General features: G+C 43.4%; 1 protein-coding gene across 2 annotated transcripts; it reads right to left on the reverse strand.

Moving 5' to 3' along the window:
• Nucleotides 1–5,106: 5,106 nt before the first annotated feature.
• On the reverse strand, nt 5,107–111,070 carry MACROH2A1 (macroH2A.1 histone). 2 transcript variants are annotated; one of them, XM_077266096.1, is made up of 9 exons: nt 110,688–111,070; nt 98,206–98,397; nt 94,146–94,252; nt 85,177–85,374; nt 79,953–80,054; nt 58,359–58,449; nt 45,895–45,984; nt 36,248–36,422; nt 5,107–6,015 (listed from the first exon to the last, which is right to left on the reverse strand). In XM_077266096.1, exons 2-9 carry the CDS (start codon nt 98,375–98,377, stop codon nt 5,850–5,852), a joined length of 1,101 nt encoding a protein of 366 aa, XP_077122211.1. In that variant the 5' UTR covers nt 98,378–98,397; nt 110,688–111,070; the 3' UTR covers nt 5,107–5,849. The 2 variants fall into 2 exon arrangements, with proteins under 2 accessions (XP_077122211.1, XP_077122210.1); XM_077266095.1 differs by lacking the exon at nt 58,359–58,449 and adding an exon at nt 77,468–77,567.
• Between the last annotated feature and the right edge of the window lie 33,109 nt (nt 111,071–144,179).

Genomic DNA, 144,179 nt, shown 5'->3' on the forward strand with positions numbered 1-144,179 from the left:
ATGTTAAGGCTGATGCTCTTTCTAGGAGCTTTGTGCCTGACTCTCCTGGAGTCTCGGAGCCGGCTGGTATTCTTAAAGAGGGAGTAATCGTGTCGGCCATATCTCCTGATTTGCGACGTGTGTTGCAGAGATTTCAGGCTGGTAGACCTGAGTCTTGTCCACCTGACAGACTGTTTGTTCCTGATAAATGGACCAGCAAAGTCATTTCCGAGGTTCATTCCTCGGTGTTGGCAGGGCATCCGGGAATTTTTGTTACCCGAGATTTGGTGGCTAGGTCCTTTTGGTGGCCTTCCTTGTCACGGGATGTGCGGTCATTTGTGCAGTCCTGTGGGACTTGTGCTCGGGCTAAGCCTTGTTGTTCTCGTGCTAGCGGGTTGCTTCTGCCCTTGCCCGTCCCGAAGAGGCCTTGGACACACATTTCCATGGATTTCATTTCTGATCTTCCGGTGTCTCAAGGAATGTCTGTCATTTGGGTGGTGTGTGATCGTTTTTCCAAGATGGTCCATTTAGTACCCTTGCCTAAGTTGCCTTCCTCTTCCGATCTGGTTCCTTTGTTTTTTCAGAATGTGGTTCGGTTACACGGCATTCCGGAGAATATCGTGTCCGACAGAGGATCCCAGTTTGTGTCCAGATTCTGGAGATCTTTTTGTGCTAAAATGGGCATTGATTTGTCATTTTCATCTGCCTTCCATCCTCAGACTAATGGTCAAACGGAGCGAACTAATCAGACACTGGAGGCTTATTTGAGATGTTTTGTTTCTGCGGACCAGGATGATTGGGTGACCTTCTTGCCATTGGCGGAGTTTGCCCTTAATAATCGGGCTAGTTCCGGTACTTTGGTTTCGCCATTCTTCTGCAACTCTGGTTTTCATCCTCGTTTCTCCTCGGGTCATGTTGAGTCTTCTGACTGTCCTGGGGTGGATTCCGTGGTGGATAGGTTGCAACGGATTTGGAATCATGTGGTGGACAACTTGAAGTTGTCACAGGAGAAGGCTCAGCGTTTTGCCAACCGCCGCTGCGGTGTGGGCCCCCGACTTCATGTTGGGGATTTGGTTTGGTTGTCTTCTCGGTATGTCCCTCTGAAGGTTTCCTCTCCTAAGTTTAAGCCTCGCTTTATTGGTCCTTATAAAATTTTGGAAGTTCTTAACCCGGTTTCTTTTCGTTTGGATCTTCCGGTGTCGTTTGCCATTCACAACGTGTTCCATAGGTCTTTGTTGCGGCGGTACGTTGTGCCTGTGGTTCCTGCTGTTGAGCCTCCTGCTCCGGTGTTGGTTGAGGGCGAGTTGGAGTACGTGGTGGAGAAGATCTTGGATTCTCGTCTCTCTAGACGGAGGCTTCAGTATTTGGTCAAATGGAAGGGCTATGGTCAGGAGGATAATTCCTGGGTGGCCGCCTCTGATGTTCATGCGGCCGATTTGGTTCGTGCCTTCCACGCTGCTCATCCTGGTCGCCCTGGTGGTCTTGGTGAGGGTTCGGTGACCCCTCCTTAAAGGGGGGGTACTGTTGTGAACTATACCTTTTGGCTCCCTCTTGTGGTCACTAGTGATTTGGCACTTGGATTGTCTTTTACCAGGTTGGTACTCACCTGCTTCGTTAGACCATGGGTGTTGCTATTTAAGCTTCCTGGATTCTCAGTCCAGTGCCTGGCATCGTTGTAATCAGTTCACTTCTGTTTGCTCCTGTCTTCAGGTCCTGGTTCTTTGCAAGAGAAGCTAAGTCCTGCTTTCGTACTTTTGATCATTTGCATTATTCTTATTTTTTGTCCAGCTTGTACAAAATGTGATTCCTGATATCGCTGGAAGCTCTAGGGGGCTGATATTCTCCCCCCACACCGTCAGTCGGTTTGGGGGTTCTTGGATATTCAGCGTGGATATTTTGCAGGGTTTTTTGCTGACCATATAAGTCTTCTTACTATATTCTGCTATTAGTCAGTGGGCCTCTCTTTGCTAAATCTAGTTCATTCTTATGTTTGTCTTTTCTTCTTACCTCACCATTATTATTTGTTGGGGGCTTGTATTACTTTGGGGTCTTTTCTCTGGAGGCAAGAGAGGTCTTATTTTCCCTGATAGGGTTAGTTAGTTCTCCGGCTGGCGCGAGACGTCTAGGATCAACGTAGGCACGTTCCCCGGCTGCTGTTAGTGTTTGCGCTAGGATCAGGTATATGGTCAGCCTAGTTACCACTTCCCTATGAGCGAGTATTTATGTTTTGCAGACTTTGCGGTAATCTCTGAGGTCCCCTGCCATTGGGACCATAACACTTGCCACAATTCTGTCTTTGAGCTCCTTGCCAGTTCCTTTGACATCATGATTCTCATTTGGTCTGACATGCACTGTGAGGTCTTATATAGACAGGTGTGCGCCTTTCCAAATCAAGTCCTATCAGTTTAATTAAACACAGCTGGACTCTAATGAAGGAGTAGAACCATCTGAAGGAGGATCACAAGGAAATGGACAGCATGTGACTTAAATATGAGTGTCTGAGCAAAAGGTCTGAATACTTATGACCATGTGATATTTCATTTTTTCTTTTTTAATATTCAAAAATTTCTACATTTGTTTTTTTCAGTGAAGATGAGATGCAGAGTGTACATTAAAGAGAAAAAAATGAACTTTTTTGGAATTTACCAAATGGCTCCAATGAAAGGAGTGAAAAATGTAAAGGGGTCTGAATACTTTCTGTACCCACTGTACATATCCATTTAACATGTACTTGCATTTGTTAATGACCCTGTTACCATAATTATACAGACTATGAGTGGTTGACTCACTCAGCTGCTTGCAGAGGTAAACACAGGAAGGCTTCTTGGGTAAATCACCTGCTGGTTTATTAGAATACAGCATAAACCATAGCAGGGTTGATCAAAATAAACATAGCCTATCTGACCTAAGGGCAAAACAAAAGATCAATAAAGCAAAGTACTTATGTTTGCCAGATTTGCCAGCTCAGACCACCATATGTATTCAGCTCCTCCTGTAGTCACTCTCTTGAGACTGTCCTCTTCAAACATACAAGGCAGAAATAAAAAAACAGTGGCTGCCCATCTATCTTCCCATCCACACTTTTGAGGTGGAGATATGGTGAGTGGGTCTCCCACCCATCTCTCACTCACTAAAAACTCGACCCTTGTAATGGCTGGTTAACTCCTTCAGCACATAGCATGTTGTGGAGAAACGTACGGGTTTCACATTATGAAAGAAAGCAATCTTCGTGACACATATCTCCACTCACATACAGCACCAGTGACCCTGTCACAAGACCTATAAATTTAACTCTGGAAATATAATTCAGGCATTTATATTTTACCCACTACATAACTATATGTTTGATTGTGAATTTTCATTGTGTTGGGCCTCCCTTCCGCTTCCCCTATTTCCGAAGTGTTTTTAATCCTACGTATCAATAAAATTATATCCTTTTTAAAAAATAATTATTTGGATTATTTGTGGTTATTCACCTCATTGGTAGGATTTCTAGACAAAATATTCTTGCCTAATCAGTGCTTAGAATTTATCACAATTTGTGTGTTTTTTTTCTGCTCCCACTTTTTGAGGATTGACCACAGGTTCTCAGTGAGATAGAGATTTGGTGAGTTTTCCAGCCATGGATCCCAAATTTAAATAATTTGTTTATTGAGCCACTTAATAATCACTTTTGCCTTCTGATATGGTGCTCCTTCTGGCTGGGAAAAGTATGAGTGAGCCCACTCTCTTGTATGAAAAGCAACCCCACACAAAATTTGTCTCAGGGAAATTTACTGTTGGAATCACACAGTACTTAAGTTAATGCTCACCTTTTCTTCTCTAGACAATCATTCTTCAGATGTTTCAAACAGTCTGAAAGAGCCTTAATCAGAGAAAATACCTTTGCCCTAGTCTTCTGCAGTCCAATCCCAGTACTTCCTGCAGAATAGTAGTCTCCAAAATGGGAGTTTCTGCTGTTTTCACATTTCAGAGGCTCTTCAAATGTGACATGGCATCTGCAATCTATTTCAGCCAAAATTGTGCTCCAGAATTCAACTAGCGCTCCTTCGCTTCCGAGCCCTGTCGTGTGCCCATATAGTAGTTTTCTACCACATATGAAGCATCGGTATACTTAGGAGAAATTGTGCAACAAACGGTCTGTCCATTTTCTATATTTTTTTCATTTTTACTGCTCACCATTATTAAATTCTGTGAAGCACCTGTAGGTTCAAGGAATCATTGTACTCAGGAGAAATTGTACAATAAATTATACAATCCATTTTCTCCTGAAAAAGGCTAAAACAACATTTTTTTGTACGAAAAATGAAAATGTTCATTTTTTCCTTTTAAATTGCATCAATTCCTACGAAGCACCTAAAGAATTAATAAACTTACTTCTTAAATGTGTTTTTTAAAATAGTGTCACTTTGGGTTATTTTTAGTGATGAGCGAATATACTCATTGCCGATTCATTTTTAACTCTTCTAACAAAAAAAAAAATATATTTAAAAAATGATGGTAATGAAAAGTAGACATGTAGTATTTATTAACTATTTTGGGTGGTATAACTATCTGATTTAAGGGCAAAAGAATTCAAAGTTTGAAAATTATGAAATTTTCACATTTTTGGTAACACTTTCAATATTTTTATGAAGAAATCCAAATCATATCGATCTAAACTTACCACTAACATAAAGTACAATGTGTCATGAAATAAACAATCTTAGATTCTCTAGGATATGTTGAAGGGATAGAGTTATTACCTGATACAGTGCTGCTAGTTAGAATTGTAAAATTTGGCCTGGTCAGGATGGTGAAAAAAGCTTAATACACAGCTTCGATACAATCCCAGAAATTGTTACAACCTGAAAAAGCAAAACTAGGCAGGACTGCTGTATCCAAATGGGTTTCATATAAATCATGCTGTCTTATCCTAGCATGATCATTGACAGAGGAAACCATTCAACTCAGTGTTTACTTATGGCAAAAAACTGACAAGATCTCAGTGAAAAGACCCATAGGCCAGATAATATGGCCAATTTTTTTTTTAGTTTCCACAGTACATTCCTAGAGTGACCAGCAGACGTTTGGTTCAGTAGACCCATGTTCTGGATTTCTGAGCTGTAATACAGATTAAAACCAGGAAAGAGGAAATAAATTTGACATTTATTTAGCAAATTCGTGATATTTCCAATGCACAGAATATCTACTTTCCCATAGCAATGTCCTTCTAAGTTCAACCGTCGTTTTTATGACTTTTTTCAATAACAGATGGCATCATTAACCGCTGGGTCCTTAAACAGTTGCAATAGCTTCCATCACTCAGTTTACTTGTGCTTGTAAAATATCCCTAATGAGCCAACGGTGCACAACTGCGGACATTTCTTCATTCATTGGAGGTTATTAAGAAGGTTGATTCAATCAAGCTACCATAAAATAAGCAGAAAGACATCTTTGTGTTCAAATAATGGACTATGAGACTTTAGACACAATGCGAATATCTCTCTTTACAAAGGGGAAAAAATAGAACATCACATACTATACATTAAATGCACCACAACACATTTACAAAATAGTTCTTCCGTGTCATCCACATACAAAATACAATATACTCCCGTCTACAATCTGTATAATTTCATACCTCAGTAAAATAAAACTATAAAAATCTTCTAAATTAACGACAATGCCGCAAATATAGTGCATCAAAACAACGTAATGCCAGCTATCAGTGCCACAAGAACATTTTTTTTTTGGAAAGGTCACGTGGAATCCTTGGTTTCCCAAATGAGCAGTTTTGTCAAACTGTGGTGCGGTCTTGCAAAAAGGGCTAAATGTTGGATTTTAGTAAAGAGAAGTTGGGCGGTTGGGGGGCTGCTGGATTCAGAGGCTTAGTTGGCATCTAGTTTTGCCATTTCCTGCACATATATGCCTATGCTTTCACTGTCAAAAAGCACAAAATACACAGTTTTGATTGAAGATGACATTGTAGACACAAAGTAGTTGGAAATCGCTTTCAGGATAAGCTGGGCAGCGGTCTGCTTCGGGAATCCATTTCTGCAAAACCAAAGGGTAAAATTACACTGGGAAGAAGTCACATGGATCAATCGAATAAAATATAAGTACACTATAGTACATTATTGTAAAAATAATATGAATAACACTTAAACAACACGTAAAAATAAAACTGCATTAACCCATTATCTACCAATGTCCTTTTTTTGGGACGCCTAATCTTTAGCTTCTAGCAACTAAGATTTTATAATTTTTATAATTAGATCCAATTTTTTGTGTTGTGTTTGTAAAATGAATGTTTTCAAAATAGGAAATCATGTCATTGTCATTTTTAATTGAATATTGGGACGCCCTTTTCTGAAAAATCCGTACTTGTAAAAATTTTAATTTGGCAAGTAATGGGTTAATGATAAAAAAAAATATATAAGAAAAATAAGAAAATGAATCTGCGGAGGTGGGATTACTGGAAAGATGAACATCGGTAAATACAGGAACAGGAAAAATATTTGTGGTTGCTCAGTCTATGGCTGAAGTCAGAATAGAGTAGCATGCTGCCATTTTTTTCATATGGCGTCCTCTATGTTAATAGTTAATAGCATACGTACAGTGTCATCCATAACAATAAAGAGATTGTCTTTGCACTTCACAATGCTGATAAAACAAGCCATACTCATGCTGGGAATCCGCGTCCTCCTCCACTTTCTCTGCCGGAGTACAAATGATGACGTCACAACCACCAATCACCTGAACGCTATGGCCTTTGGTTGTGGGATGTCATGGCTTTCAGTCTGGTGGAAGACATTGGAGTGGCAGCACTTTTGCAAACTCCTGGGGTGAGGATAGCTTCTATTTTTTATATCAGTGTTCCTCCCTACTGTAATGTACTGTAACACGAAATCCCCCAGACTAATATTGTGAATGTCTCCTTCTGTAGCTAAAACATGGATGCCAGGACTCAAGGTTTTCCACTGCCTAAGGCCTCTTTCACACTTCCGTTTTTACAATCTGCACAGGAGCCGTCAAAATGTTGAAAAGACGGATGCTGTGCAGATTGTAAAAAACGGGTGCACTGCGTCCGTTTTTTTGACGGACCCGTCAAGGCTATGTGCACCTGCGGTGTATGTGTCTTCTCAGCGTTTTTCCGCTGCGAAAAAGCATACACAACACAACCCATGTTAATAATAATAAAAAAAAAAAAAAATCGTGTTATTCTTATCTTCCAGAGTCACCTGCAGCCTTCCCGATGTTCGTGACCCTCGCAATGCTCCCGTTCCCAGTAATGCCTTGCGAAATGACCCGATGACGTAGCAGTCTCGTGAGATCGCTACGTCATCTGGGGTCATTGCCGCGATGCATTACTGGGAACAGGAGCGTCACGAGCATTGGGAAGGCTGCGAGGGACACCGGGAAGGCGAGAATATCAAGATTTTTAAATTTTTTAAATTATTTTTAACATCATATCTTTTTACTATTGATGCTGCATAGGCAGCATCAATAGTAAAAAGAGAGAGAGAATTTCCCTGATTGGAAATTCTTCCACGCATGCTCAGTTTCAAAAGACGGAACCCGTCGCTGGATTCCTGCTTTGGACAGTCAGCGACGGATCCTGCGCCCATAGGCTTCCATAATAGCCAATGACGGACAGCGCAGGATCTGTCGCTGAGTGATTTTCCGACATGCACAAAAAACGTTCCTCTGTGCGTTGTCTCCGCCCGACGGACAGCGATTTTACAACGGATACAGTGCAAGATGGATGAAACGGAAGGCCATCCATCACAATCCGTCGCTAATACAAGTCTGAGAAAAAAACGGATCCAGCAGAAACATTTGCTGGATCCGCTTTTTTCACAAAACGATGCATTGTGATGGAAAAGATGGAAGTGTGAAAGAGGCCTAAGCCTTCTTGACTTACTCTCATAGTGCATCCTTGTGTCGTCCCTTCTCCAGCTAAGCGACGTACACTCACAAAACATGATATTTTATACCAGTCCACCAATCGGTCTGCTGCTACAAAGCCCCTTGTGGAGCGAGCTCTGATACGGTGTTTGAGTTAACACCAATCTACCATAGCTTTGATGAACTTTTTCAGAAGTTTGTGGTACGACAGGTCTTCTGTGAACTCAGACCAAATGAGCTAGCAATGAACATCTGGCACTAATGACCGTCACTGGATCATGAGCTCCTTTTCATTGGAACACTTTGGTTGGTACGAACGACAATAAAATAATAATATAAAAATAACATGTGGTTGCATAAGTGTGAATGCCCTCTTATAATTGTGGATTGTGTTCAGAAATAGTCAATTGCATTTAATCTTATGCTAAATAGTATAAAGCACACTGCTGCCATTATTTAAAGGGAATATATCCTCAGGTTTTTGCGGATACTAGAATAATGGAGGGGCAGAGAGTCCTTGACTCCAGCGATGTGTCACTTGAAAGCTGAGCTCTGTATAAACCTAACTTACACCAATGATTGGCAGCTTTTGGCCTATGTACAGTTTACACAGAAACTTGTCAATCAGCGATGTGGATGGGGTTAAAAAGAGGTCATAAATATGCTTGTCTACCTGACAGCGGGTTTACTAGTCCTCTTATGGTAATCTCCTGCTAATAAAACTGTGATTTTATAAAAAAATAGGATATGGTTATAATTAAGAACACTTTCATTCAAAACGCGTAATCCCTCACTCACTATTTTAACAGCATGTTTTTAGAGGCATTGTAATAAAATGAAGTTTTTAACGTCCACTCAATAACCTGATTTGGGATGTCTGTTGCTGGAACTTTTTTGTGCAATTTTATAAAAACTACACTAAGCAGCCTAGTGATGATGCATTGCTGGAATCAGGGTCTCTGTCATACAACATGCTGCTGTCAGATTAGGTGGCAAGCACCTGGTGACAAATTCCCTTGAAAGTGATTCTCATTAACTCCATATATACTTTAGCTATTCTAGTAGGATTTTCCTGAAATTTTCTTAATTTCATTTTACATCAAAAGTCATGGTCAATTAACAGCTTACAACACAGCAAAGGGATCTCATTGTTGAAAGTTGTCAGTCAGGAGAAAGGTACAACACATTTCTCAGGTATTAGATATAATATGGAACACGGGGAAGAAGGTAATTAAATAGTACTGAGTGTATGTTGTATGTGACAACAATCGTCCATATTCTTCATAAGTCTAGTCTGTGGGGTAGGGTGGAAAAACAAGTATTTTCTTTCAAATATAAACATATAAGCCCGGATATGTTTTATCAAAACCTACATCAAGTCTGCCAAAAGCATGCGGGGAAACGAGTTGTGGTCTGAAGAGACCAAAGCTTAACTCTCTGGCTGTATGTTTGACGCAAAGCCAACATTGTGAATTACCCAAAGAACACCAGAACTGGGGCTCTGGCCAAGTTTTCATCAGAACCTCATTCCTCTACTAAAAAGCTGAAGATGAAGAGGAATTTCTCCATTCAGCAGGGCAATAACGCTTAGCATACCTCCAAAATCAACCGAATAGCTTCTCCAGAAGATCAAAGTTTTGGAGTGGCGCAGCCAGAGACCGAACCTGAATCCAATAGAAAAATCTGTCAATTGACCTAAAGAGGGCACAGTACCGAGATGCCCTTTCTTACAGATTTGGATCACTACTGCAAGGAAGAGTCGGCAAAAATTACCCATTGTACTTGCGCAATGCTAACAGACTACTATTCAAAAAGACTGAAACAGTATTCAAAACAGTATTAGTTAAAGGGTGTACAGATTTATGTAGACGTTTTTACATGCCAAAAACCTTGCATTTTAATACGGGTGTATAGACTTTATATTAATTTTAATTTGTGCTATTTACTTTATTGAACAGTGGATTTACTATGAGTGTTATGGTAATGTTTGAAAGGCTTCTTTTCTTTCCTGCAGGAGCGCACTACTCATATCCCAGAAAAAAGAGGAGTTCTATGATATGATAAAAGCTTATAAATAAATGAGGAATTTTACCTTAACATAAAAGGATGACTGACACTGGATCTGATTAAATATAGCAGGTATCATGTGCCCCACTGCCCTGATGTGCGTTTCGCCTCTCATGCTTCTTCTCGGGGGCTTCTTCGCTTGCTTCCAGGAAGCAAGGACACATCATACGTGCTAAACTTAATCAGACCCACAGTGACAGTCATCCTTTTATATTCAGGTAAAATTCCTCATATATTTATACATTTTATAGGGTATCAAGTTATATATCATCATATCAAAGATCTTTTCTTTTTTTCTGGATTTTACAATAGCACAGATTTAACTGGTTTACTGTAAACCATTGCATTTTTCCCACAAAAAAGAATGCAGTGTGTGAACATAGTCAGTCAGTTAGAGTTAGTTAGAGTTAGAGATTAGGAGGAATATCTCAGGAATCATCTTTTCGTGTTCAGGATTGTTAGGATGAGGTATAGGCTTGGAGGAGAGCCTTGCTATGCTGGGCTTTGGCAGTGCAAAAATGGAACAAAATCTGTGAGGCTGGTTGAGAAGATGGAAACATCTTTGCTAGTGATGAGAGAGTGTACTCGTTGCTCGGGTTTTCCCGAGGATGCTCGGGTAGTCTCCGAGTATTTGTGACTGCTCGGAGATTTAGTTTTCATCCCGGCAGCTGCATGATTTACGGCTGTTAGACTGGCTGAATGCATGTGAGGAATGCCTGTTTGTTAGGGTATTCCCACATGTATTCAGGCTGTCCAGCAGCCGTAAATCATGCAGCTGCCGGGATGAAAACTAAATCTCCGAGCAGTCACAAATACTCGGAGATCACCTGAGCGTGCTCGGGAAAACCCGAGCAACGACTATACTCGCTCATCACTAATTTTTGCCACATGATGTTGTAATGGTTGATTCGCTACTAAAATAGAAGAAGTGCCTGGATGCCTTTCATGAAAAATATAGTCTTAGGCGAACTGAAGACCGCGCACACGAGGTAGATTTAAGGTGGTTTATTGAAGCCTACGCGTTTCAAGAGCTATCTTGCTCTCTTCTTCAGGGCAACGTCAATCCAATATTGCAGCCAGCATGCAGCCAGCGGGTAAGGAAAGGGTGAATCAAACACCCGAAAACCCCGCCCATATGACTGAAAATTGTTCCCTCCAAATTCAGGTGAGTCCCTTTAAACTGACCGCCACTGATCGAGACAGTTGAAACATCAAGACTGGGCCAAGAAATATCTGAAGATAGATTTTTTAAAGGTTTATGGACTGATGACAGTGACTCTTGATGAAGGAGATGGATGGGCCCATGGCTAGATCAGTAGCCGGCACATACCTCCACTTTGACTTAGATGCTACCAAAGTTGAGGTTGGGTGCAATGGGCTGGTATTATTAAATATGAGGTAGTTGGACCTATTTGGATTGAAGAGGGACTTAAAATTAACTCCAAATCTTACTAACAATTTAAAACGCACTTTCTTCAACCAGTGGTACAGGAAAAAGTCTGCATCTTTCAAGAAAACCATGTGTTTTATGTAGGACAATGCTCCATTGCATGCATCAAAGTCTCCACTGCTTGGCTGCCAGAAAAATGAAAAAATGACATGGCCCTTTCTCACCTGACCTAAACCCTATTGAAAAGTTGTGAGATTAATGATGAAGGTCTACAGTACACCTCTTTAACCCCTTTCTGCCAGCTGATGGAATAGTACGTCAGCTGGCAGAACCCCCGCTTTGAGGTGGGTCCGGCGGTGAGCCCACCTCAAAGCCGCGACATGTCAGCTGTTTTGTACAGCTGAGATGTGCGCGCAATGAGCGCGAGCGGAATCGCGATCCGTCCACACCCATTAACTAGTTAAATGCCGCTGTCAAGCGCTGACAGCGGCATTTAACTAGCGCTCCCGGCCACGCGGCCGGAAGCTCGCACCGCTGACCCCCATCACATGATCGGGGGTCATGGGTGCATTGCCATAACAACCAGAGGTGTCCTTGAGACCTCTATGGTTGTTGATGGCCGATTGCTTTGAGCGCTACCCTGTGGTCGGCGTTCAAAGCAACCCTGCATTTCTGCTACATACAGTTGTGGCCAAAAGTATTGACACCCCTGCAATTCTGTCAGATAATACTCAGTTTCTTCCTGAAAATGATTGCAAACACAAATTCTTTGGTATTATTATCTTCATTTAATTTGTCTTAAATGAAAAACACAAAAAGAATTGTCCTAAAGCCAAATTGGATATAATTCCACACCAAACATAAAAAAGGGGGTGGACAAAAGCATTGGCACTGTTCGAAAAATCATGTGATGCTTCTCTAATTTGTGTAAAGTAACAGCACCTGTAACTTACCTGTGGCACCTAACAGGTGTTGGCAATAACTAAATCACACTTGCAGCCAGTTGACATGGATTAAAGTTGACTCAACCTCTGCCCTGTGTCCTTGTGTGTACCACATTGAGCATAGAGAAAAGAAAGAAGACCAAAGAACTGTCTGAGGACTTGAGAAACCAAATTGTGAGGAAGCATGAGCAATCTCAAGGCTACAAGTCCATCTCCAAAGACCTGAATGTTCCTGTGTCTACCATGCGCAGTGTCATCAAGAAGTTTAAAGCCCATGGCACTGTGGCTAACCTCCCTAGATGTGGACGGAAAAGAAAAATTGACTAGAGATTTAAACGCAAGATTGTGCGGATGTTGGATAAAGAACCTCGACTAACATCCAAACAAGTTCAAGCTGCCCTGCAGTCTGAGGGTACAACAGTGTCAACCCGTACTATCCGTCGGTGTCTGAATGAAAAGGGACTGTATGGTAGGAAACCCAGGAAGACCCCACTTCTTACCCCGAGACTTAAAAAAGCCAGGCTGGAGTTTGCCAAAACTTACCTGAAAAAGCCTAAAACGTTTTGGAAGAATGTTCTCTGGTCAGATGAGACAAAAGTAGAGCTTTTTGGGCAAAGTCATCACCATAGATTTTACAAAATTTTACAAAAGATTTTACAAAAAGAGGCATTCACAGAAAAGAACACGGTCCCTACAGTCAAACATGGCGGAGGTTCCCTTATGTTTTGGGGTTGCCTTGCTGCCTCTGGCACTGGACTGCATAAAGGCTGAGTCACACATAACGATATCGTTAACGATATTGTTGCAACGTCACGCTTTTGGTGACGTAAGCAACGATCCCGCTAACGATCTCGTTATGTGTGACAGCGACCAACGATCAGGCCCCTGCTGGGAGATCGTTGTTCGATGGGAATGATCAGGACCTTTTTTTGGTCGCTGATCACCCGCTGTCATCGCTGGATCGGCGTGTGTGACGCCGATCCAGCGATGTGTTCACTTGTAACCAGGGTAAATATCGGGTTACTAAGTGCAGGGCCGCGCTTAGTAACCCAATATTTACCCTGGTTACCATTGTAAAAGTAAAAAAAAAAAAAAAACAGTACATACTCACATTCTGATGTCTGTCACGTCCCCCGGCGTCCACAGGGTTGACTGTGTCAGCGCCGGCCGTAAAGCAGAGCAAAGCGGTGACGTCACCGCTGTGCTCTGCTTTACGGCCGGCGCTGACACAGTCAGTGCAGGGAAGCTCTCGGCAGCAGCGCGTGCATTAGCAGCGCTCCTGCCGAAAGCAGTTTTAACCCTGTGTGAACGCCGGGGGACGTGACAGACATCAGAATGTGAGTATGTACTGTTTTTTTTTTTAACTTTTACAATGGTAACCAGGGTAAATATCGGGTTACAAAGTGCGGCCCTGCACTTAGTAACCCGATGTTTACCCTGGTTACCCGGGTGCTTCAGGGGGACTTCGGCATCGTTGAAGACAGTTTCAACGATGCCGAAGTCGTTCCCCTGATCGTTGGTCGCTGGAGAGAGCTGTCTGTGTGACAGCTCCCCAGCGACCACACAACGACTTACCAAAGATCACGGCCAGGTCGTATCGCTGGTCGTGATCGTTGGTAAGTCGTTTAGTGTAACGGTACCTTAACCGTGTGCATGGCATTATGAGGTCTGAAGACTACCAACAAATTTTGCAGCATAATGTAGGGCCCAGAGTGAGAAAGATGGGTCTCCCTAAGAGGTCATGGGTCTTCCAGCAGGACAATGACACAAAACACACTTCAAAAAGCACTACAAAATGGTTTGAGAGAAAGCACTGGAGAATTCCAAGGTGGCCAGCAATGAGTCCAGACCTGAATCCCATAGAACACCTGTGGAGAGATCTAAAAATGGCAGTTTGGAGAAGGCACCCTTCAAATATCAGGGACCTGGAGCAGTTTGCCAAAGAAGAATGGTCTAAAATTCCAGCAGAGCATTGTAAGAAACTCATTGATGGTTACCGGAAGCGGTTGGTCGCAGCTATTTTGGCTAAAGGTTGTGCAACCAAGTATTAGGCTGAGGGTGCCAATACTTTTGTCTGGCCCATTTTTGGAGTTTTGTGTGAAATGATCAGTGTTTTGCTTTTTGCTTCATTCTCTTTTGTGTTTTTTCATTTAAGACAAATTAAATGAAGATAATTATACCAAAGAATTTGTGTTTGCAATCATTTTCAGGAAGAAACTGAGTATTATCTGACAGAATTGCAGGGGTGTCAATACTTTTAGCCATAACTGTAGAGGTGATCTGTGCTTCACCTCTATGTAGCAGAGGCGATCCACTTGTGCCAGCTTCTAGCCTTCAATGGAAGCTATTGAGGTATGCCAACATTTAAAAAAAAAAGTGTTTAAAAATATAAAAAAATAAAAAATATATAAAAGTTCAAATCACCCCCCTTTTGCCCCAATCAAAATAAATCAGTAAAAAAAAAATCAAACCTACACATATTTGGTATCGCTGCGTTCAGAATCGCCCGATCTATCAATAAAACAAAGTATTAACCTGATCGCTAAATGGCGTGGCGAGAAAAGAAAACGACAAAATTACGTTTTTTTGGTAGCCGCAACATTGCATTAAAATGCAATAACGGGCAATCAAAAGAACGTATCTGCACCATTGCACTAAAAACGCCAGCTCAGCACGCAAAAAATAAGCCCTCACCCGACCCCAGATCACGAAAATTGGAGATACTACGGGTATCGGAAAATGGCGCATTTTTTTTTTTAGCAAACTTTGGAATTTTTTGTTACCACTTAGATAAAAGAGAACCTAGACATGTTTGGTGTCTATGAACTCGTAATGACCTGGAGAATCATAATGGCAGGTCAGTTTTAGCATTTGGTGAACTTAGCAAGAAAGCCAAACAAAAAACCAGTGTGAGATTGCACTTTTTTTGCAATTTCATCACACTTGGAATTTTTTTCCTGTTTTCTGTTACACGGCATGGTAAAACCAATGGTATCGTTCAAACGTACATCTCGTCCCGCAAACAATAAGCCCTCACATGGCCATATTGACGGAAAAATAAAAAAGTTGTGGCTCTGGGAAGGAGGGGAGCGAAAAACGAAAAAAGCTCCAGGGGTGAAGGGGTTAAACAGTGACTGGGCGGATCCATGGGCTTATGACTGCTAACAAAAAGTGGGTTGGCTATATGGGTCACTAAGATTTTTTTTTAAAACTGCCAGAAACGTATTTTTGTACATTTGAGTTGTTAGATTATTATTCTTACTTTATCAGATGAAAATAAACAACTGAGATGGGAAAATGTATGCTCCTTATGTAGTTGCATAATAATTTGGCACACTAATAGCTGCTCAATAATTCTGAACACAGATATTCTAAGAAAGACAAAACTTCATTTTTATTTTCAAAAATATACAGGTTTATTAACCTTTTGTATAGACTGACAGTCACTGTAGTTGTTAAAAAATAAAATTAATCCGGAAAAATACAAATTGCCTAATAATTCTGCACACTGTGCATTTTCTATATATTTTAAATTTATAAATGTTTTAAATATGTATTTATTTTACATAATTTGTCCCCCAAGAGATCACTAAGTCTGGGAAACACTTTATTAATCATTGTGCCACTTTATTTTGGCTGTCCGCAAGAGCCCCAATTACAGGGGGTAAAAAACACAATAGAGTTACAAGTCGAGCTGATCCGGGTCCGCTACCACCCAGAAGTTCTCCTATGCCAGCAGACAACCTGTGATTATGTGATTGCCTGGTTCTACAGAAAAACGTACACTTCCATAAACTGCATAGCGCTGAAATAAAACACAGAAGCGGTGATAAACCACTTCTGTCTTCTCCCCAGGTTAGACAGCTGAGGACCGGACCTGCTCCTGTTATGTTACATGCTGCAAATTTTATAGAACGGATATATAGCTCAAAACCAAGCACAGAAAATTTTTCATCATGAAGTTTAATATCAGGAAGAGTTTCTACAGCGATTTTACTGGCAATACTGTTGGGACTATAAGCCAGGATTTTGTAGGACATATATATCAATGAATTGGGCACTGTATGGATTCATTTTTAAGGGCAGTGACAATCACCTATGTCACACTAAGGAAATCCGGTAAATATGATATATTACTGTGTCTTATAGACTGAAGTTGAGGAACTTTAGGGGATTGTGTAGCATGATTAAGTCATCACTGTATAGCATTATATTACCAAAGCATTGCAAGTGTAGTTGGGCACAATATAACATTACTATTGAAGTACCAAATGCCATTCTTGTTTGGCCACCCGAGCTAAAATGTTCATGACTACATATACCCCAAGCTTTATGTACTAACCCTAATGATAGTGAATTTCCATTTTTGGTAAAATCCTGCAGAAACAGAAAATTCAGATTTTGTACAATTACGCACAATATCCCCCCTCCTTTATACTATAGCTCCATAGCTTTTCATGAATAAAAGTAGACATAAGTTTAATGAGTTCAAACTATAACCTAACATGTTGATCCAGAGGAAGGCAAAAACCTCATAATCCAGATGTTAATTTCCCCATATTAGGCGGAAAACTTCTTACCGAGTCTACATATGGCAGTAAGACTTGTTGCCTGGATCAATGTCCCATCACAGAATCCAGTGCCTAAAACCAGTAATATTATCATTTTCAAGAAAGGCATCAAGGCCCTCCTTGAGCTTTTTAGTGAAGAAACCATTATGACATCATGTTGCAGAGAATTCCATAATCTCACTGCTTGCACTGCAAAGCACCGCCCCTGTAAATGATGTAGAAACTTTCTTTCCTCTAGACATAGACTATGTCCTCTTATCATATTTAAAGTTCTTAGTATAAAAAGATCATTAGAAAGATATCTATACTGTTCCTTTATATACACGTACTTTGTAGTAAGATCACCCCTAAGCCTTCATTTTTCCAAACTGAACAACCTTAAGTTTGATAACCTGTCCTGGTAATGCAGCCCACCCTTTCCACAACCTTGGTCACTTTTCACTGTACCAGCTTAAGTTCAGCTTTCTCAGCCCAAGTGTTCAGATGACACAAATCCCTCTGTAATATTAAATTATACTGTAATTATCCTTCTCTGTGATTACCTTGCAGAGTTTAGTACCATTTTCAAATATTGAAATTTTAAACTGTATATCATCTACAAGGTCAGAAATAAATGTTAAAAAGAAGGCCCAATACTGACCCCTGCGATACGACACTTGATTGTGACCCAATCAGAGGGGTTCCATTAATAACTAACCTTTGTTTCCTATTACTGAGCCAGTTATTAACCCAATAATACGTTTTCCACTAGTGCCATTGTTCTCCTTTTTTGCACCAACTTTTTATGTGTAATTGTATTAAATGTCTTTGTAAAGTCCAGATAGACAACATCCAAGGGCTTTACCCTGGTCCATTCTGGAACATCCCTCCTCACAGAAGCTTACCAAATTTGTCCAACGGGACCTATCCCGCATAAACCCATGCTGATTTTGGGTTATGAGATAGTCCAGAAAGAATTTCTTACAAAACCCTCAAGGATTTTCCCACAGCAGAGGTTGAACTTACATGCTCAGTTTTTGAACCCCTTCTAAAAATTGATACCACATTTACCATACCCCAGTCCTTTGGTACTGACCTTTATGAAATTCTTGAATATTAGAAATATTAGCATAATTAGAATATTAGCATAATTGTTTTGCTCATGGAAATCTAAGTAAATATTTCTATTGTTTTATGTACAAACACTCAAATGGAGGTAACAAGATCTACATTAGTGGCTTCCTTACATATAGAAATATTTTACTTATTAACCAATCACAGTGGTGCCTCCAAGTCACAGTCGCAGAAGCTTGGACTGCACTGGTGCCTTTAGACGAGAAGATAAAAAGCAAACTGTCATGATCTCCATGGCCAGAGAACTAGCATAAGCCTATATAGGAACAAGCTCTTGGAAGATGGTAACTGTACTGACCATGAACTAAACCTACCGCACAACTAGAAGTAGCCAGGTAGCATGTCCTACTTTTTATCCCTATATGCCCAGCGCCGGCCGGAGAACTAAATAATGCTAGCAGAGGGAAATATAAGACCTGACTCACCTCTAGAGAAATGCCCAAAAAGGAGACAGAGGCCCCCCACATATATTGGCGGTGATTTTAGATGAAATAACAAACGCAGCAGGAAAATAGTTTTAGCAAATTTGAGGTCCGCTTTCTAGATAGCAGAAGACAGAAAGCACACTTTCATGGTCAGTAGAAAACCCTAACAGAACACCATCCAGAAATTACTTTAGGACTCTGGCATTAACTCATAATACCAGAGTGGCAATTCCTGATCAACAAGAGCTTTCCAGACACAGTAACGAAACTGCAGCTGTGAACTGGAACCAAAAAACAAAAACAAACAAGGACGAAAGTCCAACTTATCTAGTAGATGTCTGGGAGCAGGAACAAGCACAGAGAGGCTTCTGATAACATTGTTGACCGGCAAGCAACTAACAGAGAAGCCAGGTTATATAGCGACACCCAGATCTGATGAGAACAGGTGAACAGGGAAGATGATGACACAAGTTCAATTCCACCAGTAGCCACCGGGGGAGCCCAGAATCCAAATTCACAACAGTACCCCCCCCTCAAGGAGGGGGCACCGAACCCTCACCAGAACCACCAGGGCGATCAGGATGGGCCCTATGAAAGGCACGAACCAGATCGGAGGCATGAACATCAGATGCAGTGACCCAAGAATTATCCTCCTGGCCGTATCCCTTCCACTTGACCAGATACTGGAGTCTCCGTCTGGAAACACGGGAGTCTAGGATTTTCTCCACAACGTACTCCAACTCACCCTCAACCAACACCGGAGCAGGAGGCTCAACGGAAGGCACAACCGGTGCCTCATACCTGCGCAATAACGACCGATGAAAAACGTTATGAATAGAAAAGGATGCAGGGAGGTCTAAACGGAAGGAAACAGGGTTAAGAATCTCCAATATTTTATACGGACCGATGAACCGAGGCTTAAACTTAGGAGATGAGACCCTCATAGGGACAAAACGAGAAGACAACCACACCAAATCTCCAACACAAAGCCGAGGACCAACACGACGGTGACGGTTGGCAAAAAGCTGAGTCTTCTCCTGGGACAACTTCAAATTGTCCATCACCTGCCCCCAGATATGATGCAATCTCTCCACCACCGCATCCACTCCAGGACAATCCGAGGATTCCACCTGACCGGAGGAAAATCGAGGATGGAACCCCGAATTACAGAAAAACGGGGACACCAAGGTGGCAGAGCTGGCCCGATTATTGAGGGCGAACTCCGCCAATGGCAAAAAAGCAACCCAATCATCCTGGTCAGCAGACACAAAACACCTCAGATATGTCTCCAGGGTCTGATTAGTCCGCTCGGTCTGGCCATTAGTCTGAGGGTGAAAAGCAGACGAAAAAGACAAATCTATGCCCATCCTAGCACAGAATGCCCGCCAAAATCTAGACACAAATTGGGTTCCTCTGTCAGAAACGATATTCTCAGGAATACCATGCAAACGAACAACATTTTGAAAAAACAGGGGAACCAACTCGGAAGAAGAAGGCAATTTGGGCAGGGGAACCAAATGGACCATCTTAGAAAAACGGTCACACACCACCCAGATGACAGACATCTTCTGGGAAACAGGCAGATCTGAAATAAAATCCATCGAGATGTGCGTCCAAGGCCTCTTAGGAATAGGCAAGGGCAACAATAATCCACTAGCCCGAGAACAACAAGGCTTGGCCCGAGCACAAACGTCACAAGACTGCACAAAGCCTCGCACATCTCGTGACAGGGAAGGCCACCAGAAGGATCTTGCCACCAAATCCCTGGTACCAAAAATTCCAGGATGACCTGCCAATGCAGAAGAATGCACCTCAGAGATGACTCTACTGGTCCAATCATCAGGAACAAACAGCCTATCAGGCGGACAACGATCCGGTCTATCCGCCTGAAACTCCTGCAAGGCCCGCCGCAGGTCTGGAGAAACGGCTGACAAAATAACTCCATCCTTAAGGATACCTGTGGGCTCAGAGTTGCCGGGTGAATCAGGCTCAAAACTCCTAGAAAGGGCATCCGCCTTAACATTCTTAGAACCCGGTAGGTATGACACCACAAAATTAAACCGAGAAAAAAATAATGACCAGCGCGCCTGTCTAGGATTCAGGCGCCTGGCGGTCTCAAGATAAATCAAATTTTTGTGGTCAGTCAATACCACCACCTGATGTCTGGCCCCCTCAAGCCAATGGCGCCACTCCTCAAACGCCCACTTCATGGCCAAAAGCTCCCGATTCCCAACATCATAATTCCGCTCAGCGGGCGAAAATTTACGGGAAAAGAAGGCACAAGGCCTCATCACGGAGCAGTCAGAACTTTTCTGCGACAACACTGCCCCAGCTCCGATCTCAGAAGCGTCGACCTCAACCTGAAAAGGAAGAGCCACATCAGGCTGACGCAACACAGGGGCAGAAGAAAAACGGCGCTTAAGCTCCTGAAAGGCCTCCACAGCATCAGGGGACCAATTAGCAACATCAGCACCCTGTCTAGTCAAATCGGTCAATGGCTTAACGACATCCGAAAAACCAGAAATAAATCGACGATAAAAGTTGGCAAAGCCCAAAAATTTCTGAAGACTTTTAAGAGAAGAGGGCTGCGTCCAATCACAAATAGCTTGAACCTTGACAGGATCCATCTCAATGGAAGAGGGAGAAAAAATATATCCCAAAAAGGAAATTCTCTGAACCCCAAATACGCACTTAGAACCCTTGACACACAGAGAATTAGACCGCAAAACCTGAAAAACCCTCTTAACTTGCTGGACATGAGAGTCCCAGTCATCCGAAAAAATCAGAATATCATCCAGATACACTATCATAAATTTATCCAAAAAATCGCGGAAAATATCATGCATAAAGGACTGGAAGACTGAAGGGGCATTAGAAAGACCAAAAGGCATCACCAAATACTCAAAGTGGCCCTCGGGCGTATTAAATGCGGTTTTCCACTCATCCCCCTGCCTGATCCGCACCAAATTATACGCCCCACGGAGATCAATCTTAGAGAACCACTTGGCCCCCTTTATGCGAGCAAACAAATCAGTCAGCAACGGCAATGGGTATTGATATTTAACCGTGATTTTATTCAAAAGCCGATAATCAATACATGGTCTCAAAGAGCCGTCTTTTTTTGACACAAAGAAAAAACCGGCTCCTAAGGGAGATGACGATGGACGAATATGTCCCTTTTCCAAGGACTCCTTTATATATTCTCGCATAGCAGCATGTTCAGGCACAGACAGATTAAATAAACGACCCTTTGGGTATTTACTACCCGGAATTAAATCTATAGCACAATCGCACTCACGGTGCGGAGGTAGTGAACCCAGCTTGGGTTCTTCAAAGACGTCACGATAATCAGACAGGAACTCAGGGATTTCAGAGGGAATAGATGATGAAATGGAAACCAAAGGTACGTCCCCATGAGTCCCCCTACATCCCCAGCTCAACACAGACATAGCTCTCCAGTCAAGGACTGGGTTGTGAGACTGCAGCCATGGCAATCCTAGCACCAAATCATCATGTAGATTATACAGCACCAGAAAACGAATAGTCTCCTGGTGATCCGGATTAATACGCATAGTTACTTGTGTCCAGTATTGTGGTTTATTATTAGCCAATGGGGTGGAGTCAATCCCCTTCAGAGGAATAAGAGTCTCCAAAGGCTCTAAATCATACCCACAACGATTGGCAAAGGACCAATCCATAAGACTCAAAGCGGCGCCAGAGTCGATATAGGCGTCCGTGGTAATAGATGACAAAGAGCAAATCAGGGTCACAGACAAAATAAATTTAGACTGTAAAGTGCCAATGGAAACGGATTTATCAAGCTTTTTAGTACGCTTAGAGCATGCTGATATAACATGAGTAGAATCCCCACAATAGAAACACAACCCATTTTTCCGTCTAAAATTCTGCCGCTCGCTTCTGGACAGAATTCTATCACACTGCATGCTTTCTGGCGTCTTCTCAGTGGACACCGCCAGATGGTGCACTGGTTTGCGCTCCCGCAGACGCCTATCGATCTGAATGGCCATTGTCATGGACTCATTCAGACCCGCAGGCACAGGGAACCCCACCATAACATCCTTAATGGCATCAGAGAGACCCTCTCTGAAAGTAGCCGCCAAGGCACACTCATTCCACTGAGTAAGCACAGACCATTTACGGAATCTTTGGCAGTAAATTTCAGCTTCATCTTGCCCCTGCGATAGGGACATCAAAGTTTTTTCTGCCTGAAGTTCCAAATGAGGTTCCTCATAGAGCAACCCCAAGGCCAGAAAAAACGCATCCACATTGCGCAACGCAGGATCCCCTGGTGCCAATGAAAAAGCCCAGTCTTGAGGGTCGCCGCGGAGCAAGGAAATCACAATCCCAACCTGCTGTGCAGGGTCTCCAGCAGAACGAGATTTCAGGGACAAAAATAACTTGCAATTATTTCTAAAATTCTGAAAGCCAGATCTATTCCCTGAGAAGAATTCCGGCAAAGGAATTCTCGGCTCTGATACCGGAGCATGAACAACAAAATCTTGCAAACTTTGTACTTTCGTGGCGAGATTATTCAAACCTGCAGTTACACTCTGAAGATCCATTATAGACAGGTGAACACAGAGCCATTCAAAGATTAGAAGGAGAGAGAAAAAAAAGAAAGACTGCAGCATAGACAGACTGGCAAGTGATCCAATTAAGAGCACAAAAAAAAAAAAAAAAAAAAAAAAACTCTCAGCAGACTTCTTATTTCTCTCCTTTCTCAGCCAAGGATTTTAACCCTTTAGTGGCCGGTCAAACTGTCATGATCTCCATGGCCAGAGAACTAGCATAAGCCTATATAGGAACAAGCTCTTGGAAGATGGTAACTGTACTGACCATGAACTAAACCTACCGCACAACTAGAAGTAGCCAGGTAGCATGTCCTACTTTTTATCCCTATATGCCCAGCGCCGGCCGGAGAACTAAATAATGCTAGCAGAGGGAAATATAAGACCTGACTCACCTCTAGAGAAATGCCCAAAAAGGAGACAGAGGCCCCCCACATATATTGGCGGTGATTTTAGATGAAATAACAAACGCAGCAGGAAAATAGTTTTAGCAAATTTGAGGTCCGCTTTCTAGATAGCAGAAGACAGAAAGCATACTTTCATGGTCAGTAGAAAACCCTAACAGAACACCATCCAGAAATTACTTTAGGACTCTGGCATTAACTCATAATACCAGAGTGGCAATTCCTGATCAACAAGAGCTTTCCAGACACAGTAACGAAACTGCAGCTGTGAACTGGAACCAAAAAACAAAAACAAACAAGGACGAAAGTCCAACTTATCTAGTAGATGTCTGGGAGCAGGAACAAGCACAGAGAGGCTTCTGATAACATTGTTGACCGGCAAGCAACTAACAGAGAAGCCAGGTTATATAGCGACACCCAGATCTGATGAGAACAGGTGAACAGGGAAGATGATGACACAAGTTCAATTCCACCAGTAGCCACCGGGGGAGCCCAGAATCCAAATTCACAACAGCAAACTATAGTTCGTAGGAGCACTAAGTACTAACATGCTGGCAAACACCTGAAGAAGGAGCAAAACGCTCACTCATTAGGTTATTGGATCATTTACGCCACCAAAATAATCACTATTACCAGTAACACATTGTTCCATGCAAACAGGAGATGTGCTGCTGATAACCTGGTACTGCATAAGGACGGAAAAAGTTTGTATTACTAAATGTTCGTTACCCGTTAATGTTCATCAGCCTGTGTAAACAGAGGATGTGCTGCCGATAACATGATGCATGTATGGTGGAAAAGCGAGATGGAGTGTATGATAGGCACCAAACATACACACATATATACAGTCATGGCCAAAAGTATTGACACCCCTGCAATTCTGTCAGATAATACTCAGTTTCTTCCTGAAAATGATTGCAAACACAAATTCTTTGGTATTATTATCTTCATTTAATTTGTCCTAAATGAAAAAAACACAAAAAGAATTGCCTAAAGCCAAATTGGATATAATTCCACACCAAACATAAAAAAGGGGGTGGACAAAAGTATTAGCACTGTTTGAAAAATCATGTGATGCTTCTCTAATTTGTGTAATTAACAGCACCTGTAACTTACCTGTGGCACCTAACAGGTGTTGGCAATAACTAAATCACACTTGCAGCCAGTTGACATGGATTAAAGTTGACTCAACCTCTGTCCTGTGTCCTTGTGTGACCACATTGAGCATGGAGAAAAGAAAGAAGACCAAAGAACTGTCTGAGGACTTGAGAAACCAAATTGTGAGGAAGCATGAGCAATCTCAAGGCTACAAGTCCATCTCCAAAGACCTGAATGTTCCTGTGTCTACCGTGTGCAGTGTCTTCAAGAAGTTTAAAGCCCATGGCACTGTGGCTAACCTCCCTAGATGTGGACGGAAAAGAAAAATTGACAAGAGATTTCAACGCAAGATTGTGCGGATGTTGGATAAAGAACCTCGACTAACATCCAAACAAGTTCAAGCTGCCCTGCAGTCCGAGAGTACAACAGTGTCAACCCATACTATCCGTCGGCGTCTGAATGAAAAGGGACTGCATGGTAGGAGACCCAGGAAGACCCCACTTCTTACACCGAGACATAAAAAAGCCAGGCTGGAGTTTGCCAAAACTTACCTGAAAAAGCCTAAAACGTTTTGGAAGAATGTTCTCTGGTCAGATGAGACAAAAGTAGAGCTTTTTGGGCAAAGGCATCAACATAGAGTTTACAGGAGAAAAAATGAGGCATTCAAAGAAAAGAACACGGTCCCTACAGTCAAACATGGCGGAGGTTCCCTGATGTTTTGGGGCTGCTTTGCTGCCTCTGGCACTGGACTGCTTGACCATGTGCATGGCATTATGAAGTCTGAAGACTACCAACAAATTTTGCAGCATAATGTAGGGCCCAGTGTGAGAAAGCTGGGTCTCCCTCAGAGGTCATGGGTCTTCCAGCAGGACAATGACACAAAACACACTTCAAAAAGCACTACAAAATGGTTTGAGAGAAAGCACTGGAGACTTCTAAGGTGGCCAGTAATGAGTCCAGACCTGAATCCCATAGAACACCTGTGGAGAGATGTAAAAATGGCAGTTTGGAGAAGGCACCCTTCAAATATCAGGGACCTGGAGCAGTTTGCCAAAGAAGAATGGTCTAAAATTCCAGCAGAGCATTGTAGGAAACTCATTGATGGTTACCGGAAGCGGTAGGTCGCAGTTATTTTGGCTAAAGGTTGTGCAACCAAGTATTAGGCTGAGGGTGCAAATACTTTTGTCTGGCCCATTTTTGGAGTTTTGTGTGAAATGATCAATGTTTTGCTTTTTGCTTCATTCTCTTTTGTGTTTTTTCATTTAAGACAAATTAAATGAAGATAATAATACCAAAGAATTTGTGTTTGCAATCATTTTCAGGAAGAAACTGAGTATTATCTGACAGAATTGCAGGGGTGTGAATACTTTTGGCCATGACTGTAGATGTATGTATAAATATAAGAAGGACGTCAGAATGATAAAGAGGATAACAACACAGGATAAAGTGCAACAGACAAAATTATTTATTAATGGTTTATTAAAACCATTTAAAAACAGTGAAAACAAGATTTGCCCTTGATAGTCTAACATAACTATAATCAAATAACAAAAAATGTAGTATTGGGCAAAAGAGTGAGTCTCCTCAAAAAAGAGGAAAGAGGGAGATATTACAGGCTTCAAGGTCCACAACAGGATTATGTGAGTCCAAAGAGAAAGTCTACAATTTAATGATCCCTAGAGAAAAATATAAAGTGGACAAGGATGGAACAGCAAATCATTCAGAGGTAACAGCATGTAACATACAAATATATAAATTAGCAGGGTAGCGATAAGCAGGGCCGTATTTGCCACTAGGCACGTGCCTAGGGCGGCAGGATGCGGGTGGCGGCACCTGAGCAAGGTTTTTTCTTTTTTTATTAAGTCTGGGGCAACCGCATACAAGATGGGACAGGGGAGCCATACATACAAGATGGGGGGGGCGAGCCATGCATACAAGATGGGACAGGGGGAGCCATGTATACAAGATGGGACAGGAGGAGGCATGCATACAAGATGGGACAGGGGGAGTCATGCATACAACATGGGACAGGGAAGCCATGCATACAAGGATGGGAGGGGGGGAGCTGAGCCATGTATACAACAGGGAGAGCCATGCATACCAGGACAGGATAGGAAAACCACACATACCGGGATAGGAATGAGGGGACAATGCATACTCGGATTATACTCGAGTCAATAAGCTTACCCAGTTTTCCGTGGCAAAATTAGGTGCCTCAGCTTATACTCGAGTATATACGGTATGTAATATTTACACATGTATGTGTGTGGCTGTATATAAATATATATATGTAGCTTTGCCGCCATAAAAGGAGGGGTCCCAGACACATTTCTTGCACAGGGGCACCAAGCTGTCAGTGTCCGCCCCTGCCCAGGGATCAACTGTACTCGCATCTTACAGAAGTGAGTACAATTGAGGCTCTGACTGCCAGGTCAGAGCAACGTGAACAGCTTGATCAGATCATGTGATAACGTTGCTGATTTCGCTCACTCGCAGTGCAGAGGCGAACACTGGTCATAAGAGCTCTAGCGGAGCAGAAGACACCGAAGGATAAGTGCACGGGGGGGGGGGGACAATTTGAGTGGGGATGGGGGGATGTATTGTGTGTGAGGAGATTTGTAGTGGGGATGGGGAGATTTAATGTGTGGGGGAGATGTGAGGACACAAAATGACGAGCAAAGGGGGAGATGGGGAAACAGTACTGGGGAATGGGGGGCATGTATGAGGAATGGGGGCATATATGAGGAAACAGTACTGGGGAATGGGGAGCATATATGAGGAAACAGTATGGGGGAATGGAGGACATGTATGAGGAAACAGTATGGGGGATGGATGCAGACAGTAGGGGGAGCGAACATGGGAATGTATGTGGACACAGTATGAGTAACGATGTGAAAAATGTATGTGTACAGAGTACGGGGAGTGAGGGTGATGGGATGTGTGCAGACACAGTATGGGGAGTCAGGTGAGCAGGCAGTATAGAAAGTGAGGGGGTAAATATATGAGGAGATAGTATGGTGAAGAGGGGGATGTGAGAGGAGACAGTATCAGGAGGGAGGGGGATAGTGTGAGGAGACAGTATGGGGGGGAGAAAAGTGAGTGGGCACAGAATAGAAACTGAGTAGTGGGTTCGTAGCATGGGGGGACAGTATAAGGGCACAGCCAGAAGGGAACAGTATACCAAGGAGGGGGAGTGTGATGAGAGAGTACAGTATAAATACTGAGCCCTATAGGGGGGACACAGTATGAGAAGACAGTGTGAAGAGGGGGGCCAGTATGGAAAGGAGAGGTCAGTGTAAAGAGCATGTACCATAAGAGGGACAGTGTGGGGGTCATATTTTGTGCAGACAATATAGTGAGGGGCACTTTTTTTTATTCAGGAGCATTATAATGACACTTGTATCTTTAAAGGCATCATGTGGAGACTTTCTACAAAAGAATGAAGAAGATGGAAGTCTGCAGAGACGAGCTGTGGATGAGAAAACTCATCATGAGGTCTGGACAAGATGAAGAAATGAAGCAGAACGACTCCAGAGACAACGTCATCTATAAGGTACCTAGATGTAAATGTTTTTTGTGATACTAACTCTCATGTTTTTATTTATGTTAGGAGCATTAAAGGGAATGAAAAAAGGAATGTAGTCAGCTTACCGGTCTTAGACAAAATCCCCAGACCTGCCAACGCCCAGCACGGTTCGGGGTCAGCGCCCACAGCAAATGAAGACAAACAGAGAAATGATCCAGCTGGAAGTGGAGGCAGTTCAGACTTTGTGAGACTTTATTAGACAACTAAAGCGATAAATAGTTCTTCAAAAAGAAAAATGTTTACATAGCAAACACTTGGCACACCAGTGAGGAGGATCAACGCGTTTCAACTAAGAAGTCTTACTCATGATCATGAGTAAGACTTCTTAGTTGAAATGCGTTGATCCTCCTCACTGGTGTGCCAGGTGTTTGCTATGTAAACATTTTTCTTTTTGAAGAACTATTTATCGCTTTAGTTGTCTAATAAAGTCTCACAAAGTCTGAACTGCCTCCACTTCCAGCTGGATCATTTCTCTGTTTGTCTTCATTAAAGGGAATGTCCAGGTTTGTAATGAGTCTGCAGTCATTCTTTGTGACTGCAGACTTCTGACTTCTCACAGTGCGCACTGCACGCTGTCAGGATTCTCTCATGCTGGCGATTTACATACATGTAGTCACGTGCTGACTAGATATTCAGGGCTCACTCAATGAAAATGAACTGAGCAAGGCTGGGCACGTCTAGTTGGAATGTGGTCAGAAGTATACAAATCGCATGCTTGTACCGACATGACTGTCCACCGGCAAGGGAGAATCCTAAAAGGGTGCAGTGCATTAGTTGTGAGAATTCAGAAGCTTCCAATGTCAGGATTCAGCTCTACAAGTTCCAGTAGTCCTCACACGGACACTTCACGCAAATGCGATTTTCATACTTATGGTCCTGTGACAACGAGATTCTCTTCTGCTTGTCTGTTTTTCAGTGATCATTGAGAGCATTAGGGAGAGGAGCTCGTAGGTACATGACTAAGTGTGCAAATCGCATATGCCCTGGGGGGGGAGGGGGGACCAAAATGAATTCTTGCCCCGAGTGCCAGAAACCCTAGATACACCTCATGCAATAGAAGGAGGAGAATGGCAGACCCTATGCGTTATTCCATATTAGAAAGGAGAATCCAGCTCAACGAGGTAGTGAAAAAAACTCGTACTTTATTCACTTCATATCAGGTGGAGGATAAAAACATCAGCGACAATGAAGATAAAAACAATATCAACGCGTTTCTGGTGCCAACGCACCCTTAATCATGATATCTATTGTGCAGCTTGTCTCATGCTTTTTATATTAACATCCGGTAGGCATACCGGTGCTACAACTAATTAGGATGGTTGGCTAGATTCAAAACGATATTGAAGTCGGAAGCCTAGTGCGATAACTTTGCCGATCAATTATCACTTATGTGTTTATTAGAACTACAGGACGATGGTCTTAGTCCGGGTGATAATCTACACTCCCCAAAAAATCGTATTAAGGTGCCCAATCCTCGTTATTACCCTGTGCAAGCACGTAAACCTGTAATGGACAGGTTTCAAAACGTCATGGAAACACAGCTGAGAATTCTTTCTGAGGGTATCCGTGAAGATGACACTATGGAGCTGTGATCGTCATCGACTTCAGAGTAAAAAAAAAACTAACTTCGTCAACCTTGAATTTTCCATTCTTAGAAAGAACAAATTTTTCAGCAAATACATTTATATTCACGTTTTACCATCTGAAATAGAAAATGATATCTTCATTTAAGTTACCATGAAGAAAATTATAGGAAGTGACAGATGTGCTGTTTATGATGGCTAAAAATGTAAAAAGAAGGTTTTCTAAGCACAAATGTGGGATTTGTACCAACACTACACATATAAAAATACTGAGCAAAAGTTGTGTTTCATTTCAGCTATGTGAACATAAGTCTTTTTTCTCTCCTTGAAGTAGAACATGATTTATTTGATCCTTCTGCCCAAAGCATAATCCTATTCTGCAGTTATAAAGAGGAATTAAGCTGTTTCTGTTGCTTTCAGAAGTCGTGTCTGCCCGACAGATGTTTTCAGTTCGGCAGCTGCACAACTAGAAGTACTGTATATTGTTTTCCTAATGCAGTTTGACTTTCAGGCCTTTTATAAATAAGCTTATTTTCTGAAATGTATCACCAGAGTCTGTAATGGGGAAATACTACTACTTCACTGGTGAAAAGAAAAAAATGTCAGACTTCTTATGTTGTCAATTTGAGCTATTACAACCAAAAACCATTGTCTATGGCCTGTGTCTGGTTTTGCCCCATTAACTTCAATGTGAACTGAGATATGAGGCCCAGGCCATAGACAGGCATGATGCCATTTTTGAAGAAAAAAACAGACACATTTTTAATCCTGGACAAGCCCTAAATGTTACACCATGTCCCCGCGGTTCGACTCAGCTAGAAAAGGGTCTGGAGAAATGAAGGTTTACAGAAATGTAGCAAAGGTAACGAACAGATGCAGAATGTGCAGGTTACATGACACATTTCTGGCCCATGTAATACATGTCTACAGATGGATAGAGGGCTTGTCATATTTTCTTACACATCAGTTTCTGCCTTTAGTTCAGTTTCTGGCAGATATGTGCCGCAACGTACGCTACAATAATCCTTTTTTTGTGTTACTTATACAGTAGATATGTTCTGAATATATGGAAGATTATACTGCTGTAAGTCCTCTACTTATAATCTCCTGTTGGTAAATTGTAATTGGCGATAGTGATTTTATCCAAACTACAGCATCAGCCCAGTAAGTGACAAAACATTGGAATCAGGGTTTTTTACCTCTACATTATGCTACTCTTACATTAGGTGGCAAAAACCTGGTGACAGGTTCACTATAAGTAGAGTGATGGCAAACATCAGGGGTTCCTATATTTAACATATAACTAAAGGCACTATAAACATTAGACTAACGTAGGACCAACGTGAATCTCGTCATTCTTATATTTATGGTTATGACCGTCTAGAACCGGATATGTCCTTCTGCTTCTCCATCACTACAACGCTGGATTTTTAGTAATCCTTCCGTATTCACCTTATTATGTTGGGAATTCAACAGTGCACTGATCTATATTTGATGACAGACTCCAATTCAGATTAAATTCCCATAATAATGCAAAATAGAAGGACTAAAAAGCAAAATGTACCTTTTTTAAAACTTAATCTAATGCAAAGTTAAATAGGTTTTTGTGGTGATTTAGGAGCCCTATTATTAAATCACTACACTCATAACGTCACTTGCGGGCACAGTACTGTTCTCTGCTCACTCATTCTTACAATGCGCACTGACAGTGCACTCTCTTGCGGGCTTGTCACTTTTCATAAGAGTCGGCAAGGGAGCGTACTGTCACTCTGCACTGAGAAGAACAGTACAGTGTGACAAGATCCTATTGGGCATACATTGGATTTGACCAAAAGTAGGGACTAGCCCTGCCCCTGAAACTGACGTCACTGATGATATTTCATTTCAGGGAGGGGACGCCCCTGATGATGACTCGCTTGCTTATCCCAATAGGTACTGGGATTCTCTAACAAAGCATCATCACACAGGAAGTAGTAACATAATAAAAATAAAGCAGTCAGATACAGTAGTGAGGGAATGGTAGGGACTTTTTAAGTAAAGCATATAGGAAAAAAGATTTGATTATGACATCAGAAATTTAGGATTAAAATACATTTTAGTTTCGGACCACCCCTTTAAACCTAAACCAGTCACTGGAATAGTTTTTTCAACTATGGTGGCTACTAACCTGTGTGAGGCTGTGGCCTCTGATACAGCTAGGGGGCGCTGTTTGTTCTCCCCAGAATGTGCATGCAGACGGATGAAGTCCATAGGTGTGCATGAGAGTCATGGATTTCCGGTCCGGGTTTTCCAGGTGGCTGAAGGCCACAGGTTTGTGTGTGTTTAAAAGCCCTGCAGTAAGGGGTATGGGTGTGTCAGGCCGTGGCAGGTGTCTGGCCAGGTGAGGCCAGGTGCACGTCAGTGTCAGTCTGGTGTGTGCTGGTCTGCAGAGTGCATGGAGGCCAGCAGAGCCAGCACCCAGGGCAGCTGAATAGCCTGGCACCCGCAGCGTACACAGAGATGCAAGTCGTCCATGGTACTGGTCTCGGATGTGGACAGTCCTGTGCCCGGAGGTTGACAGTCCTGTGCCCGGAGGTGGTTGTCCTGTGCCCGTAGGAGTCGGATGTGGACAGACCTGTGCCCGGAGGTGGATGTTCTGTGCCCGGAGGTGGATGTCCTGTGCCCGAAAGAGGACTAGCATGTGCAACGATTGCAAACAGGTGGATATGGTGCCCGGCTGCTATCCAGAGGATATCCTGAACTGTGTACGACTGTGTGAGTAAAGAGTCTGTAAGAGACTGTGATACAGCGATGCAGGACACCCACGAGAACTAGTCAGAGGAGGGCTGGCGTGAGTAGTGTCTGCAACATATGAGGCTGTGTGTATGGAAACGTATAGAGTCTGAGATGGCGTGCGGTCGCCCAGGGAAACTGGACAAGGAAAGTCTGGCCTGTTTAGGGACCGCAAATCTAAAGCCATGTGAAATGTATTGCATTGAACCGGTGTAAACTGGTCACTGAAGTTATATGCATTTATGTGAACTGGACTTTAATGCTGTGAAGAAACACATTAAAAGAGACTTTTGTGTTTGAATTTGTGGGTCACTGCTTCTTCACTGCATACGATGCTACTACAGCTTTACACCTGTTATTTATGGCACTTTTCGGGTATGTGCACACGTTGCGGTTTTTGCTGCGGATCCGCAGCGTTTTTGACGCTGCGGATCCGCAGCAGTTTTCCATGCGGTGTACAGTACAATGTTAACCTATGGAAAACAAAAACCGCTGTGCACATGCTGCGGAAGAGACCGCACGGAAACGCTGCGGTTTATTTTCCGCAGCATGTCAATTCTTTGTGCGGAATCCCCAGCGGTTTGACACCTGCTCCATATTAAAAAAACGCAGAAAATCCGAGGCAAAAACGCAGTGTTTTTGCCCTGCGGATTTATCAAAATCAGTGCGGAAAAATCCGCACAACAGTCCGCAGCGTGTGCACATACCCTAAATCACTTTTGAAAGTGCGTTAAAAGAATGGGTATGTGTGGTATTGGTGAAAAAAACAGATACCACCCTTACTTTAAAGAAGGACGTGTGAAGGAGGCCTTGCATAGAGGTTTAGGACCACATATGTCAAGTCTGCTTTTGCATAAATACTAGGAGATCCTATCAACTTCTTTAAGCTACACTGTATAGTCATTGTACATAAAAGTAAGGATCAGCATCACTGTCGGATCTTATTTTCATAGCTTTTTTTTTTTTTAGAGTGGAAATAAGATTTATACTGGCTTGAATATTTTTACAGTTGCATGCAAGTCGGTGATAAGAAAGTACTAGAATACAACAGCTCGAAAATGACCTGACAGGTGGGGATTGATTTTACACAATGACTGTAGTGTCAGAGTAAACAAATTAAGATCATAAGTGTTTTTTGCCTAATGGCATAGTCATGACTATTTAACCTGGTGGATATACATAAAATGTGCAGGTAAAGTGCGGTTATCCTGATGAAAAGGTAAGAGCACTTCGAACCATGCTGATAATAAAACAGCATTATCTACCCTACTATCTCAAGGCGTTTTGGGACATCTCTATCTGTTAAATCGCCAGCAGTGCAGCATATCCGCTTCTCTACATCTCTAATCAACATTCAATCTGGATCTACCAACCTGCGGAGCACCAGCTGGCCTCCTTATTTCTGGATCTACCAACCTGCGGAGCACCAGCTGGCCTCCTTATTTCTGGATCTACCAACCTGCGGAGCACCAGCTGGCCCCCTTATTTCTGGATCTACCAACCTGCGGAGCACCAGCTGGCCTCCTTATTTCTGGATGTACCAACCTGCGGAGCACCAGCTGGCCTTCTTATTCCTGGATCTACCAACCTGCAGAGCACCAGCTGGCCTCCTTATTTCTGGATCTACCAACCTGCGGAGCACCAGCTGGCCTCCTTATTTCTGGATCTACCAACCTGTGGAGCACCAGCTGGCCTCCTTATTTCTGGATGTACCAACCTGCGGAGCACCAGCTGGCCTCCTTATTCCTGGATCTACCAACCTGTGGAGCACCAGCTGGCCTCCTTATTTCTGGATGTACCAACCTGCGGAGCACCAGCTGGCCTTCTTATTTCTGGATCTACCAACCTGTGGAGCACCAGCTGGTCCCCTTATTTCTGGAACTACCAACCTGTGGAGCACCAGCTAGCCTCCTTATACCTGTGCTTCCCCACAACACCACCAGGTGAGCAGCTTCAGCATAGGTAAAGGCCTGTTGTCTGAATAACACCTTATTTGCACTTCTTTGCCCCTCCAGATTTTATACAATGTCCTTCATGTTGACTGTGCACGTATTGTAGGCCCCAATAGCTACCAGGAACCTGCTGGGCACTCAAATATTGCTGCTGAAGCTCTTGGTAAGTACATGGGCATGTATTTTTATGATGACGTCTAATCGTGCAGGATACTTGATCATCTTGCATCCCTTATCCTGACTGCTGGCTAAAAATGCAATACAAAGTGGTCAAAACATCATATACAACTCAAAATGGTGTAAATAAAATAAAACAATTTTTAACAAGCTGAAAAATAACCAATGGTGGAATTGCATGATTTTTCCACAGAAACTTTAATTTTTGTTTTCTCGGTGCTGTCATGATAATGTAAAATAACATAGTCTGAGGGATTTTTGCACATGTGACCATGGTCCTAGACACACACTGCAGCTTTGACCCCCCCCTTCTTTCTCTCCCCTCTGCACATACCGCAAAGCCCTATTGCCCATACACTGTGCAACTTGATACTAATGTGTGAGCAGGGTGTGGCTTTTAAACTGCAGGCAACCAATCCTATAAAGCTCCTCATTCCCCTCCCCTTATCAACCCTAGGAATGTCTTTGTCCTGGGCTCAAGAAACATAAATTCTGAGAAAAGCAGTGCATATCACTACTCAGCCCACTTAGTGATGTCACGACCAGAGGGCATGTCTTTTACGCCTGCTGAGTAGTGGTTGAGTCTTGGCCCAGGAAGCGAGCCAAGATCAGCTCAGCAAAGCCGTTCTATGCACCTGGATGTATTTATCCTCCTAAGCCACAGGCCAGCCTAGATGAAACCATGACATAACGCTTTGTAAGTGTGTTTCCATTTTAATCCTTATTTTATTTGTAATTGCAATGTACGTACGAATGGTCTTCATTATAATATCTTTTTGTACCTTGTAAACACTGCCTAACTCTTTATGGAGTAAAATATATAATTTACTAGCCGTCTCTCTCTGCTCTATAACGAACTGTGTGTCCTCTGAGGTGAATTACGCTACTGATTTGGGTTGGCTACGGACCCGTTAACCTTTGGTGAAAATCAGAGTTGTTGGCAGCATACTTAGTTCTGTGCAATTGGGAAGCTTTCTAGCGACGGCGGCATTGTTGATTATTGTTCCCGCCTGAGTGGGAGTAGATAAATAGCCCTCGCTGCAGTGAGCCCAATAGCCAGTACATAGCAGGCAGCCTTTCTGGCGACTAATTACCCTACGTGCAGTACCTAATCTAATCGGAGGGTAAGGGGGGGGGGGGGCGCCAGAGAGCTGCAAGTTCCAAACCGGAAGTGGGATATAGATAAATCCCCTTCAGAAGGAACCAGGGGCAACCAAACACCCCCGGTTCGTGACAAATTGGTGTGAGCAGTGGGGACGATAAAGGTATCCTCCCCGGGATACCTGACATATACGCTGGGATCCGTGACATATCGTTGGCAGCACGGTGTGAATCCTGACAAGTGCATTGTATAGAAAAATGAATTGTGTAATTCAAAACTACAACTTGTCCCAGCTCTCAAAAATAAAAAGAGGAGGAGGAAAAAAGTACAAAAATCAAAAACTGAAAATTGCCTGCAGTGAGAAGAGGTTGGAAGACACTACAGTACCATACAACTATCATCAGAGCAGTACAGTGAACCAGAGAATTCGGAGATACTTCCGCTCTCACTTTGGGAGTGCATACTACAAAACCAGTGATGATACAGTTCCACGGATGACAGCAATGTATCTACAAGGTAACTGATTGTACTACCAGTACACAGTAAAACATGACTGTACAAATGAGCATCATTAGTACCAGCTGTAACATTAACATACCACTCACCTTCCACTGCCAATTGAAGGGAAAGCAATTGATTTGATTTTTTTCTCATCCGCCAAAGCTAAACAGTTCTTCACTGTCTTTTCCAGTAGTTCTTCACACTTATCGGAGCCCCAGCTCGGGCTGTTGCAGTGGATTACAAACTTTGCTGGCAATCCATGACCCGAACTTACTGCGGCTGATCAGACACAGGAGACAAGAAAGGATATAGTAATTGGAACCATTTTACTGTGTGCGCCATTTCTCCTGCTGTAGTTGGACGTCACAGCAGCTACATATTGTCAGCTTATTGGCAAAAGAGCCTTTAAAAAAATAGGCATTGTCTAAAGTGGACAACAAAGTGTATTCTGAGATATAACAAAAGCAAGTAAGCAGGAATAAGACTTTCATGTGTGTGCAAGATCTATTCACTAGGACAGGCGGATATTACAGGTTTCAGCTATTTAATAGTCCCTGTACTTTTAGACAATTTTATACTGTTACCTAAATTGGATAGATAATGGGATTAATAAGTGAATCCTTTCATTTGAAAATGGTTTTGTTTTACCCCAGAAATATCGCTCCAAAATTACAGCCAGTAGGGTTTCCCTTCTCTCTAAAATTCCGCTCACTGCCTGTTGTCAAGTGTAATCCATCTCTAGCAGCACAGATGCCCGGACAGGTTGTAGGAAATGGCACTGGCTTTTCAGATAATATATGCTTTGAAGATCTGGCAGATTTCTCCCTTGCATGCACATTGGGAGAGAAATGTCAATCAGCTGTAATAGCTAGGAAGAGTCAGCCGGGGGTGGCACCAAACTAGTTTGGCCTCTGGCTAGGGTCCCTGGCACGAGGGTTTCAGAATATAATATAGCTGGTTTCAATCATTCAGCTAGACTGCAATTCAGACTGCCTGTGGTTTGGGCAGCTCAAATCACCTGAAAAACCTCCATGTGCTAAAATAACCAAAAGAAATAGTATGCATTATAAAAAGCTACCAACTAGAAGAAAAGACCATGTGGTAGACAAGATCCCCACACTTATCACTGGGAAGGGATCTTTGCCACTCTGTTCCTGCTCTCCATTCAGTCAAACTGCATTTACACGTAACAGACAGGCGGGCTTTTAGTAAAAGGCAGACAAGCTTTTGTACAATGGCAGGCACATCGCAAACTGTGAAGGGAAAGGAAGTTCCAGTACACTTAGTGCTGTAACAATGCTGATGAAGATTAACATCCCCCAAAAGAGTGGATAACATGTTACCGAGCATGAAAATTTGAGCAGTTTTTGTACATATTAGACTGATATCTGCATCAAACACAGTTTTGTAGAGAGCGCTGACAAAAAGAAGACTATGCTTTTCTACATCAAAGGATGAAAAGACATACCGTATATAATTTATTCCAAAGACTAAGAAACTACAATAGGTAATTCTAATAAGTATATAGCAGTATGTCCAACACAACTGTTAATTCTAATGAGAAAAGCACAGACCCTAAGTGAATAAGTCTATGTTGTAGATCACTGCACAGTGGAACAGTGGAAATCAAGATAAGGTCTGGGAGACCAAGCAAAATTTCAGTGAGAGCTGCTCGTAGGATTGCTAGAGAGGCAAATCAGAAACCCTGCTTGAATGCAAAAGACCTTAAGAAAGGTTTAGCAGACTCTGGAGTTGTGGTACATTGTCCTACTGTTCAGAGACACCTGCACAAATATGGCCTTCATGGAAAGGTCCTGCGTCCTCACCATAACATTCATCACACGTATACAAAAGAAGAACTAAACAAGCCTGATGCTTTTTGGAAACAAGTCCTGTGGGACGATGAGGTTCAAATAGAACTCTTTCGCCACAATGATCAAAAGTATGTATGGAGAACAAGGGGCACAGAATTTCAGGAAAAGAACATCTCGCCAACCATTAAAGTGACCCTGTCAGCAGTTTTGGCTGATATAAGATGTGGCCACTGCCTTTCAGGGCATATCTACAGCAATCTATAATGTTGTAGATAAGCCACAGATCCGACCTGAAAGATAAGAAAATAAGTTTTATTATACTCACTCGAGGGGCAGTCCAGTCCGATGGGTTTCACAGGTCTGGGGCCTCGCATCTTCTTATGATCGCCGCCCTCCTGCCTGCATCACGGCTTCCCGGCATCGTGCTCCTGCGCAAGGGGTACTTATCTGCCCTGTTGAGGGCAGAGCAAAGTACTACAGTGCGCAGGCGCCGGGAAAGGTCAGAAAGGCCCAACATCTGCGCCCTGCAGTACTTTCCACTGCCCTAAACAGGGCAGAGAAGTAAGCCTTGCGCAGGAGCGCGATGCCGGGGAGCCTGTGAAGCAAGCAGGAGTGCGGCATCACAATAAGATGGGATGCGCCGGGCCAGGGCCTGTGACACCCATTGGACCAGACTGCCCCCCGGGTGAGTATAATAAAAGTTATAATTCAAGTCAGATCATGGCTTATCTACAGCATTATAGAATGCTGTAGATAAGCCCTGAAAGGCAGTGGCCGCGTCTTATTTTGGCCAAAACAGCTGACAGGTTCCCTTTAAGCATGGGGGTGGATCAACCTTTTTTTTTTGGTTGTGTTGCAGCCAATGGCACTGGGAACATTTCCCCTGAAGGTTTTACAATGGCCCTCAGAGTCTTCTGATCTGAACATCATTGAAAATCTGTGGCTAGACCTCAAAACAGCAGTGCATGCAAGACGACCCCGTTATCTCACAGAACTGGAAGAATTTTCCAAGGAAGAATGGATGAAAATCCCTCAAACAAGAAGTGAAAGACTCTGGTCTGGCTACAAAAACTGTTTACAAGATGTGGTACTTTCAAAAGGTACTAACCATGAAGGGTTCTCAGTATGTAGATGTAGGCATTCTAAAATTAACACACAAAGATTGCCGTTGAGTTAGAATTGTTAGGTATCCAGTCACCCTCTCCTGCGTCAGGATATCTTTCTGCATCGTGATATTTTTGTCATTTTAAACATGGTTTCATCTGTCCTTACTTCTCCGATCAAGTATGTGGACCCTTAATCTTATGACATACCGTATTTATTTCATATGAACGCTAAAGTCTAGGGGCGATGCTGGTGCAAGAGGCTTTAATTTTATTCAGTACACAAGATACACTGAAAAAGGGTTATCCAGTAGTGGACAAGCCCCTGAAAGTAGATTTAGCAAAGAATGATACAGGTAGCCCATTTACACTGTCTTCTTTTATTTTTCAGAAAAGTTCTGTAAAACCTATGTTTTATTGGAAGCATACTATTAGTGAAATATTTACCATTGATGAGAACTATTTTAGTCTTTCTACAGTCAGTTGTAATATATTATCCTAATAAAACATTATCCACAAACTCCCACTGGACTGTTACATCAGGAACACTGTCCGCTACTTCAGACCTACATTTACTAAAGCGCCTCAAGCTAGAAGGAAGCTCCAGATTTATGGATGTGTGGCAGATGTTCTCCCAGCTTTCCACGTAATAAGTTGCCATCAAATCATCTGCTCTTGCAACCCAACCAATATGTTTTACAATGTAAGACAAATTATCAGTAATGATCGCATGCCTTTGATGCTCCTCTGGCTGCACAAATCCATGGTTATCATGTATGCCCCATTATTCTGTGGCAGTTATAAGCACATGTGTGCTCACCACAGTCTTTCAACGATCTCAATTATGAAATTTCTTAGCAAACATGGCCATAAAATTCTAGGGATGCAGTGATTTTCACAGTTACACTTCACCGCTCAGTGTCATGATACATCTACAGCTTTAAAGTTAAACAATTCAAGACACTGCAGTGTAATAATATTGCAATATGTGCGCGTAATTGAAAGCCAGTGTTCATCAGATCAACATCTTTCAAGAGGTGACCAAAAAACCCTGCTTTTATTTGGTACGAACAAGCTCATTTCTTCGACGTTATTGCTTTTCTTTTTCTGCACAGACATAAAAGAGCCATCATCAAGGACGAAAATTAAAGTGATTGCAGGAAAACCTGGGTCACCTATAAATTTCACAGAGTGAGGGGAGTACCAGCAACTATTGAGCACTTGGGCGTTGTTCCCTAACATATTGAAGAAGTTGAGCTCTGGACATTTCCAATTTGTTCTAATTTATGTTTCACTGTTTCATTTGGCATATGGAGAATGCTTCATAAATTCAAGAGAAATCTAATAAAACAACCTGACATTCCTGTAATCAGAAGGGGAATTATATGCAAAATGTGGCCAATATGGCAACTTAAGCGTTTCACCTTAACACTACAACTTTCCCTCTAGAATTAGAACTTATCCGTTTTGTGTGTCTGTAAAGTATTCTTGTCCTTGAAAGATCACGCACTTGGGGAACTTTGCAGGTTAACAGAAAACAGCCAGTGGTTTATAAACGGTGTAAATGGAGTTGAATATAGGAGGAAAATACCACTGATCGGTTAGAAAAAATGGGTCATTGTATAACCACCTCCATTTATGTATTTTATTGCATCATACAATTACATATGCTCCTCAACATTTATATTACAACACCAAGAAGGAAAAGTTGTGGAATTATGGAAATTTCCAAATGGACAGCCATGTTAATGTATTGTAAATGGTGTAAAAAAAGAAACAAAATATTCAAAACATCTCATCTTATTCAGAATGAATATCCTGTGTTGAAATACACGCAGTTACACGACTTGCCAATTAAGTTATTAATGGATACTGGAGTAATGTTCTGCCATGCCGTATGCATTTGGGCAAGTCATCAAGATCTGCTACTGGCAGCTGGCTTTGCAATCACCGACCCATGAATTCCCACTTGTAGTCAATGGGAGTCAAGTTTGGAGACGCTCCATGTCATGATAGTCTGTTTAGGCCACACAGGCTGCTCACAGTAGCCCAAGTAATATGCGGCCTAGGGCTTTGTTGGAAAACAACTTCCCTCGTGCAAACCCCTTCATGGAGTTGCCCACGTAGTTTTCAAGCTAATTTCTGGCTCCAATTGCATCGAAGACAAAAGAGTTATTTATCACTGTCTTGCTCTGCACCATGATATCCTGGAGAGCGCTGGCATGAGGCTAATAGAAAACTGTAGCTAGACATCTGACTTATAGCCCAATGTTGTGTAACTACTAGTGATGAGCGAATATACTCGTTACTCAAGATTTCCCGAGCATGCTCGGGGGTCCTCCGAGTATTTTTTAGTGCTTGGAGATTTAGTTTTTCTTGCCGCAGCTGAATGATTTACATCTCATAGCCAGCATAAGTACATGTGGGGATTCCCTAGCAACCAGGCAACCCCCACATGTACTTATGCTGGCTAACAGATGTAAGTCATTCAGCTGCGGCAAGAAAAACTAAATCACCGAGCACTAAAAAATACTCGGGAGGACCCCCGAGCATGCTCGCGAAATCTCAAGTAATGAGTATATTCGCTCATCACTAGTAAATACCTTCTGATGTTCTTTACAGATACCGTTTAGTGTTTTATTCCACATGATTGGAGTGTGATGTCTCATTTCACCTGCCTAAAAGAATGGATCACTACGTCATTCTTTGAATCTAACAAAATAATGTGGACAACACCAGGACAAAGTTTTCATGAGAGAACGTCTTATCGCATCTACTCCTAAGATCATGGCGTGGTATCCTTTAAAGGGAACCTGAACTGTTCACAAATATGCAATGAAGATTAGAGGGGTCTGGCTACCTTAAAGGGAACCTGTCACCCCCAAAATGGAAGTTGAGCTTAGCCCACCGGAATCAGGGGCTTATCTACAGCATTCTGTAATGCTCTAGATAAGCCCCAGATGTATCCTGAAAGATGAGAAAAAGAGGTTAGATTATACTCACCCAGGGGCGTTCCCGCTGCGGTCCGGTCCGATGGGTGTCGCGGTCCAGGGCCTCCCATACGTCATCGTAAGAAGATACCATATGGGATGACGGGACCGCGACGCCCATCGGATCTGACCGCCCGCGTGAGTATATTCTAACCTCTTTTTATCATCTTTCAGGTTACATCAGGGGCTTATCTACAGCATTACATAATGCTGTAGATAAGCCCCTGATGGCGGTGGGCTTAGCTCAACTTCCATTTTGGGGGTGACAGGTTCCCTTTAAGGCAGCCAGACCCCTCTAATCTTTATTGCATCTTTGTGAACAGTTCAGCGTTACTTTGGTTTGGTTGTGGAACCAGTGGTACGGCCATGTTCATGAAGCCAGTGATCCAGGAGACATTTTTCAACAAGACAATGCCAGGCTGCATGATGATCATGCAATCATGAGCAGCCTCCTTGGCATTAATGTGTTACCATATCCATAACAAAAGGAAAAGGTGGCACTCGCCATCCCGATAAAATGTCCTTTATTTAGATTTACAATAAAAAACAGAGGCAGGAGAGTATCTGAGTGGAAACGCACTGGACCACTGCCGTTTTGCGCTGGTATCCACTTCTACGGGTCCAGGACCCTTCCTTTTCTTATGGATATGGACATTGTCTCAGTATATTCCACTTGGTTTGGCTCCCAAGATCCCTAGGACAATAAAATACTAAATCCCTGTGAAATTGCAGCTGTGCCAATCATCTGTTTTCACTTTACTTGTTCATTACTGTGTTAAAAAACACCGAGAAAAAGGCAGAGACACCTGCCCAGGCCTCAAAACAATTGCACTAACAATGCTGCATATGGACTGTATCTTTTTGTGCACTGGTGTACCATACGGCCAATCCCTGAATGTAGGCTGGCTGTCTCATTATTATTACTACACCTGTGAAGTCATCTTTAATTGGGTCCACTGCGCCCTGTTAGTGTAAATGTTTTGAGTCCTGGGCAGGTGTCTCCGTCTTTTTCTTGGTGTTTTTTATAGATTTTGGAGGATTTCAAATCCTCTTTTTGTGGTTTATCATTACCGTGTTACCATGGCCTGCAGCATCTCGAAACTACCGTACAACAAAACTTGGACATCACTTTAATGCAATTGCATATGCAAAGGGAGCTGCCAGCAGTGGATCTTGACAATTTACGTGCTCAAGTACATTCAGTGTGGCAGAATATTCCTCAGACATAATAACCTCATAGATTGCAGTCAAGGCGTGTGTGTATTTTGTTCATACTCGACACTGAATAAATCAATGTTTCAAAAATGTTGCTTCCATTTTTTAACAATTTGCATAAAATTAACATGACGGTCAATTAATCCTTTATGCAAACAAAGGAGTGCATCAGCACATTGTATGTGTGAAGATACAGGCAGATACTAACTTAAGATGTTGAAAAAAATAAATGTACCTCAATGATCATTTCTCCGGCTGTCCCACTGCTCATCGCCCTCATTCCGGTCCTCTTCTTTCCTCCGTCACATGCTGCATGTCCAGGATCTTCACTCTAGGTCAGAACATCTAGCCGCATCTAGGCGCCAGAGGTCACTGTGTGCCGTAAGGTCACGATGCCATGACATCAAGACATGTGTAGTGAGTAATGACCTTACGACATCCAGTGATCTCCGACGCCTGGACGCAGCCTTACGTCCTGGCCTATAGTGAAAAGGCCAAAGATGCAGAGTGAGACAGCCTAAAGAATTGGACTTGACAGCAGGCATTGAGGAGGAAAGGTAAGAGATGAGGTGTGTAATGGGAAAAAATAATAATACATTTTCTGGGCTATAGTGAAGAGGCCAGGCATGGAAAAAAAAAAGAGGACTGGATGGCTTGAAATGAGCAGCGGGCAGCCAGAAAGGTCAGCGACGAGGTATTATTTTTTACCCCTAACCCTGTTCCAACTTACACAAAAATTCAGGAAAGGTTCAAACCTATGATCAGTAACATGAATGAAACCCAGGGACTGCCTGTACATACAAACATTTAGGTGGACCTTTACACCGGACAGCGCCGCTGCCCTGGAGAGACAGGTCTTATCCTACAGTCTGACAAAGAAGACTGAACTGTCTGGAACTAAGTGCAGTATAAGAATCAGAAGTGCTGAATGTGAAACAACCATGTGGGGGTGCAGGGAAAGGAAAAATCGTGCCATATTGCTTCTTGAATTTTTTTGCCTATACAGTCCAGCTATGGCAATTATCAAATAATAACTGCTCGTCAGACAGCAGATCACATAGCACAGCTGACCATACTGAATGGGTTAAAAATGTATTCATTTTACTGAGATGGGATGAAACAAATTACCGTACAAAGCGTCAGCACTGCTAGTGAGGTAACAACAAAACAAATGCCGGAGGGACACTTTAAATAACAGTTTAAAGGACCTAAAATTACAAATGAAGCAAATCTGCAGGTTGAGATAATTTGAAGTTTAAAATTCTGAATATATCAGAACCTAGGAGCTAGAAACACAACATTTTTTTTTCAAAACCATTTTCAAAGATGTTTCATTTTATTCCATCTGCATTAGAGAGCGAAAATTGCAGTAGCCTTTAAAGGGACAGTCTAATCTGAGACAACAATCACCAAGGATGGCACAGCTAGCTTGAATGGTTTGGGGATGAACCATTACATTATTGACTGTGCATGAAATACAAAAACCACTAAATTTTGCAAGAATGGGAGCCACTTTCTTACTATGGGTCTAAAAATTAACAGGCAGGTTGTTGGTAAGTAGCACCATGTTCTACCTAGCACCGGCACACAGCAGTCATTGACCGTTCCTGCCAGCGATTCAGCTGCTCAACATCAACAGAACAGCTCTTTCTCTCCCAGGCTGCTTTGTTGACGGGGCATGCCTGCTGACATCATGCTGATTGACAGCCGGCTACCTGTAATTATGTCGCAGTCACACTCCGTGAACGGAGCAAAAAGGAAGAGAAGCCACTGCTCTGTCAAAGTGACGTCGGTGGAAGCCACTGAATTGCCGGCAGGAGCGATCTGTGACTGCTCTGTGCCGGCAGAGATCAGTTTCGGGCACAAAAAGGGGATAGGTAGCAACTACCAGTCTGTAAATTATTAGGCCCATAGTAAAAAAAATAAATAGTCCCAGATAACCCCTTCATTGCCTGTTCATTAAGCAGAGTGTGCCAATGATTTGCTGCAACAGTCACAAGAATAGTCAACTCTGTAATCGCTGAAGCCCAGTAAATGATGATCGACTCCCTCATGTAACTGCTGCCACCATTCACTGACCTTAGCAATGTACATTAAGGACAGTGATTGGCTACAGTGGTGATAAAGAGGAAGGAGTGGCTGGGCTGGAATGGCAGCAGATTTATTAGGAAAGCAAAGTCCTTTATCTTTTTATAGAATTTATCTACTTTATCCAATTTTTCATTCAGTCATAAAACATCCTAAAAAGATTGCTATTAGTGATGAGCGAATAGCATTGTTGCTTGGGTCTCCCAGAGCATGCTCGGGTGATCTCCGAGTATTTGTGAGTGCTCGGAGATTTAGTTTTCGGCACTGCAGCTGCATGATTTATGGCTGCTGGACAGCCTGAATACATGTTGGAATTCCCTAACAAACAGGCATTCCTCACATGTACTCACGCTGGCTAGCTGCCGTAAATCATGCAGCTCAGGGACGAAAACTAAATCTCCGAGCACTCACAAATACTCGGGAGATCACCCGAGCGTGCTCTTGGAGACCCAAGAAACAAGTGTACTCGCTCATCACTAATTGCTATATGTTGCTTCAATATAGTACATCTAAAAAGCATAACATTATGTCCAATCATTACCTCCAGCTATATCTAAGGGTCCATTCTTTTTCTTCAGTTCAATGACAGCTTCAATGAACTCTTTCCCTCCTTTCTTCTCTAAGGCACTGCCTAAGTGCAAACATGTATCAGTTACATAAAGTTACATTTATCACATCACAGAAATCAAGCATTTGTTCCACTCGCTAAACCTCGTTTGTCATACTGCATAAATGAGAAAGGAAAGCACCGAGCAATAAATGATAAAGACGACTAGAACCACCACTCAGTTTACAGGTCGGAATATTTGTAGCATGGATTGTAGTAAACCAAACACTGGATTGTAGAGACTTCTCTACAGGAATGTCTGGGTTTTGCCAAAAAAGACCACACATAATTACCGTAATATAGAAAAATCTTCCTTTCTACGTATAAAGCTTTGATCAACACTATTGGCACCCTTGTCTTATTTTATGAAAATTCAGAAATAAGTGGGTATGTACCCACTGTGTGTCAATACAACACTTTAATAGAATGTCTAAAAACATTCAACAAAAGTCTGTGAGTACCGAGACATGCAGTCAGTTCAAGAATGAAGTGGAGAGGTACCTGGTTGAACAACTTTACCAACAATTCCATTTTTTTATTGTAGCCATCTGTGGGCTTCTAGCACCTGTCTACTGGGAGTTTCTTCCATGCAAACCTCTCAAGCTCTGGTGGAATTTCTTAACTGTTACTATTCCCAAAAGCAGATGTCTGGTCTCCCCAAAGACTTTCAATTGCATTGAGGTGAGGACTTATTGCTGGCAGTCTATTATTCTTTCTGATCCAGTTGTGTGTATTTTTGAATGTGCTCGGGTCATTATTTTATTGCAGGACCCATTTTGTTCCACTTAGATTTAGGTCTCATGCACATGTCCAATTTTTGAGTATGAGTGGGATCTGTGTTTTTCACGGATAGTACTCGTACCAGGAATAGTATATGGTGCCGATTTTTTTTACTCGGACCAAGTGGCCGGAGTAAAATGTTGGTAAAAATTGGATGACAGTCATACCACAATCTGATCAAACTCTGATCATCATAATTGGTCCAATTTTCTCATACGCTAAAAGAATCCGACGTCTGAATGAGGCCTTCGTTTTCGTAGACTTGGGAGCACGTTTCACTCTATAATGCCCTGACAATCCTCCTCATTATTTCTGTAACACTTTCAAGGTCTTCCATCCCAGATGTAACAAAGTAGCCTCATAGGCTGTAGGCAGGGTGCACTTTTTTATTTACAGGCTTCATTTTGTTGTGCATAAACATTATTGCCAAAGAGCTCTAATTTGGTTTTATACAGGGTGGAGCGCGGTAATTTGCTTTTTTGCACTGCATGCTGTGGCGGCACTGTCGGTCGAAGAGAGGGGAGAGTGGGTGTGGCTTACAGTGGCTGATGGGAGATTTGTATTCCTCCGCCTTTCAGTTGCCATCATGCAGTGGACACGTGAGGAGAGGTCATTTTGTGTTGAAGCGTATTTTTCAAATGCCCACTCGATCATTGCAGTGCAGCGTGCTTTTCGTTTACAATTCGCTGTTCCTCCACGCGGACGTGTTCCTGGACGGCAATCAATTGTAAATTGGGTGAATGCATTCAGAACAGCAGGGAATGTGTCATGTGTACGAAGGGGACCTGAGAGAAGGATTACAACACCACAAAACATTGAGAGAGTTAGAGCAGCAGTACTGCAATCTCCGAAACGCTCTGCTCGGAAGCAATCATTTGCTCTTGGCATTTCAAGACGTTCTCTCCACCGGATTCTTCATGATGAACTGAATTTTCACCCGTATAAAATGTGCGTGGTCCAACAATTGTCAGCACGGGACTATTTGACACGGCGGACCTCTTGTGAAGACATGTTAGCAACAATACCCCGTGACGCAATTGTGTTTTTTTCTGATGAGGCACATTTTCACCTCAGTGGGTGTGTAAACAAACAAAATATGCGTTACTGGAGTGAAACAAACCCCAGAGAAGTTCACGAGAGACCTCTGCATTCGGACCGCGTCACTGTGTGGTGCGCCATATCACGAGTAGGCATCATTGGTCTTTACTTTTTTCAGGAAAACGGTCGTGCCATAACTGTGAACTCCGAACGGTACTTGTCTATGATACAGGATTATTTTCAGCCGGCTCTTGAGGCAATGGAACTAGAGGATACATGGTTCCAACAGGATGGTGCCACTGCACACACAGCGAGGGTTACCATGAATTGTTTGAGGCAAATGTTTCCTGGACGGCTTATCTCTTTGAGGGGAGATGTGAACTGGCCAGCACGCTCACCAGATTTAGCCCCATGCGATTTTTTCCTTTGGGGTTACCTGAAGTCTAAGGTGTATACCAACTGTCCCAACACCTTGGAAGACCTAAGGAACAATATTGAAGCTGAAATTGGCAGAATACCAGTGGACATGCTTGTTAGAGTTCATGAAAACTTCAGAAAACGTATGCAGCAGTGTGTGGATAGCGAAGGTCGACATTTGCCAGATACACTATTTAAAACCAGTAATTTAAAAATTCCATTACTGTTCAGTATAATTAAAATATAAAATAAATTTTTCTAATGATCATAATTTTTTTATTTCATTCCCAAATCAGCAAATTACCGCGCTCCACCCTGTATGTACATAGAACATGTTCCCAGAAGGATTTTGGATGGCATGGTTCTCTTTAACAAGTTTTCTCTTTCCACCATGACCTGGAAAATCTTTGATTGTTCCAAGAGTAGCACACTTTATGATAACTATCACTTTGCTGAAGTCAGGATTATAAGGTCTTCGGAGATAGTCTTGCACCATTTAGACTGCTTGTGCTTGGTGATAATAGTATTTTTGGCCTGCCTATACAGCTCTCATGTCTTTGCCATTGTGAACAAGGATCAGGGAATAAAACTATCATCTTTAAGCACCAAAGCCAACATTCACAGGCCCTCTAAGACGTTTCACTAAACACTTCAATACCGAAGATATTTTACATGGAGTTCTTATTTAGTGGTGTCAGTAATGTAAACCACGATATAGGATATACTTGGCACACTCTCGTGGGTCTGATGCAATAAAGTGTTTATTATGATACATTATTCACAATGTTCACAAACGTTTCGGTCATATGACCTTCATCAGTGTGCTCTATGAGAGGTGGAAAAAGGGTATATGGCACAGACCCTTAAAAGAGAGTATTTGCATCAAAAAACATGGAGCGAGCAGGAAATCCTGAGGTAGAGGGCTATAAACCGGCCGATCAAGCCATAAGTGGAGCTGGAGAGAAGGAGACAGACGCGGTATCTGCCGCAAGTCTGGTAGCAGTCAGTGGTAGTAATGTAAACCACAACTGTAGGATATACAGTGCCTAAAAGTAGTATTCAACCCCCTGCAGATTTAGCAGGTTTAATAAGATGCAAATAAGTTAGAGCCTTCAAACTCCAAACAAGAGCAGGATTTATTAACAGATGCATAAATCTTACAAACCAAAAAGTTTTGTTGCTCAGTTAAATTTTTATAAATTTTAAACATAAAAGTGTGGGTCAATTATTATTCAACCCCTAGGTTTAATATTTTGTGGAATAACCTTTGTTTGCAATTACAGCTAATAATCGTCTTTTATAAGACCTGATCAGGCCGGCACAGGTCTCTGGAGTTATCTTGGCCCACTCCTCCATGCAGATCTTCTCCAAGTTATCTAGGTTCTTTGGGTGTCTCATGTGGACTTTAATCTTGAGCTCCTTCCACAAGTTTTCAATTGGGTTAAGGTCAGGAGACTGACTAGGCCACTGCAACACCTTGATTTTTTGCCTCTTGAACCAGGCCTTGGTTTTCTTGGCTGTGTGCTTTGGGTCGTTGTCTTGTTGGAAGATGAAATGACGACCCATCTTAAGATCCTTGATGGAGGAGCGGAGGTTCTTGGCCAAAATCTCCAGGTAGGCCGTGCTATCCATCTTCCCATGGATGCGGAACAGATGGCCAGGCCCCTTGGCTGAGAAACAGCCCCACAGCATGATGCTGCCACCACCATGCTTGACTGTAGGGATGGTATTCTTGGGGTCGTATGCAGTGCCATCCAGTCTCCAAACGTCACGTGTGTGGTTGGCACCAAAGATCTCGATCTTGGTCTCATCAGACCAGAGAACCTTGAACCAGTCAGTCTCAGAGTCCTCCAAGTGATCATGAGCAAACTGTAGATGAGCCTTGACATGACGCTTTTAAAGTAAAGGTACCTTACGGGCTCTTCTGGAACGGAGACCATTGCGGTGGAGTACGTTACTTATGGTATTGACTGAAACCAATGTCCCCACTGCCATGAGATCTTCCCGGAGCTCCCTCCTTGTTGTCCTTGGGTTAGCCTTGACTCTTCGGACAAGCCTGGCCTCGGCACGGGAGGAAACTTTTAAAGGCTGTCCAGGCCGTGGAAGGCTAACAGTAGTTCCATAAGCCTTCCACTTCCGGATGATGCTCCCAACAGTGGAGACAGGTAGGCCCAACTCCTTGGAAAGGGTTTTGTACCCCTTGCCAGCCTTGTGACCCTCCACAATCTTGTCTCTGATGGCCTTGGAATGCTCCTTTGTCTTTCCCATGTTGACCATGTTTGAGTGCTGTTCACAAGTTTGGGAAGGGTCTTAAATAGTCAGAAAAGGCTGGAAAAAGAGATAATTAATACAAACATGTGAAGCTCATTGTTCTTTGTGCCTGAACTACTTCTTAATACTTTAGGGGAACCAAACAGAATTCTGGTGGGTTGAGGGGTTGAATAATAAATGACCCTCTGAAAAAACTTTTCCCAATTTAAAAAAAAAATAAACAAAGAAATAACATTCTTTTTTGCTGCAGTGCATTTCACACTTCCAGGCTGACCTACAGGCCAAATGTCACAATGCCAAGTTAATTCCAAATGTGTAAACCTGCTAAATCTGCAGGGGGTTGAATACTACTTGTAGGCACTGTATCAGGAGTGATCCCATCCCAATATATGGGATCTTTAGCTAGAAGAACAAGTATACACGATACTAATGATTAGTCTCTCCAGGATGACCATTGAATGTTGTGTGTGGGAATGACTTTCAAACATATTTTATCAGATAAATCCGCATCTGTCACCCCTTTGACTACTTATTTACTCTTAATTCATGGGCAAAACATGTCTTCAGTTCATATTATCTTCCATTATTGTTTTTTGCTTAGCGTTGCCTTATTCTAAGAAGCGTAGGGTTTTTATTTTACCATGGATGGAGAGGAGTGAGGGCTTCTTATTTGCTTGGCTAGCTGAAAAATAGTAATTCTGGCATTTCAATCTTTTTCCACTTAATGGTTAAATAATAATTTTAGATCTTGATTGATCAGATTTTTACGGATGCTGCAATACCAAATATGTTTATTTTTTGTTTACATTTAACGGAAATGGAGGCGATTTGAATAGTTATATTTTTTAAAAAAACTTTTTTTATTTACCTTATTATTTAGTCTCTTTAGGATGCTTGAGCCTGTGATCGTTTGATCGCTTGTTCTGTTTACCGCAACACTGCTCCTGAGCCCCTTCCACTCATATGGACCCCATCACAGATTTGTACAATATCCTTTTATGCAAAAGAGTTTCATAAAATAATGGACTAGTATAACCTACCATCAATGGGATTACAGTTTTGGGACAGCAACCATGTAATCTATTGATTCATACTAATAATATGTAATAAGAAGCTAAAGACAGCCAAGCCCTTTAATAATAAAGGTTTAAAGTTTGCATGTTGACACGCATACTTAAAGGGGATGTTCCACGAATAAAGTACATTTTAATAAGTAGATCTTGTAATTAAAATTACTTCCACAATTGAATGTATTAAAAAAAGTCCCTGTGCTGAGATAATCTTATAAATGTGACTCTGCTATGTACTGTGTAATGTCTGTGTCTGACCGTACAGGGACATGGTCTGATCACACCGCAGTTCCTGGGCAGGGGAGGAATCAAAAGAGAGTATACAGACAGGACAGTATCACATCACTGCTGGTTTTCTCAGGTAAAACATTTCCCTGCATGTGTTATCATAGGAGCGACTTTTTCTGCTGCACTCTGACCTCATCATAAATCAAATCAGTGAAATATGAAATTAGCGGCAGTCAGAACTCCAAAGCTATTGATTTGATTTATGATGAGCTTCGGGAACTGGAGACGCAGCAGAAACACTTGCTCCTGTGATAAAACAGGCAGGATAATGTGTTACCTCATAGAGAGCAGCAGCAGCTGCAAGCCTCTGCTATATCATCACTTATTCTTCCTCCCCTGGCCAGGAGATGAGGTATGTGCCGACTTGAACATGTGATTGTGTGATCACTTGTTTTACATATTGCAATACTGGACTTTATAGGAGGGCTAAGTTGGCAGCATTTCTGGTCTTCTGCGAGTCCTCGGAAGTCATTGCAACCCATTTTCACCCTCGATCATGTCAGCCCAGTTCCTGAGTCCACTTAAATGTACTAATTAAGAAACCCTTCACTCCCAGATTAACTGTGGTCATAGAAGAATATACAGTACTTTTCAGTTGAGTTGGAGTAATAGTAGACATAATCAAGAAGTGTACAACCCATGGCACTATAGCTAGTCTGATTGGACGTGGACGGCAGAGAGAAATTGATGAAAGGTTGCAATGCGAGCTAGTCCGGATGGTGGATAAGCAGCCCCAATCAAGTTCCAAAGAAATTCAAGCTGTCCCACAGCCTCAGGATGCATCAGTGTCAGCACAAACTATCCGCCAACATTTTAATGAAATGAAATGCTATGACAGGAGAACTAGGAGGACCGCACTGCTGACAAAGAGACATAAAAAAGCTAGAAAGCAGTTAGCCAAAATGTACTTCAGTAAGCCAAAATCCTTCTGGGAAAGTGTTTTGTAGACAGATGAGACTAAGATAGAGCTTTTTGGTAAAGCACATCATTCTACTGTTTAACAAAAACAGAATGAGGCCTGCAAAGAATGAACACAGTACTTATAGTCATCATGGAATGTGAAGATTACCAAATAATTTTTGGGTTGCAGTGCAGTGCCCAGTGTCAGACAGCTGGGTAATGGGTCTTCCTGCAGCACAATAACCCCAAACATACTTCAAGAAGCACCCAGAAATGGATGTAAACAAAGCACCGGAGAGTTCTGAAGTGGCCAGCAATGATTCCAGATCTAAATCCCATTGAACACCTTTGGAGAGATCTTAAAATTGCTGTTGGAAGAAGGCGCCCTTCAAGTATGAGAGACCTGGAGCAGTTTGCGAAAGAAGAGTGGTCCAAAATTCCAGTTGAGAGGTGTAAGAAGCTTGTGGATGGTTATAGGAAGTGAATGATTGCAGTTATTTATTCCAAGGGGTGTGCAACCAAATATTAATTTGAGGGTGCCAACAATTTTGTTGAGCCCATTTTTGGGGTCTTTTGTGAAATTATGTCCAATTTTTTTGACTTTTTCTGTTTTTTTTAGTTGTTCCAATAAACACAAAGGAAATAAACATGTGTATAACAAAACATGTGATTGCAATAATTTTCTAGGGGAAATATTACATTTTCTGGAACAATTTCAAGGGTGCCAATATTTTCGGCCATGACTGTAGCCTTCTAACATCCATTAATTAATTTATCCAGCTCAAATTACAGCAAGTGTAAAATGAGCAGGAGCAGACCCCAACGTGCTGGGTGAGACGGGCCATACAGGAATGTTTAGATAAAGAATGAATAGACGTGGAACTCTTAGGTATTTTATTAGCAGATGATGTGCTGACGTATTTGCCTTATATAACAGCTGCAAGGATTTGTATACATTGTTCTCTTCTGGGAATACCCGTATTATCACACCATTTAAGAAACAGCTCTCAGAGGTCACCATGACACTGAAAGGTAGTGGAAGAAATATTTCCGTGTATATATTGGGAAAGGTAGACACCTGCTCTTTTCCAATTCTCAGCATTTCTATTTTTAGGGCTGCAAAATAACTAATTTTTACTTAAAGTAGCCTTTAAATCTTATATATTAGGAATCTTAAATAACAGGTAATGATTAGCAGTAAAAAATGCACAAAAAGTGACACTATAAATAGGGATACAACCACCATTAACCACTTTGGGATGAGCCTATTTTGGGTTTTCATGATGAAAAATTTTTGCCTTGCTTATCATAACATTTAGTCATAACTATTATCTTTGTACAATAAATACTTTAAGAAAAACATAATTTTGATTTTGTATTAAACTTTGGTTTTAGAAATAACTTTTTTGGGTGACATGACTTTTTGGGAGGTGATATTAGCAAAAAGAAAAAAACCCTGCAATTCCGGATTTTTTTTTCTCCAACAAAGTCTACCATTTTTTTAGTAGACAAAGCTTTGCGAGGGCTGGCTTTTGGGAAGCAAGCTGTTTTAAAAAGTACTATTTTGGGGAACACTTTAAATTTGCAGCGTGTAAATGATATTTTGAAAACCTTACTTACATAGCTAGTATTGTATTCTAAAAAAATACAAAACAGGAATAGAGAACATTTATGTATTCTCTCAATTAACAAAGTAATTGTTCGGCATCAAATGGAATAATGCAGTTGCTTGCACCTACTGCAAACCTATATCTTCAAGAGATAACATATGGGGGTAGACAAACAAAAAAATGAAAAATAGAAATTCTTTGGATTAAACATACATGCAAATAGAGCAACAGACTAAAAACATAGGAATCGCTCAGCAAAAGATAAGCTAAGTCAAGCAGGAGGAGACATAAATAATGTACAAAATATATCAAATGGTAACAATCACATACATTGGGGGAAATACTGTAAGTATTTGATCCCTTGTTGATTTTGTAAGTTTGCCCACTGACAAAGACATGAACAGTCTATAATTTTATTGCTAATTTTAACACTGAGAGATAGAATATCAAAAATAAAATTCAGAAAATCACATTCTATAAATTATATAAATTTACTTGCCTCGAAGCTGGCAAAAAAGTTCTGTAAGGGGGGATTCTTGCATTGCGGGGACCCCCTTACAGTGGATGGTTACGGGTTGTTGGTGGTCTGGTGAGACTTGGGTGATACCCGACGAGGCAAGTCGGGGTCACATTATCATGGGACCCGGAGGGCCACCCAATGTTGGAGGTCGGGTGCGCGGTACCGATGGGTGGTACCCGACGATGGAAGTCGGGTACAGGTTTAATGGTGTGGAGGCAACCTCTTCCCTCAATTCATGGTGCTTCCGAGCCTGGAGGAAAACGCGGCTGGAAGTAAAGCTGGGAAGGAAGAGGCAATGCCGACGGTTTAATCACCAGACCAGGATCGGGTTAGCTTCGAGGGCCCCACCAAGTGTCTTTAATTATTATTATTATTGTTAATAATAATAATAATAATAACAACAACAATAATAAATTGGCTGCTGTGGCCATTATTATCCAAAAAGTTCTGGTGTGGCGTGGTTATTCAAGGGAAAGGGGGAAGGTCACGGAGAGTCAACCTTGCCAAGGTCAAGCAGGAGGAGACATAAATAATGTACAAAATATATCAAATGGTAACAATCACATACATTGGGGGAAATAAGTATTTGATCCCTTGTTGATTTTGTAAGTTTGCCCACTGACAAAGACATGAACAGTCTATAATTTTATTGTTAATTTTAACACAGAGATATATCAAAAATAAATTCCAGAAAATCAAATTGTATAAATAATATATATAATATAAATATAAATTTACTTGCATTTTGCAGTGAGAAATAAGTATCTGATCCCCTACCAACCATTAAGAGTTCTGGCTCCTACAGACCAGTTAGACGCTCCTAATCAACTCGTTACCTGCATTAAAGACAGCTGTCTTACATAGTCACCTTTATAAAAGACTCCTGTCCACAGACTCAATTAATCAGACTCTAACCTCCACAACACGGGCAAGACCAAAGAGCTTTATAAGGATGTCAGGGACAAGGTCATAGACCTGCACAAAGCTGGATTGGGCTACAGAACCATAAGTAAGATGCTGGGTGAGAAGGAGACAACTGTTGGTGCAATAGCAAGAAAATCGAAGAAATGCAAAATGATTGTCAATCGATATCGATCTGGGGCACCATGCAAATTCTCACCTCGTGGGGTATCCTTGATCATGAAGAAGGTGAGAGATTAGCCTAAAACTACACAGGGGGAACTTGTCAAAGGGAACCTGTCACCCCCAAAATCGAGGGTGAGCTAAGCCCACCGGCATCAGGGGCTTATCTACAGCATTCTGGAATGCTGTAGATAAGCCCTGATGTATCCTAAAAGATGAGAAAAAGAGGTTAGATTATACTCACCTGGGCGGGCGGTCCGATCCGGTGGGCGTCGCGGTCCGGTCCAGCGCCTCCCATCTTTATAGGATGACGTCCTCATCTGGTCTTCACGCTGCGGCTCCGGCACAGGCGTACTTTGTCTGCCCTGTTGAGGGCAGAGCAAAGTACTGCATTGTGCAGGCGCCGGGAAAGGTCAGAGAGGCCCAGCGCCTCCTCAACAGGGCAGACAAAGTACGCCTGCTCCGGAGTCGCAGCATGAAGACCAGAAGAGGACCTCATCTGATGAAGATGGGAGGCGCCGGACCGGACCGCAGCGGGGACCGCCCCTGGGTGGGTATAATCTAACCTCTTTTCCTTATCTTTTAGGATACATCGGGGGATTATCTACAGCATTCCAGAATGCTGTAGATAAGCCCCTGATGCTGGTGGGCTTAGCTCACCCTCGATTTTGGGGGTGACAGGTTCCCTTTAATGATCTAAAGGCAGCTGGGACCACAGTCACCAAGAAAACCATTGGTAACACATTACGCCGTAAAGGTTTAAAATCCTGCAGTGCCCACAAGGTCCCCCTGCTCAAGAAGGCACATGTACAGGCCTGTCTGAAGTTTGCCAATGAACACCTGGATGATTCAGTGAGTGATTGGGAGAAGGTGCTGTGGTCAGATGAGACAAAAATTGAGGTCTTTGGCATTAACTCAACTCGCCGTGTTTGAAGAGAAATGCTGCCTATGACCCAAAGAACACCATCCCCGCAGTCAAACCAGTCTCCAGATCTTAATCCCATAGAAAACTTATGGACGGAGTTGAAGCTCCGAGTTGCCAAGCGACAGCCTCAAAATCTTAATGATTTAGAGATGATCTGCTAAGAGGAGTGGACCAAAATTCCTCCTGACATGTGCGCAAACCTCATCATCAACTACAAAAACGTCTGACTGTTGTGCTTGCCAACAAGGGTTTTGCCACCAAGTATTAAGTCTTGTTTGCAAGAGGGATCAAATACTTATTTCTTACTACAAAAAGCAAAATACAATGTTTATATAATTTATACAATGTAATTTTCGGGATTTTATTTTTGATATTCTATCTTTCAATGTGAAAATTAACCTACCCTTAAAATTATAGACTGTTCAGGTCTTTGTCAGTGGGCAAACTTACAAAATCAGCAAGGGATCAAATGCTTATTGCCCACCCTGTATTGGTAATGATGAAACACAAAATAAATATGTGGGCTAAGGAGGGATCACAAAGTAAATATAGCAAAATATAAGTGTAGAAATACATACCAAATAGTAACTGTGTCCTCCTGCTAGACTGGTGCTAACCCTGACACGCGTTTCGGTTAATGCCCTCGTCACACATTGTGGCTAATGTATTATTGTTACTATTTGATATGTATTGTAGATCGTGTCTGGCCAACTCTTATATTTTTGCTTCATTTTACCTGCTGTTGGTCAATATTCTTAAACACTTGTTCATGGCATTTTTGTAATGTTTTAGTGGCTTATTAGTTTAGATTTGTGTACAGACTCATTTTATACCTACCAGCCTACATATATCCTACTGTCTCCTCCTGTTTGGTATGACACATCTTACGCTGTGCGATTCCTTTGCTTTTAATCTGTTTGCATATTTGCATACAGTAAATAAATTTAAATTTTTCAAGCTTTTTAGCGGTCTATCCCTTATTTATCTACAGAAATTAGTTAGAACTGTATTAAGCTGCAGAACTTCTGCATAAAAAACATATAAAAAATTGCACCATGTGCACTCATCCTAATCTGGTGCTGCTTGGTACTTAAGAAACATTTGGAGGAGGAACAACTGCCACACTGATATCAGATGCAAATTGCTCATCATCATGACAGTCCCGAAAAGGAAAATAAACCCATCAGATATACATAAGTCCATGAAGAGGTCATTCATGATCATAATCAATATTCCTGAGAATGTCCGAGACGCACAGAAAGCCATACAATCACGTCTCAGCTTGGTTATGACGGAAAGCTCAATTCCTAGGAGTATTGGTTCAGATGATGAAGGCTGGTTTCCAATAGGTGACATGCATTTGTTAATGTCATTTCTCCTTTGTTAGGTGTCATTATGAAATACAGATTTGGTTAGCAGGTAAAATTAGTAAGATTTAGATCCTATGTTACCATGCATAAATATATGAAACTCCGCATCACTAAACTTTTCATTACCTACTTCACCACCGGTGTAGAGGTCAGAGCCTGTCGGGTGAACGACAGCATCACTTTCGAGGGTGGCAATGTCAGCCTTTACAACTTGCAACTATAATAGGCAAACATATGTACATCAACCATTTTGGGTAAGGAACACAAAGGAAGGACATTTAGAATGATTTTACCTCGTGCCTGGTCTTCCTACCTTATAAGCTCAGGGGAAAGGAAGCAGCTGTCCAGCCATTGTTATATATAACCAAGGACAGATACAGAGCCATGGCAGCCATTCAGGACTCCTACTATTGTCCATCTAGCATGTACAGAGCAGTCTTTATGCAGACACTAACTGCTATATTAGTCCTGAGGAGTGGAAGCTGGGTGTAGGCTGTTATATTATTACCACACATCCACCTTGCCTTTTACACTTTTATAGAGGGCCAGTCGTTCATCAGTGAACTGGTCAAATAACATTTATGAAGGACTAGATCACTTACATTTAGATAGCTTTACTATTTAGATTGTCTTGGTTACTACAAAGATGCATATGGTCTAAGCGCTAATGTATCTCATTGTGGAGAATGGCATGCCTGACCTGTCAGAATGAAGAGACTTATAAGTCATACAATGCTCCTATAGGAAATATGCAAACTGCCTCTTCGGAGATGAAGAGGACTTAAACTCCAGTGCCACCTATTGGGAAGAAGCCATCCTATAAGTCAATATTGACTCTTTAAATTGGGTATCCGGGACTTTATAAAAAACAAATTGTAACAACCCTGCCGGCATCACTGCATGGCCTTCCATCCCCCACCTGCCTGTTACATCAACTCACTCACCCAGTGCCATGCTGGGAGATCTGTCTGCTGCCAGCTCCATACCGTGTGCTCCATGGCCGCTTACTCTGTGTACACTTCCTGGTTGTGTGCATAGGGGGGCGGCCCCAGCAACTCCGGATTCTTATTGAGACTGTGTGCACCTCCCTAAGGTGTCCCTGGCCAATAGCCTAGAGGCCTCTGATACTTAAGGCATCCTCACCCATTGTACGATGCCTGAGCAAACTATTTCCCTCAGTTAGCATTTGCTACTGAGCTGCCAGGTCGTGTCAGTTTCCTGTCTCTGAGGGCTGCAATACGCAGGCCTTTATCTGTGTTCTGTTTGGGTCTCTGTGTATGCCACCCAGTGGGGCGTTGTACCCTGGTCTGAATCTGTGTTCCGTTACTTCTGTGTCTGAACTCTGGTCCGTTCCTGTTCCTTCTTGGTTTGTTTACCATTCTCACTCTGCTGTGTTTACCTCTGCGTTACCTCTCTGCTCTGCTTGCCACTATCAGTGGCTCTGCATCTCTCTCTGCTCAGTTCTGCCACAACCTGTGGTTCTGTACCTCTCAGCTTTGCTCGCCACAACCTGTGGCTCTGCACCCTCTGGCTCTTGGCTTTGCCTCCTGCGGTTCTGGCTCTTGGCGTTGTCTCCTGTGGTTCGCCATTGGCTCTGCCTCCAGCGTCTCCGCTCTTGGCTCCGCCTCCAGCGTCTCTGCTCTTTTGGCTCCGCCTCCAGCGTCTCTGCTCTTTTGGCTCCGTCTCTAGCGTCTCCGCTCTTTTGGCTCCGTCTCTAGCGTCTCCGCTCTTGGCTCCACCTCCAGCATCTTCGCTCTTGGCTTAGCCTCCAGCGTCTCCGTTCTTGGCTCCGCCCTCAGCAGCTCCGTCCTTGGCTCCACCTCCTCCTCTACTTTCTCCTTCTCTGCTCTTAGCTCTGCATTCTCCTTCTCTGCTCCTAGCTCTGCTTTCTCTTTCTCTGCACTTAGCTCTTCTTTCTCCTTCTCTGCACTTAGCTCTGCTTTCTCCTTCTCTGCTCTTAGCTCTGCTTTCTCCTTCTCTGCTCTTAGCTCTGCCTTCTCCTTCTCTGCTCTTAGCTCTGCCTTCTCCTTCCTGCTCTTACTCCGCCTCATGTGGCTCTGCTTTGCATCCGCTCTTGCTCTACCTCTGTTCGGCAACTTACTGAACCGGTTCCTACCTGTTTCCATACACTCGCCTGTATACCAGTTCCTACCAGAGTATCAGCCCTGTCCGCCTGTCTGCCAGCCGTGCCCGCCTGTCTGCCAGAGGGCCAGCCGTGCCCGTCTGCCTGCCTGTATCTCCGTCAAGCCAGTCTGCATGTCAGGGCCTCTGCCATGCCCGTCCATCAGCCAGTGTCACAGAAAAGCCTGCCTGCCTGTGTCCCCCAGTGGGATCAGCATCCACAGTCAGACTTCACCCTGGAGTGGTACCTGGTAGTTACAGTTATATGAAAAAGTTTGGGCACCCCTATTAATCTTAAGCTTAATCTAATATATAAAGCTGAATGTGTGTGTGTGTGTATGTATGTATGTATGTATGTATGTATGTCCGGGATTGGCATCTGAACCGTCGCAGCTACAGCCACAAAATTTTGCACAGTCACACGTCTGGACCCCGAGAGCGTCATAGGCTATGTTGTGAGGTGAAATTTTAACCCCGCGCTTTCCAATTCACCAAACAATTTTGCCCCTATCTACATAATGGGGAAAAAGTGAAAGGAAAAGTGTTGGAGGCGTCGCAGCTACAGGCACAAAAATTTGCACAGTCACACGTCTGGACCCCGAGAGCGTCATAGGCTATGTTGTGAGGTGAAATTTTAACCCCGCGCTTTCCAATTCACCAAACATTTTTGCCCCTATCTACATAATGGGGAAAATATGAAAGGAAAAGTGTTGGAGGCAAATTAACAGCTGCCAGATGTGAACAAGGGGGACTTAAAGAATGAGAGTGATGGCGCCAAAGAGTATATACTGTACAGTTGCTAAGGTGGGGCCCCGACATGGGATAATCACCACACCACCACGGGGATATGAACACACACACAAAATGCGCCACACACTACCACGTGCTCGAACACATATACCACCCTCAGCGCACATTTCACCACACATACACCAACCTCACCACATAAAAGTAGAAACACAAAAGTCGCCGCTCAAAACTCGCCACGCGCAAAAATCTCCACATGCAAAATTCGCCACACGTGCAAAACTCACCTCATGGAAAACTCGCCACACGCAAAACTTGCACACGCAGAAAAATTGCCACACGCAGAAAAATTGCCACATACACAAAAGTTGCAACACATGCAAAAGTTGCCTCACACAAAACTTGCACATACTCAAAAGGCACCACACATAAAACTCGCCACGCGCAAAACTCGCCATGCGCAAAACTTGCTGCACACAACTTGCTACACTAACCTGTCACATGCAACTCGACACACAAAAAGTTGCTACACACATGTCGCCACACAAAACTCATCTCACAAAAGTCCCTACATGCATGTCGCCACACGCAACTCAACACACACAACTTGACACACGAAACTCGCCCTAAAACACACACAAGTCTGGTATTATCCTTCAAAAATAAAAATCTGATTAATAAGCAGACAAACTACAAGAGCAACAAATGTACCATATAGGAATCCGGCAGCTGTCAGTCACATGACCAGTCTATTATGTGTATGTGTGAGCTAATATATACTGCCAGGGGGAGGGCTTACTGTTGGCTGGGGATTTATCAGGCTGCCATTTTAGCTTACAAATACTGAGGTAAAAATACTGACCAAATAACGTGTGAACGAGGGCTAATACAGGAGGAGATGACATACAGTTATATACTATATACAGGAGGAGATGACACACAGGTATATACTATTTACAGGGGAGATGACACACAGGTATATGCTATATACAGGAGGAGATGACACACAGATATATACTATATACAGGAGAGATGACACACAGGTATATACTATATAGAGGAGGAGATGACATACAGGTACATACTACATACAGGAGGAGATGACATACAGGTATATACTATATACAGGAGGAGATGACACACAGGTATATACTATATACAGGAGCAGATTACCTACAGGTATATAGTATATACAGGAGGAGATGACATACAGGTATATGCTATGTATAGGAGGAGATGACATACAGGTATATACTATATACAGAAGGAGATGACACACAGATATATACTATATATAGGTGAGATGACACACAGGTATATACTATATACAGGAGATTACATACAGGTATATCTAATATATAAAGCTGAATGTGTGTATGTATGTATGTGTGTATGTCCGGGATTGGCATCTGCACCGTCGCAGCTACAGCCACAAAATTTTGCACAGTCACACGTCTGGACCCCGAGAGCGTCATAGGCTATGTTGTGAGGTGAAATTTTAACCCCGCGCATTCCAATTCACCAAACAATTTTGCCCCTATCTACATAATGGGGAAAAAGTGAAGGGAAAAGTGTTGGAGGAAAATTGACAGCTGCCAGATGTGAACAATGAGGACTTAAAGAATGAGAGCGATGGTGCCAAAGAGTATATACCGTACAGTTGCTAAGGTGGGGCCCCGACATGGGATACTCACCACACACTGGGATGTGAACACAAACACAAAATGCGCCACACACTACCACGTGCTTGAACACATATACCACCCTCAGCACACATTTCACCACACACACACCAACCTCGCCACATAAAAGTCGAAACACAAAAGTCACCACTCAAAACTCGCAACGCGCAAAACTCGCTACATGCAAAACTCGCCATATGCAAAACTAGGCTCACGCAAAACTCGCCACACGTGCAAAACTCACCTCATGGAAAACTCACCTCATGCAAAACTTGCACACACAGAAAAATTGCCACATGTACAAAAGTTGCACCACATGCAAAAGTTGCCTCACATAAAACTTGCACATACTCAAAACGCACCACACATAAAACTCGCCACGCGCAAAACTCGCCATGCACAAATCTTGCTGCACACAACTTGCTACACTAACCTGTCACATGCAACTCGACACACAAAATGTTGCTACACGCATGTCACCACACAAAACTCATCTCACAAAAGTCGCTACATGCATGTCGCCACACGCAACTCAACACACACAACTTGACACATGAAACTCACCCTAAAACACACACAAGTCTGGTATTGTCCTTCAAAAATAAAAATCTGATTAATAAGCAGACAAACTACAAGAGCAACAAATGTACCATATAGGAAATACGGCAGCTGTCAGTCACATGGCCTGTCTATTATGTGTATGTGTGAGCTAATATATACTGCCAGGGGGGAGGGCTTCCTGTTGGCTGGGGATTTATCAGGCTGCCAATAGCAACCAATCACAGCTCAGCTTCTATTTTGCTACAGTTAATTAACCTGAGCTCTGATTGGTTAATATAGGCAACAAAGACATTCTCAGTATAACAAAGCTAATATATGTTGTGAAATTCTTCTATTAGCTTAGTTTTTGCCTTTTAATAATTACATTTCTATCTATTTGTTTTGTGGTTTTTGTGTGCAGAATAAATTTTTGTTAACACATTCTATTTTGCTAACAGCAGTCATTAACCCGGGCGAAGCCGGGTAGTACAGCTAGTGTTTTATAAAAATTGTTTTTTTTGCAACAGCTATTTCGGTTTCATATATCTAATAACTGTTGGACACAGTAATGTTTCTATCTTGAAATGAGGTTTATTGTACCAACAGAAAATGTGCAATCTGCATTCAATCAAAATTTGACAGGTGCATAAGTATGGGCACCCTTATCATTTTCTTGTTTTAAATACTCCTACCTTCTTTTTACTGACTTACTAAAGCACTTTTTTGGTTTTGTAACCTCATTGAGCTTTGAACTTCATAGCCAGGTGTATGCAATCATGAGAAAAGCTACTTAAAGTGGCCACTTGCAAGTTGTTCTCCTGTTTGAATCTCCTCTGGAGAGTGGCATCATGGGCTCCTCAAAACAACTGTCAAATGATCTGAAAACAAAGATTATTCAACATAGTTGTTCAGGGGAAGGATACAAAAAGCTGTCTCAGAGATTTAACCTGTCAATTTCCACAGTAAGGAACATAGTAAGGAAATGGAAGAACACAGGTACAGTTCTTGTTAAGGCCAGAAGTGGCAAGCCAAGAAAAACATCAGAAAGGCAGAGAAGAAGAATGGTGAGATCAGTCAAGGACAATCCTCACACCACCTCCAGAGAGCTGCAGCATCAACTTGCTGCAGATGGTGTCACTGTGCATCGGGCAACTATACAATGCACTTTGCACAAGGAGAAGCTGTATGGGAGAGTGATGCGAAAGAAGCCGTTTCTGCAAGCACGCCACAAACAGAGTCGGCTGAGGTATGCAAAAGCACATTTGGAGAAGCCAATTTCTTTTTGGAAGAAGGTCCTGTGGACTGATGAAACCAAGATTGAGTTGTTTGGTCATACAAAAAGGAATTATGCATGGCAGCAAAAAACACAGCATTCCAAGAAAAACACTTGCTACCCACAGTAAAATTTGGTGGAGGTTCCATCATGCTTTGGGGCTGTGTGGCCAATGCCGGCACCGGGAATCCTGTTAAAGTTGAGGGATGCATGGATTCCTCTCAGTATCAGCAGATTCTTGACAATAATGTTCATGAATCAGTGACAAAGTTGAAGTTACGCAGGGGATGGATCTTTCAGCGAGACAATGATCCAAAACACCGCTCCAAATCTACTCATGCATTCATGCAGAGGAACAATTACACTGTTCTGGAATGGCCATCCCAGTCCCCAGACCTGAATATCATTGAACATCTGTGGGATCATTTGAAGAGGGCTGTCCATGCTCGGCGACCATCAAACTTATCTGAACTGGAATTGTTTTGTAAAGAGGAAAAGTCAAAAATACCTTCATCCAGGATCCAGGAACTCATTAAAAGCTACAGGAAGCGACTAGAGGCTGTTATTTTTGCAAGAGGAGGATCTACTAAATATTAATGTCACTTTTCTGGTGAGGTGCCCATACTTATGCACCTGTCAAATTTTGTTTGAATGCAGATTGCACATTTTCTGTTAGTACAATAATCCTCATTTCAAGGCAGAAATATTACTGTGTCCAACAGTTATTAGATATATGAAACTGAAATAGCTGTTGCAAAAAAAACAATTTTTATAAAACATTAAGCTTAAGATTAATAGGGGTGCCCAAACTTTTTCATATAACTGTACCTACTGCACAAGTCTGACCTCACCATCGAAGGCTCCATCGAACACCTAGGAAGCTACTTAGTTACTCCCCTTCCAGGGAAGTCTGGTCTGTGGTTCAGTGGGGCCACAACCCCGCACGCCCACACCAACCAGTCTGGGCACGAGCGTTACACAAATAATGTACCTGAGCACTAACAGGTGGGTAATTGCCACTTAACTGCCTGTTGTGTCCAGCGCCGTTCTTACCTGGTACAGAGCGGTCACACTCCTGCCGGGGATTCAGAAGCCGCGGCTGACATCACGTCTACAGAGAGAAGGCTTCTTTTCTGCTTCACTCAGTCGACGGGATGGGACTTCCGACATCATTCTGATTGACAGTCAGATCCCCACTGCCTAAGTGGGCAAGCCGGCTGTCAGAATGACATCGGAAGTCACTACCTGTCGCATCAGCAGGGGTAGCTGAATCCCTGGCAGGAGTGGTCTGTGACCGTTCTGTGCAAGGGAAGAACTGTACCGGACACAACAGGCAGGTAAGTTGCAATTACCTGCCTGTTAACACTCAGGTACATTTTTTATTTTGTTTTTTATAAAGTCGCAGATGTACCCATTAATGCGCCTTGCCACATGACTTAAAATAAAAGCCAAACCAGAATCTCTCTTTGCAGACATGTTTCAGGGTGTTACCACTCCTCAGAGCAAGAGCAAGAGTCTCTGACTAAGGTCTCACGGGAGCATTGCATGGCCTAGAAGTTTCCTTACACTGGTTTGTCAGGCATGTCATCCTCCACAAGGAGATACTTCACTCCTTAGAACATAGTCAAAGGCATTTCATACAGTCAAATCACATCTCTTGCTTTGCATTGAGGAGGGGTGATACACCGAAACACGTCTGCTTATAGATATTCTGGTTTAGCCTTTATACCAAGTCATACAGCAAGGCTTATGAAAGGGTCATTATTGACTTTTAGGATTGCTACTTCCAACAGGTGGTACTAGAGTTCAAATTCTCTTCCTGTCTGAAGAAGAAATTTCCATATGAAAGTTCTATGGAGAACTAGAACTGTTGTTTCAGGTGAACTTGCAGCAGAATGTCTGTGTCTGCCTCTAAAGCTCCTTCCCGCTTCATAGAATTTTAAAAGGACCAACTGCCATCTCCTATCTTAGTACTGTGAAAATCTGTCTTCACTGAATACAGACTTTACTGATTTTATCCATGAATTGAGTAGTGAAAGATCAATAAAGGAGGAAAAATTATCAAATTTCTCTGACAAGATAAACGACACTTACTTCCATGTGTGGTGTTGATTTATCAAATGAAATTGAAAACAACTGTTACTCTTTAGGAGCAATCTAAGGGTATGTTCACACTAAATTTTTGTACACAGATTTTAAAGTGGATGTTTCAAAGTCCACATCAAAAACCGCTTCAAATACTATTTGAATATTCTTTGATATGGATTTTGAAGTAGATCTGATTTAACCCCTTCGTGAACAAGCTAATTTTGACCTTAATTACAGGGCATTTTTTTTTTTTTTTAAATCTGAGCAGTGTCATTTTATGAAGTAATAAATAACCCTGGAACGCTTCAACGGATCTCACTGATTCTAAGACTTTTTTTTTTCGTCACACATGGTACTTCATGATAGTGCTAAAATTTGTTTGTTATGACTTGTGTTTATTTGTGAAAATATTGGAAATTTTTCAAACATTTTGAAAAAAAAAATTGCAGTTTTCAAATTTTCAATCTTTAAATTCTTCAACCTTTTAGTCACGCTGTACAAGATCATTAATAAGTAATATTTCCCATATGTCTACTTTGCATCTGCATAACTTCTCAAACGTCATTTTATTTTGTTAGGATTTTAGAGGGGATAAAAGTTTAGCAGCAATTTCCAAATTTTTTCAACAAATTTACAAAACCTGTTTCTTTAGGGACCTGTGGACTTTGAGGGCCTGTATATTGGAAACTTCCCAAATGTGATACTATTTTAAAAACCATGCCTTTCAAATAGTTCAAAACTGGTGTCAGGAAACTTTTTAACCCTTCACGTGCTACACAGGAATTAAAACAAATGTTGCTTTAGTCCCAATTTGTTCACTTTTGAAAAAAGTGAAACAGTTTCTTGAAAAAGGTAAATCCAGCTTCAGAAATCCGATGCATATAAAAGTATCACATTAGGTAAGTTAAAAATAAGACAAGAGCATGGTATTCACAGGTCCGGCTTGGGGACATGATAGGCAGACGTGTTTCAGACCCTCAGGTCTTTAATCATTGCAATCTACATATCCGAGCACCCGATGCAAACTCGAGTAGCGAGCACTTGCGCTACTAACCCAATCCCTAAGGCCGGGATCACACATACGCGAGATACGGCTGAGTCTCGCAGGTGAAAACCCAGCTCTGGTGCCGGCACTCCAGAGCGGAGCGTGCAGCCGCACAGCAATACGTGGAGCTGTATGTGTGATCCCGGCCTAATACTGAGCCCAACCCTAACCTTAATTGCAAAGAATGAAAGAAATAAAAATGATAAAATAAAAAAAAAATTTAATCTGACTAAGGGGATGATTTACTAATTATTGGACTTTTGATCGCTGTGATAGGGTCTATCAAAGGGATCAAAAATCTGGAACCAATAGGAAAATTTCCTGCTGCTGCTGGGTGCCAGACGGCAGATCTCGGCAGGCCTAATGTGCATTCCCAAGCCATTTTTTTCATTAAGCGAGGGCGGAGGGCCAGAATGGTCCAGGGGATGGCGGAAGTAGACAGGGTGGTTTGGGGACATCAATTCTCTCTCCTCTGACATGTTTTATCAGGAGAGAAAGAAATTATTTTTAAAGCGGACACATTCTTTTTTGCGTGATTGGGGTCTGGAAAAACCGGGGGCAGCTGAGACCCTGGAGATTTTCAAACTCTGGGGAGCACTATAGACTTATTCCGGATCACTGTTTTAAAATGGTGACAAGGGATTAAGGCCCCTTAGCGGCCATAGTTTTTAAGCGCATCGGTGGTTATTAAGGGGTTAAAATCCACGTAACAAAAACTCTGTGTGAACATAGCTTAATGCATGCTGCACAACAGCTGTGGGCAGACTAATATCCCTAGCTGTGATCAGTAAACCTATCAGAAAAGTGTAAGCTGTCACTTACAGCACATGGCCTAGGAGACAAAGGCCTTCATGAGACAGCCTGTGAACACCAATGGTTATTCCAATCTCCTGTTTAATAACCAAATATTTTCTAGCTCCTGCTTCACATCAGCAATCTGAATAATAGAAGGATATGAAGAATTTGCTCTATTTGCAATCCACAACTCTGAATATCAAATGTAAATTAAGGCTTCAGAGCTGTAGAAATGCTCCTTGTGGTATTGTGGACATATTGGTATTTTGATGTCTGCTCGGCTGCTAGTTATGAATAGGAGGTTGTTCCACAGATCACTGATCCTTTGAGGGTCTGCAGGCGTGATCCACAGTTATTCACACTTGTTCTTATATAAATGACACCAAAGGTGTTTGGGGTCTTCATTCCTGCAGGTCTGTGTTGGCTAAGAATTGGTGAAATATCAATTGTGGCTGTTTACTTTGTAACAACCAGTAGTATTGATTGGGACTGGCCCCTATAAAATAGAGTAATGTGGTAAAATATACGTTTACTACAACTAGCTCCATTACATTCATTCAAAACTAAGTACAAGAAGAAATGAGTTATCAGTCCCTTCAAAGGATATTTCTCAATTTTACTCATGACAAGCCAAAATTATGTTGCATAATTAATGATATTAATAAAGTTGCCAGATCACTTTAAATGGTTGTCCCATAAACAACATTGGTTAGGTGATACATGTATGATTTATAGGGGTTCAACCAATGTCTGGGACCATCGCAGATCACAAGACTGGGCCGCAAAAGACCCATGTGAATAGAGGTGTAGTGAGCATGTGCACACTGTCGACAGGCATGGTAGTCACACATGCTCACAAGCACTTCATTTACACAGATGACTTTGTGCCAACCATTATTGGGATCTGTGGGGGTCTAAGCAGCTGTTGCCCAGTGATTATGCATTTCTTGTATAATGTATAAAGATGATAAAAATGTTCATAAAACCAAACAAAAGAAGTGTGATAACTGCTTTCAGAAAACCTGGCATTCTCTAGGATTTAACTTTAGCTGAATTAATTACGGTAAATTTAAATTTGTTGGAGAGAAAAACAATTCCTGGGAGAATATCAAAAATACACATTTTCTTCCCATATTTTCTGTATAAACAGTGCAGCAGGGTGTACATAGAAGTTACAATGAATTGGCGTTAAAGGGAACCTGTCACCAGAAAAAATGCTATTAACCTGCAGTGAGGCAGTAGGGATGTCACATGTAGGAGTCGCTGTGTGTTCCCCAATGGATGCGCACAGAGGCGTATTGAGGCCATGGGAGTGCATTGCAGTCAGAGGTGTAGCTGTGATTGCAGTGCGGAATAAAAAGTGTTAGTCTTGGGCAAACTATTTGTCCAAGGCAGATTTAAGAAAAACTGCAGGGCTTCTGTGTTTTGAAACAGACTACAGAATGGTAGTGGTGCAGTTTGTTTCCTTCCTGGCCTGGTTTTCCATGTGGCTGAAGGCCACAGGTTGCATGTAAAAGCCACTGAAGTAGAGGGTTGGGTGTGTCAGGGTCAGTGTCAGTTTGGTTTTGGCAGGAGTGCAGAGCAAAGGGCTCTGCAGAGCTCCACCTGTCTGAGGCAATACAGGCAAGAGGAGCCAAACAGCCAGGGGAGTGGAGACGCCTGGCATCCACAGGGTACACAGCAGTGCAGTCGCCCATGGCAACTGGTCTTGGAGGTGGACTGGCGTGTTTATTGGCTGCAATCTGGAGCATATGGTTCCCGGCTGTGATCCTGAGGATATTGTGTACTGTGTGCTGTGCTGTGAGTTAAACATTAAAGAGACTTTTGCTTTGAACTTTGCTGGGTCACTGCCTCATCACTGCATACAGTGTTACCGTAGCACTACACTGGAGATATGGGCTTAATCTGCAGGTTAATGGTGCTACTAACCAGTCTGTCACCCACACTAAGCCGAACACTGCGGTGAGATAATTAACCTTATTCCCCAAGCAGCGTTCCCGTCATGTGGGCGGCGCCTGAGCGGGTTCAGTCACTGCACCAAGTCACCGCTGAGAATATAGATCAGCGTCTAACCACGCCCCCCCGCCCTGACTGACAACCGGCCCCAATGAAGAGCGAGTGACAGTCATTGCCAGGCGCATGATTACAGCCGCCGCTCTGTATTCTCAGTGGTGACTCAGAGCAGTGACTGAACCCGCGCAGGTGCTGCCCACATGACTGAGACCGGATCGCTGAGTGGGGAATAAAGCTCACTATGTCCCCATAGCGTTCAGCTAAGTGCGTTTTTTCTAGTGACAGGTTCACTTTATGGTGAGAAGAGTCCATAGACTAATACAGTCTCCAAGGACATAGGGGTTTCAGTTCTTGTCTTCAGAATTTGTGTTTTCTGTAAATGAATGGGAACACTGTAGATCACATTCAGAGGCAGCAATATGTAAGGCCTAGCCCTACTAAGCGCAGATCTAGGTACAAAGCAATGTATATAGGGATGTGCTGCCACTGGATGTGAAGTATACAATAGTGTTCATATTCATCCACAGCAAGCTGTGAAAATGGCCTGGAAACACAATAATAATTAGAAAGTGGAAAGTTGGATTTGTTGTGAGACAAAAATTCCTTGAAAGCTGCAGACTGTCAGGTGACTATCAAGCAGTGCTGGGAGATGTAGTTCCCAGCTGCTGGAGAGCGGCAGGTTTCCGATCCCTGGTCTAGCAAATGGGGCTGGTGAGCAGAAGCATGTAATGGTAATTGTACTAGTCAGCCTGCTTGCTCCAAAGTGCAACAAGCAAGAGCCACACTTATGGCAACCCAGGCTAGGTGACCTGGAATCCTCCATGACACATGTACAATATAACGTGGCAGCATTCTCCAGCTGACCGTCAATGTAGAGGACTACAGCTCATTGTGAAGGTGATGTGTGCACGGAAACCTATGCTGGCAACACTGACTGGTTTTCCTTTAGCTAAAGTTAAAATTGAGAAATGATCTTTTGGGAGACAAACAGAAAACAAACACCAGAAGTGAAACGAGAGAACGAAGCAGCTGACGGTGGGAGATAATTTTGGAACAAAATACCAAATCTTGTAAACTATTTAATATGATTCTTCAGTTGTAGATTTGGTAACTGCCCCATGTGCCATGCCCATCATAAGGATATTTGGAAGTGTTCCCTTTAGATGTGCAGGTGATTCTAGCAGGAAATCTTATAATGCCATCCTACCGATGACACGGTGCCGTCTATGGCAGAAAAAAATCAGCTAACTAGGGGAGATTTATCAAAACTGCTGCAAGGAAAAGTTGAATAAAATATACAGCTGTATTGTAGAGCTCATGTCATGCCTTTAAAGGGGACCTGTCACTAAATTCACACTGCCCAAACCATGGGCAGAATCACAGGGAATCTGTCAGTAAGATGAGCCCTCATGAGCCGTCTCACGTGTCGGTCAGTCTTTTGATATTTATATGGGCATGTAGGTCATAGGAAGCTGAATATAATGTTACCTTGATGTCTACGATCAGATGTCTTATTTCAGAGAAATCCACGTTTTTCTGATATGTAAATGCACTTTTCCTGGCTGTGGGCCGGACACTCCTCTGCCCCAGAGCTGTTTTTAAATCCTACTGCCAGATTCCCTTTCTACAGCTTCTCCCCACACTGCACTAGGTGACTGACAGCTCTCTCCCTATGTATGTACACACATGAAGAGACTTGTCAATCACTTGGCGCTAAGAGGGGAGGAGCGGGGTAGCTGAGTGCACAAGCCGGCTAATGGCAGCACCGGCCTATTCTCGTCTCTGCCTATGGTCTCTAAAATTATAGACATTCCTTATGGGATCTTCAAACTACTCTCCGAAACACCCAAGTTCTGGCACCAAGAATCAACTGACAGATTCCCTTTAAAGATGAAAAGAGTCAGTAAGTAGTTTCAACTCAGAGCTGGCAAGGCCTAGGAACCTATTTAAATGAACTTTTGTGCATTTTCTTAATACCAGCAAGACAAAATGTTTTAATTCTCGTCACTCACAGAAAATGTGAATCCGTCAGAAGAGGGCTTCTTCATGTGCAATGCCCCGGGCCCTCTGCACTGAATGCTCCCTGACCACTTCCCTCTGCATTTGTCAGGCGGGCCAATGAGATGTCTTTTTCAGATATTTAGATTCGCAAATAGTTTATCTGCGAATGATTCACAATATCTTCCACTCTCCTCTTCCATTCTTGAGCCTTTTGTTCTCATGAATGTTCTCCTGTAGAAGTTTATAAGCCTGGTCTGATCCATCCTTTAGTGCCGGTACTCTCCGGCAGTCAGCAAAGTCTGTGCTGCAGGGAGTTGGTAACTGTCCGGAGGAGTGTCTCCTGTACGTTGCTGTTATTTTTAGTCGACCTGAAAATCACTGTGGCTGTTTTCCCGTGTACGCCTAGGAGAGCGGTCTTCATCTATCTTAGATACCTATAAGATTGTCTTGTACGTAAGACAATTTGCAGTTTGGGCTGCGTTACCCGAAGTGAAGACCATTGATCCAATTATATAAGAAGCTGTTTTTATTCCACAATGCCCTTCCACACTGGACTGGCGACTTTTCTCAAGTGTAGAAACCGACTGTACAGTGCATATAGGAGCAGGAGGGGTTTAAATAGCCTGGAATGGCTCTCCCCAAATCCTCCATTACCCTTCCCGCACTGTTTTCTCATTCCTCACTTACATGCAATCTCTATGCCCTCTCTTCACACCTTCTTCAACTAGCTGTAAGGTGTTTTTTGTTGTTTCTTACTGTTCCCTCAGAAAAAAAACCTCCCCTCCAATGAATTTCACTTTCACGTACTTATTCTTTATCATTTTTCAAAGCACCACTTAGCTCACAATACTCCTTCTCACAATATTTTATTCTTCTTATTCCATTTAACTCGGTATTTACCCCTTCTACTATCTTTGCTTTCTTCATTTTTACACAATTTATTTTCTCACAACTCTACTTACGGTACTTCTTTTCCATAAAACTACACTTTTCCTTGTATATTGCTTTTTTCTGACCAGCATTGAACCTGTCAACTTCAGAGCTCACCCCTTGTTCCTTCCTTCACACTATAGGTCAGATACAATTCCTTACCACTTTCCTTCACCTCCCGCTCTCTTCTCCACTGCCTTCTTAGTTTTCCCCCTTACCTAGCAGAAACTCTCCTACCTATCCTCTAGCTCTGCCATATTCCTGTTTTTTTTTCCGTCTTTCTTCTCCTTCATTTTAACAACAGTGTTCTAGCCCCACTTCCATCTTAGTTTTTTCTTCTCTTTTCTGTCCTGAATTTTTCTATACTCGCCTTTTTACATTTTGGTTATACCTCTCACCGCACCTATACTTATTATTCATGACCTTCTCCCCTCCATTTGACCCTGTCTTCCCCTCCCACATCTTCAAATCCTTTGTGGGTGTTTCCTCTGTATAGTTTTCTTTGTTGGTGCCTATCCCAGGCTATTTGAACCCCTCCTGTTCCTATGTATACTGTATAGTTGTTTTTTTACACTTGAGAAAGTCGCCAGTCTGGTTTGGAAGGGCATTGTGGACTAAAAAATCTTTATATTATTGGATCCAGCATCTTTCTTTTGGTTAGCGCAGCCCAAACTGTGAATTGTCTTTTCCTTCAAGCATCCGGTGGAGTTCGTCCCCGCCTACAGGGCAGAAGCGACCATTATTGAGCATTCACAGGAGTTGGGCCTTCACAACTCGCTCAGGTGAGCACTTTATCTGGATATAATATACCTTTTATAAAGGTATCACCCAATGATCTGATGATCTCTCTTTCCCTACCGTATTTATCTACAAGACTGGCTATATATATATATATATATATATATATATATATATATATATACACAGTTATATGAAAAAGTTTGGGCACCCCTATTAATCTTAAGCTTAATGTTTTATAAAAATTGTTTTTTTTTGCAACAGCTATTTCAGTTTCATATATCTAATAACTGTTGGACACAGTAATGTTTCTGCCTTGAAATGAGGTTTATTGTACTAACAGAAAATGTGCAATCTGCATTCAAACAAAATTTGACAGGTGCGTAAGTATGGGCACCCTTATCATTTTCTTGTTTTAAATACTCCTACCTACTTTTTACTGACTTACTAAAGCACTTTTTTGGGAGTTTTGTAACCTCATTGAGCTTTCAACTTCATAGCCAGGTGTATGCAATCATGAGAAAAGCTACTTAAAGTGGCCACTTGCAAGTTGTTCTCCTGTTTGGGGCCATGTGCACACGCTGCGGATTCCAATGCGGAATTTTCCGCTGCGGATTCCAATGCGGAATTTTCCGCTGCGGAATTGATAAATCCGCAGTGAAAAACCGCTGCGGTTTTTACTGCGGATTTATCGCGGTTTCTTCTGCGGTTTCCTCTGTGGGTTTTCACCTGCAGATTCCTATTGGAGCAGGTGGAAACCCGCAGCGGATTCCGCAGAAAGAATTGACATGCTGCGGAAAATAAACCGCTGCGTTTCCGCGCGTTTTTTTCCGCAGCATGTGCACTGCGGATTTTGTTTCCCATAGGTTTACATTGTACTGTAAACTCATGGGAAACTGCTGCGCATCCGCAGCTGTGGAAACGCTGCGGATCCGCAGCAAAATCCGCAGCGTGTGCACATAGCCTCAATCTCCTCTGAAGAGTGGCATCATGGGCTCCTCAAAACAACTGTCAAATGATCTGAAAACAAAGATTATTCAATATAGTTGTTCAGGGGAAGGATACAAAAAGCTGTCTCACAGATTTAACCTGTCAATTTCCACTGTGAGGAACATAGTAAGGAAATGGAAGAACACAGGTACAGTTCTTGTTAAGGCCAGAAGTGGCAGGCCAAGAAAAACATCAGAAAGGCAGAGAAGAATGATGAGATCAGTCAAGGACAATCCTCAGACCACCTCCAGAGAGCTGCAGCATCAACTTGCTGCAGATGGTGTCACTGTGCATCGGTCAACTATACAACGCACTTTGCACAAGGAGAAGCTGTATGGGAGAGTGATGCGAAAGAAGCCGTTTCTGCAAGCACGCCACAAACAGAGTCGGCTGAGGTATGCAAAAGCACATTTGGAGAAGCCAATTTATTTTTGGAAGAAGGTCCTGTGGACTGATGAAACCAAGATTGAGTTGTTTGGTCATACAAAAAGGCGTTATGCATGGCGGCAAAAAAACACAGCATTCCAAGAAAAACACTTGCTACCCACAGTAAAATTTGGTGGAGGTTCCATCATGCTTTGGGGCTGTGTGGCCAATGCCGGCACCGGGAATCTTGTTAAAGTTGAGGGACGCATGGATTCCTGTCAGTATCAGCAGATTCTTGACAATAATGTTCATGAATCAGTGACAAAGTTGAAGTTACGCAGGGGATGGATCTTTCAGCGAGACAATGATCCAAAACACCGCTCCAAATCTACTCAGGCATTCATGCAGAGGAACAATTACACTGTTCTGGAATGGCCATCCCAGTCCCCAGACCTGAATATCATTGAACATCTGTGGGATCATTTGAAGAGGGCTGCCCATGCTCGGCAACCATCAAACTTAACTGAACTGGAATTGTTTTGAAAAGAGGAATGGTCAAAAATACCTTCATCCAGGATCCAGGAACACATTAAAAGCTACAGGAAGCGACTAGAGGCTGATATTTTTGCAAAAGGAGGATCTACTATATATTAGTGTCACTTTTCTGGTGAGGTGCCCATACTTATGCACCTGTCAAATTTTGTTTGAATGCAGATTGCACTTTTTCTGTTAGTACAAAAAACCTCATTTCAAGGCACAAACATTACTGTGTCCAACAGTTATTAGATATATGAAACTGAAATAGCTGTTGCAAAAAAAAAAATTTTTAGAAAACATTAAGCTTAAGATTAATAGGGGTGCCCAAACTTTTTCATATAAGGCTTCTTTCACACTAGCGTCGGGCTCGGCCCGTCGCAGTGCATCGGGCCGAGGTTACCGACGCTAGCGTTGTACACACCGCACAACGGGGGCAGCGGATGCATTTTTCCAGCGCATCCGCCGCCCCATTGTGAGGTGCAGGGAGGTGGGGGCGGAGTTCCGGCCGCGCATGCGCGGTCGGAAAAAGCGGACACGTCGCACAAAAAAAGTTATATGTAGCGTTTTTTTTGTGCCGACAGTCCGCCAAAGCACGACGCATCCGTCGCACGACGGTTGCGACGTGTGTCAATGCGTCGCAATGCGTCGCTAATGTTAGTCAATGGGGAAAAAACACATCCTGCAGACAACTTTGCAGGATGCGTTTTTTTAGCCAAAACGACGCATTGCAAAAAACGCTAGTGTGAAAGTAGCCTAACTGTATATATATATACATATATATCTTTCCAAGTTTGTTCTTCTTTTTTCGGTACTGTTAAAATAGGCTGTTAGGATCTGAGAATGAGGACACGTGGTATGCCAGGGCACTCGGTGCAGTGAAACCAGGGCACAGCACATGAAGGAATCCCCCTCACAGACCTCTGAATACGGAACAAAGGGGATAAACATTTTTCTTCTTGGTTTTGCTGAAACAGTTATGTTTAAAGCAGCTCTCAGACCTCCTACCAAGCACTGCTAACAATTTATCAGATAGCCTTAAGACCAGAGATCTGACTTCCGTAGTCAGCTCCACTAAGTTTTTTTAACACCAGTTTTGATAGATTTTCCCAAAATTGCATTCAGATAATACGTCCATTCAGTAAATACAGACTTCAAGGTATGCTGCTGACATCTCTGCCTTCTAAAGGGAGCAATTGAAAGAATTCATATTTCTATAACCATTCTATAACAAATTAATTGACTTCATATAGTTCACATACGTTCAGTCAAATAGATCTTATTGAGTCTTCCACATCTGATTCTCCCAACTTTGGAATCCAAAATTATCTCTCAACCATTAGCTTTTATAAACAACCCAAGTCCCATTTACCTATATCGTCTTTAAGGTCAATGTCAGCATTGGTAGGGTTGATAACAGCCTCCACCTCAAATCCGGCTAAATTATTGATTTCACTGTGAATAAGGTTGAGCTGCAAAGAAAAGCATGAGCGGGGAAGTAGTAGAGCAGCGGGAAGAGACCAGGACCGCAGCAAAGTAGAAAGCGTCAGAGCCAGATGCAGGACCCTCAACGTAAAAGTGCCAGTACCAGTGAAAAACAGGTTATAGGAGGAAGGCCGCTGTGGAGAGCACGCTGACTGCTTCTCAGAAATTACTAAACCCATGCATAATTACATCTCACACATTTACCTTCATAAAATCATCTCATGCATCAATATTGGTGAGGGGTCGGAGAGAAGCTGGGTGTCATGAGCATGAGGTTTGCAATACAAAGACCCAACCTGCTGTGTGGTTTATGTATTTCATGGCTACTACGCACACATCGATGTAATCCTCGCGGGCCCAGGTAGACTATGCAGCTATTTCTATGCAATATACAGACAAGGTGAGACAAACATCAGGTTGGTGTGATAACTGCACGACCATTTTTTATTATGTCACAGAAGGTATTATTGACATTGTCTGTGTAGGTCTCTTTTTTACAGCCATTTAGAAAATCCCAAATTAAAATCCATGGGCCAGGATTACAAGTAACTCTCTAAAATGGGACATTCAATTCTAAAAACGTCAAAAAAAAAATCAACATTCACCTACAGATCCCCTGATGCTCATCTGTAGGGCTATCTGGGTCCTCCACCTATGTTCTTGCCTCCTCTTTCTGTGGGAACGACACCTGACCACTGAAGTCCATCAGAAGCTTGCGGTGATGATAAGATGGTCACCACTGCAGCCACTGGTTGTCTTCAGCAGTCACATGCTGTCCCCACAAAACGAGGCAAGGAGATAAGCGGGGTGCCAGATAGCGCTACTGAAGAACATCAGGGGTAGACAATTGTGAAGATTTGCGCATGTGTACATAGGCCTAAAGAACATGTAGGAGCTCTGCACATCAGAACTATTTTATGACACTTTAATGGGGTAGTCCACTACCTGGCATGATACTGACGCACAAGCCCCGGGAGATTTGGTGTTGACGTCACTGGAATGCCGCTGATGCAGTAGCTGACTGTTGTCTGCCCTTATTCACACCGAGGTCAACATTGACACATGGTAAGGTTTTAATATTAGACAGTGTAGGACTGTCCCGATTAGAGTTACCGTGTCGTGGTGGCATGGCTTTTATGATATTTCTGATCAAAACCAGTATCTTAGTAGTTGAGTATATGTCAGTTTTATTTTACAAGAGGGACTGCTTTATTTAAAAATGGGTTATCCAGGTATAACCCCATTAAGCCCTTCATGACCGGGCGATTTTATGCTTTTGCCTGTTCATTTATTCTAGTTTTCTTCCAAGGAGACGTAACTTTTTTATTTTTCGGCCGACATGGCGATATGAGGGCTTGTTTATTGAGCTTAGTTTTGAATGATACTTTTCATTTTACCACGTTCATTGTGGAATAAATGTGTCTGATTTTTTTGGCCAGTATGATTACAGTGATTCCAAACTTATGGACTTGCTTTTTATTTAAATGTTGAAAAAGAAAATCAGGACTTTGTATATAAAAAGTGGTGTGTGTTGCCACTTTCTGAGTCCAATAATGGTTTAATTTCTCCATAGATACACTGATGTGGGATTATTTTTGCATGGCGAGTTGTTGTGTTCTTGATATTTTGGGGTTCATACAAAGCTTTGATCACTTTCTACTTTTGCAGAGGTGCAGCGACTAAAAAAAATAACAGTATTTGTGGTTAGATTTTTTATTTTTTTTGCTTTACGCTACTTACAGTATTGGTTAAATAATTAAATATTTTGGTAGGTCAGTCTTATACTGACATGATGATACCAAATATGATTTTAATATTATTTAATTTTAAATGAAGAGAATTTCAATCTTTATATTATTTTTATATCTTTAAAAACATTTTGTTTTACTTTTATTCTGCAGTCCAATTAGGAGACTTGAACCTGCGACCATTTGATGAGGAAAATGATGGTTTCTTATGAAGACCAACCAGTACGAAGATGGCAGTACATGCACGGCACCGAAAACTGCATAAAAACATTAATTTATGTGAAGAGTTGGCTGTATGGGAAATGTATTGGTATAGATATGGGGCAATAATAGATATTTTTTCAGAATTAATGTTTTATTTGCGCTTGTTAAAAGCGTGAACATTTTGCCCCCAGCAGTCATTCATCCTGGTCTTGTGGGTAAGATTCTAGTGATCGTAATCCTGATGTTTGACTCACCTTGTTTTATTATTTGCTGTTTGTTGGTGGTCATGTATTTTATATTGTTATTTATGTTAGTGCTCATGACCCCCATATACTGTATCTAATGAGTTAAGTAGCGCAGAATCTCATATTCCTGGTTCCTGGTTTAGTGATCATTTAGATTTGTATAGATGGAGCATACCTTTTGTCCAAGAAAAAGGCTTTTTGTGGAGAGGATGGTGAACCCATCTGCTGGAGTACCTTCAGTGGTGCTGTCTGCGCTGCTCACTTCTCCTTGCTTCTTCTGAACACACACAAAACATAATGGCCATATTAGCTACACATTACATACACTATCACAGGAGTGAGGAGCCTGTAATTAATAAGCCATGAGGGAGTCAATATCAGCATAAGAACAGCGAGTAATTCCTGTGTGTAATTATCAGGATTCCATGTCTTCATCTGTGAGTACAAGTATAACCCGTCCTATCATTGATAATTGTGAAGGCACAAGCTTGGGGCTGATTTACTACTCCAGCTGAGCCACAATTCTGGCATACATGCCGTGTGCTACCTTTATACATGGTAATGAGATGGAAATGGTGTCACTGGTAATGGTGTAGTCTCACTGCCAATTTACTTACACCTTTCCAGGAAGAAGAATAGGAAAAAATGCTCCACACTGAGAAATGATGTGCCAGAATTGTAATTTAACGAGGAAGGAAATGTTTCCATAAAACAGACATGTCAGGAGAGGGAACTGTTCATGTTTCGGAAGTCTAAAACCCAACGATCAGGGTTGAGGTTCAGCTCACACTACGTGACAGCAGACGTGAGAAGTCAGGACTCCTTGGCACTGGTGCCGGGAGCAGGCGGGCATGTGACCGCAAGTACGTATGCGATTTGCATACATGCGGGCAAGTGCCAAATACGTGTGTGTAGCCTCGCTCAATGCAAGTGAATGGGATGAGGCCAGGCATGCTTAGTCAGAATGTGGCCAGATGTATGCAAATCGTATACTTGAGGTCACATGACTGCCTGCGCCGACACAGGAGAATCCTGACAGCTTCCCTCACAGTGAGCCCCAAGCCGGGACAACCCCTTTATTTCCTGCAGCTCAACATCGCAATTGCAACATCAAGAAGGAAAAGTTGTGGATTTCTAGAAGTAACAAGATTGATAGACATTATAATGATGTGCAAAGGATGAAAAAATTAAAACACCATCTTCAAAACAACTCAGTGTATTCGATATTGAGAGAAGTACACGCACTTACACGTCTTGGCTGCGGTTAATGATGTCATTAATGCATGTCTGAGGAATGTTCTGCCACGCTGAGAGCTCTTGGGCAAATTATCAATTCACCTTGGCAGCTCCATTTCCAATTGACGACTGATGACGTCCCATATGTGCTCAATGGCAGACAAGTACGGAGATGCGGCAGAACCTGGTAGCATGTTTAGGCCACGCAAGCTGATCACAATAGCATGAGAAACGTGATCTGGTGTGGGGATGATGAAAATTGGCTTCAAGGACACTTTGGAGAAATGGCTGTGATAATGGTTCCACAATTAATCCTATATGCACTGTAAGTGAACCAAGCCTAAGGCATCAAACAACTCCCACACAAACCATCAGAAGATAGCAGGTCTATGGGCTATAAGCCAAAGGTCCAGCTACAGATGTACACCGACCTCACGCCACCGCTCCCAAAGGCTATCATGGTGCAGAGCACGACAGCAATAGAGGCCAGAATGGAAATCTATCCACTTCAGTGGTAAGTGCCGTTTTTTGCCTTGGACACGATAGCCGGATATTGGTAGGGAGACCACAGTGGCAATGCCATGAAAAGGCCTTCTCGAGAGAACACAAGAGTTCTACTGCCAAAACTATATTGTGGGGTGGCAAAATGTACAGTAGCTGGACCCCACTAGCCTTCATTCCAGGTACACTAACAGCTCGGCGTTACATTGATGTCGCTGTGGAACCAGAGGTACAACAATTTCTAAAAAGGGTGCCAGGAGCCATTTTTCCAACATCAAAATGCCAGGCTACATGTTGCTGCTTTTACTGTGAGCAGGATGAGAGGGGCTTAAACGTGCTACCATAAGCCTACAGTGCCTTTGGATTTGTCTCCCAGGGCACATCTGGGACATCACTAGTTGACAATAGCAAAAGTGAGCTGCCAGTAGCGGATCTTGATGTATTCAGAATGGCCAAACATTCCTGTTCAATAGCTGCCCGGTTTTTAAGTTCATACATTCCTACGCATGGCACTCGGTACTGAATAAAATGTAATGTTTAGGTCATTTTGTTTCCGTTTTATATCAATAACATGTCTATTGATTCCGTGATTTCTATAACTCTACAACTTTTCCTTCTTGGTGTTGCAATTTCAATATTAAAGATTGTAATTTATTGATTGGGTTTTATTATTTTTGGAGGACAGGATGCTAAAAGTGTATAGTTGTTTTACTGTTTAGTAGTTTTGCACTATGAAAACATATTTTATGGAAAAAAATAATTTTTGGTTGCCCTATTTTTTATGCTTTATGTTTCTATGTAGCAGTATGAAGACCAGTTGTGGTTTATATTGGGGCATATATTTTTTTTTTTTTTGGGGGGGAGGAAAGATGATGGCAGAAAGAAACAAAATTTGTTATTTATTATACCAAGAACGTAATTAATATGATATCTTTATTTCAAGCTATGAGTGGGCTGATAAAAAAATATTTTTAAAATTGTTTTATTAACCCCTTAACAAAACATGACATAAACTTACGTAATTGGTTGTGTCCCTGCCTTTGATGCGGACTCGCACTTCGAGCCCGCATCTTTGCCTGCAAATTATAGTTGATTTTATCAGCCATCGGTTGTTCACACTGCTCACACTGGTGGGTAGCCAGCGTATAACTCTGATGAGTGCTATCTAATGTTTCAAAGGATAGCACTCGCCCGAATTTTAGGGTATGTGCACACGTTGCCGATTTGGCTGCGGATCCGCAGCAGTTTTCCATGCATTGTACAGCACCATGTAAACCTATGGAAAACCAAATCCGCAGTGAACATGCTGTGGAAAATACCGCGCTAAAAAGCTGCGGTTTATTTTCCACAGCATGTCAATTCTTTGTGCGGATTCCGCAGCGTTTTACACCTGCTCCATAACTGGAATCCGCAGGTGTAAAAACGCAGGTGTAAAAACGCAGGTGAAAACCGCGGTAAATCCGCAGGGTATTTTACCTGCGGATTTTTCAGAATCTGCGCTGAAAAATCCGCACACGGATCCGCAATGTGTGCACATACCCTTATACTATGGAGCAGTGCCGACTAGCGTTTATTTTGTCATGCAGAGTCGCCATGAGAAAAAAAACACTGCATGCTGCTATTCGCAGATATGTTGGACAGCGCTCACTCAAACAAGTCTATGGGTGCGTGCAAAACATTGGACTGCACGTGGATGTCATCAGAGTGCAGTCTGATATATGCCGATTCACAGAATATAAAAGATGGAGAAATGATGTTCTTCTTCTTCTCTTTACCTGTGATTGTGATCCGATTCTCTCGCATGTGAGAATTGAATCAACGTAAGATGACACTCGGCTCACGCTCACAGTTTTGAGCTGTGGGTCATTTGCACATATAATCATCGGATGCTACTCGCCAGTGTAAATGAGCCCGAAACCTAATAAATTTCACTGTCAATCTCTGGCAGTGCAATTTAAAACGCGCAGGCAGGAGGGGGGTACGTCGTTCCACGTTCCCTTCGTTGATCTCGTGACATGATCGTGTGACATCGATGGATAGTCATGACACCTAGGGGTCTGCTGATATCCCCCTGTGCCTGTCATTACAATCCTCCTGTCAAAGCCTTCCTATGGCTGGCGTTCCTAGTAGATCGCGATTTTCACTATGCATAGCACTGTTGAGGGAAAATCACAGCTTCAAGTCCCCTAAAGGGCCAAATATAAAGTAAAAGTGAAAAAAAGTGAAAAAAAATATGCAAGGATTTGTGCAACTCTGTATCTGCAGAAGATCTGTGGTCAGTTCTCCAAGATGTCTGCAACACCCTCCTAGCCATGTTTCTTCAAAAACTAGAAAAATATACCTAGAAGAATTGCTGCTATTTTCACCGTAAAGAGCGGTCACCAAATATTAATTTGATTTACATTTCTCTTTTGTTCATTTTGCTAATTTATACAAATAAATTATTACAGCTTGTATTTTTGAAGACATTCATACTTTGCAGCATTAGGGTACTGTCACACAGTGCAATTTTGATCGCTACGACGGTACGATTCGTGACGTTCTAGCTATATCGTTACGATATCGCAGTGTCTGACACGCAGCAGCGATCAGGGACCCTGCTGAGAATCGTACGTCGTAGCAGATCGTTTGGAACTTTCTTTCGTCGCTTGATCACCCGCTGACATCGCTGGATCGTTGCGTGTGACAGCGATCCAGCGATGTGTTCGCTTGTAACCAGAGTAAACATCGGGTAACTAAGCGCAGAGCCGCGCTTAGTAACCCGATGTTTACCCTGGTTACCAGCGTAAACGTAAAAAAAACAAACAGTACATACTCACATTCCGGTGTCTGTCCTCCGGCGTCTCAGCTTCTCTGCACTGTGAGCGCCTGCCGGCCGGAAAGCGAGCACAGCGGTGACGCGGTGACGTCACCGCTCTGCTTTCCGGCTATGGCGCTTACACAGTGGAGAGAAGCAGAACGCCGGGGGACAGACACCGGAATGTAAGTATGTACTGTTTGTTTTTTTTACGTTTACGCTGGTAACCAGGGTAAACATCGGGTTACTAAGCGCGGCCCTGCGCTTAGTAACCCGATGTTTACCCTGGTTACCCGGGGACTTCGGCATCGCTCCAGCGCCGTGATTGCACCGTGTGACCGCAGTCTACGACGCTGGAGCGATAATCATACGACGCTGCGACGTCACGGATCGTGCCGTCGTAGCGATCAAAATTGCACTGTGTGACGGTACCCTTACTTACACGTCTGCCTAAAACATTTGCACAGCACTGTATAATTAACAAGTTAATGGCTTGGAACAGTTTATTAATACTTGATATGAATACTTTTCTGCCCAATGATGACAGAAGTATTCTAGGAGTGATACCTTTATTGGCTAACCAGAAAATAATATGTTTGCAAGCTTTCAGAGCACAGAAGCTCCTTCTTCAGGCAGGATTACAAATAGATTAATAAGAAACAAGCACAACATTTAAAGAATACTACAGTAGGACATTTGTTAGGGGGTGGGAAGTGTGATGAGTCCATAGATAAGCCAAGGTAATCAAATTAGGCATCATTGGGCAGAAAAGTATTCACATCGATTTTTCTGGCTAACACGTTACCACAATACAATTTGTTATTGTACATCTTAATACTTGATAGAAATACGGTCAGTACCATACCTTGGATTTCCTCACCCCCTTTTTGGCACCCGGCTTTTTTGCGGTTGATTTTTTTGGTGTAGTGGTTTTGGCCTTCTTTGCTTGAGGAGCTGTGATAATAGCTTCCAGTTTTCCTTTCGTTCCCCTTTTCTTTGCCAGCAGTTCAGGGTGAATATTTGGTAACACGCCACCGCTTGCTATTGTGACACCTTTTAGCAACTAAAAACCCATTGAAAATAAATTACGGTAGTATCAAATTAATTTGTATTAAGTAAAAACATACATAAAAAATACAGGACATTTAGAAGAAATATTTTTCATTACACTTGAATTTATTATTTCTTTTTAAAAATCAAATTTTGCAAACATCAAATTTTATAGCTTAAGGATGGCTATGTGACAAGACCCCCACCCATAGGAGCCACCCACCCCTAGAATGCTCTGTGCCGCAGCCCCTCCGTCAGCAGTCACTTACTGGATGGGACTGGTGGGTGAATCCAAGAAAAATACTTGGATGGCAATGGGACATGACTTCTGGAAAAAAAACAAACGGTGTACGACCTCGAAACACAAAAGTAGTGAGTTGCCAATATTCCTAGTATATTATAGTATATTTCCCACCCTCCTGTACAGATTATGGGGTAAAGGGCCACCTCTTTCAAAGGCAATCAAGAAGGTTGTCTCATAGACCAAAAAACTGGCCACATGGCTTATGAGGGTGTTTGGATATTATAAAGGAGTCCCCCTTAGGAGGCAGACTGAATAAGTAACCCGCATGTAATGCTACATAGCTGTACGCCTGCTCCTGTGTTCTCTATGACGGAGCTGCTATCAGATTCCTTGCTTATATAGCGCTATCATATTCCGCAGCGCTTTACACACATTATCATCGCTGTCCCCGATGGGGCTCACAATCTAAATTCCCTATCAGTATGTCTTTGGGATGTGGTAGGAAATCGGAGTACCTGGAGGAAACCCAGGCAAACACGGGGAGAACATACAAACTCCTTGCAGATGTTGTCCTTGATGGGATTTGACCCCAATGTTGCAATGCTGCAGTGCTAACCACTGAGCCGCCATGATTCTTCTGAGAAGGATTAGCAGTCTGAAATCAGACGTGACGGATCTTCATCTCTTCCAAGCTCCCCCCAGCAAAATGGGATTTTGGGTGCATACGCCGAAATGATTATGGACTATAATGGTACCGTCAGAGAGAACGTGCTCGCTGCTGCGCATCATTTTTGGGAGTGTACATACTCCAACGTAGTAGACTCTGTCTGGGTGTATGCTTTCATTAGACGTACCCTCCTGGAAATGATGCACAGCAGAGTGCACGCTCGCTCTCGCTTTTGAGGTGTGGTGTGGGGGGCTCGTATGTAAGCCCTGACAGGGCCACTAATCGGGTCCCTGAACGCAATATGAAAGCACCCAAATGTGTATGGCGGGGCTTCAACTATATCGGTCACCCTTATCTAAGCTTTGCGAGTCTGAGGTCATAGAATCTCTATTGCACAAAAGCTCCTGCATTGTCCAGCAGAGACATCAGGACATAGGACACATTCTTGACACAAGAATATGTGAGACTGCCGAGAACACAGGGACTGCCCCATGACCTGTGGATGTAATATCAGATCACTACTCACAGTCCACCGGAAGGTTTCATTCCGCTCACAAAATAAATTCTAACTGTATCATGAAGAGCTAATACCACATCGCCATCTAGTGGCCGCTATACTGTGTGCTGACAAAAGTAAACCATCAAGAAAAAAAGCTAAATAATGATATGTACTGAAAAAAGAAAGGCACACGTATAAAAATGACATACCACGGTGTATATCAGGAAAGAAAAGACGGAATCCAGAAAAGCAGTCCTCGTTATAGGTGACTTGTACCTAAGTGTTGGCTTATATAATGTTCAAGAATCTGGCAGGCACAGCACAGGTGATATGCACTACACATCCCAGCATGCCCTGTTCTGCTAAGTGATCTGGGTCATGTAATAAGAAAAGGATGACTGAAAAGGATTATGCCATGAACAGTATTCTGACCTAAAAACAGGAAACGTGAACACTGTGTGAATGGCTTTGGGGTCTGACCGCTGACCCAATAATGCCAGAAGGGGTCATGTGTCTCCAAGGAGAGTAAAGCAAGCAGAGTGCATGTCTGCACGGACCATGAGGTCATACATGAGCCCTGCTGCTCCCATAGTGAATAAGCCGCTGGTCAAGCATTTAATTTACATAAAAGACATACTGAGGGTCAGACAATCATATCACTGATCGGGAGCGCTGGGTGATCGATAAGGTGATCGTTGCTTCTTTTATACTTTTCTCTATTTCTGCTCATTTTGATAAAAAAAAGTTATTACGCACCAGACAACCCCCTTTAAAAGTAAAAGTCTTGATACAGGGTCACGGAAGACCGTGTCTCTCCTTAGGTTGCTGAAGTTCTACAATTAGGCCTTGTGGACTAAGGGTTTCCTTGTTCCCTCATGGTCGCAATCCAAGAAAACAGGATTTTTGGTTACTCACTGTAAAATTTCTAGGAGCCTTCATTGGGGGACACAGGAAACCAAGGGTGTATGCTGCTGCCAATAGGAGACTGACACTATGCATAAAAAAAGATAGCTCCTCCTCTGCAGTGTACACCCCACCGACTGGCACTAGGATAATCAGTTAGTGAGAAAGCAGTAGGAGAAGCAACAAGTAAAAGAAACAAACACAACTCAAACTGTAACAACATAACACAGTAATCAGAGCTGACAAACAAGGGAGGGTGCTGTGTCCTCAATGAAGGCTCCGAGAAACAGATATTACGGTGAGTAACCAAAAATCCTCTTTTCTCTATCGCTTCATTGGGGGACATAGGAAACTATGAGACACCCCAAACCAGTCCCTGGGGTGGGAACAGCAGAAAACTCCATTGAGGTCGGAGAACTCACTACTGCCACCTGCAAGATCCTTCTACCTAGGCTGGCATCCGCCAAAGCGTAGGTATGGACTCTGTAAAATTTGTCAAACATGTAGATGGAAGACCAGGTTGCCACTTTGCAGAGTTGCAAGGCGGATGACCTATGGTGTACTGCCCAGGAGGCGCTCTGTTCTTATCCTGGTATGCCTCCAAAAATGCCATTCGGATACAGCGAGTAATTGTAGCCTTGGAGGCAGGCCTCTTCGCGCACCCTCTGGAATGACAAAAAGAAAGTGTGTCATCCTAAAGGGGGCGGTCATAGCCAAATAGATCTGCACCGCCTTGACCAGGTCTAACCTATTCAGTGAACGCTCCAAAGGATGAGTTGGAGCTGGGCAAAATTAAGGGAGGAGAATATCCTCATTTAGGTGAAAGGCAGACACCACCTTGGGAAGGAATGAAGGTAGGAGCTGCAAAACCACCTTGTCCTGGCGGAGAACCAGGAAATGTGGGGCGACAGGAAATAGCCGCCAATTCCCAGATGTGTCTAATGAAGTTGATGGCCACAAGAAACACCACCTTCCAAGACAAAAAGGACAGAAAGATCTCTCGGAGTGGTTCAAAAGGAGAACTCCTAAGGGCCTCCAGGACAAAATTGAGGTCCCAGGGGTCCACGGGTGTCCGGTACGGGGGCGCAGCGTGCGCTACCCCTTGGAGAAAGATTTTGACCTGAGAACGGGAGGATACATTTTTCTGAAAAAGAATAGAATGTGCTGACACCTGGTCCTTTAGCCAACTAAGAGCAAGACCAGCGTCAAGTCCCGCCCGAAGAAACACCAGAATGGAACGGAGAGCAAAGGACATAGGCGGGATGTGTTTAGACTCACATCAGCTGAAAAAGTTTGATAATAGACCTGGGATGACAAAGGCATCCTAGCCTGGATCATAGTCTGAATCACTCAATCTGAAAACCCAGATGCTCTCAAAACCGCGGTTTCAACAGCCACGCCGTTAAATTGAGAGACCAAGAATTCTGGTGGCAGATTAGACCTTGGGACAGAAGATCCCGTCTGTCTGGGAGCCTCCAGAGGGCGACCGCAAGAAGATTGATGATCCCTGCGAACCAAGACCTCCTGGGCCAATCCAGTGCTATCAGAACGATCGTCCCGCTTTCCGCCTTGATTTTTTTTCAACAGCATGGAAAGAAGGGGGAGGAAACAGATAGGGAAGAACAAAGCTGTGACCAGGGTATTGCATGAGCGTCGGCACCCACCGTGAGAGGGTCGTGGGACCTGGAAACGAACTGTGGAACCTTCCTGTTCAGCCGGGACGCCATCAAGTCCACATCTGGAGTTCCCCATTGAAGGCAAACCTGATGGGTTTGCCACTCTCCCGCCATGAGACCCTTCCAGCTAAGAAAGTTGGAGGCACAATTGTCCACGCCGGGAATATGCACTGCAGATAATGCTGGAACCGTTACATCTGCCCAGAGCAGAATCTTAGATACCTCGGCCATCGGCAAGGGATTCCGAGTCCCGCTTTGATGATTGACATATGCCACAGCCGTGGCATTGTCCGTCTGAACTCGGATTGGCAGACCCGAGAAGCCTTTCCCAGTGTCTGAGGGACAGAAGAAAAGTCCTTATCTCGAGGAAGTTGATCGGCAGATAAGATTCCTCTGCCAATCGATGTCCCTGGATGATCACGTGGCAAAAGACCGCACCCCAGCCGAGAAGACTGGCGTCTGCTGTCATCACCTGACAGTGAACGGGAAGGAAGGTCCGACCCTGGAAGATGAGAGGGGATGACAGCCACCAATTGAAAGATCGTTTGACCTGGAAGGAGAATCGAACCGGACGATCCAGAGAACACACCTGTTCCACTGAGATAGGATGACCTGGTGAAGCGGTCTTGCAGAAAGCGAACCCCCTGCTAGAGGATTGATCTCTTCTCCTTGGGAAGAAAAACCCTTGTCTGGCAAGTGTCGAACAGCATGCCTAGAAAAATGAGGCGCTGAGTCAGGACAAGGCAAGACTTTCAACTGTTGATTAGCCATCCGAATCGGGACAAGGTGTCGAGAATGATGGACAGACTTTCTTGGGCCTGGTAAAATAACGCAGCCTTGATGAGAATGTTGTCGAAGTATGGGATGAGCACTAGACCTCTGATCCATAGAATGCCATGATTTTTGTGAGAACCCTGGGAGCGGTTGCGAGCCCGAATGACAGAGTGACAAACTGAAAATGATCCTGCCACACTGCAAAACGCAGGAATCTCTGATGCCTTGAGAAAATAGGGACATGGAGATAGGCGTCCTGGATGTCTATGGAACACAGGAACTCCTGCGACTACATGGAAGCAATTACTGACCAAAGGGACTCCATCCTGAAATGTCGCAGGCAGACCCTTTTCTTCAGTAACTTTAGATCCAGGATGGGTTGAACCAAGCCATCCATCTTTGGCACCACAAATAGGTGTGACTAAAATCCTGTGAAATGTTCCCGGACTGGAATGGGAACAATGACGCCTGAACTGAGAAGGGAGGCGATGGACGCAAAGCACCACAGAACTAGAGAAGCATCTCTTGGAGGACGGGATTCGAAGAATCGATCTCGGAGCAGCAAAATGAAATCTATTTTGTATCCAAAGGATAAAACCTCCCTGATCCATGCGTCCTCCACCGAGGTAAACCAGATGTCTCTGGAAAAGTGGAGAAGGTGCCCAGCCTGGGGTATTCTCTGGAATTGAGTCATGCAGAGGAAGATCTGCCTGGTCTAGGTCTGGAGGATCTACCCTGTGCATTACGGGGATGCCAGGAGGGGGTGGGTTTAAAGGAAGCCCTTATCCTATCCTGGCGAGCCTGTGGCCTCTCTTGGTGGGAAAAATCCTCCACCGCAGAGAAATGACGAAAAGGCCGAAAGGACAAAAACTTGCGCTTTAGAGGAGGGCGACGAAGTTTAGATAGAGGAAGAAGGGTGCTCGTCCCTCCGGTGGCCTCCCTAATAATTTGGTCCAACTTGGAGCCAAATAGATGGGAGACCTGGAAAGGCAAGTTGGTAAGGGACTTCTGTGAAGATAAGTCCACCTGTCACGCCTTAAGCCAAATAGTCTGTTGGATGGCCACAATATTGCTGGACGCTTGAGCCAGATATCATGTATTTCCCTGCATGAGAAATCTGACCCGGGAGGTTGGCCAATTCCTCCGGTCGTGCTCCAGAAAGAATGCCCTGAGTTGTTTAGCCTATGCAGCTAAGGACTTTCACACCCAGATGGTGGCAAAGGCAGGGCACAATGTAAAAGTGGCCGCTTCAAAGACAGACTTTGCGAAGGACTCTATGATTCTGTCATTGGAGTCCTTGAGGGATGCTCAATTCGTAAGAGGGAGGTCCGTGTTGGTGGACAGTCTGGAGACTGGAGGGTCCACAGTTGGAGAATGGTCCAGTTCGCCATGAGCTCAGGGGCAAAGGGATAAAGGATGCCGAGGAGCTTCCCTCTTTGGAAGCGTCTGGTCGGGTTTTCCCGTTACATGGAAAAAACCTCTTCAAATGCTCTGTGTGGGGCAAAGACCTTGGGAACTGGTCGCGACCATCTAAATGAAACTGCCCATTCTGCGTGTTTCATGGAGGTATCCTTAATGTTAAAGGTCTGAATGACCACCACAATGAGGCTCTGTAACATGTCTCTCATATTAAAAGCTTGGTCAGAAACCAGGTCTGAGTCATCCTCTGACATTACATCTGAAACCGCCTTGTCTGACTCGGGAGAGGAGGATCGGGAAGAAGCAGTCCGCCGGGAAAGACCAGGAGGAGAGACACAGCGAGAAGAGGACCTCGAACGACACTCCCGTCTGGATCTTTTACAGCTTATGTTGGAAGGCACAGCCAGAGAGCGCTGCGACCCGCTAGCAACGGTGGAGGCCGGAAGGGGCAATCTGTCCAGGATACACACCAGGGTCTGCGACACCTTGGTGAGGTCCACCACAGAATGTGACAGAGAGGTAGCCCACAGTGGGATAGGGGCATCACTCTCTCCTGGGGCAGTAGGGGACTCCTGGGTAGCAGGCACAGGAGGGCTGGTGTAGTCCTGACAGAAGGGAGAGGACTGCCTTGAAGGGAGCTTGCATTTACATGAAGAGCAGACAAAGTGTCTGACAAGAGCAGAGGAAAAAGAAGAAGTGGCTGGAGGGCGAGAGCGCTATCCTTTAGGATTAGGCATGATGAGAAGCAGACCCACTAAGTAATGCCAGAAGGTTAGGGGACAGGAAGAGATTGCAGAGGAGGGTATCAGTCTGCAGAACAGAGCTACTCACAGTAAGATGTGAGGGCAACAAAGCCACAGCTGGAAGAACACAGATTTTCTCCACTGACCATCACTGAACCCTCAGACACATCTTGAAAAATCCAGGGTGGGACAATCAGTTTATCTGGCCACATACCTCACTGCTCTTGGTTAGCTTCCTAAGCTTGTCATTACCTCCTCTGTGGGTACCCGCCAAAAGCTGGGTGCCAGCGGACTAAAGCACCCGCTGACCCCCGTGTCTCCACATGTGGATACAAGTAATGGTAGCTTTGTATACAAGTGATGGTAGTTTTGGATACAGTTGGTGGTAGTTTTGGATACACGTGTTGGCAGTTTTGGATAAAGGTTATGGTAGTTATGGATACAGGTGGTGGTTGTTTTGGATACAGATAGTGGTAGTTTTGGATACAGATGGTGGTAGTTTTGGATACAGATGGTGGTAGTTTTGGATACAGGTGGTGGTAGTTTTGGATACAGGTGGTGGTAGTTTTGGGTACAGGTGGTGGTAGCTTTGGATACAGGTGGTGGTAGTTTTGGATACAGGTGGTGGTAGTTTTGGATACAGGTGGTGGTAGTTTTGGATACAGGTGGTGGTGGTTTTGGATACAGTTGGTGGTGGTTTTGGATACAGTTGGTGGTGGTTTTGGCTACAAGGGTTGGCAGTTTTGAATACAGTTGGTTGTTGTTTGGATACGAGTTTAGGTAGTTTTGGATATAGGTGGTGGTAGTTTTGGATACAGGTGGTGGTAGTTTTGGATACAGGTGGTGGTAGTTTTGGATACAGTTGGTGGTGGTTTTGGATACAGTTGGTGGTGGTTTTGGATACAGTTGGTGGTAGTTTTGGACACAAGTGTTGGCAGTTTTGAATACAGTTGGTGGTTGTTTGGATACAAGTTCTACCTATAGTTTTGGATATAGGTGGTGGTAGTTTTGGATACATGTGATGGCAGTTTTGGACCCAGGTGGTGGTAGTTTTAGATAAAGGCTGTTGTAGTTCTGGGTACAGGCGGTGGTAGTTTTGGATACATGTGGTGGTCATTTTGGACACAGGTGGTGATAGTTTTGGATACAGGCTGTGGCAGTATTGGAAAGAGGTGGTGGTAGTTTTGGATACAAGTGTTGTAGTTGTGAGTAGATATAATTAGTAACGTTTATTCCATTTTATTTTTTTCTGTTTACCATGAACCAAAAAACATAAAAACCCTTTTGCTTTATTTTATTTTAATGTGGGATGCTGCTGTTTTCTTTGGTTCCACTTTGCATTAAACTGAATTATTTAATTAATTTTAAACAAAAAACATACTTTTTCTATTTTATTTCCAACAGTGTAATACCAATTATGTAGGCACTATTCTTCTTATTATTTTTTTACTACTCATAATGTTTTACATTTTGTTTCTTGTAATATACAGGGTTTTTAGTAAGGAAAAAAAAACGGGTAAAAAGCCAGGATAGGAGGTTATGCTGTCAAAAGCTGTTTAACAGCTGAATGCTATGCATTAGACCTTTCATACAGCATTTTTTTTTAATGATCACTGATACTAACCACCTCTGGTATAGACATAAACATATGGAAGAGTGGGTGCATTTTTTTAGGTGATGTGCTTGCTTTTTAAATAGCCATCTAAGGGCCTAAAGGGCCAGCAATGGAGTTTCCTTTTACACTGCTGTAACCTGCACCTCTCTCAGCCCCATCTACAGAAATCTGTGAGCATACTTGTATGCATATAGCTGCACATGTATGTACAATGTGCACAGGTGTTACTTTGGTCGTTACTCACCTGATTCAATTCTTCATCATTTGCTATTGCCAGGAGGATGTGTCTGGGGGTGACTCTTCCCTTTTTATTATCTCTGGCAGCATTTCCAGCCAATTCCAGTATCTCCGCTGAAAAACAAAAAGGATACATATAAGCACCATCAGAACAGCACCTGTCTACATCCAATAAGTGCACCAATGGGGAGGTGATTTCTAATAAGTGCACCAATGGGGAGTGGTTTCTAATAAGTGCACCAATGGGGGGTGATTTCCAATAAGTGCACCAATGGAGGGGTGATTTCTAATAAGTGTGCCAATAGGGGGTGATTTCCAATAAGTGCACCAATGGGGGGGGGTGATTTCTAACAAGTGCACAAATGGAAAGGTGATTTCCAATAAGTGCTCCAATAGAGATGTGATTTCTAATACGTACACTAATGGTGCGCGATTTCCAATAAGTTCACCAATTGAGAGGTGAATTCTAATAAGTGCACCAATGGGGGTGATTTCCAATAAGTGCACCAATGGAAAGGTGATTTCTAATAAGTGCACCAATGGAAAGGTGATTTCTAATAAGTGCACCAATGGAAAGGTGATTTCTAATAAGTGCACCAATGGAGAGGTGATTTCTAATAAGTGCACCAATGGAAGGGTGATTTCTAATAAGTGCACCAATGGAGGGGTGATTTCTAATAAGTGCACCAATGGAGAGGTGATTTCTAATAAGTGCACCAATGGAAAGGTGATTTCTAATAAGTGCACCAATGGAGGGGTGATTTCTAATAAGTGCACCAATGGAGAGGTGATTTCTAATAAGTGCACCAATGGAAAGGTGATTTCTAATAAGTGCACCAATGGAAGGGTGATTTCTAATAAGTGCACCAATGGAGAGGTGATTTCTAATAAGTGCACCAATGGAAAGGTGATTTCTAATAAGTGCACCAATGGAAGGGTGATTTCTAATAAGTGCACCAATGGAGAGGTGATTTCTAATAAGTGCACCAATGGAGGGGTGATTTCTAATAAGTGCACCAATGGAGAGGTGATTTCTAATAAGTGCACCAATGGAAAGGTGATTTCTAATAAGTGCACCAATGGAAGGGTGATTTCTAATAAGTGCACCAATGGAAGGGTGATTTCTAATAAGTGCACCAATGGAGAGGTGATTTCTAATAAGTGCACCAATAGAAGGGTGATTTCTAATAAGTGCACCAATAGAGAGGTGATTTCTAATAAGTGCACCAATGGAAGGTTTATTTTCTAATAAGTGCACCAATGGAGAGGTGATTTCTAATAAGTGCACCAATGGAAGGGTGATTTCTAATAAGTGCACCAATGGAAGGGTGATTTCTAATAAGTGCACCAATGGAAAGGTGATTTCTAATAAGTGCACCAATGGAAGGGTGATTTCTAATAAGTGCACCAATGGAAGGGTGATTTCTAATAAGTGCACCAATGGAGAGGTGATTTCTAATAAGTGCACCAATGGAAGGGTGATTTCTAATAAGTGCACCAATAGAGAGGTGATTTCTAATAAGTGCACCAATGGAAGGTTGATTTCTAATAAGTGCACCAATGGAGAGGTGATTTCTAATAAGTGCACCAATGGAAAGGTGATTTCTAATAAGTGCACCAATGGAGGGGTGATTTCTAATAAGTGCACCAATGGAGAGGTGATTTCTAATAAGTGCACCAATGGAAAGGTGATTTCTAATAAGTGCACCAATGGAGGGGTGATTTCTAATAAGTGCACCAATGGAGAGGTGATTTCTAATAAGTGCACCAATGGAAAGGTGATTTCTAATAAGTGCACCAATGGAAGGGTGATTTCTAATAAGTGCACCAATGGAAGGGTGATTTCTAATAAGTGCACCAATGGAGAGGTGATTTCTAATAAGTGCACCAATGGAAGGGTGATTTCTAATAAGTGCACCAATAGAGAGGTGATTTCTAATAAGTGCACCAATGGAAGGTTGATTTCTAATAAGTGCACCAATGGAGAGGTGATTTCTAATAAGTGCACCAATGGAAAGGTGATTTCTAATAAGTGCACTAATGGAGAGGTGATTTCTAAGAAGTGCACCAATGGGGGGTGATTTCTAATCAGTGCACCAATGGGGGGGGGGGGTGATTTCTAATAAGTGCACCAATAGAGAGGTGATTTCAATAAGAGCACCAATGGAGAGGTGATTTCTAATAAGTGCACCAATGGGGGTGATTTCCAATAAGAGCACCAATGGAGAGGTAATTTCCACTAAGTGCACCACTGGAGAGGTGATTTCCAATAAGTGCACTAATGGAGAGGTGATTTCTAATAAGTGCACCAATGGAGAGGTGATTTCTAATAAGTGCACCAATGGAAAGGTGATTTCTAATAAGTGCACTAATGGAGAGGCGATTTCTAATAAGTGCACCAATGGAGAGGTGATTTCCAATAAGTGCACCAATGGAGAGGTGATTTCTAAGAAGTGCACCAATGGGGGGTGATTTATAATCAGTGCATCAATGGGGGGGTGATTTCTAATAAGTGCACCAATAGAGAGGTGATTTCAATAAGAGCACCAATGGAGAGGTGATTTCTAATAAGAGCACCAATGGAGAGGTAATTTCCACTAAGTGCACCACTGGAGAGGTGATTTCCAATAAGTGCACAAGGGAGAGGTGATTTCTATTAAGTGCACCAATGGAGGGGTTTTATCCCATAAGTGCACTAATGGAAAGGTGATTTCTAATAAGTGTGCCAATGTTTTAAATTATTACCTGTCTAAAGCTACACGCATGGCTAGATTGAAATTTGTTCAGTATGTCTATATCTATTTCAGGCCAGGAAGGAAAATTTACATTTTACTTATAGTAACCTATCCAGCAACTGTATCAATTTGGTGATCTTAGGGTATGTGCACAAAGCATCTTTCAGACACCAGTGTACCTGCAGCACTTTTGCTGTACGTATCAGGAAAACACAGGAGGAAATTTTCCTTAAATGCCTTTTCTGACATCTTTTTGGACGTTTTTGCGGCAACTTTGCCATTTGTGGTTTTTTTTTCATTCTGCTGCATATATTCAATGCTGGTGGCTCCCAAGCTAAGCCGACAGAACAACGGAAATGGTGGCTTTTTTCTGTTACAATACACAGCACATATACCATATTTTTCGGATAATAAGACGCACTTTTTTCCTCCAAATTTGAGCAGAAAATGGGGAGGGTGTCTTATAATCGAAATGTAGCTTACGAGCTGCAGTGTTACGGAGTCAAAGGATACAGGGTCGCTGCTGCAGGAAGCCGGCGGCGGTGACAATAGTGGGGCAATGCTGCGGTGTCCTCACTGTGCGTGTCCTGGGCTTTCATAAATTGTCAGCAGTGAGCGGAGTTCCCTTCCCATTGGTTTCCCTGGGTGGACTTCTGGAAAATGGCAGCCAAAGGCAGCACATGCGCAGACTGAGCTCTCAAAAGACGAAATCTCGGCTCCCAAGATCTCACTCTGAGCATGCTCTGCCTTCAGCAGCCATTTTCACGAAGCCAACAGCAGGGAAATCAATAGGAAGGGAACTCCGCTCAACGCCGACATTTTATAAAAGCCCAGGCCAGCAGCCTCACACTGCTGGGACAATCCCTCTTACCAGCACGGGACCCACAGCATCTCCCCACTCCTACCGCAGTCTTCCTCCTAAAGCAGTGACCCTGCCTCCTATGTCCCTGCTCCAACGCAAACCGCCCCCCACAGTACGCTACCATAAAGTCGGAGTAAAAGACGCACCATTATTTTATTTGAAAAATTAGTTTTCCCATTTTCCTCTCCAAAATTTGGTGTGCATCTTATGGTCCAGTGCGTCTTATAGTCCGCAAAATATGGTATACAGTAAATAATTTTTACATTGCTGTGCATACGTTCATGTCTTCTGGAATTATTTTTGAATTTTATTCAGACGGGTTCCGCTTGGAATCGACGTCGTGCTCACACCACGAGGCTTCTCGGTTTCCCTTTTATGAAACAGATCAGACATAGACGTGACCAAGTCAATTACTTCATCTCTAGACACGTAGGAGTAGCATTTAATATATCACATAAAATCAAGCTCACCAGTCAGATACTCCAGCACTGCAGCCATATAAACAGGTGCTCCAACTCCAATTCGGTATTTGGGATGTCCTCTCTTAATGTAACGCAACATTCTTCCCACTGGGAATATGACGCCTGCCTTTGTAGACCTTGAGGTCTTCGTGGTCTTCTTTTTTCCACCTCTGCTTGACATCTTGACTGTGTGCTATATAACTTTAAAAGGATAAAAGGGTTAGAAGATGAACAGCAATTTCTGTATATGACAGAAAATACCCCAAAATAACACCATTCTAAAAACTGCACCCCTCATAGTGCTAAAAAAAAACCACAATCAAGAAGTTTATTAACTCTTGGGGTGCGTCACAGGAATTAAGGAAATTTGGAAGAAAAAAATAATAATTTTATTTTAACCACTTTGCCCCCAAACCTGTCTTCACCTTCCTGACCAGGCCAATTTTACAATTCTATATGAAGTAAACTTTGGCACTCAACTTTCAATGATATGAAAATTTTAATGGCAGCCACTTGTACAACAAACGTTTCGGTCAGTGACATTGACCTTCTTCAGTGTACTTAGTATTTTGAAAACACTATTTGTGTGTGGCTCAAGGTCAGAGTGAGGTCCTAAACATGGATCCCATATAGTAGTGTGGCTGAGAATAATGTGGTAGAAAGGGTCAGATCGTAATGCTTCTCGTCTGGGTAATAGGATATATCCTAAAGTCCTAGGTAGCAAATATAGTTGAAAGGAATCCTCTTCAGGGGTTAGAGTAGTATCATATGTGCATGTAAATTACAAAATGGATCCAAAGGTGGACCAGACTTGAAGTCCCTGCCGGAGAGTGGAAGTGATGTGAGTCCAGAACGCGGTGTCCACCGCTTGTTCCAAGGTCCTTGGAATGCCAAGAGTGTGCAAAGCAGTCATCAAAGCAAAAGGTGGCTACTTTGAAGAACATAGAATATAAGACATAATTTCAGTTGTTTCACACTTTTTTCTTAAGTATGTAATCCCACATGTGTTAATTCATAGTTTTGATGCCTTCAGTGTGAATGTACAATTTTCAAAGTCACGGAAATACAGAAAAATCTTTAAATGAGGTGTGTCCAAACTTTTCGTCTGTAGGGTAGTGTGTGTGTGTGTGTGTGTGTGTGTGTGTGTGTGTGTGTGTGTGTGTGTGTGTGTGTGTGTGTACATACATATATATATATATATATATATATATATATATATATATATATACATACATACATATGCAGCGCCCAAGAGTCCTGGTCGTTGCAGTGATGTCATTCTTCCACCAGGGGGAGTGATATTACGTCTGATGGCAATAAAGGAGATCTTCCTACCAGGTATCACAAACCATACACCACACTTCACACTCCAGACCACCAGGGGGAGCCTTGCTCCTATCTACTAGGGCACTCCTCACAGAAGGGTAAAACTGGTGGGCTGGATAGAAGGTTAGAGAGAAGCTGGCCGGGCTTCGCCCAGGCAACACCTGTCAGGCAGACAGGGGGGAAGGAGGAACATCGGATCCTGTCAGAGGCCTAGCAAGACAGAAAGACACGGAGCTGCGCCTGCCCCACGTGCGGCAGCATCCTAAGAAAGGACACAAAGAGAATTGTGTTGAAGAGGGTGATAAACGAAGTCATAGCACAAGGAGATATCACCAGAAGGAGTTCTGCCCTGAAATAGGCTGCCTCCTTCTGAGGCACGTAGCCGGTGGCCGGAACACCGAGGGAGCAACCGTCTCCAAGCCTTGCTCCAGAGACTGGCAGGACAGTCAATTCCCAGTTGGCTGCCCGACCTTAATACCTAAGAAGACACGGTGGCAACTTGTGGGGGTCGGGGCGTCTCTAGGGTCCCTATAAACAAGCCTCAGGCCATCAGTCATACGGGTTTGTCCTATCCATACCATCTGGGGGACAGAGAGGAAGAAATAACATCTAGAACATCCACAAGGGTTGTGAGAACCTAAGGCTACTTTCACACTAGCATCGTGCACTGCACGTCGCTATGCGTCATTTTGTAGAAAAAACGCATCCTGAAAAAGTGCTTGCAGGATGCGTTTTTTCTCCATTGACTTGCATTAGCGACGCAGCGCGACGCATTGCCACACGTCGCAACCGTCGTGCAACGGTTGCGTCGTGTTGCATCAGACCGTCGCCACCAAAAAACATTGCTTGTAACGTTTTTTGGTGCGTCGTTCCCGTCTTTTCCGGAACTCCGCCCCCGCCTCTCACAATGGGGCAGCGGATGCGTTGAAAAACAGGATCCGCTGCCCCCGTTGTGCGGCACATTCACTGCTAGCGTCGGTACGTCGCAACGACGCAATTCGTCGTGCGTCGTCCGACGCTAGTGTGAAAGTAGCCTTACCGAGAAGCTCAGCAGGGAGGTACTACAACACACAGGCGCTAGAGGAAGGCTACTGATTTCCACCTGGATAAGGGCACTCTGGATTTGCCTTCAGACCGGCTGGACTCTGCCTACCCTGTGGTCTGTACCTTAGACTGTGGATGCTGAAGTCTTCAGTAAAGGTACCGTCACACTCAGTGACGCTGCAGCGATATAGACGAGCCGATCGCTGCAGCGTCGCTGTTTAGGTCGCTGTAGAGACGTCAAACACAGCAGCTCCAGAACAATGCAGGAGCGATCCTGTTACGTAACGGTGACTCACTTATCGTTCTCACAGGTTGTTAGCTCCATGTAAAACATTGCTGGCATTGTTGCTTTTGCTGTCAAACACGACGATACACGCCGACCTGACGACCAAATAAAGTTCTGGACTTCTAGCTCCGACCAGCGATATCACAGCGGGATCCAGATCGCTGCTGCGTGTCAAACACAACGGGATCGTTAACCAGGACGCTGCAACGTCACGGATCGTTGTTGTTCTCGTTGTAAAGTTACTGAGTGTGAAGGTACCTTTAAAGGTAAAGAGACTGCAACCTTGTGTCCTCGTTATTCCCTGTGCCTTACATCACCCACCATCACCATCTACACTTCTGGGAAGCCCTGGGGATACACTTCACCTGTGGGAAGGTATACTATCTAGCTGCCATCACATCACCCCAGCGGACCCCTAAGCAGCGTCGGTCACCCTGACCGAATACCACAGGTGGCGTCACGAACATTATACAAACTTTCCCTTTTATTGGATGTCCCTCAAAGGGCCACGGACCAGGTCGGGCCACCGTGACATTCCCCGAACCGAAGGACCCGGTACCGAGTACCCCATTGCCCCTACTGGGGGCGATCCACATACATACATACATATATAGAATCACATATTAATGCAAAAACAGAAAGCTAATATCAACAGAGAGAAATACAACTGGACTTTAACCCCATAAAGTCATAATGCCATTTATCACAGGGTCATAATACAACTTATCTTTAACACTCTGTTCACCATAACGCAGAGGACTTCAAATATGGAACATATGTGATTTTTAGTTCCCAGAATGAAGATTATTAGATGTAAGTAAGCCCAGTACGAGAGTAGGCCAGGATATAGGCTTTGTTTGCACTGTGTATTTGCTTTGCACATTTGCATAGAGCGCACACAAGTGCATACTGTAAGAGGCCTATAGATTTTCTATGCACCAAACCTGGTCCAAACAAGCGTGCTTCTATATCATTATCAGCGTACAGAATGACAAACCCTAGCAGACCACAGAACAGCCCATGCCAGAAGACAAGCATGAAAATCAGTGATCAAACCTACAGTATGATGAGTAGCTGCATACATTATTTTATGGGACGCTTGAAATATACATCCAATACAAAAATACCTCAATTATAGCCTTAATTCAGCCTTATCCAGATTACTAAGCCCAAAATAAGGTTGTATTCATCTTAAAAACAAAAAGTAGGCTGCCTGTGACACAATTTGTTCTGTGCTCTAATACCATTTTGGGGGTTATCAATAAAAGCAATCCCAAACTAGTTCTTAACAAAGGGAGCACAACCCACCACGTGCCAAATAACCAAAGCTCTGTGATGGTCTCCTGCACACAGATCTCTTAGAAAAATCAATTTCAGGAATAGTAAACTTTGTGCGATTGCCGGGAATAGGTAAGAGGGCCACTGCTGGAGTTCAGGAAAACTGTGACAGCTCATGGATAGAGGGGCACGGTGTTGGGACCACTGGAGACAGGGCTCTGCAGTGACTATTAGGGAAGGGTTTGGTGTTCTGATGTGAACCTACCAATACATGGCATTAACAATCCAGACTAGTTTCCACTGCTCTACCCACAAAAAGAGGTTGTGTGCTTTCCAACTGACACTACACCAAGTAATAGCAAACCACTGCCTTACTGGAAAAGCTAGAGGACTACTGAAAGGGAAGGTCTCACTCCATCCTATGTGCCCAAAACACAGGCAGCAGGACTCAGAGCTGACTACAATCCAGCCAGCTATGTTTTACAGCTGAAAAGCCTCCTCCCAGCACTGCTCTAGGTGACAGGTCCTGCCCAATGTATACATTTCTCTCACTATGTACACACTTGATACTTGTCAATCACCTCGGATGGGTCAGGGTGAAGCCAGGACCATAGGAATAGGCGTGACTAGTCCAGTGCCAGGATCATTGCGGTGTTTCAAGGAAATAAAGTCATATCTCCGTTCTTGTTGTTGAGAAATCGTATTTTATTCCTGTATACTAAGGATCTCTTCAGGGGCGTGCGGTGCCTGCAAGAAATCTCTGCCTCCTGCCTTAATTATATCATTCCCCTCCCATCAACAGTGGCCTGTGATGAGTAAGACTACTCTCACACTAGCGTTGTGTGACGTCCGTCGCAATGCGTCGTTTTGGTTGCCCGCAGGATGCGTTTTTTCTCCATAGACTTGCATTAGCGACGCATTGCGACGGATTGCCACACGTCGCATCTGTCGTGCGACGGATGCGTCGTGTTTTGGCGGACCGTCGGCACAAAAAAAGTTCCATGTTTTTTTGTGCGTCGCGTCCACCATTTTCGACCGCGCATGCGCCCGCGCATGCAGGCCGAAACTCCCCCCCTCCTCCCAACTGCAGAATGGGCAGTGGATGCGTTGTGAAACTGCATCGCTGCCCATGTCTTGCAGATATTTCACAGCGTCCGTCGGTACGTCGGCCAGACGCATTGCGACGGCCCGTACCGACGGACCAGTGTGAAAGTAGCCTAATGGTGGTCCTGGAATCCCGCCCCTGCACCCTGCAATAGTGTAATTATACATACCTATTCCGCCCTTCTATGGGCACTGGCTTCAGCGTTCTTCTGCGCAGGCGCCGACATGTGCGGAAATAGGGTGCTCTCCCCACTTCCTTCCTCCCTGCATAGTTAGGAACCATAGAGTTCCTGATGCCCCTGTCACCCATGTATGCATGGTGGGGAGAGAACATTATCGCCTCGCACGCTGGAGGTCACTGCAAAGGAATAGGTGGGTATAATCGCTCTATTGCAGACTGCAGGTGCCGGATTCCAGGGCTACCATTACACATCACAGGGCACTGTGACGCTGATGGGATTGGTATGATAACGAAGGCCGCAGGGAGTGATTTCTTCCAGACACGCACGCCCATGAGCCGTGAAGAAATCATTAGCATACAGAAATAAAATACAATTTATTAACAAGACTGCTAATATGAGGCATACAGGTAGGACTAGTTTAACATTTCTATCACCTGTATGCCCATATTCATAGGTCATATACTTCCTGGGGGGTGACAGATTCCCAGGAGTCGGAATGGGCACTCAGACCAATCAGTAGCTACGTAGTAAATTGTGATGTGCGGTGGGTTCTTAGGCCTCTTTCACGGACGGACCCGTACCGACGGACATTGTGAATTTACTGCACGACGTGGGCAGCGGATGCAGTTTTTCGACATTTCCGCTGCCCATTCTGCAGTCCGGGGAGGAGGGGGCTGAGTTTCGGCCGTGCATGCACGGTCGAAAATGGCGGACGCGACGTACAAAAAAAGTTACAATGAACTTTTTTTTGTGACGACGGTCCGTCAAAACACGATGGATCTGTCGCATGACGGACGTGACGTGTGGCAATCCATCGCTAATACAAGTCTATGGGCAATATGGGCAAAAAACGCATCCTGCGAGCACATTTGCAGGATCCGTTTTTTGTTCAAAACGACGGATTGCAAAAAACGGAAGTGTGAAAGAGGTCTTACACCTACAGAGGGTACAAATTTTTCACTCTTTGTTTCATTTGTAAATTCACAAAAGTTCATTTTTTTCTCATTAATATACACTCTGCACCCCATCTTGACTGAAAAAAACAGAAATGTAGAAATTTTTGCAAATGTATTAAAAAAGAAAAACTGAAATATCACATGGTCATAAGTTTTCAGACCCTTTGCTCAGTATTGAGTAGAGCACCATTTTGTGCTAGTACAGCCATGAGTCTTCTTGGGAATGATGCAACAAGTTTTTCACACCTGGATTTGGGAATCCTCTGTCATTCTTCCTTGCAGATCCTCTCCAGTTCCGTCAGATTGGATGGTGAACGTTGGTGGACAACCATTTTCAGGTCTCTCCAGAGATGCTCAATTGGGTTTAGGTCAGGGCTCTGGCTGGGCCAGTCAAGAATGGCCACAGAGTTATTCTGAAGCCACTCCTTTGTGATTTTAGCTGTGTGCTTAGGGTCATTGTCTTGTTGGAATGTGAACCTTCGGCCAAGTCCGAGGTCCACAGCACTCTGGAAGAAGTTTTTCATCCAGGATATCTCTGTACTTGGTCGCATTCATGTTTCCTTCAAAACACCCCCTTAGCATGATGCTGCCACCACCATGTTTCACTGTTGGGATTGTATTGGGCATGTTATGAGCAGTGCCTGGTTTTCTCCACACATGCCGCTCAGAATTATCACCAAAAAGGTCTATCTTCATCTTATCAGACCAGAGAATCTTATTTGTCATAGTCTGGGAGTCCTTCATGTGTTTTTTAGCAAACACTATGCGGGCTTTCATATGTCTTGCACTGAGGAGAGGCTTCCGTCTGGCCACTCTGCCATAAAGGCATGACTGGTGGAGGGCTGCAGTGATAGTTGACTTTGTGGAACTTTCTCCCATCTCCCTACTGAATCTCTGGAGCTCACCCACAGTGATCTTGGGGTTCTTCTTTACCACTCTCACCGAGGCTCTTCTCCCACGATTGCTCAGTTTGGCTGGGCGGCCAGGTCTAGGAAGACTTTTGGTGGTCCTAAACTTCTTCCATTTAAGGATTATGTAGGCCACTTGTTGTGAATTCTGTTCTCGGACTCCCTCCTGTGGTCATGAATGGTACTTTGGTTGGTTCTGCTCTTGGACTCCCTCTGGTGGCTTCGAGCGGAACTGCTGGTCACTGAGGTTGGCTTTATCAGCTGCTCTCGTTTATTGCTATGCTGCTTCCATATTTAACTCCACTCAGATCGTTACTTCACGCCAGCTGTCATTGTTTCAGTATTGGTTCAGATCTCTCTTGGACTTCTCTGAGGACCTGTCTACTCCAGCAGAAGCTAAGTCTTTGCTAGTTCATTTGTTGTTACTGCTAATTTCTAGTCCAGCTTGCTATCATGATATTCCCTTGCTAGCTGGAAGCTCTGGGGTACAGAGTGGCACCTCCACACCGTGAGTCGGTGTGGGGAGTCTTTTTGCTTACTCTGCGTGGTTTTTTGTAGTCTTTTGTGCCGACCGCATAGATCCCTTTTCTATCCTCTGACTATTTAGTGAAATCTGGCCTCCTTTGCTAAAACCTGTTTCATTCCTGTGTTTGTGACTTTCCTCTTAACTCACAGTCAATATATGTGGGGGTCTGCCTTTACCTTTGGAGAATTTCTCTGAGGCAAGGTAAGGCTTCTATTTCTATCTTTAGGTGTAGTTAGCTCTTAGGCTGTGAAGAGGCGTCTAGGGAGAGTTAGGTACGCTCCACGGCTATTTCTAGTTGTGTGTGATAGGAGTAGGGTTGCGGTCAGCAGAGTTCCCACTTACTCAGAGCTAGTCCCGATTTTGAATTTACTCATCAGGTCATTCCGGGTGCTCCTAACCACCAGGTCCATAACAGCCACTGTGCTCTTAGGAACCTTGAGTACTGCAGAAATTCTGTTGTAACCTTGGTCAGATCTGTGCCTTGCCACAATTCTGTCTCTGAGCTCCTGGGCCAGTTCCTTTGACCTCATAATTCTCATTTGGTCTGACATGCACTGTGCGCTGTGAGGTCTTAGGGTATGTGCACACGTTGCAGATTTCCAGCAGATCTGCAGCATAATTTCCCATGCAGATACACTGCAGATCCGCAAGTGATTTACAGTACAATGTAAATCAATGGCAAAAAAAAATGCTGTGCTAATGGTGCAGAAAAATCTGCAAGCGCAGCAGATTCAAAAAAGGACCATGTCAATTCAGATCTGCTGCGTTTCTGCACCCAATCCATAATACAAATCTGCAGGGGTAAAAAAAGGAAGAAATCCGCACAAAAATCTGCAACGTGTGCACATACCAAAAAAGGCGCAGATTCTGACCTGCGTTTTCAGCCAAGAATTGCAGAATCTGCACAGAAAATTCCACAGTCAAATCTGCAACGTGTGCACATAGCCTTATATAGACAGGTGTGTGCCTTTCCAAATCAAGTCATATCGGTTTAATTAAACACAGCGGGCCTCCAATGAAGGAGTAGAACCATCTCAAGGAGGATCACAAGGAAATGGACAGCATGTGACTTAAATATGAGTGTGAGCAAAGGGTCTGAATACCTATGACCATGTGATATTTCAGTTTTTCTTTTTTAGTAAATTTGCAAAAATTCCTACATTTGTTTCTTTTCAATCAAAATGGGGTGCAGAGTGTACATTAATGAGAAAAAAATGAACTTTTTGAATTTACCAAATGGCTGCAATGAAATAAAGAGTGAAAAATTTAAAGGGGTCTGAATACTTTCCGTACCCACTGTATACACTGTTAAGATTCAGCTGGTTAAACTCACTTGCAGCTATTATCCATGGCCCAATCGTCTTAAAGTGAATCTGACTGCAGGTTTTTGCTATTTAAATCTGAGGGTTACATGAAGTGCAGGCTTAGGCCTCTTTCACACGTCAGTGTCTCCGGTACGTGTACTGACAGTTTTCTCATGTACCGGAGACACTGACACACGTAGACCCATTCAAATGAATGGGTCTATGCACATGTCTCCGTGTTTTCACGGACCGTGTGTCCGTGTTGAAAACACGGAGACATGTCCGCTTATCTCCGGCAGCACGTACAGCAATACGTCTTGCACACGTGCACACGGAGAACAGTGTGCACTCTCCTCTGTGTGCACGTACCGCCCACAGGAGAGACAGCGCTACAGTAAGCCCTGTCCCCCCTGCGTGTGGTGCTGGAGGCGGCATTCATCTCTTCTCCTCTGCAGGAGAGAAGAGATGAAAGATCAAGTTTTTGTTCTTTTTTGTTAAAAATAAAGTTTGCTGGTGACCTCCCGCCTCCCATCCCCAGTGCGCCGCCCGGCCGCTTGCAGAAAAATACTCACCCAGCTCCCGCGATGTCTCCTCTCAGCGCCGCCAGCCTGTCCTGTGTGAGCGGTCACGTGGTCCCGCTCATTACAGTGATCAATATGTGCATATTCATCACTGTAATGAGTGGTCCCACGTTACCGCTCACACAGGACAAGCTGCCGGCGCTAAGAGGAAGCATCGCGGGAGCTGGGTATTTTAATGCAAGCGGGCAGGCGCACAGGGGGTGGGAGGCGGGAGGTGACCACGAACTATATTTTAAACACACACAAAAAAAAACCTTGATTTTTCATTCCTTCTCTCCAGCGAACGCTGCTGGGGAGAAGGAATGAATGTCGGCTTCAGCACCACACGCAGGGGGGACAGCGCTTAACTCTAGCGCTGCCTTCTGCACGGGCCGTGTGGTCCTCAGTCGGCACACGGGCGGCACGCGTGCCACACTGATGTGCCACGTGAGCACACGGACACGGATAACTCCGGTACCGATTTTTCCGGTACCGGAATTATCTGGAAGTGTGAGACTGGCCTTAGGCTGTGTGCTACTGTATCAATACAATTAATTTTTATCAGCAGGAGCATATCACAGCCCAGAATATAGCTCGCATGCCTCCTGGTCCAACTCTGCCCTCTCTGCTCTGATTAGCAGATTACTGTCAATAAATAATGTAGACAGAGAGCTGTGGTGTGGGTGGCATTAGCTTTTGAGCTCTGCTACATCTAAAAATTGATTGCATCAAAACTGCTGCACTCAGATGAGGTAAGTCTCACATAAGGTATAAAAACCTGGTGACAGATTCCCTTTAAATGCCTGTTGCCAAGTTACAGCTTCATATACACATTACTGCAGTATTCTCTATGCCTGAGACTACAGATCTGTGTATTCTATGCTAGGATGCTACAGAGGTAGAAGTTCACTGACCTAGGGAAAAAATTATTATCAGCTGTAACGGGTTTATCAATACCTAAAATAGAAGCAGAGTGAGTGACACCCGTGCTGCCCACTGATGAAGGAGGTGACAGAAACTGTTGAGACACTGGTGTCACTCACTCTGATCAGTCCTGATGCAGTCTGACCAACACTTCTTGTAATCCAACAACATTTCATTGACTAGGCTTGGTGTAGTTCTAACTGACACCTCTTGTATCTCTTCTACAACATGTGACGGATCAGTCACGGTGTAATCTGACTGACACTTCCCTTCTACAACATGTGACGGATCAGTCATGGTGTAATGTGACTGACACTTCCCTTCTACAACATGTGACCGATCAGTCATGGTGTAATGTAACTGACACTTCCCTTCTACAACATGCGACGGATCAGTCATGGTGTAATGTGACTGACACTTCCCTTCTACAACATGTGACCGATCAGTCATGGTGTAATGTGACTGACACTTCCCTTCTACAACATGTGACCGATCAGTCATGGTGTAATGTGACTGACACTTCCCTTCTACAACATGTGACTGATCAGTCATGGTGTAATGTGACTGACACTTCCCTTCTACAACATGTGACCGATCAGTCATGGTGTAATCTGACTGACACTTCCCTTCTACAACATGTGACGGATCAGTCATGGTGTAATCTGACTGACACTTCCCTTCTACAACATGTGACCGATCAGTCATGGTGTAATCTGACTGACACTTCCCTTCTACAACATGTGACGGATCAGTCACGGTGTAATCTGACTGACACTTCCCTTCTACAACATGTGACGGATCAGTCATGGTGTAATCTGACTGACACTTCCCTTCTACAACATGTGACTGATCAGTCATGGTGTAATCTGACTGACACTTCCCTTCTACAACATGTGACTGATCAGTCATGGTGTAATCTGACTGACACTTCCCTTCTACAACATGTGACCGATCATTCATGGTGTAATCTGACTGACACTTCCCTTCTACAACATGTGACTGATCAGTCATGGTGTAATGTGACTGACACTTCCCTTCTACATGTGACTGATCAGTCATGGTGTAATCTGACTGACACTTCCCTTCTACAACATGTGACGGATCAGTCATGGTGTAATCTGACTGACACTTCCCTTCTACAACATGTGACCGATCAGTCATGGTGTAATGTGACTGACACTTCCCTTCTACAACATGTGACCGATCAGTCATGGTGTAATGTGACTGACACTACCCTTCTACATGTGACTGATCAGTCATGGTGTAATGTGACTGACACTTCCCTTCTACAACATGTGACCGATCAGTCACGGTGTAATGTGACTGACACTTCCCTTCTACATGTGACTGATCAGTCATGGTGTAATCTGACTGACACTTCCCTTCTACAACATGTGACTGATCAGTCATGGTGTAATGTGACTGACACTTCCCTTCTACATGTGACTGATCAGTCATGGTGTAATGTGACTGACACTTCCCTTCTACAACATGTGACCGATCAGTCATGGTGTAATCTGACTGACACTTCCCTTCTACATGTGACTGATCAGTCACGGTGTAATGTGACTGACACTTCCCATCTACAACATGTGACTGATCAGTCACGGTGTAATGTGACTGACACTTCCCTTCTACAACATGTGACTGATCAGTCATGGTGTAATGTGACTGACACTTCCCTTCTACAACATGTGACCGATCAGTCATGGTGTAATGTGACTGACACTTCCCTTCTACATGTGACCGATCAGTCATGGTGTAATGTGACTGACACTTCCCATCTACAACATGTGACGGATCCGTTCAGCTGTTTTATGACTGAAGTGTCGGCACCCTTGTCAGCTTGACAGATAACCTACCGAAGTATAAGGTTATGGAAAGTGACCAATAATAACAAATATTAACATAGCACAGTACAAGTGAGGAGAAGTTAGCACAAGTGCAGCTGGTGGAACAACGCCTCTCCCCACAGGAAGGTGCAGACACCTGACAGCCCCTGAACAGCTCGCTGTAGTCAGGCACTGAGGGGCGTTACCATGACAACTTGTCGCCGTCCCCTACACACAGCACACTGACATGTCAGTACTCACAGCTCCAGCAATGCGTCCACGGTCTGTGCGCTCAGTCCCGGTGTGAACTGGAAAGACTAGGCAGCGGCTGTCACACACGCCCACAATGCACCGCGGCCCCCGGCGTCACATCCCATCTCGTCCTGTGCAGTGAGGCGGCGGCTGCTGCCTGACAGGAATGTTCCACGGTGAGGAGCGCTCGGTGTGTCCGTCACTGCTGAGCGGCGCCGATGTAACGCGAGTCTCCATTGGACAGCCCTTGTTGCTAACACACGAGGTTCCGTGCTATTGGCCGGCGGCACGTCCTGCCTGGTGTCTGAGGGCGCAGCCGCCTCCATGTGAGAGCTGTGTGCTGGGGTCCTGCTCCCTGTGTGGTAGGAGCCCTGCTGGTTGGAGTGACCTGTAGGGGGCGCCTCCCAACTGCAGGCTGCTATATAATCCTGCTGGGGGCCCCTGCAGGAAGTCATGCTCCTGCAGACCCCCTAAGGTATAGCTGAGATAGGGTATTCCCATCTGTAGAGACCACCATGGAGCCATAGGCTGGGTGACATATTGCCAATCTGGGAGCCTGACAGTTGGGACTGAGGACGGGCTGGGCCCCATATGGACGGCGGGGTGGGCTGACATGTGCAGTCCCCGATCCCGCGGGACAATAGTCTTGGGGGGTTGTCCGTCTGTCCCACGAGGTCTGCGGCCTGCTCCACTGCTAATAGTGTCTTCAGCTCAGATCCAGCTGAATATAATGGTGGAGCAGGGAGCCACCAGGTCTCTGCTCCACTGTTCATCACCCGTGCCGGTGTAGGGTCTCAGCAGACGCCATAATGACGTTACTACACTGACTGCCCCCGGATACAAAGGGCGGAGATCGTCATCAGAACACAGCAAGGTCTTATTAATGTCCGGTAGTGTGGGGCGTAATATTGTCTGGGGTCACCATGTAGAGCAGCGATGGCCATTGGCCAATTAGTTTTCCACAGGGGCCACATGGAGGGCCGTACCTACTTGCCAAACTTTAATTTAGCTTTGTATTACTGGATGTATTCCGCAGGATGTCTGTGGTCGCAGCCTGAATTTCTCTCTGTATGTTCTGAAGGAGGAACGGTAATGTTCGTGGCTTGTTACTGTACCCCAAACTATTCAAATGTCCCCAAACAAAAATATTCGGCAATAAAATTCATTTCTATTGATCAGGCCCTTTCTATTCCTGAACAAGAGTGACTTTGTACAGTCGAACACGACGTTTCTTGGCCGATCGCTGACGTGGAACACGACTTGCCTGTCTCCTGGGAAAGCCTGTGCCACGATTTATGTGGAGATGCCAGAAGTCGCTGTTTTATATCTTGAATTGTTTCCTCACATTTTCAGACGTCCTCCATCACGCCTATCCAGTATTCACCAATGACAGAACACACGGTTTGGACAGTGGATTTCCACCTCCAAACTTCTTTAGCAACTTACTTTGTCGCTACTTTAAGGACTCAGTTTTCTAATAAGTTTTCAAAATGAAAACCCGCTCCTCCATACTGTATCTGTGCATTGTTAATAAATGAAGAATTAATTCGGTATGAATGAAATGCGAGCACCATACACAACCTACCGAGGCGCAGAAAGACGGGCAGCAAGTCTATCTCATAGTGGAGATGACAAGTCAACGCCAACACAAAAGGGCAACAGGAAATAAATATAACGTTGTTTTTAGCACTCCTTATAGTCTTCAATTTACTAGCATAAAATATTATTGAGAAATATATCCCTATTATACTTCAGGACCATATTTTAAATCAGGACATATATAGAGAGTATGGTCCCTTTGAAATATATTTCCTTCTAGTATATATCATAAACCTCAATTAGAGAAAGCTTGGCTTTCCAACAAAGGTTTTTTTTTATTAAATGTGTCGGCATGAAATGTAACATGTCAATATGCACAGAAAACCCAAAATATCATTGATACTTGTAACATTCTTTCATCTATTGTAATCCTAATTATGTTGTATATTGCATACAATGCAATTTGTGTAACATCAAATACGTGGGATGCACTATCTGTAAATTTAAAAAAAATCTACAAAATATCAATAGTAAAAGATAAAATATATTCAGGGGTAACAAAACATTTTTTGCGAACAGACAATGGAAATACCCAGGGTCTTACCACCTTTGGCATTGAGAGAGTAAATCGTCCAGGTAGAGGCAGAGACTGGCGAAAAAAAACCCAGTTACTTATGGAGGCGTTCTATACCCAATACTGAGCAACCTGAATGGATCAATGATAGAAACAACACTAGGCTTATTTATTGATATTTTGTATTAGAATTCCTACTCATATTCCTTACAGTGCCATATAAATTATTCTGTATTGAATTCACTATATTTATTGCATTCACATGTTCTTTTGCATTTGAATGATTGGTTGTCTGTTGGCGTAAAGGGGTTGTCTGCTACTAGCACAAGACTTTCTTAACCTAAATATTTTAGCCCGATAAAATAATAAAGCCTATACTCACCTCCCATGCCAATTCTGTTCTTGTGGTGTCTGCACTCACGGTCCCAGGGCTGTGATGCAGTGGAATGACACGTGACGCCGGCACCCAATCAGCAATGGTGTCACTGTCTCCACCTTTGGACAAGCTGAAGAGGAAGTCCAGATTGAACTGCAGCCCCGGCTTCCTCTTCATGTTCAATTCATACAAAGGTGGAGACAGTGACTGCAGCGCTGACTGGGCGCCGGTGTTACAACCTCACATCACAGCCCCGGGGAGAGCGAGTGCCGACACCGTGTGAACGGTCCCGACATGGCAGTTGAGAATAGGCTTTTTTATTTTATCAGAGCCGAATATTTAGTTTAAATAGGGGTTGTCCTAGTAGTGGACAACCCCTTAAGATGAAACATTCCATGGTTTCATAATATACTCGGTGACTAGTTCATTCACCATCATAGACATTTAATCACATTGTGACTAGTATGGAATAAAGTTTTGAATATTTTAGTCAACTTTACCGCAGTCCGTAATTGTTTCTTGCGATAGGTTTTATATATTTTGTCCAGAAATTAGGCAGTGCTTATAAAAATATGCTAGAGATGTTACAAAGGGGACAATACTATAAAATAAAGTTACTACACCTAAGTCATGTGACAAGGCTCGTTAAAGGGTTGACATTGACTTGTAGGATTGCTACCTTCCAATAGGTGGCACTAGAGTTTTAGTTCTCTTCCTCTCTGAAGAGACAATTTTCATAATTAGCATATTTCCCAGAGGACCATTGCAGCTTTAAGTCTCTTCATCTCGGCATACTTAGCATGTCAATCTCCGCAAGGAGAAATTATACTTCTTGGATATCGGTCAGATGTCTCTTACACAGCCAAACCAGATCTCCACTTTGCACTGACGAGTGGCAGTACCCCGAAACACAGTGTCTGCAAATTGAGATTCTGGTTGGGCTATTATCCTAAGTCATGTGACAAGGCTTGGTAAAGGGTTGACATTGACTTGTAGGATTGCTACCTTCCATTAGGTGGCACTACAGTTCTTGTCCTCTTCCTCTCTGAAGAGACAATTTGCATAATAGACCTGTTATAGGAGTGATACAGACCTTGTGAAGGGGAGCAATCGGCTGATAAAATGGTGCAGTCTCCTTACAGCACTCTATCTCTCAGCACTGAACAAAGGTTCCAGGTTAGAACCTACTTTTACCAGGTACCAGCCACTTCGGCCAACTCCCCTGGTGACCTCAAATGGGAGCAGGTAAATCAAATGAAGACCAGGTGCCAAATATTATGAGATCCCTGTTCTTAAGGATGTCTTCCACCTTGGAGGTCCCGTGTGGAAGATAGTAACACCATATTTCCTATCATAATTTTAGCTTTCTACACATATAAGACATGACATGTACAACTTTATCCACCTGGCTGACATTAATTCTGGGCGGATACACAGGCCGCACAGCAATGCAACTGAATGTGTTGCTATCGGTACTGCCCCACAATGCTGAAAATATTTCTCCTTTGTCTATAGCACCTACACCTGTCACTGAAAACCCAATATTCATATCTGGTAACGTGGCTCCCAAAGTAAAGGCCATGTGACAACCTGACAACCTTTTCTTTCAAGTCAGGAAAAGCCTAATTACAAAGGAACAGAAATGCATCACCACAAAATCCTTTTGTTTCATATTCGTAGTGACCACATCAAAGAAAGCGAGTCTTTGAACAAATGGAAAAAGGAGATCGTCAGCTCTTATGGCCAAAAATTGCCAATTTGTAGTGAAGCCATGCTCCATGTGAAGCTGACAACCTGCCTGCCCATATATCTTGTTTGGGGTTTAGGGTTCTTGATCTTACAATTCATTTTAAAGGGGTTTTCCACATGAGGATACAGTTGTGGCCAAAAGTATTGACACCCCTGCAATTCTGTCAGATAATACTCAGTTTCTTCCTGAAAATGATTGCAAGCACAAATTCTTTGGTATTATTATCTTCATTTAATTTGTCTTAAATGAAAAAACACAAAAAGAATTGTCCTAAAGCCAAATTGAATATAATTCCACACCAAACATTAAAAAGGGGGTGGACAAAAGTATTGGCACTGTTCGAAAAATCATGTGATGCTTCTCTAATTTGTGTAATTAACAGCTCCTGTAACTTACCTGTGGCACCTAACAGGCGTTAGCAATAACTAAATCACACTTGCAGCCAGTTGACATGGATTAAAATTGACTCAACCTGTGTCCTTGTGTGTACCACATTGAGCATGGAGAAAAGAAAGAAGACCAAAGAACTGTCTGAGGACTTGAGAAACCAAATTGTGAGGAAGCATGAGCAATCTCAAGGCTACAAGTCCATCTCCAAAGACCTGAATGTTCCTGTGTCTACCGTGCGCAGTGTCATCAAGAAGTTTAAAGCCCATGGCACTGTGGCTAACCTCCCTAGATGTGGACGGAAAAGAAAAATTGACAAGAGATTTCAACGCAAGATTGTGCGGTTGTTGGATAAAGAACCTCGACTAACATCCAAACAAGTTCAAGCTGCCCTGCAGTCCGAGGGTACAACAGTGTCAACCCGTACTATCCGTCGGCATCTGAATGAAGGAAGACCCCACTTCTAAGGCTAGGGTCACATTGCGTTAGGGCAATCCGTTAAGCGCATAGCGCTAGCGGGTTGCGCTAACGCAATGCTTCCCTAGGGTCCGCGTTCGGCGTCCCCGCTAGCGCAGATCCCCGATCTGCACTAGCGAGGAACGGACCTCGGGCGCGCCGCGGACGCTGCAAGCAGCGTCCGAGGTCCGTCACTCAAATGACGCGACATCGCTAGCGCCCGCCCAATGTGGGCGGGCGCTAGCGACGCGCTCACTATTACAGGCTATGGCGGCGTTAATGGACTACGTTAACACCGCGTTATGCCGCGGTGTAACGTAGTCCGTTAAACGCGGTCACATAACGCAATGTGACCCTAGCCTTACCCTGAGACATAAAAAAGCCAGGATGGAGTTTGCCAAAACTTACCTGAAAAAGCCTAAAACGTTTTGGAAGAATGTTCTCTGGTCAGATGAGACAAAAGTAGAGCTTTTTGGGCAAAGGCATCAACATAGAGTTTACAGGAGAAAAAAAGAGGCATTCAAAGAAAAGAACACGATCCCTACAGTCAAACATGGCGGAGGTTCCCTGATGTTTTGGGGTTGCTTTGCTGCCTCTGGCACTGGACTGCTTGACAGTGTGCATGGCATTATGAAGTCTGAAGACTACCAACAAATTTTGCAGCATAATGTAGGGCCCAGTGTGAGAAAGCTGGGTCTCCCTCAGGTGATGGGTCTTCCAGCAGGACAATGACCCAAAACACACTTCAAAAAGCACTAGAAAATGGTTTGAGAGAAAGCACTGGAGACTTCTAAGGTGGCCAGCAATGAGTCCAGACCTGAATCCCATAGAACACCTGTGGAGAGATGTAAAAATGGCAGTTTTGAGAAGGCACGCTTCAAATATCAGGGACTTGGAGCAGTTTGCCAAAGAAGAATGGTCTAAAATTCCAGCAGAGCATTGTAAGAAACTCATTGATGGTTACCGGAAGTGGTTGGTCACAGTTATTTTGGCTAAAGGTTGTGCAACCAAGTATTAGGCTGAGGGTGCCAATACTTTTGTCTGGCCCATTTTTGGAGTTTTGTGTGAAATGATCAATGTTTTGCTTCATTCTCTTTTGTGTTTTTTCATTTAAAGGGAACCTGTCACCCCATTTTTTCCGTATGAGATAAAAATACGGTTAAATAGGGCTTGAGCTGTGCGTTACAATAGTGTATTTTGTGTACCCTGATTCCCCACCTATGCTGCCGAAATACGTTACCAAAGTCGCCGTTTTGCCTGTCACTCAAGGTGGTCTGGTCAAATGGGCGTGGCGACATCGCTGTTTCTTCCCCCAGATCTTGCTTATTTTTCCGTTGGTGGTGTAGTGGTTTGCGCATGCCCAACTGCCGAATCAACTGCACAGGTGAGGAAAAAGAGCGCGATCTGCGCTATTCCCCTGGTGATCGGTGGGGGCGGCCATCTTCCTGAGGCCGCGCGTGCGCAGATGGAGCGCTCTGCTGCCCGGGGCTTCAGGAAAATGGCCGCAGAATGCCGCGCGTGCGCAGATGGAGATCGCGGCGGCCATTTTCCTGAAGCCGAGTTCGCATATCGGCTTCAGGAAAATGGCCGCCGCGATCTCCATCTGCGCACGCGCGACATCCCGCGGCCATTTTCCTGAAGCCCCGGGCAGCAGAGCGCTCCATCTGCCACGCGCAGCCTCAGGAAGATGGCTTAAAAAGATGGATTATGGGTACCTATAGTGCTTAACCACCTATAACCCCTAAGTAGGTATTATTTATTATTATTGTGCCATTTATTCCATAGCGCTTTACATGTGAGGTATGAATATAACCATTCTGTGTCCATTAACTGATCAATATTTTTGCATTGATGGCAATTTATTTTCTTAACCTAAACCACATTTCGGAGGGTTTCAGCTTTCAAAAGAATAATTCATACAGCAACCAATGGATGAATTTAACATCCGGTTATAAGCTTTTATTTACATAACATGGATAAGCGGATAGGCGACATAACTTCTGTCAGGGAGTGTGTGTATATGTATATATATATATATATATATATATATATATATACAGTACAGACGAAAAGTTTGGATACACCTTATTTAAAGATTTCTGTATTTTCATGACTGAAAATTGTACATTCACACTAAAAGCATCAAAACTATGGATTAACACATGTGGAATTATATACTTAACAAAAAAGTGTGAAACAACTGAAATCATGTCTTATATTGTAGGTTCCTCACAGTGGTCACCTTTTGCTTTGATGACTGCTTTGCACACTTTTGGCATTCTCTTGATGAGCTTCAAGAGGTAGTCACCTGGAATGGTTTTCACTTCACAGGTGTTCCCTGTCAGGTTTAATAAGTGGGATTTCTTGCCTTATAAATGAGGTTAAGACCATCAGTTGTGTTGTGCAGAAGTCTGGTCGATACACAGCTGATAGTCCTATTGAATAAACTGTTAGAATTTGTATTATGGCAAGAAAAAAGCAGCTAAGTAAAGACAAACGAGTGGCCATCATTACTTTAAGAAATGAAGGTCAGTCAGTCTGAAAAATTGGGCAAACTTTGAAAGTGTCCCCAAGTGCAGTGGCAAAAACTATCAAGCGCTACAAAGAAGCTGGCTCACATGAGGACCGCCCCAGGAAAGGAAGACCAAGAGTCACCTCTGCTTCTGAGGATAAGTTTATCCGAGTCACCAGCCTCAGAAATCGCAGGTTAACAGCAGCTCAGATTAGAGACCAGGTCAATGCCACACAGAGTTCTAGCAGCAGACACATCTCTACAACAACTCTACAACAACTGTTAAGAGGAGAATTTGTGCAGCATGCCTTCATGGTAAGATAGCTGCTAGGAAACCACTGCTAAGGACAGGCAACAAGCAGATGAGACTTGTTTGGGCTAAAGAACACAAGGAATGGACATTGGACCAGTGGAAATCTGTGCTTTGGTCTGATGAGTCCAAATTTGAGATCTTTGGTTCCAACCACCGTGTCTTTGTGCGACGCAGAAAAGGTGAACGGATGGACTCTACATGCCTGGTTCCCACCGTGAAGCATGGAGGAGGAGGTGTGATGGTATGGGGGTGCTTTGCTGTGACACTGTTGGGGATTTATTCGATTATACTGAACCAGCATGGCTACCACGGCATCTTGCAGCGGCATGCTATTCCATCCGGTTTGCGTTTAGTTGGACCATCATTTATTTTTCAACAGGACAATGACCCCAAACACACCTCCAGGCTGTGTAAGGGCTATTTGACCAAGAAGGAGAGTGATGGGGTACTACGCCAGATGACCTGGCCTCCACAGTCACCAGGCCTGAACCCAATCGAGATGGTTTGGGGTGAGCTGCATCGCAGAGAGAAGGCAAAAGGGCCAACAAGTGCTAAGCATCTCTGGGAACTCCTTCAAGATTGTTGGAAGACCATTCCCGGTGACTACCTATTGAAGCTCATCAAGAGAATGCCAAGAGTGTGCAAAGTAGTCATCAAATCAAAAGGTGGCTACTTTGAAGAACCTAGAATATCAGACATAATTTCAGTTGTTTCACACTTTTTTGTTACGTATATAATTCCACATGTGGTAATTCATAGTTTAGATGCCTTCAGTGTAAATATACAATTTTCATAGTCGTGAAAATACAGAAAAATCTTTAAATGAGAAGGTGTGTCCAAACTTTTGGTCTGTACTGTATTACAGTTGTGGCCAAAAGTATTGACACCCCTGCAATTCTGTCAGATAATTCTCAGTTTCTTCCTGAAAATGATTGCAATCACAAATTATTTGGTATTATTATCTTCATTTAATTTGTCTTAAATGAAAAAACACAAAAGAGAATGAAGCAAAAAGCAAAACATTGATCATTTCACACAAAACTCCAAAAATGGGCCAGACAAAAGTATTTGCACCCTCAGCCTAATACTTGGTTGCACAACCTTTAGCCAAAATAACTGTGACCAACCGCTTCTGGTAACCATCAATGAGTTTCTTACAATGCTCTGCTGGAATTTTAGACCATTCTTCTTTGGAAAACTGCTCCAGGTCCCTGATATTTGAAGGGTGCCTTCTCCAAACTGCCATTTTTACATCTCTCCACAGGTGTTCTATGGGATTCAGGTCTGGACTCATTGCTGGCCACCTTAGAAGTCTCCAGTGCTTTCTCTCAAACCATTTTCTAGTGCTTTTTGAAGTGTGTTTTGGGTCATTGTCCTGCTGGAAGATCCATGACCTCTGAGGCAGACCCAGCTTTCTCACACTGGGCCCTACATTATGCTGCAAAATTTATTGGTAGTCTTCAGACTTAATGCCATGCACACGGTCAAGCAGTCCAGTGCCAGAGGCAGCAAAGCAACCCCAAAACATCAGGGAACTTTTGCCATGTTTGACTGTAGGGACCGTGTTCTTTTCTTTGAATGCCTCTTTTTTTTCTCCTGTAAATTCTATGTTGATGCCTTTGCCCAAAAAGCTACTTTTGTCTCATCTGACCAGAGAACATTCTTCCAAAACGTTTTAGGCTTTTTCAGGTAAGTTTTGGCAAACTCTAGCCTGGCTTTTTTATGTCTCGGGGTATGGGTCTCCTACCATACAGTCCCTTTTCATTCAGACGCCGACGGATAGTACGGGTTGACACTTGTACTCTTGGACTGCAGGCCAGCTTGAACTTGTTTGGATGTTAGTCGAGGTTCTTTATCCAACATCCGCACAATCTTGCGTTGAAAACTCTTGTCAATTTTTCTTTTCCGTCCACATCTAGGGAGGTTAGCTTGATTTATACGCCCTTCACAGAGATTAACCTGCCCAATTCCAGACTTGCTGAAGCATCAGCAGATCAACACCTGGTCGTCTAATGGTTAGACGGAGACCAGGAGAGGCATAAAAGCCACAGTTTCTTGCACCCACTGTAAAATTTGGTGGAGGATCGGTGATGATCTGGCGATGCTCCTAAGATGGAAATCCCTTGTATATTCACCATCGTTAGCAGATACACTGCTTTCAGATGCTGATGCTTGTGAAATTTCAGAGGGTTCTCGGAGTTTAGTAGATTTAGCTGCATCCTTTACTTGCCATCGGAATATTCTATTATCATAATCTGATCTATCCCTGAGGAATGTTTTTATGTTTCCCTTCACTGATGAATATACAAGGGATTTCCATCTGAGGAGTGGGGGAAAAAGGAATGATTCCTGATATTAATAGCCTATGAAGAGCCATGGATATTGCCCCCTCCCCCCAGGCTATAAACATCAGCTCTCATCCACCCGAGAAAAGATGCATCTACAAGATATGCCAATTCTGGAAGCTAGCTTCTCTCTTCCCAGTTGCCCTGGTATGGTGGCAAGTGGGGTTAAAGTACGGGGGTTGATGTCACCTTTGTATTGTCAGGTGACATCAAGCCCATAAGTTATTAATGGTGAGACGTCTATAAGACACCACCATTACTAACCCTATAGTATTGTATAACAACACACACACCTAAAATAAAATCATTTAATTGAAATTACACAGACTCCTTTAATCAATCTTAATTAAACCATAGTCACGTCATTGCCTATTCCAGTGAAGCCATTGTCCCTGTAAGATAATTAAAATAATAAACAATGATATTCCTCACCTGTCCGCTGAGAAAATAATAATACGTTTGTCATGCAACTGGTCTAGCCCTGCTACATCTAGATGGCAGTCTGCATTGTTGTCTGATGTGACTATGCAGCCTGCCATCCAGCAGAGACACTGAGAAGCATGTCCTGATCAGTGTCTCACGGTGATTTCATGTGACCTCACTGATGTCACCTCAAGCATGAGAAACTTCATACGCTCACGATGCCATCAGAAAGGTCCTGGGAGATCACAGCCACTGAACTCACTTCTCCTTACTGACATCAGCATGAGAGCCATTAGAAAATTTCCCACCGCGCTTACGCCGACGTTAGCTAGGTGAAGTTAGTTCACTACCATTTTGCTTAGATTTTCATGCAGGTACATATTTTTTTATACATAAACCCAAATCATGTCATCTTAAATTTATCAGTAAAAAAGTAAAATGTATTACAAATAAAACAACCTTAGAATCTCTGTGACATGTAGAAGCATTCATATAATGTGGCTCTGTCAGTAGTTGCCTAGCAGCTCTAAAAATGGCTACCACGGACAGTCTTAGCACAATATACTCAGTTTACCATATTCCACTGCATGCCCTGGCCTTCACCCTTTACTATATATGCAGAGATCTGAACTTGCAGAAGGGCCCCTGATCTGAGGCCATGGAGTCACCTGCTGGCCGATGGTGAGGGCTGGAGAAGTCAAGTGAAAAGTTCAGAACCAGGAGGGCCGTACAGTACAAAATCAGCAAGCAAACGAATAGTCAGGAAACAGGCTGCGGTCAGACAACAGGGATATAACAAAACAAGAGACAGGAGATGAAACTACACAACTGACCCCAAGAAGAAAAAGCTATATCTGGCAGTTACAAGCAGTGAGCTTGAAGTATTGGTAGGGTGTGATGGTGTCCAATTGGTGAGGGAGCTGATAACTCCAGCTGGACAGCACTTACACCCATCCTGTCTGACTGGATGGCACAATGGATCCCAACTAGCCTATTAAGTGCTAATTTATATGGTATACACCAAGGGGGCGTTGCTCAGAGTCATTATGCAGAGAAACCTAAAGACACGCCTCCAGAGAATCCTATGAGCCACACCCACTTGTAAAGACCATAAAAAATTGTTCCACATCTCTGGAACCATATGGTAAATTTAAAAAATAAAATAATTAAGTACTCGGAGGAAAAGCAGTTATAAAATAGGAGCAAAAATTGGCCACTTTTGACCTAGCAACAAAAAAAATGCAGATTCTCCTTCAAAGACCCAAGCTCTCATTTATCTATGTCAATGGAAAATAAAAGTGCAAAAGAAGGAAATTGAAAAAAAAGTCACTGTGACACCAAATGGCCCCTGTTTTAGTCATCTTATTATTTTCAGAGGCAGGATTATAATAAAGGCAACACCTCTATTATAAAACTTGAGGCAGATAACTAAAGATCACACCTTTAAGGATATATTCACACTGAGTTTAGTGATGTGGTTTTTGAAGCAAGTCTTCTAAATTCACATCAAAAACTGATTCAAAGACTTTACATTTGCTTACGGATAATTTCAAGAAAAAGAGAAAAGGCGCCCCAAGTGTGTTACCATCAATATAGGACAGAGTGAGCGAAGGATTGTATGTGCTCACCTGCCTGGGTTGTAACCTGGCACAACTCCGTACTTGTAAGAATGAAGGGCTGCTGCTCCGACCGCTAATCCTGTTTGGTTTTATTATTAATTTCAATAGGAAATTTAGATTGCTGCTCATAAAGCAAGTTTTTCTCTGACAAGACATTGCAAACCCTGCCAATAAAAAAATAGGAGCGACATTTCACTTCTTTGATGCAGATTCCTCATTGTATTTGTTCTACTATTGATACTGGTCAAGTGAAAAGGCTGCAAAAAAAATGCACTGTAAAAAAAAAAACATTTCGAAAAGTGCAGAAAATCTGAAAACTACGTCAAAAGCCACACTGATCTCTGACATTGATTCCTGTTGAAAACCATGTTGGATTTTTGTACCTCAAGATAAGTTTGAGCATAACTGTTGTGAATTCCGTTCTGGAGCTCCCTCCTGTGGTTGCTAATGGTAATTTTTTGAGTTCTGCCCTTGGGCTCCCTCTGGTGGTTTCGAGTGGAACTGCTGCTTTTTTGGGTAGCTGTGGCAGCTGCCTTCACTAATCGCCTTGCCTGGGTTTGTTATTTAAACCTGCTCTGGGCTTTAGTTCATGCCAGCTGTCAATGTCCTTGGCTTGGATTTGGTTCTCTCCTTGGATTTCTCATATGGCCTGTCCTTGTCAGCAAAAGATAAGTTTTTGCTAGTCCTTGTTTGTCCATTTGCTTGGACTCTATTGCTTTGCAAATATGTCTCTTTTTGTCCAGCTTGTCACTATGTCATATTCAGGCTAGCTGGAAGCTCTGGGGAAAGCAGATTTGCCCCTCCACACCGTGAGTCGGTGTGGAGTTCATTTTTGTAAACTCTGCGTGGATTTTGTAGTTTTTAATACTGACCGCACAGTATCCTTTTCTCTCTGTCTATCAAGTTTAGTATTGGCCTCCTTTGCTGAAATCTGATTTCATTTCTGTGTACGTCATTTCCCTCTTCACTCACAGCCAATATTTGTGGGGGGCTATCTTTCCTTTTGGGGTTTTCTCTGAGGCAAGATAGCTTTCTATTTCCTTCTTTAGGGGTAGTTAGTTCTTAGGCTGTGAAGAGGTGTCTAGGGAGAGTTAGGAACATCCCACGGCTATTACTAGTGTTGTTGTTAGGATTAGGGAATGCGGTCAGTAGAGATACCACCTTCTCAGAGCTCGTCCCATGTTGCGTTTTAGCCACCAGGTCATATCAGTGTGGCCTCTTAACCACCAGGTCATAACAGTACAGCTGGCCCACAATGTGTTAAATGCATCTCAAAAGAGGGAAAAGAAAGTTCTGAGCCATTTTTTTTCCTTTGCAGCTTGTTTTGTCTTTTTTTTCCCCTTAATCTCTGGGTGGTTCAGGATTTTGGTGCTGATATGGAGGTTCAGGGTCTGTCCTTGCGCGTGGATCAACTCGCTGCAAGGGTACAGAGTATCCAAGATTATGTTGTCCAGACTCCGGTATTAGAGCCTAGAATTCATATTCCTGATTTGTTTTCTGGGGATAGATCTAAATTTTTGAATTTTAAAAATAATTGCAGGTTGTTTTTTGCTCTGAGACCCCGTTCCTCTGGTGACCCCATTCAGCAGGTGAAGATTGTTATTTCTTTGCTGCGTGGCGACCCGCAGGACTGGGCATTCTCCCTTGAGCCAAGAGATCCTGCATTGCTTAATATTGATGCATTTTTTCAAGCACTCGGATTGCTGTATGACGAGCCTAATTCTGTGGATCAGGCAAAAAAAACTTTCCTGGCTCTGTGTCAGGGTCAGGAAGCAGCAGAAGTATACTGCCAGAAATTTAGAAAGTGGTCTGTGCTCACAAAATGTAATGAGTATGCCCTGGCAGCGATTTTTAGAAAGGGTCTTTCTGAAGCCCTTAAAGATGTTATGGTGGGGTTTCCTACGCCTGCTGGTCTGAATGAGTCAATGTCTTTGGCCATTCAGATTGATCGGCGCTTGCGCGAGCGCAAGGCGGTGCACCATATGGCAGTGTCCTCTGAGCAGAGTCCTGAGTCTATGCAATGTGATAGGATTTTGACTAGAGCAGAAAGGCAGAAATTCAGACGTCAGAATGGCCTGTGTTTTTACTGTGGTGATTCTGCTCATGCTATTTCTGATTTCCCTAAGCGTGCTAAGAGGGTCCCTAGGTCTGTTACCATTAGTACTGTACAGCCTAAATTTCTCTTGTCTGTTACCCTGATTTGCTCATTGTCGTCCTTTTCTGTTATGGCATTTGTGGACTCTGGCGCTGCCCTGAACTTAATGGACTTAGAATTTGCCAAGCGCTGTGGTTTTTCCTTGGAGCCTTTGCAGAGTCCTGTTCCCTTAAGGGGGATTGATGCTACGCCATTGGCCAAGAATAAACCTCAGTACTGGACACAGTTAACCATGTACATGGCTCCAGCACATCAGGAAAATATTCGCTTTTTGGTGTTGCATAATTTGCATGATGTTGTTGTGCTGGGTTTTCCATGGTTACAGGTACATAATCCAGTGCTGGATTGGAGATCTATGTCTGTAACTGGTTGGGGTTGTCAGGGGATACATAGTGATATTCCTTTGATGTCCATTTCCTCGTCCCCTTCTTCTGAAGTTCCTGAGTTTTTGTCGGATTTCCAGGATATATTTGATGAGCCCAAGTCCAGTTCCCTGCCTCCTCATAGGGACTGCGATTGTGCCATTAATTTGATTCCTGGCTGTAAGTTCCCTAAGGGCCGACTTTTCAATCTGTCTGTGCCAGAGCATGCCGCTATGCGGAGTTATGTAAAGGAGTCCTTGGAGAAGGGGCATATTCGCCCGTCTTCGTCACCATTGGGAGCGGGATTTTTATTTGTTGCCAAAAGGATGGCTCCTTGAGACCCTGTATAGATTATCGCCTTCTCAATAAGATCACTGTCAAGTTCCAGTACCCTTTACCTTTACTTTCTGATTTGTTTGCTCGGATTAAGGGTGCCAGTTGGTTTACTAAAATCGACCTTCGAGGGGCGTATAATCTCGTGCGTATTAAACAAGGGGATGAATGGAAAACAGCAATTAATACGCCCGAAGGCCATTTTGAATATCTTGTGATGCCATTCGGGCTTTCTAATGCTCCATCGGTATTTCAGTCCTTTATGCATGATATCTTCCGGAATTATCTGGATAAATTCATGATTGTGTATTTGGATGATATTTTGGTTTTCTCCGATGATTGGGAGTCTCATGTGAGGCAGGTTAGGATGGTATTTCAGGTCCTTCGTGCTAATGCGTTGTTTGTGAAGGGGTCTAAGTGCCTCTTTGGAGTTCAGAAGGTTTCTTTTTTGGGTTTCATTTTTTCTCCCTCGGCTATTGAAATGGACCCTGTTAAAGTCCAGGCCATTCATGATTGGACTCAACCTACATCTGTAAAGACCCTTCAGAAATTTTTGGGCTTTGCCAATTTTTATCGCCGCTTTATTGCTAATTTTTCTAGTGTGGTGAAGCCTCTGACCGATTTGACGAGGAAGGGCGCTGATGTGATGAATTGGTCCTCTGCGGCTGTTGAGGCCTTTCAGGAGCTTAAACATCGTTTTACTTCTGCCCCTGTGTTGCGTCAGCCAGATGTTTCTCTCCCTTTTCAGGTTGAGGTTGATGCTTCTGAGATTGGGGCAGGGGCCATTTTGTCTTAGAGAAATTCTGATGGCTCTTTGATGAAACCGTGTGCTTTCTTCTCCAGAAAGTTTTCGCCTGCTGAGCATAATTATGATGTCGGCAATCGGGAGTTGTTGGCTATTAAGTGGGCATTTGAGAAGTGGCGACATTGGCTTGAGGGAGCCAAGCATCGCGTGGTGGTCTTGACTGATCATAAGAATCTGATTTACCTCGAGTCTGCTAAGCGGTTGAATCCTAGACAGGCTCGGTGGTCTCTGTTTTTCTCACGTTTTGATTTTGTGGTCTCGTATATTCCGGGATCTAAGAATGTGAAGGCTGATGCCCTTTCTAGGAGTTTTTTGCCTGATTCTCCAGGAGTTCTTGAGCCGGCTGGGATCCTCAAGGAGGGGGTGATTCTTTCTGCCATCTCCCCTGATTTGCGGCGGGTACTTCAGGAGTTTCAGGCTGATAAACCTGACCGCTGACCTGTGGGGAAACTGTTTGTTCCTGATAGATGGACTAGCAGGGTAATTTCTGAGGTTCATTGTTCGGTGTTGGCTGGTCACCCTGGGATTTTCGGTACCAGAGATTTGGTGGCTAGGTCCTTTTGGTGGCCTTCCTTGTCGCGGGATGTGCATTCGTTTGTGCAGTCCTGTGGGACCTGTGCTCGGGCTAAGCCTTGCTGTTCCCGTGCCAGTGGGTTGCTTTTGCCTTTGCCTATTCCTGAGAGGCCCTGGACGCATATTTCCATGGATTTTATTTCTGATCTTCCTGTTTCTCAGAAGATGTCTGTCATCTGGGTGGTTTGTGACCGGTTTTCTAAGATGGTCCATTTGGTACCGTTGCCTAAGTTGCCTTCCTCCTCTGATTTAGTTCCATTATTTTTTCAGCATGTGGTTCGTTTGCATGGTATTCCGGAGAAGATTGTGTCTGACAGAGGTTCCCAGTTCGTTTCCAGGTTTTGGCAGTCCTTTTGTGCTAGAATTGGCATTGATTTGTCTTTTTCTTCAGCATTCCATCCTCAGACAAATGGCCAAACGGAGCGAACCAATCAGACCTTGACAACCTATTTGAGATGCTTCGTGTCTGCTGATCAGGATGATTGGGTGACCTTTTTGCCGTTGGCCGAGTTTGCCCTTAATAATCGGGCTAGTTCGGCTACCTTGGTTTCGCCTTTCTTTTGTAATTTTGGTTTTCATCCTCGTTTTTCTTCAGGGCAGCTTGAGCCTTCTGACTGTCCTGGTGTGGATTCTGTCGTGGACAGGTTGCAGCAAATTTGGACTCATGTGGTGGACAATTTGACGTTGTCTCAGGAAAAGGCTCAAGGTTTTGCTAACCGTCGTCGGTGTGTTGGTCCCCGGCTTCGTGTTGGGGATTTGGTCTGGTTGTCTTCTCGTCATGTTCCTATGAAGGTTTCTTCCCCTAAGTTCAAGCCTCGCTTTATTGGGCCTTATAAGATTTCTGAAATTATTAATCCGGTGTCTTTTCGTTTGGCTCTTCCAGCTTTCTTTTCCATTCATAATGTGTTCCATAGATCCTTGTTGCGGAGATATGTGGTACCTATGGTTCCCTCCGTTGATCCTCCTGCTCCGGTGTTGGTTGAGGGGGAATTGGAATATGTGGTGGAGAAGATTTTGGATTCTCGTTTTTTGAGGCGGAAGCTTCAGTATCTGGTCAAGTGGAAGGCTTATGGCCAGGAGGATAATTCTTGGATTGTGGCCTCCGATGTTCATGCTGCCGATTTGGTTTGTGCTTTCCATTTGGCTCGTCCTGATCAGCCTGGGAGCTCTGGTGAGGGTTCGGTGACCCCTCCTCAAGGGGGGTACTGTTGTGAATTCCGTTCTGGAGCTCCCTCCTGTGGTTGCAAATGGTATTTTTGTGAGTTCTGCCCTTGGGCTCCCTCTGGTGGTTTCGAGTGGAACTGCTGCTTCTTTGGGTAGCTGTGGCAGCTGCCTTCACTAATCGCCTTGCCTGGGTTTGTTATTTAAACCTGCTCTGGGCTTTAGTTCATGCCAGCTGTCAATGTCCTTGGCTTGGATTTGGTTCTCTCCTTGGATTTCTCATATGGCCTGTCCTTGTCAGCAAAAGATAAGTTTTTGCTAGTCCTTGTTTGTCCATTTGCTTGGACTCTATTGCTTTGCAAATATGTCTCTTTTTGTCCAGCTTGTCACTATGTCATATTCAGGCCAGCTGGAAGCTCTGGGGAAAGCAGATTTGCCCCTCCACACCGTGAGTCGGTGTGGAGTTCATTTTTGTAAACTCTGCGTGGATTGTGTAGTTTTTAATACTGACCGCACAGTATCCTTTTCTCTCTGTCTATCAAATTTAGTATTGGCCTCCTTTGCTGAAATCTGATTTCATTTCTGTGTACGTCATTGCCCTCTTCACTCACAGCCAATATTTGTGGGGGGCTATCTTTCCTTTTGGGGTTTTCTCTGAGGCAAGATAGCTTTCTATTTCCTTCTTTAGGGGTAGTTAGTTCTTAGGCTGTGAAGAGGTGTCTAGGGAGAGTTAGGAACATCCCACGGCTATTACTAGTGTTGTTGTTAGGATTAGGGAATGCGGTCAGTAGAGATACCACCTTCTCAGAGCTCGTCCCATGTTGCGTTTTAGCCACCAGGTCATATCAGTGTGGCCTCTTAACCACCAGGTCATAACACATAACCTAACAATCAGCTCCTTCACACCTCCCTGCATAGAGCACACTTCATGGCAGGTGCAGACAACCGTATTTTTGGCCCCAGTGGGATCCGAAAAAACTTCTGATGGCACTTAGACCATTGTCTGATTTTGATCCAATATTCGGATTGCACTCGGAATTGTAAATCAATGAGTCCATGGAAACCATCGGACTACACTCAGTTGACATCTGAGTGCAGTCTGATTTTCAAAGACTAACAGAATTGAGAAGACGGAGAAATGTTTTTTTATTTTCTCTTCATCTGAGAGAATCAGATCATACTGTGATGACACTCTGATCAAACTCTGTTCAGAGTTTAATCAGCGTGCATTTGGATAATCTCACGGATGAAACAATACATGGTTGTCTGCCTGCACCTGCTCTCATAGCACATGCTCACTTTATTCATCCATAAGTCATTTCCTATCTTTGTTTTCTTATTTATGAGTGCTGACTGTGACAACACAGCATTTAATCTTAATTATCCAGACATCTGTTTTCAGTAAGCCAGTAGGCTTAGACTTTTATATTTGTTGAGTCTTCTTGTAGGTTGAATTGATATTTGTAAATTGATGAATGGTTGTTATTTACCTCTTATATCAACTCCTACAGTTTATTGTATTGTTATCTTTGCAAAACAGAGATGTAGGGTCACTGAACAATGATGTTTACTGATCTGTTGTTTGCACAATATACCAGGCCATGCAGTTTGTTGACTTGCAAACATAGAAGGATAACCTAAACAAACAATGCAAGTTAATCTCACCACACCTTCCCCTTGACCTGTGAATAATGACTTGAATAACAGTTGTGAACTATATGCCTCTGTAACAATACACATCCAGAAATTCAGAAGATCCAGAGTCTCTTAAAAAATAACACAGCCAGTAACACTCTACAAGACAGCTGCCAGAACTTCATGGCTCCATCTCAAACGACACTGATTTGACATTCTACAGAATGCTTGCATAGGGGACCATGGCCCCAGCTGAAAGAATACAGATCTGCTCCATTGACCATCACTGAATCCATGGATACATTTGAGAAAGTCAGGATTTTGACCCACCTGTCACCTGAGCCTCATGGATATGTTTGGGAAAGCCAGGATTGGGACCCACCGGTCACCTGACTCCATGGAGATGTTCGGAGATGCCAAATTGTGAACCTCCAATCACCTGGCCTTGTAGCTCAATGGACTGTCAGCTTCCTAAGCTTGCTGCTACCTCCTCTCTGTGCATGTCACTGGTGGGGGTATTTGGCCCTGGAAGCTCTGAATGAGACTGTAATTTTTTCACCATCTTGTGTATTTTGCAGGGACTGTTATTTGCCTGTTTTATGGTTCAATAACGTATTGGCACACTGTTTTACCCTCACCCTGTGTTGTCTGATTAGTATTATACCCACGGTAAAAGGAGAGCAGGCGTTCGGTGGGATGAGCTCTGGTCCATGCGGTTTCGGTTTGTGGACTAAAGCATATGCTGTCTCCGCTCCCCCCCCCCCCATGTGTCCACACTGACTTTAATCATTGTTTTTAGATATACTGTTTATAGCTCTGAGCAGCAGCTTGGCTCAGCTGGCTGCCCCAATAAACATCCATGAAATAAGGGTATGCACAAAACAAAATCATATTACAAAATTGAGAGTACGTTTTAGTATATTTATTTTAGTAGGTACAGTTAGGTCCATATATATTTGGACAGAGACAACATTTTTCTAATTTTAGTTATAGACATTACCACAATGAATTTTAAACAAAACAATTCAGATGCAGTTGAAGTGTAGACTTTCAGCTTTCATTTGAGGGTATCCACATTAAAATTGGATGAAGGGTTTAGGAGTTTCAGCTCCTTAACATGTGCCACCCTGTTTTTAAAGGGACCAAAAGTAATTGGACAATTGACTCCAAGGCTATTTCATGGATAGGTGTGGGCAATCCCTTCGTTATGTCATTCTCAATTAAGCAGATAAAAGGCCTGGAGTTGATTTGAGGTGTGGTGTTTGCATTTGGAAGGTTTTGCTGTCAAGTAAACATGCGGTCAAAGGAGCTCTCCATGTAGGTGAAACAAGTCCTTAAGCTGCGAAAACAGAAAAAACCCATCCGAGAAATTGCTACAATATTAGGAGTGGCAAAATCTACAGTTTGGTAAATCCTGAGAAAGAAAGAAAGCACTGGTGAACTCATCAATGCAAAAAGACCTGGGCGCCCACGGAATACAACAGTGGTGGATGATCGCAGAATAATCTCCATGGTGAAGAGAAACTCCTTCATAACAGCCAACCAAGTGAACAACACTCTCCAGGAGGTAGGCATATCAATATCCAAATCTACCAGAAAGAGAAGACTGCATGAAAGTAAATACAGAGGGTTCACTGCACGGTGCAAGCCAATCATAAGCATCAAGAATAAAAAGACTAGACTGGACTTTGCTAAAAAACATCTAAAAAAGCCAGCACAGTTCTGGAAGAACATTCTTTGGACAGATGAAACCAAGATCAACCTCTACCAGAATGATGGAAAGAGAAAAGTATGGCGAAGGCGTGGTACAGCTCATGAACTAAAGCATACCACATCATCTGTAAAACATGGCGGAGGCAGTGTGATGGCTTGGGCATGCATGGCTGCCAGTGGCACTGGGTCACTAGTGTTTATTGATATGACACAGGACAGAAGCAGCCGAATGAATTCTGAGGTATTCAGAGCCACACTGTGTGCTCAGATCCAGCCAAATGCCGCCAAACTGATTGGTCGTCGTTTCATACTACAGATGGACAATGACCCAAAACATAAAGCCAAAGCAACACAGGAGTTTATTAAAGCAAAGAAGTGGAATATTCTTGAATGGCCAAGTCAGTCACCTGATCTCAGCCCAATTATTGAGCATGCATTTCACTTGTTAAAGGCTAAACTTCAGACAGAATGGCCCACAAACAAACAGCAACTGAAAACCACCGCAGTGAAGGCCTGGCAGAGCATCAAAAAGGATGAAGCACAGCGTCTGGTGATGTCCATGAGTTCAAGACTTCAGGAAGTCATTGCCAACAAAGGGTTTTCAACCAAGTACTAAAAATGAACATTTTATTTAAAATTATTGAATCTGTCCAATTACTTTTGGTCCCTTTAAAAACAGGGTGGCACATATTAAGGAGCTGAAACTCCTAAACCCTTCATCCAATTTTAATGTGGATACCCTCAAATGAAAGCTGAAAGTCTGAACTTCAACTGCATCTGAATTGTTTTGTTTAAAATTCATTGTGGTAATGTCTGTAACCAAAATTACAAAAATGTTGTCTCTGTCCAAATACATATGGACCTAACTGTAGATAATTAGATGATACCTTTAAGATCAATATTTTTCTCTAGGTGGTCAGCACTGATGCACTTCAGGCAAAAGCTTCCTTGGAATTGTTTCTCTAATGAAATTGTTACAAATCATCCCAAACAGACAATGTCTATGGTTCTTACAAATATAATTCATAGTGAGCCATCAGGTGGGAATTAAAATTTAATTTAAAGCGTAGTATCAGTGTAATGGTGGCAAAAGTGGTGAGTTCTGTGATTAATGGCTGTTTTCTTTCACCTTTAAAAGCCTTAGGTTTTTACTGTTGGAGGAAATGAAGGCAGAATTGTAGCAGGAAATTCCTTGTAGCCAGGTGTTTCTGGTTATCAGATGAATAATGTGTCCAGAAGTCATGAGGGAGACTTTAATATTATGACGGGAAGATTTGCAATCTCCATGAATATGCAGCCTAGAGTATCCTTCGGACAGCTGTGACATAACTTTATGGCGGAGGAGTAAAGAATTCATGTTGAACTAAGTAACAGGTATAGCCAGCAGAGATAATTTTATTGCTATATTTTAAAACTGACTGAAAGCTAAAATGTGTCTTTTATTGGATTTTTATGAATTGAAGAAACCAATTTCATAAAATTGTGAAGTTCCATATGGCCGATACAAATATGTCACTCTTAATTTACAGTAATTAATTTTATTTTTTTTGCTTTTTGAATAGCTCTGGTTTCATGGCAACATTTTTAGAAATTGTACTAAAAAAAGTCAATATTAAATGAAAGGGGAAAAAAGCATTTCTTATAATGTTTTGTGGAAAATTTGTAATATATTTTTTCACTCATAAGGAAGCTTTACTTTTTGGATATACCAACTGGTTTATGGATCTACCTAATGTTCATAAAAACAGGGTTTATCAAGTTATGTCAGGAATAAGTAATTAACATGTACATGCTACAACTAGTGATAAGCAAGCACTAAAATGCTCGGGTGCTCGGACAGAACGAGCCCAATATAAGTCTATGGGAAAACCGAGTATTTTTACCGCGATCCCCCCCGGGGGTCTTTTTAAAGTCTAAAAACGTCTGAAAATGATGGAAACACTGCTCAAATGACACAGGAACATCATGGCAAATGCCCCTGGAAGCATTTCTAACTCCTAGGTGACAGCTGTAAACAATGTTGTCAGAGTTTCACGCCATTTTTACAAGTGCACCAAAAAACATTCAAAACCGAAACTAATATGGATTTTACTGGGAAATATGTTAAGGTACATCCTTTCCAGGGTAATGACTTGTATATAACACAAAATAATTAACCCCAGACCGAAATGTTCCTCCACCACTTGGGCTATGTTCAGACGCTGCGTTTTTGATGCATTTTTCAACTTTATCATTGCTTTCAATCACTACAAATGCATTCACTGGGAAATGTCATTGTAACATTTAACAACCCTAGCTGGCCATGTGGTGTGTGACACATAAGGAGACTCATCTTGCGTCATTTATGAAGGAGGGACTCTTAAAGTCACAGAGCCTATTTTTAGAGGGGCATCAGGAGGAATTAATATTCTTAAAGGGCCATTATTAAACAGTGGGTCTCCTATACTGTTAATGCCTATGCAGTGAGTGGCTGGACTGCCAAAAATTAGGACGCTCCCCAATACTCCTTTCACGAGACGTGCAGGAGGGCCTCCTGAAAAAAATTTTGCATTTAATGCAAGGCCTGCCCTGCACCAAAGTTACATGCACCCCAGTAAGCCGTTCAGCAGATGCACTTGAAGGGCTCATGACAAAATTGTTCCCATTAGAAGAAACTGTGTCTCCCATACTGTTTGCTCATGCATTGAATGCAAGGCCTGCCCTGCACCAAATTTACATTCACCCCAATAACCCTTTCAGCAGATGTACTTGAGGGCCACATGACAAAATTGTTTACATTAGAAGAAAGTGTGTCTCCCATACTGTTTGCTTATGCATTGAATGCAAGCCATGGCCTGCCCCAAAGTTACATGCACCCCAATAACCCTTTGAACCCAGGTACGGGATGCCCACAGGAAACCCCAGTTTCACATTATTTATTTGTTCCTCCCATACTGTTTGCCTATGCAGTGAATGCAAGGCCTGACAAAAATTAGGAGGCACCCCAATAACCCTCGGTAGAGATGTAGAGGTGGGCCTCCTAAAAACAATATTCCCATTATTATGAAGTGGGTCTCCCATAGTGTTTGCCTATGCAGTGAATGCAAAGCCTGCCAAAAATTAGGAGGCACTCCAATGCCCCTTGAAAGAGACGTGGAGGAAGGCCTCATAAACAAATGTTCCCATTATAAAGGAGCGGGTCTCCTATTCTTGGAATTCCCATATACTAAGTGCATAGGCTAACACAAATGTCCCCCTGGGGGGCTACATGTTTTTTAGAAAAAATGTATGGGCATCATAGACACCCTTGCAAAAAACTAGACTGGCTGTAGCATCCCGGAACACGGTCACCCTGGTGTTTTAGTGGTGGTGGATGATGAGGATGAGGAGAAGGAGGAGGACACCAAATAGCCAAAATCAGGAAGCGTATACCCATGTGTAGGTGTGAAGAGGTGCATGGGAATACGTCTCCCCAAAACACACTGTATTGTAGGTTATGTTTCACTGTTATCATTTGGTTCAGAGAAGTCTGGCCCAATTCAGCCCTTGTTCATTTTTATAATAGTCAGCCTGTCTGCATTTTCTGTTGACAGGAAAATGTGCTTATCTAGTATAATTCCAGCAGCGGCTCTAAAAAGAGGCAGGGCAGGCCAGGACCTCCAAGGTGTAAAGAGCCAGTTCATGCCACATGTCCAGCTTGGATACTGAATAATTAAAAGGCACAGAGGAATCACGGAGGATGTTGGTACGGTTAGCAAGGTACTCCCTCAGCATCTTCCCAAACATTCAATTCCTTGTGACATTACCCCGTGCCTCAGGGCCAGGGCGATGGGAGGGTCTGAGAAAACTCCCAGAACTTTGCCAGTGTTCCATTGCCTCTGGATTGGAGTTGTGTCTGTCTTGCCTGTACTCCTTGGTTGTCCAACGAACAGTGACGTCTGCCGACTGTGTTTTCAGATTGGAATTTTTTTAACAATTCAGCAACAATGGCCCTCTGGTACTGCACCATTTTAGTACACCTGTCTGGCTCTGGAAGAAGAGATTGAAAGTTCTCCTTGTAGCATGGGTCTAGAAGTGTCGCCAACCAGTAATGAGTGTCATCGAAAATTTTAATAATGCGAGGGTCACGGGAAAGGCAGCACAACATAAAGTCAGCCATGCATGCCAGACTGGTAACAGGCAAGTCTTCTGTGTCGTCACCAACAGGACAACTGACCAAGGTGTCCTCCTCCACCTCCTCCCCCTTCCTGTCCTCAGACCATCCATGCTGAACAGACGGAATGACAGATGTCCTTGTAGTACCATCTATAGCGCATGAAAGTAGCTCTTGTTCGTCCTCCTCGTCCTCTTCCTCGTTGTCAACCAATCCACGTTGGCATGACATGAGGTTGAGCTGTATGTAATCACCCTGTATGGTCCCTTGTGTTAGAATCTGTTTAGTTTGTGACTATCCGCTATTTTCTTGTGGAGTTCTGGCTGCTGGTTTTTTTCCTCTGGTGCTGGGTTTGTCTTGGGATGTTATGGAAATTTGGTTTGGATAAATCTATCCCTGTGTGTGCTGCGGCAGTTCCCAATAAGACTAAGTATTTTGAGCGCTCATCAAGAATGGACTGTACACCATTGTGACAGAAAAACATTCCATCAATACTGATGATTTATTGTACATGCATGGATTTATAATTGCATATAGAAAGGAGGTGGTTAGGGGTGGTTAGTTAATTACCATATTGTCTATCTCCTCTGTTATTGGTTATCTAAATATATATGGAATATTGTTATTAGTGCACATATGAATGCTGATTTAGCAACTAAAATGTAGCTGTCACATTTATCCTGCTATTCAGCAGGATTCTTAGACATTAGTTCAAGACATCTGGCCTAAGTTCCGGTTTTTGGGTGTCTGGAGAGTACCGAGGAACCATCTGGCCTAGCTCATGTGGTCAAGTTGAGCAATTGATTATAAACTAGCGGAGTATATATATGTATTTGCGTTTATATGAGTATACAGTATATGATTATAAAGGAGTATACATGCAAGTGAGATCTACATGATATTTATATCTCCATCACAGGGTCAGGTGTTTGTTTCACTCTTTATTAACCAGCACCTGCCTCCCAGTCCTTGCTGGACAACGGTGTTTATCTGCTTGAGCTCTAGCTTGGTGCTTTGCTTTGTCTTCTGTGTGTATTATTTGTGCAGTGCTCATACCTCTGGTTCTGCTACCTTAGTTTCTGTTTTCTATTGGTTTCTGCAGCCTTCTCTTTGTTTTCTATTAGGACATGACCCATTGTTGTACCCAGTCCTTAGTTCTTTCAGGGATTCCCTTCCCTTTATCTATAGGTCTTCGCTTGAGATTAACCTAGGATCGTCGATGGATCTATTCGCAAAGAATGGGTCACCCACTCCATCGTAGGGTTCAGCCCAGTCATAGTGCAGGATCAGTTTTCCCCTTCTACCTTAGTCCTGTGTTGCAGATTCATAACAACTTGGGGCGATGTCCTCTCGTTCCCAGGAAAGGCAGAGAAGATTCTCTGAGGGTCTATGCCTTTATTGTGGTAAGGCTGACCATTTTATTAAGCAATGTGAAGGACTCATAAACAAGCAAAAGAGAAAAAAAAGGTCAATCAGAATAACCCTCCCTTTCGCATTGCATTTTTACGGTCGGCAGGAGTTTCTTTTTCTGGTAGTTCTACCTGTCGTGGTCATTCGATTGATTTTCAACTGATGGTGGACTGTGGTTCTGCACTCAATTTGATTGATCAACAATTTCTAGACAAGTATAAGATTGATTCTGTACCTTTATCATGCCCTTTTCCTGTAGTGGCGATTGATAACACTCCTCTAGAGCATGGGTGCGTTTCTCAAAAGGTCACCGGGTTTCCACTCACTGTGAATATGGAACATCAGGAATCTTTAGATTTGTTTGTACTCGATAAATTGCCTTTTCCAGTTGTCCTGGGGTTACCCTGGTTAAAAATGCACAATCCTGTACTGGACTGGTCATCAAGTTTGATAAGATCCTGGGGTCAGGGGTGTTATGGGAAATGTTGTGATGTACAGATTGCTGCTGTTGTGAAAAATGAGCTACCTGAAGCCATTCATGAATTCTGGAAAGTCTTTTCAGAAGTGGAGTTACAAGCTCTCCCACCTCATAGAGATTATGATTGCGCTATTGAGCTTGTCCCAGGTGCTTCTCTCCCTAAGAGTCGTTTATTTAATCTGATGATTCCCGAGAGGGAGGCCTTAAAGACTAGTCTTGCTGCAGGTCATATAAGACCCTCTAAGTCCCCTGTGGATGTGGGGTTCTTTTTTGTGAAAAAAAGGTGGGGGTCCTAGGCCATGTCTGGATTTCAGGGAGATTAATAAGATCACTGTGCGCAATCCTTACCCCTTGCTGCTAATTCCGGATTTGTTTAACCAATTAGTTAATTAGAGCCAAGTGGTTCTCTAAGATGGATCTCCATAGGGCATATAATTTGCTGCGGGTTAAAGAAGGCTATGAATGGAAGACAGCCTTTAATACCCCGGAAGGTCATTTTGAGTGTCTAGTTATGCCTTTCGGCCTTACAAATGCTCCAGCGTTCTTTCAAAATTTCATTAACGACATCCTGAGGCCATTGATCGGTAGGAGGGTGATTGTTTATTTGGATGATATTTTGATCTATTCGCCCGATCTGGAGTCGCATTGGCAGAGAGTGCGTGAGGTTCTGCTGATTCTGAGAGAAAACACACTCTTTGCTAAAATGGAGAAATGCAAGTTTGCGGTACAGAAAATTAGTTTTTTGGGGTACTTTGTTTCCAGTGATGGTTTTGAGATTGACCTGGTGAATGTTCAGGCGGTATTGGAGTGGCCTAGACCTGAATGCTTGAAGTTGATTCAGAGACTTTGGGGGTTTGCTAATTATTATAGAAAATTCATAAATTATTTTTCTGTTATCACAAAACCCCTTACTGATCTTACTAAGAAGGGTTCCAATACTGTCCAATGGGCCCCTGAGGCTGTTAAGGCTTTTGAGCATCTCAAGGAGAGGTTTAGCTCTGCTCCTGTTTTGATCCAGACAGATGAGACTAAGCCCTTTCTGGTAGAGGTGGATGCCTCATCATTAGAACTGGGGGCTGTTCTGTCCTAGGAGGAAGAGGATGGGGTGCATCCCTGTGCTTTCTTTTCTAAGAAATTTTGAGAGGCGGAGCTCAACTACGATATTGGGAACCGAGAATTGCTGGCTATTAAGCTTGCGTTTGAGCATTGGCAACATTTTTTGGAGGACGCTAGACATCCTATACAAGTCTTTACTGATCATAAGAACCTGATCTATCTGGATGCTGCTAAACGTTTAAATGCCCGTCAAGCTAGGTGGGCATTGTTTTTTGCCCGGTTCCATTTCTCTGTGACATATCCCTGGGACAAAAAATGTTAAAGCTGATGCTTCGTCTCAAAGTTTCTCCCCAGCAGTTAATACTGAAAAGGAAGAATCTATTCTGCAGAGAGGGGTGGTGGTGGCAGGATTAGGTTCTGAGTGGGAAAATAGCATTCTTAAAGCCCAGGATGCGTCACCAACTAACACTCCGTATGGGAAATTATTTGTGCCTAAAGCCCTGAGGAGAGCTTTGTTTATGGAATGTCATGAGTCTTGTTTGGCATTTGGGAGATCATCCAGGGATTGCCGAAACAAGAAAGTTGATCAGTCGGAGTTTTTGGGTGGCCGGGGTGGCTAAGAGAAATTGTCAAGTGGTTGCATCAGTGTACCGTGTGCGCTAGGTCTAAGGTTTCTCATGCCGATTAGAGGTTCGTCGTTCTCCATGGACGCATCTTGCAATGGATTTTATCACTGACCTGCCGGTGTCTGAGGGTTTTTCTGTTATCTGGGTTGTTGTGGACCGGTTTAGTAAGATGTGTCATCTGGTCTCGTTCAATAAACTACCCTGCGCTAAGACACTTGCCAGGGCATTTGTGAAAGAGATTGTCAGACTCCATGGTGTTCCCACGGTCTTTGTCTCCGATAGGGGACCACAGTTTGTGGCTTGCTTTTGGCATGCCTTTTGTGACAGACTTAAGGTTCATTTGTCATTTTCTTCGGGCTGTCACATCCGCAGTCCAATGGACAGACCGAGAGGGAGAACCAGGACGTTGAGCAGTTTTTGAGATGTTTTGTAGCGGACAATCAGGAGATGTGGTCGGAATATCTGCCATTAGCTGAATTTGCTCTCAATAATCATACGTCTTCTTCGGCTGGGTGTTCTCCTTTCTTTTGTTGTACTGGGAAAAATCCATCTTTTGGTCCTTTTTCTAGCATTGAGGTGGCGGTGCCTGAGGAGGAGAGTTTTTCTGGAAATTTGGAAAGGGTTTGGACCAGTGTGCGCCACAATCTTAAACAGGCTAATAGGAGGTCTAAGAAATTTTTGGACAAGAGAAGATGGGAGGTGAGGTTTGTCGTTGGGGACATGGTTTGGTTGTCTTCTAGGAATCTGCATTTGAAGATCCCTTGTAAAAAGTTGGGGCCGAAGTTTGTAGGACCTTTCAAAGTGGTTCACATTGTCAACTCGGCAGCGATGATATTAGACATTACTTCGTCCTGGAAAATTAATTCAGTTTTTCATGTATCTTTGCTGAAGAAGGTTGACACGCCAGATAAGGTGGCTATGCCGTCTGCTCCTCCAATTGATGAGGACTGCGAGTTTGAGATTTCACGCATTCTTGATTCCAGGTGGCATAGAGGAGGGTTACAGTATCTTGTGTCCTGGAAGGGTTTCGGTCCCGAGGACAATTCCTGGATGAAAGCTGTGGACGTCTCAGCCTCAAGGTTAATTAAGGCTTTTCACAGATTTCCGAATAAGGCCCACCTAGAGGATCCGGGGGATCCTCGTTAAAGGGGAGGTACTGTTAGAATCTGTTTAGTTTGTGACTATCCGCTATTTTCTTGTGGAGTTCTGGCTGCTGGTCTTTCTCCTCTGGTGCTGCATTTATCTTGGGTCATGTGTTTGTTTCACTCTTTATTAACCAGCACTTGCCTCCCAGTCCTTGCTGGACAACAGTTTATCTGCTTGAGCTCTAGCTTGGTGCTTTGCTTTGTCTTCTGTGTGTATTATTTGTGCAATTCTCGTACCTCTGGTTCTGCTAGCCTTAGTTTCTGTTTTCTATTGGTTTCTGCAGCCTTCTCTTTGTTTTCTATTAGGTGACCCGTTTGTGTGCCCAGTCCTTAATTCTTTTAGGGAACCCCTTCCCCTTATCTATGGGTCTTCGCTTGAGATTAACATAGGATCGTCGGTGGGTCTATTCGCAAGGAATGGGTCGCCCACTCCATCGTAGGGTTTCAGCCTAGTCATAGTGCAGGGTCAGTTTTCCCCCTTCTACCTTAGTCCTGTGTTGAAGCTCCGTAATACCTTGCTCCTTGTCCTCATGCTCCGCCTGCAATGCATCCTCTTTCATTGTGAACAGGGAGCTTTTCAGAATGCAGAGAAGCAGAATGGTGACACTAATTATGGCATCATCGCCGCTCAACATCTTAGTGGATTCCTCAAAGTTTTGCAGGATGGTACATATGACTGACATCCATGTCCTCTCCTGAGGTCTTATGGGTGGAGTCTGAACTGAATAACAACGGCCTTGTTGATGCTGATAGTCAACAACTGCCCTCTTCTGCTCACAAATCCTTTCGAATATATACAGTGCAGAGTTCCAATGCATGTGTACATCACACACCAGTCGGTGAGCCAGAAGCTGCAAACGCTGCTGAAGCATGGCAAGGGCGGCTGAAGCTGTAGCTGACTTTCTAAAATGGGCACACAAGTGGCAAACTTTCACAAGCAGATGCGGCAGCTTCGGGTAGGTTTTGAGAAACCGCTGAACCACAAGGTTAAGCACATGGGCCAGTCATTTTACATGTGTGAGCTGGCCTCACCTCAGAGCCGCCACCAGGTTCTGGCCATTGTCACACACGACCATGCCTGGCTGTAAGTTCAGCAGTGTCAGCCACAGATCTAAACGAACAAAAGAAACAGTAGACCTCCGTACTGCTGTTTTTTTAGGCTAGACTCTGTTATTTTTATCACCCTTTATCAGTGAGCCGATATTATATCCTTTTTATACAACGGGGTGCGACTTGCGAAGTAATACATAACAGTCCATGAAAAGACAAAAAAGTGCACTTACCCGTGTATGTAATAAGTCACAACTTTATTCGGACAACATTACAATAACAGCCAGGGAGAATGTAGAAAAAATGCGGACAACATCCGCATTTTTTCTACACTCTCCCTGGCTGTTATTGTAATGTTGTCCGAATAAAGTTGTGACTTTTTACATACACGGGTAAGTGCACTTTTTTATCTTTTCATGGACTGTCAGCCACAGATCTGCCTGCTCTTTCAGAGCTGTCCACAACTTTTCAGAATTGTGTGGTTTGTCACCTAAGCATATTAGCTTCAGCACAGCCTATTGGTGCTTGGCTGAGGCAGTGCTGCAGTGCTTCCAGCTTGTGACTGATGTGCTACTTTCGGAGATGGAGGCTGAAGAGGAGGAGGTGCAGGAGCTGTAGTCTGTGGGGGCAACCCAGACTGACGTAGGGACTGCAATCCTCAGGTTTGGGAGGATGTGAACCATTCTAAGGTCCAACAAGGTCCTGGCTCCAACTATGTTAACCCAGTGTGCCATCAGTGAGATGTATCGTCCCTGCCCACAAGCACTTGTCCACATGTCCGTGGTTACGTGGACTTTCCCAGTAACAGCATTGTTGAGGGCACAGGTAATGTTGTGGGACAGCTTCCATCTCAGCGAGCTTAAAAGGCAACATTTCAAGCTCAAGCAGATGAGAAATGTTAGAATTTTGTACTGTGGCCTTTGGGGCATTAGCTGTGTATTTCCGCTTGTGTTCCAATGACTGGGGTATAGACAACTGAAGGCTGTGCTGGAGCAAGGAAATGGACGGGCTTGATGATGGTGCTGGCTGACTATGGGCAACAACAGGTGCAGGGCAAGAGGCATCTTTGCACCGTGGACTGGGGATTGGTGAATACGCAAAGCAGTGGAAGAAGCAATGGTGTCAGCTACAGACAGTGTTCCTGGAGCCTGGGGTTCGGCCCACAAAGTTGGATGCTTTGCTGCCATGTGCCTGATCATGCTGGTGGTGGTCAGGCTGGTAGTTTTGCTACCCCTGCTGATGCGGACAAGGCAGGTGCTGCAAATGGCCTGTTTGGGGTTTAATTGTCATTAAAAAATCTTTAAAAAAAATCAGACTCGAGAAGATCTAACAGTTGGAATTTCTTTTTCCGTCATGTTGGTGTTACGGGGAATGGATGCACGCCTTTGGTCTGCGGCCACCACACTGTTTTCTGCCAGTTGAGGTGCTATGCCTCCTTCCCCATGTGTGCTGCTGTCCTCGCTCTGCATGTCCTCCTGCCAGGTTGGGTCAGTTACTATGTCATCCACCACCTCGTCTTCCACATCCGCACCCTGCTCCTCCTGACTTTCTGTCAATTGTGTCTCATCATCGTCTACCTCTTGTAACACTTTCCCACCATCACCTTCGTGTGACTGTGGCTGTTCAAATCTTTGGGCATCGCTACATGCGATCTCATCTGGCCCCACTTCAAGTTGACCAGCTGCGAGTCCGGAATCTTTAAAAGGAAAACTGAACAGCTCTTCGGAGTGTCCAAGTGTGGGATCAGTTGTCTCAGGGCACTCGGCATGGTGGGAGGAAGGAGGTTCAGGGTGAGTAATATGCGGTCCACACTCACGGCTACTCAGACTTGACCGTGTGGAAGACGTGGTGGTGTCTAAGTGAATGGAATCATTATCTGCTATCCAACTAACAACCTTTTCGCGCTGCTTTGGCTTCAATAGTGGTGTGCTGCGGTTCCCTACAAACTGGGACAGGAAGGTCGAGCAAGAAGATGTGGGTCTTTGTTGTGGCCCTCTTTCAGCTTGGCCACGGCCTCATCCTTTGCATGCACCATCAGCATAACATCCACTTCCCAATCTCTTGCCCCTTGCCTTGCCCATTTTAAATGAATTACTGAAATATTTTAAAAGTTCAATGCAAATGGATTAATTTTGAGAAAACTTATATGTGATCAGTATGCCTGAAAAGCTAGTATTTGGACACCACAGATAAAATAGGCGTCTAACGAAGAAAACAGACTTTCAATGTATGGCCTGTTTTTTGTTTTAAAATTTTTGGAACCACAAAATACTGTATAGACCAAGGCTAGCATACCAAAAAATGCAATGTATGCCTGCAAAGCAAGGATATAGACACCACAGATACACCGGGCACCTGATGGAGATAACAGATTGTTTCTCTATGTGGCCTGTTTTTTATTTTTTTATTTTTTTAAACCACAAAATACTGTATAGACCAAGAGTAGCAGACAAGAAAATGCAATGTATGCATGCAAAGCGAGGATTTGGACACCACAGATACACGAGGTGTCTGACAGAGATAGCAGATTGTTTCAATATGTGGCCTTTTTTTAAAAAAAGTTTTAAACCACA

The sequence above is a fragment of the Ranitomeya variabilis genome, chromosome 5 (assembly GCF_051348905.1).
Source record: "Ranitomeya variabilis isolate aRanVar5 chromosome 5, aRanVar5.hap1, whole genome shotgun sequence".
NCBI classification, from domain to species: domain Eukaryota; kingdom Metazoa; phylum Chordata; class Amphibia; order Anura; family Dendrobatidae; genus Ranitomeya; species Ranitomeya variabilis.

What these genes read in the sequence shown, in the direction of transcription:
- MACROH2A1 (XM_077266095.1), bottom strand. Translation starts at nt 98,377, where the DNA reads ATGTCAAGCAGAGGTGGAAAAAAGAAGACCACGAAGACCTCAAGGTCT. An exon ending in AGTGCTGGAGTATCTGACTG is followed by an intron (nt 94,253 to 98,205) that starts GTGAGCTTGATT and finishes TTTGTTTTTCAG; the next exon opens with CGGAGATACTGGAATTGGCT. An exon ending in GCCTTTTTCTTGGACAAAAG is followed by an intron (nt 77,568 to 79,952) that starts GTATGCTCCATC and finishes TTTTCTTTGCAG; the next exon opens with CTCAACCTTATTCACAGTGA.